Raw genomic sequence first — 138,972 nt, 5'->3', positions numbered from 1 at the left:
AGCTGGCATTCAATAAATGTTTGTGGAACCTACAAATGGGGACAGGGTCCACTGCACCTTGGCCCGAGCAGCTGCCTTGGTCTCGGCATCCATCCAGTCCAGCTCCTCCAGGCGACGGCCCAAGATGTACTTGACGTCTTCCACAAGCTGCTGCACCTGAAGGGTCGGGGCCAGGGATCAGGGGTCCACCCCGGGAGCTTTAGCTCTGGGCCCCCTGGCAAGTGGCATGTGGGGTACCACTAATTCAGTATCACTTCCTCCGCCTAAAAGCTTGGTGTTGAGCGCCAAGGGGAGACCTCGGAGGTGGAGATCCAGGCCCTGCACCCAAGGAGAAACTCACAATCTGGAACAAACCACCCAGCAAGGACTGCGCATTCCCAAGGCCATGCGTACTGAGCGTGGCAGAGAAGGATGGGCAGGAGCCTGAAGGGGAAGTCTTCCTCTGGTGGGTAGGCCAGGTAGGCTTTCTGGGGGAGGTGGCCTGGTGAGATGTAATCTGGAGTCCCAGAGAAAGGCTGAGCCCCTGTTGCAAGGGGATCTGTGGGGCTCCCTATTCTCAGACTGAGGCCATGGGAGGACTTAATGCCCAGCCCAGCACCCGCACCCAATCCCCAGGACCAGGGCAGCCTGACCTTGGCCTTGCTGGCAGCTGAGAAGTGCTCGTGTACAAAGAGGGCTCCGAGTGCCATGCCAAAGTGGCGGTTGGCCTGGCCCAGGCAGACACGGGCCAGCTCCTGTGGCTTGTCACTGCCCTCCATCTCGCGGGCCAGCTCGTGCAGCGCCTCACGGAATGGCGGTGACAGGTGCTCACTCAGGACCACGACTACACGCCACACCAGGTAGTTGTGCAGGATCCTGAGGGCCACGTGAGACCTCTGGGTATCCAGACATGCCCCCATGCCAGGGCGACCCAAGGGCACCCCCACCCCCCTGGGGTGACACCTAGCACCACACAGCAGTGAGGGTCATCCCGGTGCGTGGAGGTGGAACCTGGGGAGGCCTGAGCCCTGGCAGGGAAAAGGGCTGGGCCCCCACACAGCAGGATGTGCCTCCGCCTCCCCCTCCCGCGGAGTACCAGATGCTTTTACTGTGGAGTGCTCAAGGTGACTGTTTGCCTCAAGCCTGGCCTTAGGAGGCCTCTGCTCATCCCCAAGGAGGCCAGACACCAGGGAGACTACCCCCTGGATGGCTGGGGCGGCAGGATTATGGTCCCAGTTTCCCTTTCTGAGATCTTGGCTCACTCAGCCTCACTATTCCCAAAGGAGCAAGCTGCAGCTTGGGCAGCCCACAAATCCAGCCCAGGGTCCCAGGGAGCTGCTGAGAGCCACGTCTGAACCTGGGGATCTGGACTCCTATTCCAGTGCTCTTAACCTGCCACCCCAGAGTGGCTACTGGACAGAAGTGAAAGCGGGAATTCAGAGCTCACTCAGCAGACAGGTGTGGGGTGCAGGGGAGGGGGTCTGGAGTGGCAGGGGGACAGGGTTGGGTGACTGGCAGCAGTACCTGCGGGGTGTGGAGCGAATGAGCTGGGACACCTGCTGCATGTAGTCTGTAGCCAAGAGCACCACCTCCTCATCCTCTGAGAAGTCCTCCTGGAAGATCTGGTCCAGCAGCCACTTCCACTGCAGCTGTCATGGGGCAAGTGGGCAGTGGGACAGTAGGGCTGGGTGTGCCAAGGACCACAGAGAACAGGGAGGGAGTCCAGGAGAGGCAAGGCAGGCACAGGAGCCCGTCCATGGCCCTGGGGAAGGGATGGCCCAGGAGCCCCAGGATCAGCGCCTCCCAGCATGGGCTGCACTCACATGGGGGGTGATCTTCTGCAGCTGTCCCAGCGTCACCTTGTTGTACGTGGAACTGACATCTCGCCGGAGGTCATCATACTCCGACACTGTGATCTGGAGATGAAGGCGAGTGTTGACCCAGACTGGCCTCCTGGCCCCCTCCACTCAGTCCACAGCCAACCCCCTGCCCCCGCCCTCACGTTGGCCAGCCGCTGCTCCAGCTGCAGGATCTCTGCAGCCTTCTGCTCCACAGCCTCGGCCCCCAACAGGCTGAGCAGACGCTCCATGAACACCCGGTATGCTGCCAGGATCTGCACCAAGAGGGGACAGTTCAAGGATGGGGGTCAGAGTCAGGCCCTAGTCCCACCCTCCCGGAGCCCCACACCGTCCCTGCCATCCCATCCCAGGCCCCCACACCTTCTCACTCTCCTCATCCTGAGCTAAGTACAGGGTCCTCTCGGGCAGAGTGAGCCCATCCTGGTCAATCTAGGGAGAGGGATGGGGTCAGAGGTCAGAGATCAACGTGCCAGTTTCCTGCAAACAGACTGACCAGAGGACGGGCCAGATAGCCACTGACACAAGCCCCAGGAGCACGAAGACACTACCCCTCCATCCGGAGAAGCTGGTAGAAACCCCCACCCCTCCCCAGCCTAGCCTGCGACACGCGGGAGGCGGGAGCCCGTGCCCCCATCCTTCCTTCCGCCAGCCTTCACCTTCCCCACATATGAAGGGCACTTGCGGGCCACCCCCAACCCGAGATCTGAGGCCCAGGGCATTCTGGTACGCCCCAGCCCACCGGCACACCCCTCGGTCTGTGCTCTCACAGCCTGCCACAGGACTGGCAAATTGCGGCTCCCGCGGCTCCACTAAACACCGTAATTACTCGAGGGAAATTACTTGCGCCCTCCTCCCGCGCTCTGCGGTGCGCGCTCCCCTCCCTTCCCCTCCCCTTCTGCACCGGTCTCCTTGTGCCGGGGCCGCGCGTGCGGGGCCGCCGCGTCCCGGGTCCCGGCCCCCCCCCCACCCGCGGCGGGTAACTGGGGAGGGGGACGCACTCACGCGGATGACGTAGCGCGAGGAGTTCCTGTCGTCCAGGCTGACGGTGAGTGAGAAGAGCGCGGCCGCGCTGTACACGCCCTGGGCCTTATACAGCAGCCGGTTGAGGTCCCAGAGCGCTGCGGCCGCGGGGCGCTCAGCGGCGCCGCCCAGGTCCCAGCCCCCGCAGTCCTCGATGACTTCGAGCATGGGCCGCGGACCAAGCCGCTCGATCTCGCGCATGTCGAGGCACGAGCGGAAGAAGGCCCGCACCTTGCGCTGGGCAGCCCCGCCCGGCCCACCCCCGGGGCGAGCAAGTAAACGCCTTAGGCGCTCCTCATTCTGCTCGCCGATGGCCGCGATGGTGCCGTAGGTGAGCTTGTCGTCGGGGATGGCATGGCGCCGCAGCCAGCCCCCGCACGCGAAGGAGTAGAAGTCCTGGCACGGGTCTATGCTGGCGTCCAGGTTGGCGGCCAGGAAGCGCGCGGCGCGCGCGAAGGCCTTGCGCTCGGGGCAGCCCTCGGAGCAGGCGCCCCCACCGCTGCCCGCGGCGCCAGGACCCAGGTACTTGAGCGCCAGCATGGCGGCCAGGATGGCGCAGAGGCCGGCGGCGAACACCAGCCCCGACAGCAGGCACACCTCGCGCCTGTTCCAGCGAGGCAGCCCCGCCCGGGCCCCTGTGCCGCTGCGCCCCGCGGCCAGCGGGAAGCCGGGGGGCAGCGAGGCCCCGCGCGCCCCTCCCGTGCCGCAGCGGCTCACGTATTTGACCTCCTGGAACTCGTCGTAGTGCGCAGACATCGAATATGGGGTCTCCATGGTGCCGCTGGCCCCGCTGCGCAGCCCTTGGCGATCTCAGCTACACGGTGCACCAGGCCGCGGGCCTCCTGGCGGGTCTCCGCATGGCTCCCGGGCCGCAGCTGCTGGAAGGGTAGACGCGGGTTTAGAGAGACTCTGGGGCCCGACGGGGCCCACCAGCACGAGGAGGAGGGGCGCAGGCCTAGGTTCGGAGGCTGGACGCCACCCCGTTTTTCAAACAGCGAGCGAGCCTGAGGCCTGGCCTCCCTCAGTCACTGAGAATGAGGCAAGGGGAAGGCTCAGATAGCCACCAGCTCCCTCACGCACAGTAGCATCCTTAACCTGCCTCCTCTCTCCCTGCACACAGATGCCTGCCGCATACTTGGGAGGCCCCTGACATAAAGTAGGGGAGCACCATGCACCGGGCTTGGCACATAGTAGGCCCTCAATAAAAAACTGTTTCTCTTCCCGTTGCCTTTCTCGTCTACGACCTGCTACAGCCAAGACCAGGTGGGGGAGGGGGAAGCCAGAGGCCGGAGAAAGGAGGTGCGGTCAAGGGCGAGTGTACGCCAACCCAGAAGCCAAACTGGGACCAGACGCTCAGGAAAGCGGGCTAAAGAACCAAACTTTGTCCTCGAGGATGTCCATCCCCAGCCCTGTCTCGTATTCAATGGCGAGAATGCCCACCCGTCCCCCCTGCCTCTTTACCAAGCGGCGCACTCCAACGGGCCCGGGATCAGGAAGAAACCCACGACGGCCTTAAGAACCTGGAACGGGTTCCGTCCTCCGTTCCTCCGCCCCTCCGCCCCTGCCCTGGGCCACTCCCGGCTTCAACAGGTTTTCCCCGGAACCCAAACTTGAGCGAAGTTTCACCCCCGGAGCGGAGCGAGCTGGCCCCGTGCGTCCCGTGCTCCCGGCGCTGCGTCTCCCGCGCCTCGCCGCGCAGTCCGCGGAGTCGGAGAGCGGAGCTCGGGGAGTCGCAGCTGCGGGGACGCAGACAAAGCCCGGAGGCTCGGCGCCGTGGTGGCGGCGGATGTGGCTGCGATGGTGGCCGCGGTGGCAGCGGACTCGGATGCCACTCACCCGGCAGGTGCGCGCCGGGGCCGAGCGGGAACTGAGCGGGTCGAGCCCGGGCCGGAGCCGGAGCTGGAGCTGGAGCGGAGCCGGGCGGGCGGGAGCTCTCTCCGTGCGCCCGCCGCCTCCTCTGCCGCCGCGCCGCGCCGCCCGCCGGCCCCGAGGGAGGGGGCGCGCCGGCGGCTCCACCCTCCTCCGCCCGCCCCCCGCACCCCCTCCTTCTTCCACCCTTCAGCCCGGCTACCTGGCAGCTCGATGGCAGCTCGGGGGCGGGGACGGCGGCTGCGGGACCCGCTCCCGAGTGGCTGGCACAGGCTCCGGGATCGGGGATTCCAGGTACAACTGCGTCCCGGGAAGAGTGAGGGCGCCTGTTACTCCCGGGAAAGGGTTCCCCTCTGATTTGATGCCCCCACTCGGGGCCGCCTACCAGGCCCGCCTGAAAAGGGCTCAAGCTGGAGCTGAGGAGGCGCGTGGATTATCCCAGGGGAGCCCACAGGACTGGAGCACCGCCCAGGGAAGACTCCCAGCAAGGCTATGGGGTGTCCTGAAATACGCCTGGACGCTCCTGGCACGGCGCCTGGCACAGAGCAGCCTTCAATACGTGGGCTTTCTGGTCCCACCCACTCACCCACCCCTTTAGCCCCTGCCCTTACCCAGTCTTCCCGAGAGGGCGTCTGGGGCTGTGGTTGGCCAGGCAGCGTTCACCCTGCTTGGGGGCTACTGCACGAGGTGGGGGCCTCAGGGCTGAGACTGCACCCCTCCCCCAAACCTCGGCCGGCCTCAGCCCCCACTGCTCCGAAGCCCCTGGCCAGGAAGAGAGAAAAGAACTGAGGAGTAATGCAAGAGCCCCTCCCCGCTGGGGACCAGGAGGGAGGGAGGGAGAGGAGGAGGGTGCCTGCCAGCCCAGCCCTAGTCCTCAGACAGAGCGCAGGCCTCAGGCCTCTGCTGTATGGACTGGTGGGCGTCACAGGCTAGGGATGGGGTGGGAGTGGGGGTGGGGGTCTCTGAATGTGGGACCTTTCCATACAACTTGCTTTCTGAATGTGGGACCTCCCTCCCACAGCCTCCAGCCCCTGAGGCAGGGTCCACCTGCCCCCCAGCTCACCACTGTACCCCCACTGGGCCTGGCCATGGGAGCAATGCTACTGTTTCTGGAGTCTCTGCTCTCTTGGTCTTGCCCTCCCCATCCTCTCCTCTTCCCATGTCCCCAGTAGGGGGCCTCCCAAGGCATCAGTGCTCCCAGACCTGCCTATTCTAGCCTATCTGACTGGGCTAGACAATGAGGCAGCCCAAGGCTGCAGTGGAACCCCAGCTCACAAAAACCACAAGGCAAGGGCTCAAAGGCCCCATCGCCCTGTCCCCTTCCTGGGGCTTTTCAGCAGCCTGGCCCCGAGTGGCCACCTCTGCTTCCCTCCCATGTCTCTCCACCTGTCCGTCTGTACAGCACCACTCTGGGTCCTCTCTTCCTCCACCTCCAGCCATTTCAGGGTCCTCCTCTGCCCCACACATTCTTCTTGGGTCCAATTAATTCCAGGGAGGAGAGGTGGAATTATGTAAAATGTGGCGATTCCGTATGGGAGGAGGGGAGGGCAGGGCAGTGGCAAAGTGGCTCTTTGTGCTTTTAATCTGCATTTTTTCCCTCAACGTTCCATCTCCAGGAGGATAATTTTCCAGCCTTTTCAGGCCCTGATTGGTATCATTTCTCCAGCAATGACAGCTTTTATTTTCCCTGAAATGAATGCCGTGAAATTTCCAAGAAATATAAAAATGGATATTGTCTCAGGGAGCCGATGCTCTTCCGACAGAAAGGCACAAAGGCAAACATTTCTCCCTGGGGACCCTGCCGTTCCAGCCACTAGGGGGTGGGGGACTCAAGCCCTCAGCACCTCCTCCCTCCCAGGTCAGCTGCTGGACCCCCGCCTGGCCATTCCTCTCCCATGCTCCCAGCCATCATCGATCTGGTCTTCTGCCTCCCCAGTCTCAGCCAGGCCACTCTACCTGCCTGCCTCACTCTATCTTGCAAGCTCTGTACAGCACCTCACCCTGCAACAGCCAGCCCCGGAGGCTCCCAGGACAACCCCAGTCCTGAGCACGGTAACCAGAGCCCACCAGAGTGGCCTGGGGATCAGGCCCACGAGGGGGACCTAGACCCCCTAGACAGTTTGCCAGTAAAGAGTGACCAGGTCCTTTGCACCTTCCTTCTCAGGAAAGAGAAGCTGAACGCAGCTCCTGTGTTCTCTTGGAGACATCCAGTTCCAGTGTTCCTCCACCCCGCCCCCGCTTGTCAAGGTGACACCCTGACTGAGGAACAAGAGAATGACGGGACTCAGGACAGCGGCAACACCCAGTCAAGCCCTGAGCCAGGCGACTGGGCACCCAGGGAGGGCCTGGGAAGCATCTGTCAAAACTGCCTTGGAGAGAGAGAAGGCCTGAAGGGGTGCAGGGAGCAGAGGGGAGGCGTGCGGGTTGGCCCCCGAAACCCTCAACTCAGCCTTCTCCCTGACCCTGGGCCAGATCCCAGCCTACCCCTCCTGGGTGAGGTGTCCCCAGGTCTGGGTTCTGGGGAAGGGACAAAAAGCAGCCCCCCTCGCTGGGACAATAGTTCTCACACCAATGACATGTCTATAGACCTTTTAGCAAGCGAAACTCTCAACACGTCCCTCCAAAGGGGGCCGCCTACCTGAAGCCAGAACCTTCTCGGCACCCCCTCCAGCTTACACATAAGTGTGGATAGGCCAGGGGCCCATTTGCCTGCCATTCTAGCAGGCATGCCTAGGAGCCCCACAGCGGCTGAAGGGGGTCCTCCTCCTGCCTCGGCTCTGGGATGGAGGGTGGCATGCCCCCAGCTTTCACCTGCCCACCCAGCTCCCACCCCACTCCGCAGTCCATCCTGCAGTCTCCTCGGTGTCCTGGAAAACACCCCCAACCCACTTCCTGTCCTCTGCCCAGCCTCCCAGTGCTCATCCCATCTATTATTCACAGCACAAAATGGATTTTTAATTTGAGAAATGAAATGACTCTCCCAAGTGGCTGGGGCGGTGGGGAGGGGGCGGGGGAAGCCTGGAGCCTCTAGGCAGCCACCGTGGTGCTGACTCAGACTTTTGTGGGAAAGTCAGTGGTGCCCACAGCAGGCCTGGGGGGCCCCAGAGGCCCACATACCCCAGCACCCAGCCCGTGCCTTCACTCTGTCCTGTTGCTGAGACTCGGTGGTGGGAGGGGCCACCCATCTTTCCTGCCTGAGCACCCAGGGGACTAGCCCCCCGACCGGGCAGGGGCTAGGGAGGGCTGGACACCACACCCCACTTCTTTCAGATACTTGGGCCTTGAGGGTGGTGCATCTCCTCTCCAAACTCAGCTGGACTCAAGAGCCTCCCCTGTGCAGACCCCTCGCCGAGCTCCTCTGCTGGCTCTCAACACCTCGGTGTGCTTGCTCCAACCCCGACTGCAGGCCCGGCCTCCCCACTAGCCTCTGGCTCCCAGCACCCCTCCTCACCTCTCCTGATAAACTTTGCTCCTAGTGTGCGCATGAGGCAGCAACCTCTTCCCACGCTTCTCTGCCCTTCCCGCTTTGTCTCCCCACCTCCTACTGCTCTCTTCTTCTGGTCCCTCTGATCTAGTTTCATTTCCCAGAACTTAGCTGCCTCTCGTGCACCTCAGGACCTTAGCACTTGCTGTTCTGCTACTCCCATTGCCTCTTACACTGGCCAGGTGCCACTCAACCTCCGTGGGACGTCAGCCTCTCTTGTCTGGTCAGGTGCACTGTCCATGGACTGGGCAACCCCCTCCCAATTCCCCCCATACTGCCTGTACCTCACTCACCTGTGGAACCCAGAGCCCAGCACACATCTGTATGTCAACAGCTGGTAGACATGGGAAGATCTCACACAGCAGGGGTCAGCTCACAGCACCTCTCCCCCCAGCCCCCACCAGGCCAAATAGCTCCCAGATGTATGGGGGGTTTTTTTGGTTTTTGTTTTTGTTTTTTAAGATTTTATCCCTTTATTTGAGAGAGAGAGAGAGAAAACAAAGGCGGGGGGAAGGAGAGAGGGAAGAGCAGGCTCTTTTCTGAGCAGGGAGCTAGACGTAGGAATCGATCCCAGGACTCTAGGATCATGACTTGAGCCAAAGGCAGACACTTAACCGACTGAGCCACCCAGGCATCCCAAGATGTGTGGTTTAGTGCCCTGTACCCACAGGCACACGACAGTATTTGGCACACAGATGTCCTCCCTGCCTCACTTCTCCCCGCTCCCCCCGCCCACCCTGCCCTGCCTTCCCTGGCTCCAGCTACTGTCTGTCCCCTGGAGGCTGTGCCCAGCTGCTGGTGTGGCTCCCAACTCTGCCCAGGCCCTTGGTCCCGCCCCTCCTGGGCCCCGAGGCTCACCACGTTCCATACCCAGCTCACCTCTAGCTTCTCCCCTCTTCCTCATTCTCTACATCACCTTATTGTAGAGAATGTCTCTCTCTCACCTTATTTCCTCTCCTCCTTCTCATCCACCCTGTCTTGGGTCTGGTCCATAGTTCCCCCTTCCTGCAGCTTGCTCCCCCAGGGGCTGCTGCCCCCTGCCCGTTCCTGCCCCACACCCTCCGTGACCCCTCATTGTCGTCGTGGTTTCCCAGGCCTTCTCAGCCTGGCCTCAGACCCCCTTCCAGCCTCTTGGCTTATGCTCCCCTAAACATCCCTCCTCTTCAAGGGGAAGGGACCCCCCCATATCTGTGCCTTTGTTCTAGGCATCCCCTCAGCCCAAGAGCCTCATCCCTGGCCCTCCTGTCCTTCTCCAGTTCCCTCTCAGCTTCTGGGAACCCCTAATGGAACCCTGGCTGGGCAGGCCCTACCTGAGGGTCTCTCCTTACAGAAGAGATTTGTGCCCCTCTGTGCCCAGCCTGGAACGCGGTGCATGGACTGGGCTGAAGAGAGCAGGCCCCCACGCCGGTCTGGACGGGCCTCTCACAGTTGCAGGTGGAACCCTCATAATAAAACGTGTGGAACATGTCCTAAGTGCCTCACTCTGGGCCAGGCCTTCTACCCGCTGCACCACACTGAGCCTTAAAAATCCCAGAAGGGGGCCTCAGGCATGGGCCCCAATTTACACGTAGACAAAAAAACCAGCAAAGGAAAGAAAGTTGCCCCCATTCACCCAGCTCCCAAGCCCTGAAGCTGAGCTTTAAACCTATCCACAGCCTTCGGAGTCTCAGGGGGCACATACCCTATGGACTAGTAGATAAAGGGACAGCTCTGTAGGGGACCCGCTGGGCTGTGAGGGCAACATGGCCAAGGGCCCAGCTGTGATCTCAGCCCAGGAACTGTGTCGGGCAGGAAGTCCTGATCCCTGAGGACCTGGCACGTGCCAAGGTAGCTTTGCCCAGAGACCTCAGGACAAATCTCAGGACCTGCGTTGGCCTCCCTTCCAGATGTTCCCCACCTCCAAGAACTCTTTCTGGATCTCCTTGTCTGAGGTACCCAGTTATTTTCTGTCTGTTGCCCTGAGTACATCTTGCACGGATTTGTCCCCACCTGACATTATCTTGTGACTTGGCATTCTCCTGCTCTCTCTTCCTTAGCTCTGCAGGGACCCCAGATTTTCCCATCACCCTGCCCATGCCCAGCCCGAGTGTCAAGGCCTTGACCACAATACAGTTCGGGGGTGGAGGCCAGATTGGCAGTCAAAGCTGGGTGGTGGCAGCAAGGGGCAGGGAGGAAAGAGAATAGAGAGGTGGAGGCCTCTGGGTCTCCAGTTCTGAAAACCAGGCCCCTTGGGTTTCCTCTTTGAGGGACAGGCTATGACAGGAAGCTCAGCTCCTACAGCAAGATGCAGATAAAGCCAATGGTGTTTGGGGCATATAGGAAGCTGGACCCCAGAGCTTAGAGCACTTCCTATCAGGATCCCCAGGGCCTGTTGCCTGGGACTGAAAGAGGAGGGGCGAGCTGGGGACGGGCAGAGCCCAGAGAAGCCAGCAGGACCTGAACTTGCCTCACAGGGTCACTGGGCCCGAGGTCCCCTTCCCCCACACTCCATCATCATTTCAAGTGATTGGAGCTGAAGGGGATCGTTAGCTAATTAAAGGCAAGGCCACTAATTGCCCCTTGTAGGAGAGCAGGGCTATGGCAGGGAGGAGACGGAGGGCTTCAGAGGGATTCAGGGGGCCAGGCATAGGACCCTGGCCCTGGTGGGGGAACCTCCCTCCAGACTATGTGTTTTGGAAGGGGACGCTGTCAGAGACTCCCTGCAGTGGAACTATGGGATAGAGGACCAGAGTGCCAGAATCAGAGATCCCATCGTACACCTATGTATCACAGGAAACATCCGTGTCCACCTCTACCCACCACTGCCCACCCAGGGCTGTTAGCTGAGGCGGCGGACAGTGAGTGGCCCCCACAGACATCCTATGGATAACAGGTCAGATTTGAGGACTGCCAGAAGAAAGAATACCAGCGGCCCCAGCCCCACACTGGCCCCCGAGCAGGAAGCCTGGCTGCTAGTCTCTGCCTTCCTGTCTCCCACTCCCAGAAGTGCCAGCACCCATGTCCACCCACACAGCTGAGAGTGCTGGCCTCACCCGGGGCTGCCCTCCACCCAGCACCCAGCTCCGCTCCGGGCAGAATGTCCCCCCGCCTGCCCTCAGAACTACCCAAGAGGCTTATTAGTTTTCTACTGCCGTGTAACAGATTTCCACAAATGTAGCAACTTAAATCAGCAAATTTATGATCTCAGCTTCTGTGGGTCGGAAGTCCGGGCTGCACAGGGCTGGGCTCCCTGCTGAGGGCCTCATGGGTCTGAAGTCAGGGTGGGTGGGGGCTGGGCCCTCTTGCTGAGGCTCAGGCTTCTCTCCCAAGCCCACTTGTTGGGCCGGAATCCAGTTCCTTTGGTGCAGAATCAAGGTGTTCGTTCTTCGTTGGCTGGCAACCAGGAGCTGCCCTCAGCAACTGGAAGTCACCTGTACCCCTTGCCTGGCGGCCCCTCCAGCTCCAGAGCCATCTGTGCACAGCCTCCTTGGAACTGAATCCGTGTCGTGCTTTGAACCTGTCTTCCTCTCATCGACCAGAGAAACTGCTTTTAAAGGGCCCAAGTAATTAGGTCTAATAAAGCCGCCTATCTTAAGTTCAACTAATTCAGAATCTTAATTACAACTACAAAATCCCTTCGCAATGGTCTCCAGATTTGTGTTTCATTGAACAAAAACGGGGAGTGTGTGTGTGTGTGTGTGTGTGTGTATACCAGGGGCCAGGAATCTTGGGGAACATCTTAGAATTCTGCCTACTGCAAAGGATATAGGTCTTAGAGCAAAGGCCAGGCTAGAAAATACTAGTAGCTGACTTCTGGAAAAGATTTTGGGCTTTAAGTGCTCATTTGTCCCATTTAAATCTTCACAACAATTCTAGGAGTAGATGCTACTATTATCCCCATCTGTCAGAGGCAGAAACTGAGGCGCTGAGAAGTTTAGTGACACAAAGTCGCCCAGCTGATAAGCAGTCAAGCTAGGATACCAGGGTAACACGGGGTCTGATCCCCCCTCTTACTGTGTGTTCTTGGGAAAGTGAGTAACTTCTCTTGGTTTCTGTGAAATGAAATGTTCTGAGGCCAGTTCCCCCGGGACAGGTAAGCCCCACGGTTGCTCTGGCATCAGGGGATCGGGCTACAGGCGCATCTTCAGCCAATGGGCAGGAGGAGCGCCTGATTGGCACGTACGGCACCCAATGAGATGGGATGGGTCTGGGGTCTCTGATGTCAGCCCCGTAATTGCAGCCATTCGGGCTTCTGCGACCCGATGACATGATATCCCCTGGCACTGAGACTTATGGTTGCCAGGGGGCCCCGACAGCCACAGGAACCCCAAGATTAATGGCCAGGAAATTGCTGCTCAGCCGAGCAGTCTGGGCCCACTTAGAGCACAGAATGGGGGCTTTCAGACCTTGGCCCAGGGCGGAGTGTGTGTGTTGGAGGACTGCCTCCCCACCTCTAAATTCTGGCTGTCCCCTCCCAGCTGGGCAAGCTCCCCTTGGGCGATAGCTCTGGAGGGGGAGGGGACCGCAGAGGCGGCAGTGGCAGCCTGTTCCCCCCACCCACCGAGAAAGACTATCAGTCAGTCTCATCGCAGGCCCCCCCAGAATCAGCCTCCCCGCCCCCCCGCCCCCGCCCCCATGCTTGAGCGGCCTCCCTCTGTAATAGGGCTTAATCATAACATGCATTAGCTAAGGCCTGCTGCCTGCAATTACCTCTTCAATCAGCCACCCACCGCACCCCCCAACCCCCGCCCCCAGCCTCAGGCCACCTGTGGGCACACCGCACCCCACCTTCCCCGGCCCCCTCCCCAAATACAGCCCAGGTGCTGCAGGCTGTGCAGATGGACCAAGAAGTGACCCCTGGGGCAGCAGGGGCCTGGGGGGTGGGGGTGGGGCGGCCCCTGGACAGAGAACTGTGGCTCAGGGTCATGGGCAATTATTTTAAAAGCCTGTTGAAAACTGTGCCTGCTTCCCCAGGGCGGAGGGCTCATCTTGTGGGCTGCATGGCCCCGGAGTGCTGACACGCTTACTTGCACACACGAGCGGTCACACACACGGGCCACACACACACACACACATACAGGGACAGACATGTACCGGGGTACAGACAGACCCCAAAGATACAGCGTTGGCTGTCTCCAAGGTGCAGGTACACAGAGAGGCCCCACCCGAGTGACCAGCCCCTTGCCATTGGGGAGCTTCCCTGGACAGTCCTTTGCCCCCACCCTGCCCCCAACTCGTGTCCCAGACCTGGCACACAGGGGTCTTGACCTGAATTAGAGGATTTCCTATGCCATCCTGCATCAGAGCCAGGGTGGGGGCTGGAGAAAAAGGGAGAAAGATGTGGCAGGGGCAGTGGAGGAGGGGACTGCTGTTGGGCTGTGATTCTCTCTAATTGCTGTTTTGCTGAGAGGTAATTAAAATCCCTTTTTATTTCACACGTCAGAGCCCTCACCAGCCTGTGGAGAGGGCGCAGGGGGAGGCCAGGAGGTGGAGGCAACGGAGGGCTGGGCCACCGGGCACAGGGAAGGGACAGGGAGGTGGGCCATTGGAGCCCAGCCAGCCCAGCCCATCCTGCCTGCCAAGAGTCCCCAGCCCAGCCCCTCCCCCCATCGGGAGCACCTGGGGGCTAGCGCAGCCCGCAGGAGCCAGCAAAGGCCACAAGAGTGAAGTCAGTGCCTCCTCCATGCCAGGCATTTTGCTGAGCCTCCAACTTGCAGAATTGTTGCAAAATTCACGACCACCAAGTAGATCGCATAATCATTCCATGTGTCAAGACAGTGATGAAGCTGAGACTCCAAGAGATCAAGAAGCAGGGAGCTCCCTAGCCTGTCAGCAGTGGGCCTGGATTTGAACGGGTCTGACCCCAAACCCAGAAACCCTGTGTCCGCCTCCCCATGCCAGCCCACTTAGGCACCCCTTCCTGCACAGCCTGCCTTGTTCCATGGCTCTGCCTCTGCCCCACCTGAGAGCCCTGAGGGAGGGGCTGCAACCCAGGTACCTGCTGCTCTGCACCCCGTAGTCCCCTGCCTATGGGTCCCCTGAGCCAGGAGAGCTGGGTTCGCCCTGTCTGTCGGGACCTGTACAGCTGCTTCAGGTGCCCCAGACCCCAGCTGGAAAGGAGCAAGCCCCTCAACCCCCCGCCTTCCCCTGAGCTGGCTGCGGAAATGGGCCAGCAGTAGCTGGGCCTTGCTGGGTGTGGCAGGTGGAAGGTCACTGAGCAGCACCTCACAGCATACACCTTCTTTCTCTCTGCCTGTTCTGTCCCTTCGTTGGTGTCTGGACTCCCATCACCCCATCCTTTTCATCAGCCCCCTGTCTGCCCCATGAGCGCCATCAGCACCACCATTGGCATCACCAGGTACCCGCCGCCTTGCCTGAGTTCTGTTGGGAGTGGGGGATGGGGCATTGGGGACCACAGAGGAAGGACCAGAGGGACCCCTAGACCCACTAGCAGGTGTCTCAGCCTCTCAAGGGCAGGCATGGAGACCCCCACGTCAATGTAGCTCAACGCAGTGGCATTATCAATACGCCAGTAAAAGCAGAAAGGGCGGGGTGGGGGGGAGGGTGGGCAGAGGCCCGGATCAGGGGTCTGTGGAGTGAGGCACAGCTGATCTCTACTGCACAGAAGAGCCGGGGCCAGGGTAGGGATCGGTCTTATTTATCTTGTGTCCGCAGTGCCCAGTGCTGGCATTCAGAAGTGCTTAACATTTAAGGGATGAAAGGATGAATGAAAATATTTTCAGAATTAAAACTGTCCCCTAATAGGACATGACACCAGTGAGGTCACTCTCCATCACCAGTGCTATAAACCTCAGGTTCTGGTGTCACATGAATCGGGATTCAAAATCAGAGCCACCAATTCCCAGCTGTGAACAGGTCCCTGGGCCTCCTCAAGCCTCAGTTTTCTTACCCAAGAATGGGACCAATGTGGCTGTCTGAGATCCTGAACAAGGAAGTCAAGGAAAAGCCTAGTGCCATGACCAGGACCCCCTGCCTAAGCACCTCCAGGAGGGAAGGTGGAGGCCAGCCAGGAGCCTTGACCCTCCCTCTCTCAACCTCCTCCAGGCACCTGGTGACCTCCTGTACACACCTCATTTCTCTCCACCACGGAGAAGCTGAGCATAGCTGATCCCAACAAGATCAACTTTCTGGCCAGCTGCCCCAGTGCAGTGGGCCACCCCTAGGGGGCGGGACAGAGGGCAGACACTTTAGGAGTAAGGCCCTTGGGGGATTTGGGGGTCACTGGGACCCCCCAGAAAGGGGGCTGCCTGGAGGCCAGTGGAATATCAGACTGGGGCTAAGTCCTCTCCTGAGCAACCCTGCTCCGGCCCTTTAGTCTCTGGGCCTCAACTTGCTCATCTGTAACATGGGAATAATGACAGGGCCCAGCTCTTAGCGCCATTGTGGGATTTATGGGAAGTGATAGCGTGCAAGCCCCCAGAACATCTTGCATAGAGTGGGGTCCCAGATATAAACACACACACATACACACCTGGCAACTGACCATTCCCTAGGCATTGCTAGTCTGCCCGGGGAGCCCTGGAGCCCCCGCACTGGGCCCTTGGCGCATCTGTGGCAGCAATGCACACTGCTCCCCCTCCTGTCAATGTTCCCTGCCAGCTAATGGGCCAATTTTTTAGCATTACGGAGATTTGGCCAATTTGGCAGCCCTGACAGAAAGACACCGGGAGTGAACAGTTGCCTGGGGGCAGGGCGGGGTGTGGAAGCGAGGTTGGGAGGAGAGAGCTTGGACAGGGAAGGGGTAGCGGGCCTCCAGTGGGGTGGGGGGCCTCCAAGGACTGGGCCAGCGGGGTGGAGCCAGTGGGCAGTAATGTCATTAGCCCTGAGATGGCTCTCCTCCCGCCCCTGCACCCCTGCCAAGCCCCCCCACCCCGCCCTAGCTAAGCACTTTGCATATATTTTCTTTTAATCCTCCAATAACCCTGAGATGCCAGTTCTATGATTCCTTCTACCCTTCCCTGGGTGGAACTCAGGCTCAGAGCTTGCCCAAGGTCACAGAGCCGGGAAGTGATGGAGCTGAATGTGAGCTGAGGCTGAAAGCCAGGCTTTTTAACCATGACTGAGATCAGTTTCTAGCTAAATGCTGAGAATTGGGCCAGGACACCTTTCCACCCCCCACTCCCCCACCCCCAGCGCACACACACATGCACATGAAGTCTCCAAGAGTCTCAGCCTCTCCAGCTGCTCAAGGTCCCTATGAGACACACATGTATTCTATGAGCTTCCGCTCTTGGCCAAGGGGGCCTCAGTTCCAAGGCCCCCAGACCCAGCATCTCTGCAGAGAGAGCCCTGAGCACCACAGTTGCCAGGCATGGTCAGGGGTCCGAGCCCATAGCTGAACACCCCGCTCCTGCCCAGGCTCTGGGCTCAGGTCCTCATGCCAGCTGGGGCTTCTGGAGCCCCTCCTGGGGTCAGTGCCAGGCTGGCAGCGAACAGCAGCTGTGCCCTCCAACCACACGCTCTGGGACCCTGGGGAGCAAGGAGGGAGATCTGCCAGGGAGGATCAGAAGGGGAGGCGAGTGGAGGGCTGGGGAGGGGACTGCCTCTGTGCTGGGGGAGGGGCTGCGGGGCTCTGTGCATTAAGCGATCAGAGAGCACAATATTTCATTGCCGGCAATCGCAGCCAAGACATCAACTACTTGGGGAGAGCAGCCTTAAAAGCCTTTTGATTTTATTTCTTCCACTTCATTTTTTTTTTCCCTTTCCTTGCTGGTGTCCTTGACGAGGCCTCCCTTCCCCCTCTGCTGCCCCTTCCTCAACCCCCGCAGGAGGCCTGGGAGCCTGAGTAAGGGCCTGAGGCCAGGGGCTAAGGGGCTGGGGGGTTGGCAGGGCACGCGTATGTAGGCACGTGTGTATGCGTGTGTGGTTTCCTGTGTGTACCTGGGTACCACAGTGTGCCTGTCTGGAAACATGCTCCAGGGGCATCCTGTGTGTGCCCAGGTAGGCTCTGTGTGCATTCGTGTGTGCATGCCTGGGTGTGTATGCACACGAGTGGTCCTCACTGTGCACACACTCCCCACAAAGCTCCACCAAGGTAAGAGACACATGGGCAGAGCCAGGGGACAGTGGTAAATTCTGAGGGCCAGGAGGAGAAGGGCTGGGAGAGAGGGCATCACACCCTTAGGAGTCAGCCTAACTGGACTAAACTGTGGACCCAGTGGAGACCTCTGAGGCCCGGGGCATCCCCAGAGGGGTGGTGCATGGAGATACTGCAGAGGCCGGGGAGGGCCGGGTCGCTGCAGGACTCCTGGCTGGGCGCCCATGACGTCAGCTGTCGACCGTGACATCACCGGCTCGCCCCCGCCTGCAGGAGCTCCATCTCTGCCCAATGGCAGGCGGCGGGGAACTGCACATCTGTCTTGTCGGGAATTAGTTAATTGAATCAAGCTGCCCGAGCTGCCGCAACGACCTCAGCCCCCACCCAGAAGGGGGCTGTGCTGGAGGCTGGGGAGACGGTGGGGAGGAGAAAGGCGGGGAGGCTCAGCCTGGAGGGCAGCGTGGGGGAAGGGGTCTACCTAGCCTACAGGTGGGCGGGGAGACTGAGCTCCCTCAGGAATATTGGTCAAGGTCTGGCTCAGCCCCTGCCCCAATCTGGTGACAGGGACAGAGGGCCTGCAGCCTGCAGCCAGCTTGAGCTGGCATGCTGAGTGGGGCCTGGGCCTCTGGGCACAGGGCAGAGGGGTCTCTCCCTCCCCCAGGCCTCCCTGTCCCAGGGCACTCGGGTCCAGGCTCACCTTCTCCTCTTACCTGCTTCTCGGGCTTGTCCCTCCCTTCGACCCTCTCCTCCGCCCGCGGGTGCCCAGAAACGCAGGTGATTCCCCGGCCCCCTCACCACCACCCCAAGCCCCCAGTCCTCCAGGGAATGCGCATTGTTGAGGGGACAGCTCGGGATGAACTGTCCCTGGACAATCTGTCCGTGCCCCGCTCATCCTGTCCCCTGGCCCCGTGTCCCCTACCTCAGGTGCCCCAGGCCTGTCCCGGGGTCTCCTTCTCTCCCTCTTTCCACACCTTCCTCCTTAGTCACCCCCTCCCTCTTGCATTTGTTCCTTCCTGATCATGGGAGACAGAAAGGAAGAGGTGTCGATAATCTGGCTCTCAGAGTCAGGGCTCCAGCCCTACCCCTGCCCCTCGAGAGCCTCAGGTGAGCACAGAACCGAACCTCTCTGAGCCCCTGGTTCCACAACTGACACCCACCCGACAGTGCCCCACGGGCCCCTCTCTCATGAATTCCACACCTTTGCATAACCCTTTGGGTTTCGCGGATTGTCAGCTTTGTCGCTAATGCTTCATCCTCAAGCAGTATCAGCTCCGTTTCACAGATGGGAAAGCAGAGGCTCAGAGAGGTTAAGTGACTTGCAAAAGATCTCACAACTCTGACATCCCATAGCCAACATGTGAACCTGAGTTCTCCGGCCTCAAATGTCAGCTGCTGCTCTGCCTCCCCCTCTGAGGACCACTCCGTTGCTAGGAGACAGCAAGCCAGTGGTTACTATGGGAACCCGGCTGATGTGGAAAGTGGCAAGAGTTGGTGTCCGGGCAGCCGTGGGAAGCTTTCAGGTGGGCTCCACAGCCCCTTCCCTGCCCCTCCCATGAAGGCAGCTCTTGGCTTTCCGCTCTGGGGTCTGTGTCCCAGGCAGCAAGGTGCTCATGACAAGACCTGAGAGAGGTGTGATGACAATGGGTGACTCTCCCCCTCAACGTTGCCCCTGCCAATCCAGAGCCCTGGCGGAGGATCGGGTTCCAAAGATGGAACTGAGGGACAGACAGGCCAGGCCAGGGACCTCAGGCTCTTGCTTCCCCCAGAGGCTGGAGTCAGACCTGCTCTGAGGACAGCGATGTGGAGCTGAGCCTGTCCCTGGGAGACATGAGAGGTGGAGAGCAGGACCATGGTAGGGAACAGAGCCGTTACCCCATGCTCTAGACCTGGCCAAACACCTCAGCTTTCTCATCTATCACAGGGGGATGACATTCGTTCCTCTACCACAGACACTGTGTTGAGAAAATTAACAAAAATATAAGACACCATGACCGACAGACTTCACCGGCTGTGTGGTCTTGGACAAGTCGCTTAGCCTCTCTGAGTCCTGGTAACAAGGGGATAATAACTGTACCTACCTCACAGGGTTGTTGTAATAACTGTATCCTACTTCACAGAATAATAACTGTACCTACCTCACAGGGTTGTTGTAATAACTGTATCCTACTTCACAGAATAATAACTGTACCTACCTCACAGGGTTGTTGTAAGGATTACAGGAGTGAATCCAGGCCAAGGGCTTGGAACAGAGCTTTAAGGGTCATTCTCTGGTTGGCTGTTTTATTTTTATGGTAAATAATGCCCACCAGTCCCCAGCTGGGGAGAGGTCACTCTGGACCTAGCTCCTTTTTTTTCTCTTCCTCTCTCTGAAGAAAAGCTCCTACTACCCCTTGTTCTTTGGCAGGCACTTTGAGGAGGAGCAGAACCAAGAAACAGTACTCTCTGAGCCCTCAGACCTCCCTTACTCAAAGTTTAGGAACCTGGAGCCTGGGAGGCTGGGGTGGGAGGGAGTGAGGAGGTGCCTGGCAGCTAAATTTGTTCATCCTGACTGTCAGTCCCTTAATCCGATCCCCGAGGAACAACGCAGAGGCTTCACTCTGGATGACAAATGAGGAGGAGAGAGGCCTGCCCTGCCTGGACTCCGGGTGAGTAATGGCCTTGCATTAAGATATTAGGCCTGGACGAGAAGAAATGTGCTCCTGCTTCCCCTCCGCCCCAGCACGGTTGGGAAGAGAGCTCAGAGAGAGGAGGAGCCCTGGGAAGCCTGGGGGCTGCTGGGGGGTGGTTCGAGAGAGGACTTGGGAAGTCGGGGGGAGGGGGACACACAGAGAAAGAACGAGAGACACAGATACAGCAGAGATAGAAGAGGTGGGAAGAGGAGGAGGGAATCAGAGAGACAAGGATTGGGATGTGGGAGACAGTGAGAGACAGAGACTCAGACTCACTGAGGGACAGAGGGGGGCAGGGGTATCTTAGAGAGGGAGAAAAAGACACACAAGGACTTGGGGAATGGGGGCAGAGAGGTGAGATGTCTGATTCCTTCGGGGCAAGGGTGCCATATGGCTTGAAGTCTTTAATGTCCCCCTACTTGACCCTGAGCCTGGGAAGGCACTGGTGGGGAAGGGAGGGATAGTGGCCCCGTGGGAACTGGCTCAGGCTGAGGGGCAGGGCCTCTGGCCACAGAGACAGCATCCTTCCTCAGGCAGCCTGCTTCTTCGGGGACAGGGGAACAGACCCCAGGGTCCCAACTCCAAGCACCAGCACCTCTCGAAGAGCCCCTCCCTCATCAAACCCCACGTTTCCCCATTCCCCACAGCATGGGTCCCACAATGCAGGGCTTGAGATTTCGGGGACCCCTGGAGGAGAAGATGGAGCCATGTCCAGAGCTCAACTCAGAGCCGAGGGACCGAGAGAGGGCACAATGGGGCAGAGACAGACCCCAGAGAGACCACAGGGCAGCCTGTCCCTCTGTCACCACAGTCAGCCTCATCTGGCACCCCCAGAAGTGTGCTGTATACTGGCCCAGACAGAAGACCTTGCCTGCCTGGATTCAGATCCCGCCTCCACCATTTCTGTTGTGTGACCCCCAGAAGGGTATGTGACCCAAGTGTTGACTAACACAGTCCCTGTCTGTAAAGTGGGAGGATGATGGCCCCCACTGCATGAGGCTTCTGTGAGGGATCCCGGAGTCAGGACCCGGAGGATGCCTAGAACGGAGGCTGGAACATGCTCACGGTCCACCCAACTTCACAGATGCCTGTTGTTTCAGGTTCCCTGGGCCCCAGCCAGGACTGTGTAAGCAAGACAATACCTAGAGCAAGTCCCTGCATCACCCTTTAATTCCTCAGAGGGGTCTCCCCAGTGCTCCATCCCCAGACCTGGGGATTCCGACTCACATTTGTAAGCCACCAACCGCTCCGTGCCTCAGTTTGTTCATCTGCAAAATGGGTATCCCTTTAGACTTAGTGGGGCTAGTGCATGGAAGCACTTAATAAAGCCGACAGGGGCCTGGCTCAGATGGGCCAGCCTTCTGTCTGAGGACACCCTGCACTGGTGTGCATATGCGCGCGAGCATGTAGGTGTGCGCGCATGAGGCGGGGAGAGGGCACGATCTGGGAGAAGACCAGACACAAGAGGAGATGCTCAGACACAAGGATGAGGGGAGGAGGAGCCACCAACCTCAGGCCTAGGAGCTCGTGTGCCACGGATTAGAGGTAGGAAGACCCACTACCCCACCCTCTGCTCCCCTGCCTTAGGACACCACCTTCACCAGCAGCCCTGGCTTCTGGTCCCACTCAGCTTCACGGATGCTACTCTCAGATGCCCCACTTGGTTCACCATTTTGAAATTCTTAATAATTGTTGAGCAAGGGGCCCAGCAAATTTTGCAGCTCCTACACTTTGCTCCCTAGGGATTACACAGGTGGGCAGAGCTGCCCCAGGCGGTGGCTTGAGCAGGGAGGGTGATTCAGGAAACAGGGAGGTGCTGCCTTGGGGAAAAGGGGGGGCAAGGCAGAAAGAACCTGGGAAGAGCGGGAAGGGCAGGAAGTTCACCTCCCTGCGCCCCAGAACGCCAGGCAGAGCAGCTGTGCCCTTCTGAAGGGTAGGCCTGAGAGAGGGCAGGGAGTGGGGTGGGGGCGGTGCTTTCGAACCCAGCTCCCACAGCCCATCGGCCCATTGGCTGGGGGTCTGGGGACACCCGCAGTCACGGAGATCTTTCTTCGGTTGCCCCAAGGTCCCCCTGAAGCCGGAGTCGAACCCTTTGTCCCAGCTGTGCGACCCCTGGGTTTTACTTAGCCCCCCACGCCTCCCTGGGGTGCCACACCCTGGTCCCGCCAGGCTTCTGTCCTCCGAGGCCTGCGTCTCTCACGAAGCGCCACCAGGAGGCGCCCTGCACCTGCTCTGCCTTCCTGAGCCCGGGACGCCCGGCCGGATCCCGCCGGGAGGAGGGCTTCCTGCGGGGCTGGGGCGGGGGTGGGGGGCGCTCCGCCTAGAGCTGACGGGGCCGCCCCAGAGCCGGAGAGTCCTCGCAAAGCCGTACGCCCTGTCTCTCTCTCCTGATCCTGTCTCTCTCCATCGCAGGGATGGGGAGCGCGGGTGTCCTGCCAGACACTTCCTGGTGCTGCCCCCGCTTGGTCCTCGGTCCCCTGCCCCATCACTCCTCCGCTCCGCCACCCCTGCCCCCCCGCAGAGTCCGGGGACTTCCTGCGAGCACCCGGCCGAGAGTCCCGGCCTGTGGGGCCACACGTGCTGAGCCTCAGATCCCCTGAAGCTTGCTTCTATGAACTAACGTGTCCCGAACCTCGTCTGTTCCGGAGAGGCCGGCGTTCGCGCACTTGATCGCTGGCCGCTTGAGGGCGGGCCTGGACTGGGGAAAACGAACCAGCTCCCTCCTCCGGCGTCTTGAGATACTGCCAACCCCTAACCCCCATCCCCCACCCCGCCCCAGCAAACCCGGCCCTCCAGGAAGAGAAAAGTCCCTAAAATATTACTTTAAAAATACATTTTCTGCAGTAGGTAATACATCCATTGGCTTCAAACATCGGAGCAATACGAAGTAGAAAGTCTCCCTGTCACGCTGTCCCCATGCACCTGGTTTCCTTCCGCGTGACCCCCGTGGCTGTCTTTATAATTGTGTAGTCTTCAGAGGAAAGTAAAAACCTATGTTCTTATTTTTCCTCCTTTCCTATACAGAAGGAAGAGTACTGCACACACTGTGTTCCGTTTTCAATAAATCTATCTTGACATTCTTTCCGTAACAGTAGAGGCCTTGTCCCTTTTTATAGCTGCATAATATTCCACTGTGTGGGGCCCACGCTGTCCTTTTTTGATGAGTACCTGGGCCATTACTTTTTTTTTTTTTTTTTAAGATTTATTTATTTATTTGTCAGAGAGCTAGTTAAGGAGGAAGAGCGTTTGTAAATCAGGTAGGGCTTTGCTGACACTTCCTGCTGCCCTCCCTGGGGCTTGTACCGTCCGTCCCTCCCCTGGCAGTGACAAGACTGTTTCCCAGCAGCCTCAACAACAGAGTGTACTGTCAAACTTTTGCATGTGTGCAGCAAATTCTCTTGTGTTCAGTGCCCCAGGAACCCTACCTTGACCTCTAGAGCATAACCCTATTCCCCCTGCAGCACTCAAGCCTTCCCCTTTTACAGCAGCTTGTGCTGCATTTGAAACCATTTCCGTATTATGTCATTATGATGATGATGAATTTCAGTGTTTGCCTCCAAACTCCCTGTAGGCAGAGACTGTACCCCAGTCCCCAGGAAAATGTGGGAGATGCTGCATACCCCTTTGTTGGCTGGGACAGCCCCCTGGGAACTCCCCACCCACCGCCACCTAGATGGCCCCAGCAGTGTTTCTTAGCCACTTTTGAGAAAGGCACAGGGACTAGCTCCATTGAGCAGACCAGGAGACTGAGGCCCAGACAGGAAGTAATTTGCTCAAGAACTCCCAGCTGACCGGTAGGGAAGTCCCATCTCCTCAGCCCTTGTCCTTCTTCTGGAGACCCTCATCTTGCTTTTTCCCTCCTTGGTGCTCGGGGGCCCATAGGGCCCCCCTGTGGCCAGGAGCAGTCAGACTGAGGTCAGGGTAGCTCCGAGCTTGGGGTCAAACCCCTCCACACCACCTGTAATGAAGGAGAGCCATGCTGGGGCGTGGCCCAAGCCCCTGTGGGCCTCGTCCTCCTGTAAGGTCAGACCCCCTGTACGGGGGCAATGCCATGTCTGCAGTGACCCCCCATGTCTGCAGCCACCAGAGCCCCAGCCCTGAGGCCCCACGGCAGCGCTGGCTTTGTGCCCGACTGTCACTCTGTTCCCCAGCGGCCCTTTGCAGCGGCTGCCTGCCTCCCTGCCTCCCATTAATCATGTACGCAGGATTTATTTTCTCCAGCAATTTATTTCAGCAAATGCAATCTGGGTGTGCCCGTAGGTGGGCAGGATGCTCTGCTGCCCCCCGAGTCCCACCGGAGTCAGGGAGCCCTGGCTTTACAGTTAGGCTGGCAGGCACAAGTCACTGACACCCCCATGTCAGACCGCAGACCAGGCTGAAAGACCCCAAAGACAAGCCTCCCCAACCCTGCATCACCATGACTTCGGGGTCCTGAGCCACTTGGAAGATTCAGCTTGCTCCACTTTCTTTACCGTGCCTTTGCTGCCCCTACGAAGGCCAGCTGACTAAAGGGGGACAAGAGATCAGCCTCCAACATCCTCCCCCTGAAACAGGCATTCAAAGGCCTTTTCTGAGAACCCAGGCAGTAGCTCTTTTCAGGATCCTCTTCTGGGGAAGGGAGGGGTCCCTCCCTCCTGAGCCCTTTCCTCCCTGACACTGCTGAGCAACCTGGCCCCAATTCCTATGACAGTCACGGAGGGAAACCACCAGCTGACACCACGCCTGCCACCCCTGTCGCCACACCCATGACAGGTGTCCTCCTTCCTGGGGTTCCCTCTCATCATGCTTGGCCTCTTTCTGTAGGTTGCCAGCAGGAAGCTGAGTCGCCCTGAGGCCGGTCATGATTTCAGACGGTGAGTTAGTGCCCCTCCTGGTCTGTCCACTTAGAGGCCTTGGAAGCAGAAAAGAAAGGGCTGTGGGCAGCAGAGGTGGGGGCGTCCACCTGGCCCTGGCCTTCACCAAGCCCTTTGCAGTCCCCATGCCTGCCTCCCACCCCTGTGGCGTCCTTGTCCTCGGGAGCCCCTGGGCACCTGCTTCCTCCCTTAGGTATCCCTGAGGCCCAGCCCCAACCCACCCGGCCGGCCGGGCTGCCTCTAATGCCGCAGATAATTCCTGTTGTCGCAAAGCTATTACCCTGCAAATGGGCCGCGCTTTAGCGTGTGTGTGTGTGTGTGTGTGTACGTGTGCGCGTGGAAGAGGGGGCGGCTGCAGCAGGCAAAGCGCCCTGTTTATGCCTTACCTCCATAATTGCTTCAGGAGATTTACTGTCTCCTTCCCCCACCCCATCCCCAGCCTCTGGTCCCTGGCTGGCAGCCTCTGCTGGACCTGGGGTGATGGGGCCTGGGGCTCCATGCAGCGGGGCCAAGGTGGGGAGGAAGAGTGGGACATGCCTCACTAGAGTGTACTTAGGCCTTGTGGAGGGCCCCTGGTGTATGCGCCCTCCCCTTCAACCCCACTCAAAAGGAGAGAGTGGCTGAAGCCCCCCCTCCCCCAACAGGGCCTTCCAGACCTCAGGGGCCCTGGGGATGCAGGATGGGTGAAGGAAGGCCTTTGGTGGCAGGCGTCCATGGCCTTCACTTCCCCTCTCCCCCCTCGCTCTAGGTCCTCCTGGGCCCTGGTCTCTGCCTGTTGCTTTGTCAGCCATTCGCAGACCTCCCCAACCTCCCACCCTGCGCAATGCCCCAGCCCCAGATGTCATCCCAGCTGCTCCTGCTCCTGCCCCCCTCCCCGGCACAGCACAGCCAGGTGTCCCGTAGGAGGATGCACACCTTCCACCCTTTCAAGAAGAGCCTTCCGCCTTTGTGTTGAGCCCTGGGCAAACCCCAGCGGGCCAGCATATTTAGGAGGCACCTGTGGACTGAGGAGGCAAGGCTGGTCTCGGTCAAGGGCGTGGCCCTCCACAGCCCGCAGGACTGTTTTTCATCTCTGCTCCTTGAGTTTCTAGTGATGGAATCTTGGGCATGCGATTCAGCTTCTCTGAGCCTCAGCAGCCTTCCCTGTAAAATGGGTGTGATAACACTTGCCTCAAGCGTGGTAAAAGTCATTTGAGATACATTGTGATACCATACATTGTGAATCGTATGAAGTTGCCTGTGGACAACCAGATTTGGACTTTACTATTTATTGGGTGAGCCTGAGTGGTTCAGTCGGTTAAGACTCTGCCCTTGGCCTCAGGTCATGATCCCAGGTCCCTGGGATCGAGCCCCACACTGGGCTCCCTGCTCAGTGGGAAGCCTGCTTCTCCCTCTCCCATTCCCCCTGCTTGTGTTCCTGCTTTTGCTGTCTCTCTCTCTTTCTCTCTGTCAAATTAATAAAAATTTTTAAAAAATACTTATCGGGTGAAGTACTGCAGCCATGAACTTTGTATCATTGATAAGTTTCCTCCTGGTGTCCCTACTTCTCTTTTATACCCTTCATGTTTTGCATTTGTATAAAGGCTACCTGCTGGTTTTAAAGAATTCAGGCGAGGCAGGGAAGCACAAAGAAAAAAGTAAAAAGCTCCACAAAATAAGAATAAATCTCCCTATCAGAAATAGCTGTAATTAATGAATAACCACCATTTCCAGAAATCTCTTTTTGTGTTGATGAGGATAAGACGTTTAAAGAGATAAATTGATAGAAGGATTGCTATACAGGGATCTGATTGAATATTTTAAATACAATTTATTAAATCTATTTTTGGTTTTTCTAAACAAAAGAAAATAAACAGAAGGAACACTGAAGGGAACGACATGACTCCAGGAAATGTCTCTTCGTCAGAGAGACGGTGTTTTCTAAAATGATCATCTCATGGTAACAAAAAGATTTGGAAGCAATAAGAATAAAAATTATTGATCAGGGAGGATCTATCATGGAAGAGGAGGAGAAAGGTAAATATTACAGTTGAAACTGAGGGCGTTAAATGAGTGAGTTTCAAACACACACAAATGACAGCATGACTGAGAAAAGGACAGGGAAGCCTAGGAGAGGGAAGCTAGAGAGAGACGCCTGGGAAAGGCAATAGACCCAGAAAAGGAGGGAGGAAACAGGCAGAACTGTGAGAAAGGGTCTGCATTCTTTCCACCAAGAGGTTGAGCAGTGGTATGCAAAATTTTGCATCTTTTCAACTTTAAAGAATTTTGCCATGACACCCTCCTTCCCTAGGGTTTCCCATCATGTTTAAATGGTTAAAACAACAATAACAACAACAACAACATCACTTCTGGTACATTGTAAATATCGATATTTTTATTATTTTTTAAAAGATTTTATTTATTTATTTGAGACAAAGGGAGCAGAAGCAGGGGGATGGAGAGGTAGAAGGAGAAGCAGACTCTCTGTTGAGCTGAGCGGGGAACCTGATCCCAGGACCCTGAGATCATGATCTGAGCCAAAGGCAGAGGCTTAACCAGCTGAACCACCCAGGTCCCCTAATACTGCCATTTTTAAATAAAGCCATTACAGGTCTTTTCTGAATGTACCTGGCCCTTCCGATGGAGAGAAGGCGAGCCATACATCCCCTAGCCACCTGCACCCCCCCACACACACACCCCCCACCGCGTGGGTAACGGAACAAACCTGCCCCTCCATGAACTCAGGTGTGCTTTTATATTTCGTTTCTGTTTTCCTGGAGATTTTGGCAAAATGCCTTTGACCTTTCCAAGTTTTCTCACTAAATGAAAAGAAGTTGGAAGTCACTGATTAAAACAGAAAAGCAGAGCGCCACCCCCCCCTCCAAGGAAAGGATCCCAGCAGGGGTAAGAGGGTAGCCCCAATGGAGAAAGGTAGGACTGGCCTGAGGGAAGGAAGGGTGGTGGGGAGGACACCCTTCCCCTCCCAAGCACTTCAGAAGAGACTGACAGGCAAGTGTGGTGGGAAGGGATGGAGCCTGGGAACACTGTGGGATGTGTACAAGAGGCTGGGCTCTAGGGTGCCTGCATGGCTCAGTCCGTTAAGCATCTGCCTTTGGCTCAGTCATGATCCCAGGGTTCGAGTCCCACATCAGGCTCCCTGCTCCATGGGGGAGCCTGCTTCTCCCTCTGCCTCTCTTTCTCTCTCTGTCTCTCATGAATAAATTAAAAAAAAAAAAATCTTAAGAGGCTATGTTCTGAAAGTTGGGGGGTGGGAGGCTGGATGTCCCCATACTCTGTGGCTCCTGCCCAGAATACTGGGTGAAAAGTGAGCCAGAATGCCAGGGGTCTTGCCAACCTCCTAGAGCCCTACATGCACGTTCCAGGACTCCCGACATCCTCAGAGACCCATTCAACCCTGCAGAGAGCAGGAAGCAGCCCCTGGCCTCAGTGGTCTCCAGCCCAGGCAGCACCCCGCCTCTCCCTCTTAAAGTCAAGATCAGCCCAGAGGGAGAAGAAGGTAAGGCAGCCAGCTAAGCTGACAAGCTGAAGGAGCCAGCCATCCAAGATGAAGGAGCCCCCTTCCTACTCAGACACCCTCTGAGCGTCAGGCCACACACAGCTTGGAGAGCAAGCCCCCCACCCCACTGCTGCCCTCTATCCTATTCTCTCTTGTTTTCTGGGCTCCCGCATCTCCCTTGCTGTCCCTGGGATCAGGCCCTCGCGGTCATCACCATATCCATGAAGAAATCACATCTTATCCCTTCCCGCACGGTCACCAAGAGCAAGCTGATAGAGACCAGTGGTGACAACCCCAGCCAGACCTGACGGGTGTTCTTTAATTCTCCCTGCCGGGTGGCTGTTACTATCCCATTTCACAGACTGAGAGCCTGAGGTTGAGAGAGGACAAAATGTATTTGTTTCCTGAGGCTGCCGTCACAGATGACCACAGACAGGCTTAAAACAACAGAAATGTGTTCTCTCACAGTTCTGGAAGCTAGACGTCCAAAATCAAGGTATTGGCAGGGTCACGCTCTGTCCAAGTCTGTGGGCGAATTGTTCCATGGCTTTCCCTTACTTCTGGTATCTCCAGCAGTCCCTCGCTCAAAGCTGCGTGATCCCAGTCTGTGCTCCCACTGTCACATGGCGCTGTCCCTGGGTGTCTCTTCTTTCCTGGGGGGTATGACAGACTCCCGTGTGACCTCACCTTGAGTTACAAATGCAACAACTCTTTTTCCGAATAAGATCCCCTTCTGAGGTAGTGGGGATTAGGACATCAACATCTACTAGGGGGACAGAATTCAACCCACAACATGAAGTGACTCACCCCAGGTCACCAGAGAGGCAGTCAGAACCCCAGGTCTAAGCTCTGAATCATAGCCTCAACGGCCCCTCATCCCAAGAAGACCCACACTGCGGCCTCTCCTCACTCCTCAGTTCCTGGGAATCTGGCTTGTAGCCACTTTTGTCCCTTGCAGGACACTTCTCGTCCCCGGAGCTGGCATAGCCGTGGGTCCCACTAGCCTGTCCAAAGACACTGTCCCCAAAGATGGCCTACCCAGCTGTTGGCTGAGTGTCCTTCCCATTGCTCTTCTGCCCATGCCCCTAGCAGGGCTCAGGAGGTCAGTGTGGTCTGCGATGGAGGAAGAGGTGAGCACTTCATGGCAGGAGGGTCCTGAAGGAGGAGGACGTGGAAGGTCCTCCCCCAGAGAACAAGGATACAGACCTAGGGCAGCAAATGCCCTGGGCTTTCCTTCCCATTTCCAGAGGCCCAGGATCCACTCCCCACCCCCAACCCCCTGCCCCATCGTCCTCCTCAGAACACAGAAAAAGGCTCTGTGCCAGTGGGGAGGCTGCAGGGCTGACATGAACCTGCTGGAGTTTTCCAGAGATATCAACAAAAAAGCCCCAGGTTCTTTCCCGTCCCTCTTCTTGAAGTGGGAGGCTGGGGCTGGGGTTTTGCTGGCCCCTGCAGGAGGGGTCCAGATGGGGCAGCTGTGAGCAAGGGGGGCAGGGCAGAGGAACCAGGGGCTGCGGACACCACTAACTGCCCCCTGGATAGTCATCCTGCCCTTGCCACCCCCCAAAACAGGACAGCAAGGAGGAAAGGACACGGGAAGAGCAGAAGAGAGAAGACCCCAGCTCCGCTGGGTCCCAGGATCACCAACCCTAAGAAGTGCTGGTACCAGCTTTGGAATCGGAAGAGGGGCCGGTACTTTAGTTGCTGAGCAAATATGGTGTGTCAGGCTCTGTTCTAGGCGCTGGGGACACCACGGGGATGAGACACAAAGCCCTGCTCCCCGGCAGCAGCCAGACGACAAGTAACCAAGCTCACAACGGCCATCGGCTCTAACCAGATTATTGGGGAATCACGATTCATCGGGAAATAGATTTGAAATTATTTCACTTCTCCAGGCACTGCCTGGGCTGTGCTGAGCAGAGGCTGCTTTCCCGCGGCAAGGGACAGCTCCCTGCCCCCAAATCTGGCCAGAATCACAACCTTCTCCATTTGCCGGGTTTGAATCTCCTCTTCCTGGGCAGTGTCCAGTGAAACTCCCACTTCCCAGTTTCTCCCCTGATGCAAAAATCTTCTCACCTCCCTGCGCCCACGGGGAGCTTCAGAAGCTCTCTGGGGGTGGCAGGTGGGCTAAGGGCTCCCCTCACCCTCAGTTCCCCACTGTGGGGTAGGGAGAGAGAAAGGGGAGCCTGCTCCCCATGCGCCTGGGCCAGGGAACCCCAAAACAACAATGTCTTTTTGATGAACAGTACCAGGGGTCTGACTTCACCCCCCAGTGGATCCATTACTTGGAGAATCCCTCTGGGCACCAGGGCCCATACTCAGCAAGGCCCCATACTTGGCTTGAGGTGCTGCTGCCAGGGTCTTGAAACTCTTAATAATTGTTGAACACAGTGCTCCATGTTTTCATTTGTCCCTGGGACCCCTGCAAAGTCTGTAGCCTGTCCTGCCTGCCTGGCATGCGTGTTAGAGCTGTGTGACAGCTGCACACCTGCTGTACCCCACTTGGCCCTGAATGCTGCAACAGCCCCCCAAATCCTGAAGCCCAGACTCATCCAAACTCGGGGCCCACTCTGCAGCCTGCGGGCACACGTGACGTTGCCCTCAGCAAATCCCAAGGGACCAGGAGCCTCAGAGTGGGGGGTCCCAGCCTCTCCTCGTTCAGCAGCCCCCACCCTCGCATCCCTTTGGGTGTCCCCATTGGGTCAGCAAGACCTCTGGTTAAGCCATGCCCCAATGGGACACAGAAATGTCAGCCTCCTCCCCCTGCAGGGTCCCTTGATTCCTGGGCAAGAGATTCCTCCCTCCCTCCGGGGACCCTGCCTCTCCTTCCAGCTCTGCCACAGAAGTGAGGCAAGAGGCTTTCCCCAGTAACTCTGTGCCGCCCCCAATCTGCCCACACCTCCCTCCCCAGTCCGGCCTTTTCTCTTCTTCACAGGAGGGAGGGCCTGTGGGGAGGACGTGGGCCCAGCAGTGAGCCCCGCGGTGGGAAGAAGGTTCGTGGGGACTGCCCCTCAAACAGCCTGTGGTGGCCTGAGTCCCTTGGAACCTGCAAGACCCCACCAGACAGCCCGCACAGAGAAGCGACTGGTCTGAAGAAGATGCTAGAAGGGATGTGGCAGAGAGGAGGAGGAGCAGCTGGGAGGGTGGCCGTCCCAGTGGAAGGGGCCACCGTGGAGCACGAGTAGCGGTCACCAACAATATACAAAAGGGTTGCACGAAACATGGATTTACACCCGGTTCTCAAGGGGTGACCTGAGGAAGTGGATGAAGCTGACCAGACTTGGGGTGGGGCCCCGGCTGGCCCTGGGCACGGGAGGTGGAAGGGGCGGGGTGGGCTTGAGTGGCTCGCCATCCGCTGTAAGGCCCCTGATTTTCCTTGGCGGGGGTAGGGTTCTCACCCTGAGGTGAGCTGGGGCAGTAGACCGACCAGCAGCTCTGGGTCTTTTTCCTCCTCCCACCGCACGCCCTGGAGGGACGGTGCAGGCAGAAGGCAGAGGGAAGGCAGCTCAGAGGCGCTGGCCTGATCTGCCTGGCTCTGGCAGGATCCAAGCAGCCGAGGGACGGAAGCGTCCAGGGTCGGTGACGTGGAGAGGGCCACAGGGGGCCTCCGTCTTGAGGGGCTCCCTCCAGGCCTTAATCCCTTCGGTGTAGATGCCAGCTCCAAGGACGGCCTGCAGCGTTGGCCTGGGAGACTTTCCACCTACCTTCTCCGCTTTCTGGGTCCCCTACCTTGCTGGCTCTTTCTTGGAACCACAAATAATTTCCTTGGGACACTTTCTCAAACCTCTGTCTATGTTTCAAGTACAGGCTGTGGGGCGTGAACACCCTCTCTGCCAAGAAGCTATACCCTATCTAGATATACATCCTATCTAGAGGGATAGATATTCTGACGAATACAAGTAATTTCTGGCTTCACAACAGTCACAATAACCCACACTCAGACACGATTCCATGGCATTCCATGGCATTCTGGAACCAGAGGTGTTATCTTCATGAGGGGCGGTGGTAACCAGGGAGGAGAAAGGGGGCATATACAGTGGTGTGCTGGGGGGATGTTGGGTCTCGGGGGACAGAAGGCAGGGGGGCTCCGATTTATAGCACGCGTTGATTTCCAGGGCATAAATACTCCCATTGTGGCTGCTGTCAAACTACCAATGTGAGTTCACCCAGGACAGACTTGGGAAGAGATGCCAATCTTCAGCTCTCAGGAGCTAAGATGATCTGACACCAGCACACCACTGCGTAGGGGGGCGACCTCCAGTGGAACTCCTGGAGCTCCAGAAATCTCTCGGTGGCCAGTGGCCAGAGAACCGAAATGATGAAGAGAGAATGAAGAGTGGGGGGAGAGCATTTCAGGGAGGAACAAGAGGTTGGCCACACTCTCTGTTGCTCAGTGGCACAGAGGCTGGAGATGCTGCAGGATTTGGCTGCCCCCCACCTCCCGCGCCCCACCGCTTACCCATCACCCCTAGGGCCCCTGGCTCAAGGCGCTTTCTGCAGGCCTGGGGCTCTGTCTTACGAAGGGGGACAGGGTCACCTCCTCAGAAGCTCGTCCACCTGCGCAGAGGAGAAAGGACTGGAGAAGATAGGACAATATGCTATGGGGCCGAAGTCATGATAGAATGTGCTCTGGGAAGGCACCAGGCCTGCCAGAGCCACCCTGGGTCACCAGGATGAATTGGGGTGCCAAGATCCTCTTTTTTTGGCCTCAGGACATTCTGTGGGGCAGAAGAGCACCTCCTCTCTGCCCCAGGTGGGACCTTGGTCCCAGGAGAGCAGCTCATTTGTGGCCCTTCCCGTGAGACTCCAGAAGATTCCCTCCTGCCAGATCAGGGTCATAGCAACTGAGAACAATGCTGGACAGGCCGAGCGAGTACTGCGTAGGGGCAGGGGGTCTGGGAGAGCGTCAGAAGCTGCTGGGGCCTGGCCGACCCAAACTGGGCCACTGGTGGGGCCTTTCATGTCCCGCCTTCCTCTCGGGGCCTGCCTTTGCCTCTCCCACCCCACTACCCCCAGTGCGGCAATTAGGGCGCTAATTAGGGCTCTTTGATCATCTTTAGAAATGGCTACATGGGGGAGAGACGCTGCCAAGCAATTAGGGGCAGAGGGGCTGGGAGCTCGGGCACCTCTTCAGGGGGTGGGGCTGCCGAGGACCCTCAGACACCCCCTGCTCTCCTCCCTCCAGGAGGGTATGCCCCCAGCGTGGCCATAAACTCCTCAGGGAATAGAGGCAGATGGGAACCCCCGCCTCCCCATCTGAGCCCTGGAGATAGAGCCGGCCCCTATCCACCGGCCCCCCTCCGGCTGGCCCCCAGCCCAACCGTCAGCTCTTCTGGCCTGTCCAGGCCCCTTTGATGGAGCCGCAGGAACAAGGGCTTCATTGACAGAAGGGGGGCCTCAGAGCTGGGACCGTGAAACTTCAAAGGTAAGGGTCGAGCCCACTACCCCGATCCCTCCCCCGACCCTGGCCCCCCCTCCTGAGTACCCCCCCAGTCTGTCCTCTATATAGCCCCCCAAGCCCCAGTCCCCTGTGGGCTCCCGGGAGTTAAGGGCCAGGTGAGGGGCCACCGGAGGGAAGTGGGTGATTTTGATGTCCAAGGAAAGTCAGGTGGCTTGGGGGACAAGAATCCAACACCCAGGGGCCAAAAGGCAGTGGGAGGCAGAAAAGGAAGGATAAACACCTGGAGGGTGGACCCCAAGAGGGAAAGAGGGCAGAGTCGCTTGGCCCAGCTCCCGGTCACCATGCTGCTGCTCGTGCTGCTGCTGCTGCTGCCCCTCTCAGACCCATGGGCTGTCCATGGGCACCCACTCTACATGCGCCTGCCCCCCAGCATCCTGCAAGGTGAGCCTGGGTTAGACTGAGGGGGCGCCCGAGGTGGGAGGAACACAGAGGAAGTGGGTCCGGGCCAGGGGAGCGTGACCTTGCCACCCCCACTCATCTGGACCTTTGGCCCCTTCGGCCCACCCGGAGAGGAGAAGGGACCAGGAACTGTGGCACAGGTGGGCAAGGAAGAGGGAGAACAAGGGTGCAGAGGGAAGGGGACCTGGCAGCAGCCACCAGAGGGGGGAGCTTGGGGGAAGGTTCTGGGTTTAGCAGGAGGAAGAGTCCTGGGTGGCATCTCCTTGGCCCTCTAGGCCTGCAGGTGGGCTGCTTGACCCCGATACTTTGTCAAGAAGCCCGGATTTTGTGATGTCTCTACCTCTGGGGTGCTGTTTTTCCTTCAAGGTTTTTAAGGAAAGTCCCTTTTCAAAGATTCCAGCCCAGCTCAGTTGAATTACAGAGAACCCTCGAGTTGAGAATCTGGGGCCATCTGCTCTGAGCGCTGGGCCCTGGGGCCCTGGGACCCCCCCCCCCATTCTGCTGAGGTGCTCCCGGAGCCCCACCTGATGCCCCCATCTCCCCAGACAGGCTCAGGGCTGGAGCCTGAGGTTCTTCCCCAGCCGCAGGTGAATTGTACCCCATGTCCCAGCAGCTCTGTCAGCCCATGGCACGAGAGCACTGCAGGCCGCCCAGAGGAGCGCCCAGTGGACAGTTAATCGAGTGGCGATGGAGATTCGACACAGACTGCATGAGTGCAGTGGCTGTGCCAACCATACCATCCCGTGCCCGGGTGAGCTTGCCCTGACTACCCTGGGCCCGACCTCCTGTCCATCCTATCCCTTCCCTTCACACTTGACTCCCTCTTGGGGACAGAGACTAGGTGGGGCTGCCACCGAGACAATGCTGATGAAGGTCTTGCCAAGAAGAACAGGCACGCCAGGCCTGGGACATAGTCTGTGCAAAGGCAGGAGGACAGGAAGAGTCTGGGCTCATTGGGTGGACAGTGAGAAGTTCATGGTGAAATAAACCCTGGCTGCTGGGGGGTGGACTAACGGAGGGGAGCGGTAGGGCAGAGAGAGGCTCAGCCTGGGGTGCAAGAGGGGTGGAAGGCTAGCCATGAGGCTCAGAGGTCTGTGTCTCAGCAGGCGCTGGGCGTCCCAGGCCTCCGGCCCCCCTCCTCCAGGATCCAGCAGAGCCAGGTAGGGCTGAAAGGGCCCCAGGGGGCAAAGCCAAGGGCGGGGTCAACCCTGGAAGGGCCTTGAGGGTGAGGGGGCCAAGACTTGTCCCCTGTGACGCCTATGCCACCTTTCTAGGGCCTTGTGGCGAGAGGCGCCCAAGCTCTGTCAACGTGACACGGGCCCACGGCCGCATTGTTGGGGGCAGCGCTGCTCCGCCGGGAGCCTGGCCCTGGCTGGTGAGGCTGCAGCTCGGAGGGCAGCCTCTGTGTGGCGGCGTCCTGGTGGCGGCGTCCTGGGTGCTCACCGCGGCGCACTGCTTCGCGGGGTACGTTGGACCCCAGGCCCTTGACCAGCCCACACCCCCAGTGCGCGGTGTGACTCTTTCGGGGTCGTCTGGCGGCCGACACACTTGAGGGCCGGTCTCTGCTGCCCCCTGGCGGCGGTCACCGCCTTGCCCTGCTCCCGGCCTCAAGGCGCCCTCGCCGCCCAGCCTGGGTGCGGATTATCTGGGAACACCCGGCTGGGCGAGGCTCCTGAACTTACTGGAGGGGCCCGCCTCTCCCCCGCCCACCTTCCCTGCCCCGCGAGAAGAGCGGAGACAGAGAGAGCCCGGCGTGTGGGCCTGCTGAGTGGTGCCCGTGGGCGGAGGGCAGGGTCTCAGGGGACTCGCCGCTTGTCCCGCAGTGCCCAGAACGAGCTTCTGTGGACAGTGACGCTAGCCGAGGGGCCCCAGGGGGAGCAAGCAGAGGAGGTGCCGGTGAACCGCATCTTGCCGCACCCCAAGGTGAGAGGACAGACGCCAGGCTCTCAGAGTGGGGAACAGCACCCCCACCCCACACTTCATCACTATTGCGCGGCCACTCCCTCCGCAGTTTGACCCGCGGACCTTCCACAACGACCTGGCCCTGGTGCAGCTGTGGACGCCCGTGAGCCCGGTTGGGGCGTGGCGCCCTGTGTGCCTGCCCCGGGGGCCCCAGGAACCCCCAGCCGGCACCGCTTGCGCCATCGCGGGCTGGGGGGCCCTCTTCGAAGGTATGGGGCTGCTTCCAGTGTGAGTGCGATGAATGGGGGGTTAGGGTGATGGAGTTGGGGAAGGCCGGGTGTAGGGAATCTGACCCCCCCATCACCTTTGAGAAATACTGTCTGATCTTGTAAAGGGGGAGGATTCATGGAGGGTAGTGGAAGGAGGGACCTGCTAGAAAGGCCCCTGCCCTCCAGGCCTGAGCTCTCTCCCCGGATTTCTTGTAGATGGGCCTGAGGCGGAGGCGGTGAGAGAGGCAAGAGTGCCCCTGCTCAGCACTGACACCTGCAAAAGGGCCCTGGGGCCCGAGCTGCACCCCAGCAGCATGCTATGTGCTGGCTACCTGGCCGGGGGCGTGGACTCCTGCCAGGTAGGAGCCCTGATTGATGTTAGGGTGCTGAGCAGGCTGCTCCCCAGGGACAGGACAGCTTCTTTCCTTCGGCAGTTGGTTGTCATTCAACTTGTTTGAGCTTTCATGTCCCCACCACTAAAAGGGGGTACAAGGGTAGAATCCCCAGAACTCAGAACTGCCCCACCCTGCCAAGTGTCAGGCTGGCAGAGGAGAGGGGCAGGTCGATGAAGTACTCTCTCTTTCGGCTTGGGTCCTGCAGGGTGACTCTGGAGGCCCCCTGACCTGTTCTGAGCCTGGGCCCCGCCCCAGGGAGGTCCTGTATGGAGTCACCTCCTGGGGGGATGGATGCGGAGAGCCAGGGAAGCCTGGGGTCTACACTCGTGTGGCCGTGTTCAAAGACTGGCTCCAGGAACAGATGAGTGGTGAGTGCCCCGTTCCTATTCACCTCTCCCCGAAGTGGAGAGGTGACAAGTGGAGAGTGCCCTTGGGACAAGCCCCTCTACATCCCATCGGCTCCCAGCCCCCTTACTGCGTGGGGGAAAGCCTGTCCTCCCTTCGGGGAAGAGCTGCAAGGGCTAAGGTCCAAAGCCGAGGCTGAATCGGCCGCGGCTGCCCCCCACCCCCACCCCCCACAGCAAACCCCTCCAGCCGGGAGCCCAGTTGCAGGGAGCTGCTGGCCTGGGAGCCCCCCGGGGAGCCACCGGCAAACGCCGCCCCGCCCTGCGCCTTCTACGCCCGCCTGTGCCCTGGGCCCGCCGCCGCCTGCGCGCGTCTGGCGCACCAGCAGTGCCTGCAGCGCCGAAGGCGATGCGGTGAGTCCAGATCCCAGGGCTGGGCCGGCGGACGGGGGGCCTGGCCCAGGTCTGACCGCCTCTCGGACCCTTGTCCCGCCCGCAGAGCTGCGCTCGCTGGCGCACACCCTGCTGGGCCTGCTGCGGGGCGCTCAGGAACTGCTTGGCCCGAGCCCAGGGATGCGGCGCCTGGCCCCCACCCTGGCTCGCCCCGCTCTGTCGCTCCCGGAGCCTCCCAGACACCCCGCCCGCGAGCAGCGGCTGCACCCAGGTACCCCGCGCCTTCACACTCCAGCCCCAGCACCCCCCGCCACCAACTGCGCGGAGACGATCCCCTAACGCTGCGTCTCCCCAGGATCGCGGGCTGCGGGCGCTCGGTTCTCGAAGCGGAGACCAGAGCAGCGAGTGGAAGCGAACGGTAATGACGCCCCCTGCGGGCCTTTGCCGGGAGAGTAGCAGGCCAAGGGCTGGCCAGGGGATTCGTGGGACAACCGGCAGACTGGATCTCCCCACCTGAGCCCCCGCCAACCCCCCCGCAGTAGGGAGGATGACTCTTTGGGGGTTCAGTTCAACAGAGACCATCTGCTTTTGTTATCACTTAACCTCTCTGATCCTCAGTTTCCCATCTGTAGCACGAGGGAGGCAGTCCACTGAGGTCCTTGTGGGAATCCCACCCGGCTCCTTTCCCGTGCGTTTACTGCTGTTCCCAGGACCTCTCCCCTTCCTGCAGGTTGCCCTGGGCTGGAGAGTCTGCAACAGAAGTTGACCACCCTTCAAGGCACCCATGCCTGGATCCTGCAGGTTCCAGCAGAGCACTTGGCCATGGACTTCCACGAGGTAGGTCGTCAGTCTTCCCACATTCACTCAAAGTGGCCTCAGAAGGCTGACCTGGGTTAGCCCTGATGAGTAGGGGGACAGAAGGGGCACCCTCCACAGCAGGAGGGAGGACCTGCTCCCCAGCAACTTGGGGTGGAGGCGGGGGGGGGTGTCTTGGGAGAAAGGGGCAGGGAAGGTATCTGTGTGTAAGCTGGGGTGCTGGGTGGATGTGAAGGTGTGGGGGGAGGTGTGAGTAGAAGGGCACGTGGGGGTGTCTAAGTGAGCAGGAAGTGTGCAGGATTGGGAGGGTATGGAGAGGAGCGGATCTGGGTGAGAGTTTCTGGGGGCTCGGAGGAGGCAGACCAACAGCTGGGTTGTGGGACTCTGAGCCCCCTCCTCCTTCTTCAGGTCCTGGCCGATCTGGGCTCCAAGACGCTGACCGGCCTCTTCCGAGCCTGGGTGCGGGCAGGCTTGGGGGGCCAACACGTGGTCTTCGGGGGCCTGGTAGGCCTGGAGCCGGCCACGATGGCTCGCAGCCTCCCCCGCTTGCTGGTGCAGGCCCTGCAGGCCTTCCGTTTGGCCGCACTGGCAGAGGCAGAGGGGGCCCGGATGGGTTCAAGGCAGAGCCAGGGGCTGGGGAGGAAGGGGCACCCCCCACTCAGTCCTCAGATTTCCCCAGCCAGGGGGCCATGAACCATGTCTGGGCCCCCAACCCCTGGTTAAGACCTACCCCTCCAAGGGGCTCCTGTGATAACAATATGTCCCAGCCACAGTTGATTGGGTGGGGGGGGTGGGGGGCCTGGGTCCATGTGTCTTCCCAGATATGTCATCAGAAAATCCTGGTTGCTTTAATAAACGTTATTTATGATCTACAGCGATAACTCTGGAGCTTTCTTGGGATGAGAACTGGGTGGGTGAACATTAGGGCCCAACCTCCAGTAGCAGTTGGCAGAGGTCACAGAGACACTGGAGAGAGGCTGCTAAGTCCCCATTTCCGCGTACATGTCTGCTCCTCAAGAAATGGCAACAGCTGACCTATCACCACTCTCCTCCCCGTGGATGGCCAGCGCTGCCCCCAGTGTCCAGTGCCTTTACCCAGCCCCCATCCCTACTGCTAGTCGTGGGGAGTTCCAGCCTCCTGTCCTTGGGCTCCTGCCTGGCGGCCAGTCCCCATCCCCACCCCACCCCCTCGGCACCTGCCTTGGGTTTTATAACCGGAGCCATGCCCAGACGTGTCAGATTGCATTTCCGGGCTGCCACTTCCCTTTGCACACGACCCCCCCCCCTCCCCGCACCTGTCCCCTCTCCTACCCATCCACATTCCCCAGCCCTGTCGACTGAAGGGGCAGCCACAAGACCCAGCCAGAGGGACAGGATGGAGGGACCCAGGCTGACGCTGGGGCTGCTGGCTATACTGGTTGTTTGTGGTAAGATCAAACATCACCCCGTCCTGAAGGGCCCTCAGGACTCACACCAGGGCCCCTACTGCATGGTCCCTCCTACCCTACCTACCCGGTGCTCCCTCCCTTAACATCGGGCCCAACCTCCCACCCCCACTGCTATTTCTCCCTGGAGGGGCAGGAGTGGTGGGATCCCCATGCTGAGCCCAGCCCCATGGCCCAGCAGGATTTCAGGGCAGCCCTCTTCCTGTCCACCCCTGTCCTGCACCCCACCCATCCCCAGGTAGCTGGGGCCTGAACGAGGAGGAACGGCTAATTCGGCACCTATTCGAAGAGAAAGGCTACAACAAGGAGCTCCGGCCGGCACACCAGGGGGAGAGTGTAGAGGTCTCGCTGGCCCTCACACTCTCCAACCTCATCTCCCTGGTGAGACCCCCCCCTCTGTGACCGAGCTGGGGACGGGAGAGTAGGGACAGCTCTTGGGAGGCCTGCCTGTCTCCCGGACTGGGATGACCAGGGAGGAAGTTCAAGGCCCCAGCCTGGACTATGGTAGCTCCTGTCCCAAGGAAGCAGGCTCCAGTGTTCTGCACGCTCAATGCTGCCACAGGCTTTGGCCTAATCCTCCTCCCCACCCAGCTTCAGCTCTGGGATGTGCCCCATATCAGACCCATGATACACTTCAGAGGCCACGCACTGTCCTTGCTCCTGGGTCTGCCCACCCTCTACTGACTGTGAATGCTTGTGGCAGAAGTCTGATTAGGCCAATTGCCATGGTTTCCCCTGGGTGGCGGCTGGGAGTAGGTGCTTGGTGAATGTACGTAGGTGGAAGAACCATGAGGGCCCTGGGGGACAGCCGTCTCGTGTGTGATTGCAGAAAGAAGTGGAGGAGACCCTCACCACTAACGTGTGGATTGAGCACGTAAGGATACCCCACTCAGTGCTGGGGTGTGGGGTGAGGGTGCAAGACCCAGGCTTCCCTGTGCTCCCTTTTGCTTGGGGATCTCCAGGAGGGGATCGTCTTGTCCTCCGGGAGGAGCTGACTTCTATCCAGAAGCCCAGCTGCCCTTCCCACCACCTTGAACAGTCACTAGCTAGCTCAGATAGAGACTTCTGGTAGACTGGGATCCTTCATCTATAGGGAAACTGTCACAACATCCTGATTTTATTAGAAGACACTCTTCTGCCACCTGTCAGAAGTTCATAATACAGATATACATCTTCTATGCCCACAATGGAAATATGCTCCCTTGATTGTGCAGTGTACATTCTACACAGCTGTACATGACAGGCCTCAGTCCTAACTTTGTACCATCTCCCCCAAACCTCTTATCACAGCTCCCAGACCCTGCCCAGTCTTCCCTAGGGGAAGTGAGGAGAGTTAAGGGGGGAAAAGGGAGCCTGGGCAACAGCAGAACCTACCACTGACACCTCTTTTGGGCTTCCAGGGCTGGACAGACAGCCGGCTGCAGTGGAATGCTGAAGAATTTGGGAATATCAGTGTCCTGCGCCTGCCCCCTGACATGCTGTGGCTCCCAGAGATTGTGCTGGAGAACAAGTTGAGCCGCAGCCCTCCCTGGCATCCCCTCCCCACTTTGCTCCCCTAAACCCTGCCATTTCCAAGCTGGCTGGCATTGATGGTGACCCCTTGTCCTTGTCCCTCAGCAACGACGGCTCCTTCCAGATTTCCTACTCCTGCAATGTGCTCATCTACCCCTCGGGCTATGTGTACTGGCTGCCACCCGCCATCTTCCGCTCTTCCTGCCCCATCTCCGTCACCTACTTCCCCTTTGACTGGCAGAACTGCTCCCTCAAGTTCAGGTGCTCTCACTTCTCCCGCCACCCTTCACCCCGGCCAGGGACTGAGACAGGTCCATGAAGCACTCTCAGGCAGAGGCCCCCACTCTGTCCTGATGAGAGCTCCCTCACATCCCCGACGGCCCCTCTGACCATGAACCTCCTCCACTACTAGCCTTCCCCCACCCCCTGCCATCAGTGGCCACGCCCAATGGCTGAGGACCCCCCTCTACTCACTGCCCTCCCCAGTTCCCTCAAGTACACAGCCAAGGAGATCACCCTGAGTCTGAAGCAAGAGGAAGAAGAGGGCCGCTTCTACCCTGTGGAGTGGATCATCATTGACCCCGAGGGCTTCACAGGTGCTGGGAGTAGCAGCTGTGGGTGGCCGGGGTGGGCGGGCCCTCAGACACACACCCACAGGTACGGTCACCCTGACACCGCCCCCCACCAGAGATGCACCTGCACACACACACACACGCACACACCTGGAACATGGACCTACAGGCACACAGACTGACAGAGAGACACCGATGGACAGACACACACTGACCCACAGAGAAACATACACAGACATACTTACTGACACAAATCTAGCACACTGAAAGGAAAAGAAGTCCAACTGGAGGGACTCTGTCCCTCAGGCAGAGACCGACAGGTTCCAGGGCCACACTCCTTCTGCTGCCCAGGCCAGAAGACCCTCCTGGATCTGGACAGGGTCCCTGGGGATGGATGTGGCTGACAGATAAGAGGGGTCGTTAGTCTTCTGTTCCCAGTCAGCCCAGAGATATGGTTGCGGCTTTAGGGGACTCTACCGTTGTGTGTGCCGCCCCCTACTAACACCCCCCACCCCCATCTATGAGTGGGCTCAGATCTTCTAGGGGTCCCCTACCCCATGCCACTGTCCATCACAGGAGACCAATGCCACAGTAGTCCCAAGGCTACTCCATCCCCGAGGAGTGGAGGGGGAGGGATTGGTCTTACCCTTGTTGCATCATTATCTCTAAGACGTATTTGAACCAAATTATGGCCTTAGTTTCTATATCTTCCAGAGGAGAATTTCTTCCTTGCAGACTGAAACCTCCATCCCAACCCCCCAGGGAGGGAAACCTGCAAACAGAACCCCAGCCGTCCTTCACATGCCCCCTCTCCCCAACCCCCACTCCTGCCCTGAGCCCACCCCGTGCCCCCTTGCCCAACTTGACACCAAGGTGTCCTTCTGCTGCCCTCAGAGAATGGGGAGTGGGAGATAGTGCACCGGCCAGCCAGGATCAACATGGACCTCAGTGTCCCACTGGACAGTCCAGGCCGCCAGGACGTCTCCTTCTACCTCATCATCCGCCGCAAGCCCCTCTTCTACGTCATCAACATCCTGGTGCCCTGCGTGCTCATCTCCTTCATGATCAACCTGGTCTTCTACCTGCCGGCCGACAGTGAGCCTCAGAGCCTATCCCAGCCCCCTGCTGCCTGGGGCGCCTTTCCCACTCCCTGAGCCTCGGCCTCCCAACCCTCCCTTCCCTTCCTCCTGGGAGATATAAGGGGGTCACCACTTCCGGGGCTTCCTGCCCAGGGTCCAAGCAGGAGGGGCATGTGGCCAGCCAAAGGGAGGGTTTTGTGATGCTGTCCAACATCCCCAAATGGACAGGGCCCCTGCGGAGTCCATCTCTCTTGGACCTTGCTTCTGCTGCTCACAGTGGGACTTCCCAAGGAAGTTCCCTAGAGAGAACAACAAGACTGTCCCTCTGTCAAAGCAGATACCAGGTCTGTCCTGGTCACCATATATGACCACAGGCCTGGCACACAGAAGACCATCCGCTTGGAACCAGTGGGTGGCTGAAGGGATCTCTGGGAAGCCAGGCATGGGGGCATGCGGCTGATGTTCTTTTGGTTCTAGAAGGGCATGTGTAATCTGTGCTCACTTGGTTTTGCAATAGTTTCAGAGTATTTACTAGAAGTAAGGCACAGTGAGTCCCAGGGACAAGTGTGATCCAGCCTCTGTTGTGGGCTGAGATTGGACTCTGCAGGTCTGAGAGCATGGGCTCCAGGGTAGGATAATGGGGGAAGCTTTCCTGGAAGAGGTGGTGCTTGAGCTGGAGATGGGATGGGACGCAGCTTCCAGATAGAGAAGGGGCCCTGGGGCAGCGCTGTGGGCCTGTGACTGCAGTGGCCACCTCAGAGTGCTCAGGGGCTCCAATGGGAGGAGCTGGGCAGTGCTGGGCTAGGGATCTCTGAGTGGAGGACTAGGAGTTGGGGAAATATGGGGGCTCTGAGGATGCCCTGGAACTTTCTGTACAGGGGGACACACCAGACCTGTGATTTTCGAGTGGCAGCAAGCTGGCTAACAGTGAGACCTGGTGATCACTGAGCCCCAGGCAGCATGATGAGCATTTAACACTCACTCTCTCACTTGGTCCTCACAACATTCCGCAGTTGTGAAAACTGAGGCACAGAATGGTTAGGCTACTTGTCTAAGGTCACTCAGCAAGTAAGTGCCAGAGCCGGGATTTGAACCCATGTGCTCTAGCTTGGTACCCCCACAATGTTAATCAGGGTATGGTGGCTTTAGTGACCAGTGGTGCAGGGGCCATGGTGGGACCCACTGGGCCCAAGACCAGAGGGAACAGCTGCTAAGTCCCAGGCTCCTCCAGGTGGCGAGAAGACGTCGATGGCCATCTCAGTGCTCCTGGCTCAGTCTGTCTTCCTGCTGCTCATCTCCAAGAGGCTGCCAGCCACGTCCATCGCCATCCCCCTCATTGGCAAGTGAGTGATGTCTGTGCCATGCCACACAACCCCAGCCAGCCCCGCCCACCACGCCCTGCCACCCCCTGCCCCACCAGGGCTCCACAGTGAGTGTGTCCCTACAGATTCCTGCTCTTCGGCATGGTGTTGGTGACCATGGTCGTCGTGATCTGCGTCATCGTGCTCAACATCCACTTCCGCACCCCCAGCACGCACGTGCTGTCTGAGGGGGTCAAGAAGGTGAGGGCTCTCAGCCAAAAGCTGGAGACGGTCCGGCAGTCCCTTCACAGGAGAGCAGGGAAAGACCCCCGGCATGATTGCACGGGTACGCCGGCCTTGCGTGACCCAAACTCCACATGCTGCTACCCACGCCACATGGTCGACTCTCCTGGCTGGCTGCTACTCAGAAGGATCCCGACACAGAGGAGCACAAGCTGCACAGTCTCCTCTCTATGAAGTTCAAGGACAGGCAAAACCATCCTTTAGCGATAGAAATTGGGAGGGGGTTTCCCCAAGGGGGTCGGGGGAAGTGACAGGCAGAAGCACCAGGGACCTTTTGGGAGCCCGTCGGAGATCTCTTCTGGGGGGTGTTTACATAGTTGACAGCATCTATAAAAATTCATCTAGCTCTACACTTCAGGGCTGCCCATTCTGCTGTATGTTTCCTCTACCCTTGATGGAAAAAAAGGCAAGGAATGTGGGCATGGCATGCCCAGGAAGGGGTGTCCTTGCCTCTCCGCCGCCGCTCGCTGTTCTGGGAAGGTTGAGGGCTTGTTTGGTCTTCAGCGTCTGGAGAAGAGTGCGGAGCACTGGGGGCCTTGTTCTTTTTTGTTTTGCGTATATAATTCATTTTGAACAAATGAGCTCTGCTTTGTGCTGTGGACAATGAGGGACAGTTGGAAGCAAGCTAAGGGTCCGTCACAAGAGGATGGGGGACTCCGGGACAGCATGCGACTCAGCAGTACTTTCTGGCAGTCGGGAATGGACTCACAGACATTTCAATGTGCCAAGGTGGCACATGTCAGTAAAATAGCCTTCCTGTGTCCCCCGTCCCCCCCACCCCCGACCTGCTGCAGCTCTTCCTGGAGACCCTGCCGGAACTGCTACACATGTCCCGCCCGGCGGAAAATGGACCTGGTCCGGGGGCTCTGGTCCGGAGGAGCAGCTCCCTGGGCTACATTTCCAAGGCTGAGGAGTACTTCCTGCTCAAGTCCCGAAGTGACCTCATGTTTGAGAAGCAGTCCGAGCGCCACGGCCTGGCCCGGCGCCTCACCACCGCACGTGGGTCCATGCCGGGGGGCTTAGGGGTGCGGCCCATCCACGGAAGGTGGGCTGGAGGCAGGTCTCATGTCCCGCTCTGGCCTGGTCTCCACAGGCCGGCTCCCTCCAGGCTCTGAGCAGGCCCAGCAGGAGCTCTTGAGTGAGCTGAAGCCAGCCGTGGATGGGGCCAACTTCATCGTCAGCCACATGAAGGACCAGAACAGTTATAATGAGGTGAGTAGCCACAGAGGGCTGATGCCTAGAGTGTATCCTGTCTTCAGGGGGCCTCGCTTCCCCTCAGAGACACGTACCCACTGAGAGGAAGGAGTTCATGGTGGGTGCAGACCCTGGGCCCCGCTGGTATGTTGAGCCTCCATCTAGAACCCTCTGGCAGTTCACTGCACACAGCGTGCACCCAGGCATAGCCACAGGCACGTAGCTCCCTTAGGGTTCCTTCTTTTTTACCTTCTTTTTAAAAAAAAAATATTTTATTTGTTTATTTGACAGAGGTTACAAGTAGGCAGAGAGGCAGGCAGAGAGAGAGGGGGAGATAGGCAGAGAGAGAGTGGGGAGCAGGAACCCTGCTGAGCAGAGCGCCTGATGCAGGGCTTGATCCCAGGACGCTGAAATCATGACCTGAGCTGAAGGCAGAGGCTTAACCCACTGAGCCACCCAGGCACCCCTAGGGCTCCTTCTTTGTTGCCAGACCCGTCATTTTCTGTCCCTGCTCAACTCCAAGTCTGATGTTCTGGACATAAGTGGCCATTTAAAAGGCAGCCTTAGGTGGTCGTTCAATATTATATGATTTTTAAACTTCTCTCTTGAGAAAGGGGCCCTGTTTTCCAGTTCACATAGTGGCCAGCATGGCGTTGAGAGGCGGGGAGAGTGAAGAGGGAGGAGAGGGGACGATGCAACCTTCCTCAGCCCCTCGAGAGAGACTGCTGGCACCCCAGCTCTTCTTCAGCCCCAGGAGCTCTGTAGTGGGGTGAGGAGGAGGGCTGTGGCCCCATTCTTGGTCTCCTGGACAGAGGGAACACACCAGCTTGTCCCATCCACTGCTAGCCGGGGGCAACCCCCACAGATACACTGAGACCATGCCTCTGTCACTGGGCCCAGGCTTGGGGTATAGGCCCATGGTTTAAGAGCCTTCCCCACCACCCTGTCTCTGGCCCCTGCCCCCAGGAGAAGGACTGCTGGAACCGAGTGGCCCGCACAGTGGACCGACTCTGCCTGTTTGTGGTGACACCCATCATGGTGGTGGGCACGACCTGGATCTTCCTGCAAGGCGCCTACAACCAGCCTCCACCTCAGCCCTTCCCTGGGGACCCCTTCTCCTACCAGGAGCAGGACAAGCGCTTCATCTAGAACAGGCCTGCCCTGCCCTGTTGGCCCAGCTTCCAGGCAGTGTCCAGTGGGCGGGGGCAGGGGCGGAGGGAGGGTGCTAGTCGTGTGGACAGGGATGTCTGACAGGACAAGCCCTTCCTGGGGAGGCCAACTTCTGACCCTGGGGCTCAAGTCCAGCTGGTGCTGCAAGGCTGGGGCAGGAAGAGCCGGGCTTTCCTGAGATTAGGGAAGGAAGGGGGAAGCCCGGCTCTTCAACCATGGGTCCTCTACAGCTAAACACCAGGGAGCCGCTGAGGAGGACTAAGAGCGGATATCATCTGGGGGTCAGAGCAGGACAATGTGTGGGGGGAAGGGGGGCTGACTCAGGCTGGGACCCTTCTGTGAGGAATGAGAAAGGCAGAGGCCTCTTCTTCCTCCCCTTCCCTAGATGGGGGTAGAGCAGGTAGGATCCTGTGCTCTCACTTCCCTGTTCCTCCAGCCACCCTCCTTTCTACAACCCCTCAGCCTTGGGCTTCTGAGGCCCCAGTGGGGGTGTTATGTGGGGACACCTCCCTCTCCAGACCTCTTAAGGAAAGAGGATTTCAGCAGGGGTGGGAGCCCCAGGATTGCAAAATGGCCTTCCCCAGACCTTTCTTTCTGCCTTGGTGACTTTGTCTGGGTCCCCTAGGGAAGCCAAGGACTGGGATGGAAGGGCCAAGCTCAACATTCAAAAAGACTAAAGGTCAGCTTATCAACCTCAGGTCACATGCACGATCCTAGAGCCCTAGAGCTCAGCCCTCCCCCAAGAAGTGTCTCCTCTTGGGCAACTTTTCTCCCCAAAGTAGGGTTTCCATACAATATTTGAGACATATTTTTACTAAAAAACTATTGTTTATCCGAAATTCAAACTTAACTGGGCATCTTGTTTTGTTTTGTTTTGAGGGGTGGCAGAGAAAGAAAAGAAAAAAAGAAAGCATAGAGCCCAACAGGGGCTCAGTCTCACCACCCAGAGATGATGACCTGAGCCGAAATCAAGAGTCAGAGACTCAACAGACTGAGCCACCCAGGTGTCCAGAATCCTGTATTTTTATTTGCTAAATTTGACAACTCTATCCCAAAGGGAGCCCCCAACAATCCTATCCCAAGCGCCAAAGGCCGAGGCTACAGATGCTGGGAGACAAGGTAGCCTACCTCCAAGATGGCCCCAGCGATCTCCACCCCCTGGTATTCATACCCTGAGTAGCGCACTCCCACAATGCACTGGGCTTGGTCTGTGTGACTGACAGAAGGAGGCGGAAGTGATGGTGTGTCGCTTCTGAGATTAGGCTCTATAAGACACTGCAGCACTCCCGCTCCATCACTCTTCACTTTCAGCTGGATCTCTCACTCTGGGGAAGCCAGCTGGCATGGGAGCAGTCCTGTGTAGAGGCCCACCTGGCAAGGACCTGAGCCCCTCTGCCTGCAGCCCCATGAGTGACCTCGGAAGCGGATCCTCCAGCCCCGATGGAGCCTTCAGAGGAGATCACCATCCAGGTCAACATCTTGGGTGCAGTCCCATGAGTTCTGGAGCCAGAGCCACCCAGCTAAGCTGCTCCTGGATTCCGGACCCCCAGAAACTGTGTGGAATAGCATATGATTTTTAAGAGACAAAATTTGGGGGTGCTTTGTTACACCAGAGGATGATCTGGCATGAGCCGCGCTCATCTCTTAGGTTCAGTTTTCTCATCAACAAAATGTGTAAGTTCCGTTTGTGAGGTGTGAAAATCGAATTTGCTAGTAGTCATAAAGTTCCTTCCTTACACATGTCCTGCAATTTTTCTTAATTAATTTAAATTCAACTAATTAACATACAATGTATTATTTGTTTCAGGGGTACAGGTCTGTGATTCATCAGTCTTATCTAACACCCAGTGCTCATTACCACAAATACTCTCCCCAGTGTCTATCACACCACTTACCCTATCCCTTCACCCCCTTCCCCTCCAGCAACCCTTAGTTTGTCTCCTGTGATTAAGAGTCTCTTATGGTTCCGGTCCTGCAAATTTAAGGGCTGATTATTTCACTCATTCCTCAGTTGTGGGCCTGAGTCACAGAAGATGGGCCTGTGGACTCCTATGTCCGAGGCTGGCCAGGGGTCTGAGGGCATATGGGAGCAAACACAGAGGACCCAATTATTCTCCTCCTTGACGCACACACTAAAGGTTGTCATAGCTCAACCCATTTCCCTCAGAGGGAATTGGAGACCTCATTACCTCAGGTATACAAAAGGTGAGATTTTTAGTCTTTCAGTGGAAAGGAACAAAAGACAAACCTCTTTTTTTTTTAACGTGACTATAAAAACTTCTATTCATTTATACTAGGATTTGGGCCCACTGCCACCAGGGAACCCAGTGCCCAGAAAAAGACAAACCTCTTAATGGCAAAACTGACCCTAGTTACTTCTGACTTTCAGTATAAACTGTGCACGGATTCAAGGTACAAATCTTTATTTTTTTCCCCTCTGAATAGAGAAAGTAGCTTGGATTTACACCATCAGATGAGCAGAAAGTCTGGGACCTTCCTGGGGTCTTCCTCTATGAGAGAGTCCCCATCTCAAGCACCAAGAGAGATCCTGGATCAGATCCCTCAGTCACTGTCCTTGCTTCTCTCTGCCACATGATGGCACTGTTGGCAACCTCCTGGTGAATCCTCTGCATCTTCCTGGCTCAGATGGCCGTGAACTTTCCCCCCAAAAGACAACCCCAAAATGCCACACCTGACCAAGAGTGCCCCATGCACAGGTTCCCAGGGTCACAGCAGGACCCCCAACTGCACACATTCCTCCAGCACCGTGGCCCCAGGGCGCTGTCAGCACTGGTCCTTTCTCTGGGTGACAGAGAAACTCCCCAGGGAGTCACCCCCACAAGGGGCCAGCTTCCTGTGAAACCACAGGGTGTCCCTACACACTCTTTCCAGGCCATCAGCGCTACTCACTCTCCTTTGAACAGTGATGAATCTGAGGCATGCACTGGGCTGCTAGGAACAGAAACCCAAAGAACATGGTTCAAACCAATAAGGCTCCGTCTTTATTCCATAATGAGATCACAAGGCAGCGGCTGCCACCTTGGCTCAGCGGTCCCACAAAGCTATTAGAGACTCAGGCTCTGGGCTCTCTGCCCAGCAGCCCGGCCCTCATGCTTGTTGCCCCAGGGTGCAAGCAGACTGCCACTGATCCTCACTTCACATCTGTGTTTAACACAGGAAAGGAACCAGTCATTTCCGACCCCTTTCATCAGGAAGCAAAGGCTCTCCCCTGAAGCCCTTCAGCTGACTTCTATAGACATCCCACAGGTCAAGATGTTATCACACGGCCATCCTTATCTGCAAGGGGGCCTGGGAAATGAACGTTCCAGCCTCCAGAAGAGAAGGTGACAAAGAGGGAGTAACTGTTAGACACAAATGAAGCCTGCAGAAGATTTTCTTTTAATGCTTCCACACACACCCCTTTAACCCCTCCTGGCAGCGCCAGCCCTCCTCGGGTGACCCGCCCTCCTGAGAACACCAAGGAGACTTGGCCTCTCTCCCACAGCAGGAAAGAAGGGGAAAAAACATACATGGGGAGGTGGCATAATTCATACCAGAGGGAAGTCATGCTCCACAACCTTCCTTTTCCCTCCCAGACACTTGTAGAGAAGGGTAAAGGGGAGTCAGAAATGTTGGGGTGGGCCAGACCACCATGGCTGGGGGCAGTGTGTGGTTGGGGGAGAATAGGTGGTCCATTATTTAGCAGAAGCCATTAATGGGCATGCCAACATGTGGTCTTGGAAGGACTAGAGAGGGAGAGAGGTACTGCTCTGGGGAGCACCAAAGGGCAAACTGGGGAGAAGGGGCACTGGCTTTGTACACTTTAGGGAAAGGGGGCTACATACCTAGATTCCCAGTGGCAAGAGTGATGCTTGGGAGTGGGGCCTGGAGCAGGACCGAGCACAAGGACAGAAGTGAATGACCGGGGAAGGCAGGTGCCACCACTGCTGTCCCCTCCGACCCCAAAGTCCTGGTGAGGACAGACAGGAGGGACTCGGACTGTGGAGGCCTGGGGTCTGAGCCAACCTCACCCAGATCTCCAAGGTGGAGTTCCAGCTCACTAAAACATGCTGAAATGCTGCAGACATCATTTATTTGGAGGGAGGGGGACATGTAGCCCTTACATGCCTCCACCACACTGTCCCCCAGGATGCCCATGGGTGGCTAGCACTTACAGAAACCTGCATTTTTTTTTCCTTGCAAACTTACTGGGACATCCTGACCTGTCTGCTGAATAAATGGTCAAAAGACTGGTAGCCTGAGCCCATGGCCACAACTGGCAGAAGGACACTCAGCTCTTAGACCAGCCCCACCCTTCCCCTGACCTCAAACTACAAAGTGGTTGGAGCGTGTTTTCTGGCCCTTCTGGGTTCCCTTCATCTGACTTTCTGGGGGCCACAACCTTGACCTTATCTACCTGTCCTACTGAGCAGTGACTTCCTGTGAGCCGCTCAGGCTTACCCCTGTCTCCCTCAAAATCCCCTGCTGCCCGCTTGGCCTGGGGCCTGTCACATGCTAGGGACCCCCTAAGTTTGTGGATAATTTTTTTTAAGTATTTTATTTATTTTCACGAAAGAAAGACAGCACGTGTGCATTGGGGGAAGGGGCAGGGGGAGAAGTAGGCTCCCCGCTGAGCAGAGAGCCCGATGTGGGGCTCGATCCCAGGACCCTGAGATCGTGGTATGAGCCAAAGGCTGACGCTTAACCCACTGAGCCACCCAGGAGCCCAAGTTTGTAGATAATTTAAGAACTACTGAGGCCACACTGAGGAGCCCCTATTCAGCAGTTGTTCTAGTCCCAAGAGCCCCCAGATTTCAGGTCTTCTTCAGCCCTCCTTCTTTCAAGGCTTACCAATCCTATATGCCATGTCTCAGAGCCTGGGAGGACGCCCAGACTGGCACCCTAATTTGCATTAAGGTATCAAAGCCTATGGAACGTAGTGGATCTCTCTCCTAGGCTTTGCCTGCAGTGTCTGGGCCCAGTGGAGGAACCCATGAAGATATTAGGCTGGTGGGACAGTCTGTGGTCCTCAACCACATCACAGAGAAACTCTGATACAGAACATGCCTCCATACCTCCCCAAATCCTGAACCCCCCCTGGAGGAAGTAGAATGAGAGAGCCCAATTCAGGGCCCTTCCTCACACTCTGCCTCCCTCCCACATCTCTCTGTCCCTGGCTGTCTTCAGCTCCCCCAAGAGAAGGAACAGGGGCTGGGACAGCAGAATCAGAGAGTGGGGATAGAGGCTGGGCTGTCTCTACTGGAGCAGATAGGCCCCCTCTGTCCCCTCCCCAGCCCAGGTAACCTGAGCCTGGCATTTTGTCCATCTTGGAACAGCTGACAGTGCTGTGGTCGGACAGCTGGTGGGGCTGGGCTGGCCTGGCTGGGGTGGGAGCTTGGGCTGTTATATGAGACCCAGAGTCTGCATCTCTCTGCCCTGAGCTGGGAGCTGTTGTCCCACCCGTCATTGTAGAGAGCTGTGGCACCATGCTCAGGGGCCCAGGGCTGCTGTTCCTCCTGCTGCTGCTGGCTGTCTGCTTGGGTGTGGACACAGGGGATCAGGAACCTGGGGAGGACTGGAGTAGAGACCCAATGCCCAGGGGACAGAGGGTCTAGAGGGTTACTGAAGCCTGCCCCCACGCCCAGCACCCTACTTCTCCGCATCACACCCTCTCCCTCTATCTGCCCCATAGCCCCTGTACCCAGGCTCAGTGCTGTCTGTTGCAGGAGCCGAGGGCCGGAACCAGGAGGAACGTCTGCTCGGGGACCTGATGCACAGCTACAACCCCCACCTGAGGCCCGCTGAGCGCGATTCGGATGTGGTCAATGTCAGCCTGAAGCTCACACTCACCAACCTCATCTCCCTGGTGAGCCACAGGCCTGGAGAGCAGTGGGGGAGATAAAGGCCCAGTGTACCTGGCCCCTGGGACCTGTTAGGGAGAGGCGGAGGAAGGACTCCATAGGGGGGAGGCTGGGGGGCTAGAAATCTCCCACGAGGGCTGCCCAAGAGGCTGAGGTCCTGTAGCACCCAACGGGGGTCTAGAGGGACTAACATCTGGAGAGGACAAGTGATGGGGGTTCATCCTGCTGTTCTGTACCCCTAGAATGAGCGAGAGGAGGCCCTCACCACCAATGTCTGGATAGAGATGGTAAGAGGCCACCCCACAGTCTTTTTCTATGGGGTCCCAGTGCCCTTAGAGCTACCTGCCTTCCCCCATCCCCTCCCTGCCTCCTCTGACCCACCTGGGCTGAGCACCATTCCCGGGGGGAGCAGAGGGTGACTTGGCGGAGAGCAGGGCCTGGCAAGCCCACTCCTCCTGCAGCAGTGGTGTGACTATCGCCTGCGCTGGGACCCTCAAGACTACGAAGGCCTCTGGGTGCTGAGGGTGCCGTCCACTATGGTGTGGCGGCCGGATGTCGTGCTGGAAAACAAGTGAGGAGGGATGCAAGCAGGGGTTTGGGGGGACAAAAGGACACAAGGGTAGGGCCCAGTACTAGGGGGCTCCGGGGAAAGGGCCCAGTGAGCAGAAGGTACAGACTGGGAAATACTGGCAGGGGCAGGTGCCGCTGGGGGCAGGGCCAGGCCAGCAGACCCAACCCCCCGGCCTGGCTCCATCTCTTCTGTCCCGGGTCCTCTGGTGGGCCGCTGCTCTCCCTTGGCCGCGGGGATGAGGGCAGCTGCCACAGAAGCCATCAGGAGTGAATCAACATGGAGGGCTGCACTCGGGGTCACCTCCCACACTTGGCAAGAGCTGGGGAGATGTTAGTACCATTGTGACCAGGCCTTGGTGATGAGGGGACAGGCTGGAGGAAGCCGGGAGGTGGGTGCGGTGGGGGAGCCCTCTGGAAGGAGGTGGTGGACCCTGTGGCCGTGAAGGGCTGCTGTCCCCAGGCCCCATCCACGCAGGGCAAGGGCTGGCCTGGGGTTGCCGGGGACGTGACCCCTCGCCCCAGCCCCACGGCCCGGCCTATGCACAGCGTGGACGGCGTGTTCGAGGTGGCCCTCTACTGCAACGTGCTGGTGTCTCCTGACGGATGTGTCTACTGGCTGCCACCGGCCATCTTCCGCTCATCCTGCCCGGTCTCTGTCACCTACTTCCCCTTCGACTGGCAGAACTGCTCCCTCGTCTTCCAGTGAGGCCATTTACCAGGGGCAGGGGAGGCAGGGAGGGATTCAGAGAGTGGACCTAAGAGGAGTCTGGCTGGCTGGAGGATGCTAGGCAGTCTCAGCAGGGGCCCAGCCCCACTCTCGGGGGGCCTGTGTGTTTGTCATCTTCAGACACCTGAAGATGCCCACGTCCCTCCCTGCTAAGCCACAGTCTCCTTGCTCATCCTCCTTCTCTGCCTCAGTTTCCCTGCCTGTACTCCAAAGGAGGAATTAATGACCGGGGTGTGTGGGCAAGAAGGCACTCACCAGTGTCACCCCTCACCCCATGGAGAGGTGGAGGGTGAATCAGTCTTCTTATCCAGAAACGGGGTGTGGGGGAGAAAGTCTGTTTGAGGGTTTTTCCCATAATTTAAAGAAGTGTTCTTTTCATAAGGAGACCCTCCTTTTTTTTTTTTTTTAAGATTTTATTTATTTGCCAGAGTGAGACACAGCAAGAGAGGGAATATAAGCAGGGGGAGTGGGAGATGGAGAAGCAGGTTTCCTGCCGAGCAGGGAGCTCAGTGAAGGGCTCTATCCCAGGACCTGAGCTGAAGGCAGATGCTTAATGACTGAGCCACGCAGGTGCCCCTCTGGGCTGCACTTTTGAAGGCAATACTGTCCACAGCTTCCTTGGACGATCATCTGGGTGACCTCAGAGGTGGCTTTACCCATACTCAAATGTATCCCCCCTCCCTCCCCATCTCCCAGGTCCCAGACCTACAGCACCAATGAGATCAATCTGCAGCTCAGCCAGGAAGATGGCCAGACCATCGAGTGGATTTTCATTGACCCTGAGGCCTTCACAGGTAAACTTCCTCCCAGGATCCCTGCTGGACCTGGCCTCCAGGGAAGAACCAGACTAAGCTCAGACCCCCTTCCCTGTAACCCAAGGTGAAAACCACAGTAATCCATAAAAATATATCTTTAAAGGCCCAACATAGTTCTTCTCTCCTAGTTTGGGTGGGAGGGGGATCATGTATCCGGGCTCCTTGGATGGTGCTCCTTTGGGCCTGCGCTGGCCACCCTGCAGCTAGGGGACGGGGGCTTCCCTCTCTGTGCCCACCCTGGCCTGCTTCCCGCAGAGAATGGGGAGTGGGCCATCCGGCACCGGCCTGCCAAGATGCTGCTAGACGTGGAGGCACCGGCGGAGGAGGCAGGCCACCAGAAGGTCGTCTTCTACCTGCTGATCCAGCGCAAACCCCTCTTCTATGTCATCAATATCATTGCACCCTGTGTCCTCATCTCCTCGGTCGCCATCCTCATCTACTTCCTTCCTGCCAAGGGTACCAGGAGCCGGTGGGAGGGGAGCCCTGGCCCCAGGTGGTAGCACAGGGACGAGCTGGGAGGACACAGGGTTGGGGTACCGCACACAGGACCACCTGTCCCTGGAGACTAGGGCCGTCGGCCTCCTTATGGGGTGGGGGAGGTGCCCCACAGCAGAGAAATTGACATCAGCTCTGAAGACCTCTTGGTTATGGGCAGCGGGGGGCCAGAAGTGTACCGTCGCCATTAACGTGCTCCTGGCCCAGACTGTCTTCCTCTTCCTCGTGGCCAAGAAGGTGCCCGAGACCTCCCAGGCAGTGCCACTAATCAGCAAGTAAGGCTGCCCCTCACGCCGACTGCCCACCTCCCCCAACCTTGCCCAGAAGTCAGGGCAGGAAGTCCCTCCTGCCACTCCCACACCCACCTCCCTCAATGCCAACCCCTCACCCTAAGGGATTGGGGGTGTTGGGTGCCAAGAGTGGGGGTGCAGCTAGAGATGAAGGGCCAAAGGGCCCAGCCCCACCTCCTGCTCAACCCTCCACTCAACCCCGGCAGGTACCTCACCTTCCTCCTGGTGGTGACCATCCTCATTGTCGTGAATGCTGTGGTCGTGCTCAACGTGTCTTTGCGGTCCCCCCACACACATTCCATGGCTCGTGGGGTCCGAAAGGCAAGGCCCCTCCCTGCCCACTTCAGCGTCCTCCCGTCCAGTCCACTCATACACGTCCTCCTCTCCACCCCTTCCCCTTCCCTACTCACCTGCCACATTCAGTGGCAAACACCCCTGTGTATATCTTGAAACATGTGCCCCATGGATTAATATAATCCTGAGTGTTTATTATGTGACCGGTGTATTATGCGTGCAGACGCGTTTGATCATCACAGATCTCCCACAAGGTGGGTTTTAGTCCCATCTCCATTTTGCAAGTGAGGAAGTTGAGGCACAGAGAGATTCATTAACTTACCCAAGGTTGCCTGGAGAGGAAGCAGAGGCAAGATTCCACCCAGGCAGTCTGGCTCCGGAGTCCGTGTGATCTACAGCCAACAGAGACCCTTGTTGCAAATGCAGGTTCTCAGGCCCACCCCAGGCATTCTGGACCAGAACAGCGGGGGTGGGGTCTGGAAACCTGGGTAGGGAGTGCTCTGGTGATACTGCCATGCACACAAGTTGGAGGACCTAGGCTCCCTGTGTTTAGCACAGACCAGCGGAGCTGAGCGGGGTCAAGCCCCTGGCCATTGTGTGCTGCCTCTGGGCCCCTAGTGGCTTGAGCCCTCCCGCCCAACCTTCTCCTTGGGCTCAGAAACCCAGCTCCACACCAGGTCAGCTGGCTTCTAGCTGAAGCCCGCCACCAAATCCTTTCTCCAGGTGTTCCTACGGCTCTTGCCCCAGCTGTTGCGGATGCACATTTGCCCACCTCCCCCAGCAGCTGTGCCCGACCCCCAGCGCCAGCTGCAGAACGGCTCCTCAGGATGGTCGCCCACAGCTGGGGAAGAGGTCACTCTCAGCCTGCCTCGAAGTGAACTTCTCTTCCGGCAGCGGCAGCACAATGGGCTGGTGAGGGCAGCGCTGGAGAAGCTAGGTGAGGCTGGGGTTGTGGGGTAGGGATGACTGTGGAGACACTCCTCCCCAGGGACTCCAGACAGGGAGGGCTAGCTGTCAGCCAAAGGACCGGGCAGAGCAGATGAGTGTTGTTAAGTCTCCCGGGTGAGGAGAGAGACACTAGGGCCCCTTGGGAGAGGCTGCCTTCTCAGACTAGTTCTTCTCCGCTCTATTCCCTGACCTTACCCTCTCTCCCACAGAGAAAGGCCCGGAGCCAGGGCACAGCCAGGAGTGGTGCAGCAGCCTGAAGCAGGCCGCCCCCGCCATCCAGGCATGTGTGGAAGCCTGCAACCTGATTGCCCTCGCCCGACACCAGCAGAGTCACTTTGACAGTGTAAGGGGGATTCAGTACCCGGGGAGGGACGTGGAACTGAGACAGGGGCAAGATGAGTGGGGTGGCTATGGTAGGGCAATGGGATGAGAAAATTGGAACTGGGACACTGGGGCCAGGGGACTATGGCCGAAGGCAGGTTAAGGCCTGGAAGTAGGTGAGAAGGGCTTTGGGATCACACAGTGATCCAGGGCAGGCTTGGTGTCACTGCTGATCATCCCACACCCCGCCTTTCGCCTCCAGGGGAGTGAGGAGTGGTTCTTGGTGGGCCGCGTGCTGGACCGTGTCTGCTTCTTGGCCATGCTCTCACTTTTTGTCTGTGGCACTGCTGGCATCTTCCTCATGGCCCACTACAACCAGGTGCCCGCTCTGCCATTCCCTGGAGACCCCCGCTCATACCTGCCCCCACCTGACTGAGCCAACCAGCAACCAACTGCTGCTAGACACATGGAGTCTTGTCAGCTGGGTTCTTCAGTGGCTGAGGTCATGATGAGCCCTTTGGGAAGTGCCCTGCAGGGCCATGTAGGTCAACGGCCCCGAAAAAAGCACGGGAAATAAAGAGACCAAGCTGGAGTTCTGGAGTGGCTGAAAATGGCTGTGGGCAGTGTGTGCTCTTGGGATCACCACATGGCACTGGTTACCTACTCCTGGCAACCCCCTCATTTCAGCAAAGCATGAGCAAGCCCCATCATTTCTTTTTTTTTTTTTTTTTTTAAGATTTTATTTATTCATTTGAGAGAGAGAGAGCATGAGCAGAGGGGAGAGAGAGAAGCAGACTCCCCATTGAGCAGGGAGCCCAACTTGGGGCTCAATCCCAGGACCCGGCGGAGATCATGACCTGAGCCAAAGGCAGTTGTTTAACCGAATGAGCCACCCAGGTGCCCCTTACTCCCCTCATTTCTGAAGCCCTAAGGAATCTGTCTTGTATGATGTTCCCAACTAGACAAGGTCCCATCCCTCCATGCCTAGGCCTCCCTTCCTTTTTACAAGTTCCCCAAAGGCCCCTAAAGGAGGCAGGTCAAGACAGGTGCGAAATGTTCTCTTGAAAGAATGGCAGCAGCCCAGTCCAGCTGCTACTCTCCCTCCCCTGCCTTCTGGGCGCTATAAGCAGCCAATACTCACCTGCACCAGTGACCTTTGCATTCTATGCTTTGTCATTGATCACAAAAGATTCCATGAATTAAGAGCTCCTCAGGTCATCATGGACAAGTAAGAGTCACTATTCCCCCACATTTCAGATGGGCAAGTTGAGGCCCAGGGTAAGAAGGGCTTCCCAGAACACTGGTGGCTAAATAGTCTGGAGTCCAGAATTCCCAACCCAATTCTAGACACTCCAAGAAAGATTCCATGGCCTGGAAAACAGACCCCTCTTCTCTTCTCAAGGGCTGGGGCATTTGCACTGGTCCCAAAGGATGCTTAAGGCAACCAAGAGGTAGGCAGAAAGGCTGGGAGGTAACAGGGAATCACTGGGCTTTGCCTTCTGAGAGGAGACTCTGACCAGCTTCCCCTGGCCCCACTTAGGAAACAAGATGGCTGAGGTCTTCCTGGGAGAGAGGAGAGGCCCTGCTCTGAGAGTACAGCTGGGGCCTGAGTCTTACAGGTGATAAGACAACTTGAGCAACTCATTTGTGCCCCCTGAGCCTCTGTAAATGCGGGTACATTTACATTCAGTTCCTATCTACCCACATTAGAGGATCAAAGGTGCAGGTGAAAGTGACTCCCAAGTGTGAAAGTACCACGTAAGACTTGACAATGGGACATTGCGGGGGGGGGGCACCCCGGAAACAACACCCTCCCCCAAATACAGGGTTGCTGGCTTTGGGGCTCAACCACCAGCAGGTTCACTTCATTAACTCCAGTTTATATGCGCGGTCTCCCTGTGTATTTGGAGCCGAGATTTAGATCCGGGAGGCACTTTGATGACGGTGGGCCCATCTGTGGTTCTTGTAAGCTTTTCACTAGCTTTGACCCCCGGGGTGAGTCTCTCAACTTCTCTGACTTGCCTCAAAGGGCGGAGATGAGCTCTTTAGCTCCTGGCTCAAGTAAGCAAAAATTGACAACACTACACTTACTGCGGGCGACTAGGTCTAGCGCCTGCCACTGACGATCCCATTCCATCCGCGCGGCAACCCGAAGAGGCAGGCGCTATAATACAGTGTGGCCGGTACCCCAAGAGGAAAGAGCCTCGGGGAGGATCGCGCAGCCTGTCTGGGGGTGGAGTCGGGATCTGTACCAAGCAGTGAGTCCAGAGCCCGCACGGTCAGCGACGCGGCTCTGCCTCTTTCTCCGAGCCGCCGCGGGAGGGGGTCGGGACGTCCCCTCGGACGCGCGACAGGAACCCGGGAAGAGCGAAGAGCCCACGCGACCCTACCAGCCGCCAAACCCGCGCCTCCGCGCAGCCGCCCAAGGCGGGCGTCCCGGGATACCTGCCCCACACAGAGGTAGGGCGCCGACGTTCCGCTGCGCCGCGCGCAGCCGGAAGTAGCCGGGCCCTAAGCGGGGGGAGACCTGGCGGAGCGGAAGTCACTCCGTGAGGCAGTGGCGACGGCGGCGGTGAGAGGATGAACAACAAGTTCGACGCGTGAGTGGCGCGTGGCCGCCCCACGGGGCCCCTTCCCCCAACCGTTCCCCGCGCCCGCCCCCCAGCGGGGCTGGCGGCGGCAAAACTCCCCGGCGCCGTCCTCCCTCCCGGGCTTGGGCTGCGGGCCTCCCTGGCCCAGGCGGCCGGCGGGGAAGAGGAGGGGGCTGGGAAGGCGTGATGCGGAGGTCCCAGAGACGCGGGGGTCGTACGGACCGACGGCGAAGCGCGGGGGCCCGGGGAGGAGGTAGCTGTGACGCCCGGAAGCAGCTTTTTGGACGCCCCGCCCCGGTGGGTGCGGGTGGCCGGCAGCGTGGAGGGGCGGAGACCGCGGCGGTTTGGGTGTTTCCGCAGCCTGGCTGCCCTGCCTCTGAAGCCGGCTTTCCACGCACGCTCTCCAGCCTGGGCAGGTCACCTCGCCTCTCTGAGTCAGTGTTCTCATCTGCAGAGTGGGGACGGTAACAGCCCGGGTCCAAGAGTTGGGAAGGTGCAGTGAGACGATGTGGCTGTTGCGCCTAGAGGCTGCTCAGTTAGGGAATGCCCCTGGTCTTCCTCAGCCTTCTTCCTACTTCCGTTCTCCTCCTCCTTTTCCCTTCCAACACACTCACGGGGAGCTGCTCGTTTTCTTGCCCAGCGAGCACACTTGACGTTGCCCCCGTCTCTACTTCCGTGTCTACCCTATTTGTTCCTAGTTGAGCATCAATTGGAAATGCAGAAAAGAAATGAGAGTATTTCCCTCTAGCGATTGTATCTTGAGGTAGTTTATGTTCTTATCTCTCTTCTAATAATCTGGTAAATCTGATCTCCAAAGACCCGGATTTCCAGGCCCAGACCCACCAGTTTCCCAGTTATTTGACAGTAGAAGAGTTACCCAGCCATTGTTATCTAAGGCACATTAGTGGTTAGTGCCCTGGCGTGTGATAAAGATCAAATCACATTCAGCAGTGCCTAAAGGTACTTTGTGAACTGCTCATAGTGAGGAATAAATGTAAAGTGGCATCACTGTTTAGGCTGTGACTGTCTGCTGATGGCAAGTTGGGATTTTTCCAGGACAAGGAGTGCTGGTTTGCAAATTCAGGAGTCCTGGGTTTCAGCCCTCTAGGCAGCTCCTCAGGAATGTTTCCTGGTCTCTGAGAAGTCTCTGGGGGCTTGGAAAAAGTCTGCTGCCTAGCTGAGCCCATCTCAGTAGGAACAGCCAACACTCCCCCTCCCCCTTTTGTACCCCTCATCTTGAATCTCTGGGGCACCAAGTTCCAGATCTAAGTCCTCCCTCAGTGAAGCTTTCTGCAAACTCTGTTCCTCTGCTGGATCAAACAAATCAGAATTTCATCTTAGGAAAGCACTTTATGGGTCATCTAGTCCAGTCCTGCCCAAATCATTTAGCAATCTGCAGTAAACTAATTTAAGAATAGTAGCAATGGCTTCCATAGGCATCTTGCTAGGTACTTTTCACGTATTATTTCTACTCCTAACAACCCTGCAAAGGGGGTCGTGTTACCTCCTTCTACAGATAGTAAAATGAGGCCCCCTGAGGTTGGGTAACTTGTCCACAAAAACAGGAAGGCCCATGTGGCAGAATTCAAACCCAGATGTCTTGTTTAACCTAGGTTCAAGTACCTCTTGACAAAAATTAACCTGGATCATTTTTAATGTTTCATTATTAGCTATTCCTTATACCAAGTCAGAATTTTTTAACATCTCCTAGCTATGCAGGAGAAAGCCAAAGCATTTCATTTATTTGAAATTAGCAATTAGAGACCACACTCCTGCCCCAGGCTTTGAAGTTTATTTCTTTGCATAATCTCTACACCCAACATGGGACTTGAAACCACAGCCCCAAGCCCGGAGCTCCTCTGACTGAGCCAGCCCTGATCCCCCAAAATCTGCAGTTTTTAGACCATTGTTACATTTTGGCTTCTATACTCTAAACCACATGGTTCCTAAGGACTGGTGCCAGTTTGCCAGCATCATAAAAGTCCATTGCCTGGACCTGGGTACTGTAGTCTAGTCTGATGAGCTCAGGTTAAAGAAGAGCTCTAACTTACTCTACTCAGTGGGCTCGACTTTGACCTAGGACTATAATTATACCCTACCTCCCACATCTGTCAAGTCCGTTAATGCCCCTGTCATTGATCCTGTTGACATGATGTCAAACCTAAGATGCTTTCACTGTTCTGCAGTCCCAAACTGATTAATTTTCAGCTCTAGATGCCATACTCGATTTTGTCACTGTTCTCTCTTTGCTAGCTTTTGGCCCTTTCTTAAAGTATTGTCCAAGCCACCTGTTTGGCACTCATCCTATTTATTCTGCCTTGTATTGCTTTTATTTTATTTTATTTTATTTTAAATTTATTTTTATTTGACAGAGACATAGAGAGCACAAGTAGGCAGAGCAGCAGGCAGAGGGAGAAGCAGGCTCTCTGCTGAGCAGGGAGCCTGATGAGGGGCTCAATCACGGGACTCCAGGATCATGACCTGAGCTGAAGGCAGTCACTTAACCAACTGAGCCACCCAGGCACCCCAATTTTATTTTATTTTTTAAGTTTTAACTTAGTTGAGAGAGAGTGAGTGCACACAGGCAGGGGGGTGGGCAGAGGGGAGAGGAGGAAGCAGACTCCCCTCTGAGCAGTGATCCTGGTGTGGGGCTCCATCCCAGGATCCTGAGATCATGACCTGAGCCGAAGGCAGACACTTCAGTAACTGTGCCCCTATTGCTTTGATTTTAGACATGTTTTCATTAAACATGTTTGTTGTCTGTCTCTGACTGATGCTGGACATGTAAAGATGAATTAGACCCAAGTTCCTATCCACAAGCATCTAGTTAGAGAGTATAAGGACAAACCTGGGTAGAAGGTTTGATGAGCTGACTTAGCCTTAGAGATGCTAATTGCGCTCCTGAGTCTGTGGAGCACTGATTTTTAGTCCTGATGGTATCTTGGCTCAAATCCAGCTTTAGGCTGGGAAGAGTAGCCTCTGGAACATAGGGTGCAAGTGATTTGCCTTAAGTATGGGCTTTGAGGGCAGCGTAGTTGGCTAGCTCCACTCTCAAATAACACAAGATGAAGGTCCGTAGGATTTCCTTTTACCATCTCTGAAGGGAATCAGGAAGTGTGGTCCAGGGATCTCAGTGGCACTGTTTCTTCTCAGATATAATTATTTTTGCTATTCTTTTTCTCTTTCCTTGTTGTGATTAGCAGCAGAGAAAGGAACTTAGCTCCAAGGAACTTACTAGCCCCAACTAGTAAGGGACTAGGGACCCCAGAGGATATAGTGAAGGCTAAGAGGTAAGAAGAGAGGGAAATGGCTTGAGTCCTGAGGTGTGCCCCAAAGATAAAAATTAGGAGCTGTCTTGGGCCTATTCGGTATAAAAAACCATGAGAAATTTTTGATTGGTGGGAGCCCAAAAAAGTAGCCATGACATTACATCTGAGACAAGTACAAGCATTTGTATGGTGAGATTCAGAAGAGGGGAGCCTGATCCAGTCTAGGGAGAGTAGGAAATGTTTCTAAGAGAAAGTGGCCCTCATCCCAAGTCCTGATGGACAAGTTAAGTAGGGGAAGAGACCACACGATGAGTATAACAGAGGGGTGAGATCGGGAAACTGTAAGTAGGCAGATAACACAAGAGTGCAAGGAGTTTTTTGGGACCAAGAAGGAGGGGATATTTGGCACATAGAGAGCAGGACCTTTGTACCAAGCTGATTCCCAAGTATGTATACATTATCTCCACAATCAGATCCTTGGGGACAGGCAGTCTAACCTCTGATACAGTAAGTGGCTTGGTAAATGTGGGACTTGGTGCTATACAGGTTCCTTTAGGAAAGTAAACCAAACCATCTCGAGTTTAATAAAGGGGAAGAAGTATAATAAGCACAGATAATGTTCTCCCAGAAGTCTGGGGAAGTCAAACTAAACAAGATGGCAGCATCACAAACAAAGCCACTTTTCTCACCACTTTCTCTGCTCCATTTCCTTTCTCCCTACTGGTTTTCTTTGCTCTTGTTCATTGTCTACCCTCATTGCTTTTCTCATGTGGGAGCCATGTAGTTGTCCCAGCTTCTGAATCTGTGTGATCTTTCATTTCCTGGATGAAAAGCCAAGCAAGGAATCTACTCATAATTATGAGCAGGACCATGGGGCATCAGTTATTGGCCAGGCTGGAATGCCCTTTATTCAAGTGCCCTTCATACTCATTCCTTGAACAGAGTGGGGTAGGGTCATTTATGGCATCATGCACCTGAGTATACCCTACAAGTAGGGCTGTGAAATGAGCTTAAAAGGCACCTCATCACATGGCTAGTTTGTGCATTCTAATATTTATTGAGTGCTTTTTTATGTGCTATGCACTGGAAATTTATGGGCAAAAGAAAATGCAAAATACTTTGCATCATGTTTCTATAGGTATATAAGGTTATCACTTGAGCATTTCTAGGTCCTTTCTTGAGAATTACCTAATTCCGTTTGACTAGATAATCATTAGGGCCAAAGGTGGTTTTGGAGAAGAGCCATGATAAGCTAATGGTCCAGCTCTAAATTACATGACATTCCTATCTTTGTGAATTCACCTTCCGTTTATCTTTTTGTCTGAATCCAGTGAGCTTTAGATGTACCTGAAAGCCTTAGGGTAGGTAGTTCACTGCTTCTAGAAGTATAGCATCTACTCTACATTTGACCAGTCTTACCAGGCAAGAAGACATTCATTCCCTCTTTCAGTCATTTCTTTTTCTTTTCGTTTAACATTGATTCATGTTTAACGTTTAACATCATGTAATATGTTAAGGCAACATCTTCTTGTCTTTGGTGCTGGAGATCAAAGATTAAAAAGACTTCTAAGAGATCCCTCCATTTAATGGGAAAAATAGACATAGGAGGAGTGGCACCTGAGGCTGAGGGGTAGTGTTTGCAGAGGCATAGCTGTGGGACTATAGATTGCTTTGGGAGATGGGAAGGGAAAGAAATATCAGTAGGCAAAAATCAGATTCTAGAGGATCTTAAATTTCATTGTACTTTATCCTGCAGGGTGTGCATCAAAAGGCAAGGGATGGTTTTAAGCATGGAAGTTAAATGTTTGATGGTTTTAAGCATGGAATTTAAATGACCAGATTTTTGTTTATTTTTTTTAAAGATTTATTTATTTATCTTAGAGAGTGAATGCACATGTGCACATACACAAGCACCAAGGGGAGGGTCAGAGGGAGAGAGAGTCTTTTTTTTTTAAAAGATTTTATTTATTTATTTGACAGAGAGAGATCACAGGTAGGCAGAGACGGGGGGCGGGGAGCAGACTCCCCGCTGAGCAGAGAGCCCGATGCGGAACTCGATCCCAGGACTCTGAGATCATGACCCGAGCCAAAGGCAGCGGCTTAACCCACTGAGCCACCCAGGCACCCCGGGAGAGAGAGTCTTAAACAGACTTTGCACTAAGCATGGAGCCAGATGGGCTCAACACAGGGTTCAACCTCACAACCCTGAAATCAAGACCCTACACGACCTGAGCTAAAACCAAGAGTCAGATGCTTAACTGACTGTGCCACAGAGGTGCCCCTTGTTTGCATTTAGAAAGATGCTGGTGGCTATGTGGAGGATGGATAGAGGATGGAAATGATTTGTGTTAGGGAAACCATTTAGGGATTTATTTTGATAACTGAGATGACAGAGAAGTGGGCCTGAACTAAAGCAGTTGCAGTGGGGAAGGATAGGAGAGATGGTTAGAAGAAGTGTCAAGAAAGATAGGTCAGTTTTTAACTTTATTTGAAAGGCCAAAGCAGTTATACAATCCAGAAACTATTATCAATTCATTATTTTTGGCCAAAAAAATAAAATCAATTAAACTGTTTTTCTCTTGCTTCTTTGCCTGTCAGAAAACTGGAAGATGGGGGCATCTAGGTAGCTTGGATGGTTGGGCATTTGCCTTTGGCTCAGGTCATGATCTCCAGGTCCTGGGATCTCTCTCTCTCCGTCTCTGTCTCTGTATCTCTCTCAAATGAATAAATAAGATTAAAAAAAGAAAGAAAACTGGAAGACAAGTGTGTTTTGAAATTCCTCCTAACTGCCTTAATATACTCCCTTGCTCTTCCCTCATCTCTTGTACATCTCATTGTCTCTATTTTGACTGACTTAGGGATTGTTATATGATAGTTTATTTGACCCGGTGGCTTTGCTAGGTAAGCAAGAATCAGCTCATTCATGGCCTAACATTGTCTTGCCTTCCCATTCAGATTGAAAGACGATGACAGTGGGGACCATGATCAGAATGAAGAAAACAGCACACAGAAAGATGGTGAGAAGGAAAAAATGGAACGAGACAAGAATCAGGGCAGCAGTAAGAGGAAGGTGAGTTTTGTGCTGTATAGATAGAATTGCCTTTGGACTTGAAACTTGGTTATCTTGTGGAACCTGTTAGGTTAAGGATACCAGATTAACTTGATGGCACCCTATTTTGGAATATCTGCTGCTTTTTCCTTTTTTTTTTTTTTTTAAGGGTTTATTTATTTGAGAGAGAGAGAATGTGTGTACACATGTGCTCAAGCAGGGGGAGGAGCAAAGGGAGAAGGGCAAACAGTATCCATGCTGAACATGGAGCCAGATTTGGGACTCGATTCCAGGACCCTGGCTGGGATCATGACCTGAGCCGAAATCAAGAGTCAGATGCTTAACTAACTGAAGCACACTGGCATATCTGCTTTTGTTCTCAGAAAAAGATTGTTGAATCACTGGCATTCATGGTGGGAATTAGAACTTTTCCCTTGCCACAAGATCTTGAGATGTTGCTTTGCTTTCCAGCATTCTCCCAGCATGACGAGATATTAACCTTGGAGTTGAGCAGAGCTATTTGTTGCTTCATAAGCTGCTGCCGAGTATTTAATCCTACATATCCCTTGAAATTTTAGACTCTTTAGTCAGTAATAATCTAAACTGAAAGTGACTGGAAAAAGAGAAAGTCTAGAGAATGAGGGACTGATAGATTTTTTTTCTCTCTTTCTTTCTTCCTTTTAGGGTTTATTTATTTGTTAGGGACAAAGGTGTGCACAATCAGGGGGAAGGGCAGGTAGAGGGAGGATCAGGCTCGCCGCTGAGCAAAGAGCCTGAGTCCTGATCCGAGGACCCTGGGATCATGACCTGAGCCGGAGGCGGATGCTTAACTTACTGAGCCACCTGGGTGTTTCAGATCATCTTCTTTTTTGACATATCAAAACAGTTGTTTCTCTCACAAGGTCGAGGACTATCCAGATACAAGCATTGTAGGTGCTAAGAGAACACAAAGGCGAATGAGACTATGGGTCAGGGGCTTCCGTTTAATAGTAACAGTAGTAATGATAGCTGACACTGAGCACTTACTGTGTGCCGGGCACTATGCTAAGCACTTTAGATCTATTAATTTATTTGATCCGCTCAGCAACTCTATGATATGGTTATGATTATTTTCTTCACTTTGTAGATAAGCAGCAGGGGCACAAACAGGTTAAGCAGCCTGTAAGTGATAAAGTGTCATAGAGGAGGCAATATTTGGCCTGGGAGTACTTGGCTGAGATAAGATATAAACATAAATACCTAAATTAGAAAACACAAAGTTACGGGGCGCCTGGGTGGCTCAGTGGGTTAAAGCCTCTGCCTTCGGCTCAGGTCATGATCCCAGCATCCTGGGATCGAGCCCCATATCGGGCTCTCTGCTCAGCAGGGAGCCTGCTTCCTCCTCTCTCTCTGCCTGCCTCTCTGCTTACTTGTAATCTCTGTCTGTCAAATAAATAAATAAAATCTTTAAAAAAAAAAAAAAAAAGAAAGAAAACACAAAGTTACAAATGCCGAAAGAATACAGATAAAACGTTACAGGAGCTTAGAGTCAGTTAACCACTAAGGAAACTTACTGGTAAGTGGAATCTTGGGCATAATGCAGGTAATTGAGGATGTGTCCTTTTTGTGGAGGTGATAAGGGGTGACGCAGTAAAATGTTTTTTCTCTGTCTCAGATCATGTGAAAAATGCCCCAGATTAACACACCTTCTTTACTTGATAGGCTGTTGTGCCTGGACCAGCAGAGCATCCCCTGCAGTACAACTATACCTTCTGGTACTCCAGAAGGACCCCTGGCCGTCCCACCAGCTCACAGAGCTATGAACAGAATATCAAACAGATTGGCACCTTTGCCTCCGTGAGTACTTACTGCTTTAATGTAATGAGCCTTTGTAGAACATTCATCCCTATATTTACATCATAGTGGTTTTTTTACTTTCCTGGTAGCTTAGGATTCTGGTTTCCTTATTTGACGGAGTCCCCAAGGTCAGGTTTGTTCATTCTTGATTTCTCAACAGACATCCATAGGTAACATGCATAGGAATCAAGAAGTATATGAGTTGTCAAATTGATTGTAAAGGAACAATACAAAAAAACAGGTTTGTTTAAGTAGATATGTACTGAGTCCCTATTGCATGCAAAGTTTCATGGAGGATAAAACATTTTATAATATGCTATATCTACTTTTATGAAGCTTGACAGTAAAGTCAAGAGTAAAATTCAAAAGTTTTCCTTACATTAAGAACCTCCTATTAATGGGGCATCTGGCTGATAGAGCGTGGAACTCTTAATCTTGGGGCAGAGAGCTTACTTAAAAAAAAAACAATGAACCTCCCATTAGGGTTTTGGGTACGTTAGGAACTGTGTATAAAGTAGCATCTTTTTCCTGTGTTCAGAAAGGAAATTAAATCCTAATCATTGTTTTTGTAAGTACTGTCAGAGTCAGAAATAGCCCCAGCTCTGTCTGTCTCCCTCACTGGTGGCTAGGTTTCCATATCTGCAATTAACACCAGTCTTGTTCAGCAAAAATTTTTATGCACTTCCTACATGCTGTACATTTGATTTCTGGGCAGAATCAAATGCAGGATTTGTTGTTTTCTTGAAATTGTGGAGGTTTTTTTTTATTTAAAATGCAGACACTAGAAATGAAAACTCTGACAGTAAACATTACAATAAATTGGTAAAGAAGAATGACACAGTAATAGGCACTTGATGTAGTTTCCTTTGATCATATAATAACCCTATGAGATCAGTGATATTATCCATGTTTTACAAACAAGAAAAGTGAGACTTAATGCTGCTTTTTTAGACTATTTCTCCATTTATTATTAATCAGATATATGCGTGTGTGTGTGTGTATCTGGTAATCAGATTAGCTGATTACTCTGCTGAGTTGATAATCATTTCAGCCCAAAGCAAGGATTTGTTTTAGTGAGCCTGTGCTTCCTTCCTTATTTATTTAATTATTTGTTTGTTTTTAAAAGTAGGCTCCATGCCCAGCGTGGGACTCAAACTTGTGACCCTGAGATTAAGGGTTATATGCTCCTCCGACTGAGCCAGCCAGGTGCCCGCCTGTACTCCCTTATTACTGGTAGATACAGGCTTTATTGTAATACTAAAAACAGCTTGTGTATTGGGTGCATATTTGGTTCAAGAAATGTTTGTTGAATGAATTCACCAAAAGTTCTAAAATGAATTAAGCTCTTGCCCTTAGAGAAGCAAGTCATTCTTACAGTGATAAGCGCTATAGGGAAGGCTGAAGTGCTCTTGAAGTTCAGAGGAAAGAAGAAATTAATTCCAGCTTGGGGAAAGCCCCTTTGGAGGAGATGGGCTTAAAATAAAAGAGTCCTGGCGGGCTCATTCATTAGAACATGTGACTCTTGGGGCACATGAGTGGCTCAGTGGGTTAAAGCCTCTTCCTTCAGCTCGGGTTGTGATCCCAGGGTTCTGGGATCAAGCTCCGAATCGGGCTCTCTGCTCAGCAGGGAGCCTACCTTTCCCCTCTCTCTCTTTAAAATTTTTTTTAAAGATTTTATTTATTTGACAGAGCACACAAGTAGGCAGAGCGGCAGGCAGAGGGAAAGGGAGAAGCAGGTTCTCTGCTGAGCCAGGGAGCCTGATCTGTGGCTCGATCCTGGGACCCTGGGACACTGGGACCCTGGAATCATGACCTGAGCTGAAGGCAGAAGTTTAACCTACTGAGCCACCCAGGTGCCCTTTCTTTTCTTTTTTTAAGATTTTATTTATTTAATTAGGGAGTGTGTGCACAAGTTGAAGGGGGGAGAGGCAGACTCCCTACTTAGCAGGGAGCCCAACATGGGGCTTCATATACAGGGCTTAGGACCCTGGAATCACCACCGGAGCCAAAGGCAGTTGCTTAACTGAGCCATCCAGGTGCCTCTTCTTTTCTTCTCTTTGGCATGAATGCTGAGTTGACTAGAGCAACATTGTTAACATCATCTGGGGTATCATTCTTCTAGAATCCGTGGATGTGTGACCACTGTTGGCTGTCTTATAATTCAAGGCATCAGGAAATGTCTCACAATATTAGGTTCCTCACAGAGAAGTAATCACATTGTGGAACATTTTATCAAATCCAAAGCAGTATTTCTCAGGCTCCTTAATCCTAATATTTGACCATATTTAAAAGTTCTCGAAGTCAGGATGACTACAAAAGCAGTGTCTTAAAATGGAAAGAGCATTGGTCTTTGGGATCATCATGGCTCATCTGCTATGGTGCTGGACTCAGGGCAGGGCAAATTCTGAAACCCATTTTTTCAACTATGAAATGAGGAACGTAGTTGAGATTATTTCTTTTTTTTCAAAGATTTTATTTTAGAAAGTGTGTGTGTGAGTAGTGGGAGGGACAGACGGAGAGGGAGAGGAGAGCAGACTTCCTGCTGAGCGCAGAGCCTGATATAGGGCTGGATCCTAGCACCCAAGACCATGACCTGAGGCAAAAGCAAGAGTCAGGCACTCAAGCAACTGAGCCACCCAGGTGCCCTGAGATTATTTTTCTTTCTTTCTTTTTTTTTTTTTTTTAATTTTATTTATTTATTTGAGAGAGAGACACACACACACACAGTGAGAGAGGGAACACAAGCAGGGGAGGGAGAAGCAGGCTTCCCGCCAAGCAGGAAGCCTGATGCAGGGCTCGATCCCAGGACACTAATATCAGGACCCGAGCCAAAGGCAGATGCTTAGCAACTGAGCCACCCAGGCGCCCCCCGAGATTATTTCTGAAGTCTTTTTTGTGTGTGTGTGCAGCCTACATTCTGAATCTGAACATTTATTTTGCGGTTTCAGTGAGGAGTTTCAAATACCAAAATTGCCTAAAGAGAAGGAAGAGGAAATCTTTTGAAGCCTAATAATATTTCTCAAGTTTTGTACTTTATCTCTCTTGTGATTCGGATGTACGATGGTGACTGAGATTCTGTAGTCTGACTATAGAATTGAAGAGACCAGACAGCTAATAAAGCAGTGCTCAATTGGGGAATTGGGGGTGCTGGTATACTTTCTCCCTAACCACCCCCACCCCCCAATTTCTGATTCACAGTGAGCTATAAGTTCTAGTGGGTGTATTTTGATTCTTCCTACTGTGTCAGAGTGGAAAAAGATGTTTGCTCGTTTAATATGTATGGCCACTTACTCTCCCTAGTTGCTATATACAGTTAAACATAGCGGTTGTCGAGATGAGACACTGCTTCAAAATCCTATGAATGACATTTGTTCCTGACTTCTTTGTAACATGAGACAGTTCCCATGTTTCTGTTCTCTAGAGGAACAGCCGCTTCATAAAGTGTTAGGTCTCCTTCTCCTTAGTTACTGTCCACACTTAGAAGTATGACCTGAATCTCATCTCCTCAGTGCCCTGTTTTCAGCTATGCATTGTGACGTCTTGCTGGGTGTTTGTTCAGAGCCTCCTCATTGCTGTGTTGGCGAATACCAACTGTCTTCACACTGTTCCACATTTTTTCTTTCTTCCTAAAGTGTGCCTCTTCACTGGCCAGTACTTCGTGGGGCCAGTACCTGTTAAGGAAGTAAGGTCTCCTTATCATGGCACTACCGAGAGAAACAGGAATAGCTTGATGAGTAGAAATAAGCATGCATCTCATAGAGAAATACATCTGATAAGGCATGCATCTAATAGGAAATATGTCCAGTTTTCTAACAGGATTATGAAGGAGGGGCAAGGAGCATAAATTTTCTAGTTCAGAAGAGGAACTTAAACCCCAAATATGAGAGGCCGAGTTCTGTTTGGTTTTGGTCGTCCTGCCCTTACCAAGGGCACCATGGGCTAGAGTAGAGTATGTGGTTGATACCATCACTGATGGCTCAATAACCAAACAGAACTCAATGTATTCGTTGTCGTTTGTGCTGTATCTGCCAGTAAGTAGTCTGTGATTGAGAAGCGATCAGACTTCATGGGAATGTGACTACAGCATGATGACTGTAGTTAATAATACTGTATTTTTTACAAAGTGATTTGGTTCTAAAAAATTACATGTATGTGGCACTTAATATACCTCAAGACTAAAAGGATTCCGCTGTGTTGGGATGCCTGGCTGGCTCAGTCGGTAGAGTGGCACTCTTCATTTATTTATTTAAAATTTTTTTAAAGGTTTTATTCACTTACTTGACAGAGTACAAGCAGGGGAGGCAGCAGAGGGAGAGAGGGAGAGAGAGAAGCAGACCCCGGGCTGAGCAGGGAGCCGGATACAGGGCTGGATCCCAGGACCTTGGGATCATGACCTGAGCGGAAGGCAGACACTTAACTGACTGAGCCACCTAGGCGCTCTGACTATGAGACTCTCAATCTCAGGGTCATGAGTTCAAGCCCCGTGTTGGGCATAGAGCCTACTTAAGAAAAAAATAAACTGGAAAGATTTCACTGTGTAAAACAGGGTCCTCTTATAGCATGCAATGATTATCCTGGGGCTTTCATAAATAGGGGTCCTGGCTGAGGCTGGCATTTTCCACCTAAAGAGTTTATCCTTGTATCAACAGTATTATATTTCTGTACTTCCCATACAGCATGCCTTCCTTCCCACATGCTTCCCCAAATGAAAATGTGTCCTCCAAAACGTCAAGTCTGTAGCAGAGTGTCTTCTCTTAAATCTCATACTCATTCAAAGAAAAAGGAAGGATAACTTTTGTGCTCTGGGGCCTTCTCTCTACAGGTGGAGCAGTTCTGGAGGTTTTATAGCCACATGGTACGTCCCGGGGACCTGACAGGCCACAGTGACTTCCATCTCTTCAAAGAAGGAATTAAACCCATGTGGGAGGTAAGCCCGGAGGACCTCAGACTGCTGTTCTGAGTGTTTGCGGGGTTTTTTTTTAGCCCTGCTAAGGTTAAAGTATTTAAAGTTTTCTCTCAAAGCTACAACACTATTTGGTACATCCTTGGAGCCAGGACCTCTGGGAAAGGGCACTGATGTCATCGCTTATCTGTATGTTTACAAAGATTTTTTTATCACTAAAGTGGTATAACAACATTAAAGGACTTTTTTTTTAATTACCCTTATTCCCATTAAACTGAATGTGTGTGTGTGTGTGTGTGTGTGTGTGTGTGTGTGTGTGTGAGAGAGAGAGAGAGAGAGAGAGAGAGAGAGACACTACTGCAGTGTATATGTGATTGAAGTGGGTAAAAAGTGAGCTGGAGTAGCTAGCAGTAGCTGGAGGCCCAGAGCTGGGCTCTAGGATCTCTTTGCTGAAACCCATCTTCTGTTCTGATGCCAGGGCATTTTTTTTAGAAAACAAATGTGAGCACATACATACACACCCAACTATAGGCCCTACGCAACTCTGCATTGCTCCCATTATCTTGCACTTACTAAACCTCCAGGCCTCATCTCCCAGCATGCCCAGTCCTTCCCTTCAGAGCAGCTAGCCTTATTCTTTGCATATCTCCCTGACACACAGCCTCAGTTTGTACACAGACGTGTTTTTCTTGATGCCTGCAGACCCTTCGCCTTTTTAACCTAACTGTACATCCCTCAAGACCCAGGTTAAATGTTTCCACTTCTTGAGTGTTTCTGTCTTGTTTTTCTTTAACTTAGCGTATCTCTGTTACAGCAACACATGTCAGACTGTACTGCCGAGATTAATTTTCTTGGCTTTCTCCTCCACTAGACTAGATCTGGTAGAGACTGTGGCTTCACGTCTGTATGCTTGAGACTTAGTGACACTTGGTAAACTTATAGTAAATGAAACGAGGAATGTTGTATGTTTGAAATCTGATATCACTTTATTTTGATTCCAAAGTAGTTTCAGAAAAAGAGGTTTATTTTTAAAAGGATTGGTTTAGCCATTCATTGTTGTGGCTGATACCAAGGAGTCCCACCTTGTTTTTCTTTTTTTCCCATTTTTTATCTCCCTGGTCCTACCACCGTTTTTTCCTATAAAGTTGAATAACTGAAAAGTGACAAGACTTCTTAAGTGTTGAAGGGATCCTTGGCTTTTTTCCTGCTGCATACAAAAGTAAAAGACCGGCAAAACCACATTTTAACTTTAGTGCTTTCTATCTTATACAGGATGATGCAAATAAAAATGGTGGCAAATGGATTATTCGGCTGCGGAAGGGCTTGGCGTCCCGTTGCTGGGAGAATCTTATCCTGGCCATGTTGGGGGAACAGTTCATGGTTGGGGAGGAGATCTGTGGGGCTGTGGTCTCTGTCCGGTTTCAGGTAAGCTACACCATGGGCAGGTTTGGTTTCTTGTGTTGCCTTTGCTCTCTTCACTGCCTCTGGTTTGCTTTGACGACTCCTTCTGTTCCTCCTGTAGGAGGACATTATTTCAATATGGAATAAGACTGCCAGTGACCAAGCAACCACAGCCCGAATCCGGGATACGCTTCGGCGAGTGCTTAATCTACCTCCCAACACCATTATGGAGTACAAAACCCACACCGACAGCATCAAGTACGTTTTGGGGGTGCTTGGGGGGTATGTCCCTAAGCTTAGGAGAAGTAGGTTCTTAGTTGGGCCCAGAGGAATACGGTCAAACAGGAGCCAGACTTACGGAGAAGGGACAGACCAGTCTTCCCCTCTAGTGCTTTTGGCCACTCATAACAGTTCTTTGCTGGTGAGGCTCCCTGCCCACCTACACTATGTGGCACTTTGTATCAGAGAGAGCCCTTCTGCACAGTCCCAGTTACGCTGCCTGGGCTTGCTTTATTTACACGGGCTGTCGTGTCTTTCATTCACTAACCACTATCTTAAAATGAAAGACAAAGTGCTCTTCGTTTTCTTGCTGTTTTTTAAGATAATTTTACTGAACGGTCAAGTCCTCCTCCCTGTCCGCCCCTCACCCCACTTTTGCATGTCTTTTTAACCTGTTAGCATCAGTCTGTTTTCTTTGTCCTGGGAAGTTGACTTCTTATTATTGGGAATGAAGACTCCCACTTTCCTGGTCTATAGAGCTGAACTTGTAGTGGAAGGAGAATAGTGTGGTTGTGAGAGCAGAATCCAAGGGGGAAGCATGAATACCAAAGGGGGGAAGTAAGCTTTGTGATCTACCTAGGACTTGGGGTACCTAGAGTTGAATGTCCACAAATGAGAATCACTGGTTGGAGTTGCTCCTTCAGTGATCGAAGCCATAAGTAAATTCAGGTTACTATGAAGAAGTTGTGGGGAGTGGCTCTCAGGTTTTCTCAAAACTGGAGGGAAAGCTAGCCAACTAGGAGTCGGGACTTTTAGGTTTTACTCTCTCCTTTGACTCCAGTATCAATATGTGCCTTTGGCAAGTCTCTGCCACTCTGCTTCAGTCTCCTCATCTGTAAAATGGGGGATAATAATACTTTACCTAACAGGGTTGTTGTGAGCTGATTTAATCTTTGTAATTGAAGGTCCTCAGGTGAAGAATGCTCTTATAGGACGAATTATTATTACTGCTATCATCGTCATCATTAGTAATAATATCATCATCATGTTATTCTTATTAGAGACTAGTAATGAGCCCAGCGATGCTGTTCAGCAGGGAAACTTTGGGAATCTTTTTCCCATGCATTCACAGAGAATGTTGTGGGTGGAGTTGGCTTAAACCAGCTAAGTGCCAGTTTGTTACTGGAAACACTGCCGCAGGAGTTGGTCCGTAATCATATGGCTGGCTGTGACTCACCCAGAGCCACCAGCAGTTTATTAGCCAGCCATGGCCCCCGTTGCTTGCTGTAGCAATTCTGAGTTAGCCTTGTTTTTCTCTAGGCAGATTTTCCCATTCTTCGTTCTGGGAGAGAATAGTTTCTGCCCTCCAGCCAGACACAGTCCAAGCTGGAGGGGTCCACACCACTTTTTCTAGGACTCTTACGTTCAAGGTTCCCAAATGCCCTCCATCCCCCATTCCCCTCAAAAGCAAACTTTCACCTGCATAGGAGAGGGAAAGAAGGTATTTTTCAACTCTGCCCTCTCCACTATTCTCCCTCTCTAATACCCTAAGGCGGTTCTTCCTGACTTTTGTAGAAATGGGTGAACAAGTCCTTATAGAGTCTAGGAGAGCCTGTGGGCTTTGCCTTAGTCTGCTTCTCGCTGCTTTATCAAGAGATCTGCCTAGCACTCCAGCCCTGCAGCTACAGGGACCAGAAACCCTCCTTGAGTCCCAGATGCTACTTTCCCTCGCGTCTCCCTCTCTTTCCTCTCCCAATGTGCCCACCTTTTGCACTTCCACTAGAATGCCAGGCAGGCTGGGCCCCCAAAGGCTCCTTTTTCAAAACCTCTGGAAGCCGCGGTTGAATGTGCCATGACCCTCTCCCTCTCTGGATGGCACCATCATTGAAGCTGGCATCACCGGAGTCTCTTGTTCTGTTGGCGTGCTACCTGGAAGATCCTTCTGTCCTGGACAAGAGGAATTGGAAGAGCATTTTATGTTTTAAGAACAGGCTGACACGCAGCAGCTACAACAACAGCTGAGATCATTTAATAAATGGTGCTAAACTAGCTTGTCTCATGCTCTCGCTCTTTATGGTGCATCAAAGAAGTGGCCTTTCGGACTGACTGTCACCATATTAAGGAATGGCACAGACTTCTCCGTGGAGGGCCATCTGGGGAATGCAGCCTCATTTCCATAAGCCCATTGTAGTGTCACATGGTATTTTGTTCCAGTTCTGCTGAGGTCTGACATAATGAGGTGACATCTCGCTCTCAAAATGAGACCCCATTTTCTGGTACTTGAATTTTAGTTCCCATCTGGTCACGGTGATGACTAGACCAGAGTGATTTCTGATTAGAATTCAGCTTGAAAGTCTGTTAAGGTTGGAAAGGGGGATCCTTGGCCTTTGCTTCGCTGACTTTGTTTGCCTTTACTTCAAAGAACTCTCTTGCTTGGAGGTGAAGCCCTGCTTTTTTGTCTGTGTGTGGCTGTGTGTATGTAGTTTCCTCGCTTTGTGTTAACAGGGTTTTCTCACTGCCAGAGCTGCCCAAGCCACGAGCTTTCTGCCAGGCTTCTCCCTTCTGTTTTCCATTTAGAGCCAAATCCTCTTCCTCTTTGAGCTAGTCCTGCTTGCGAGGTTTCAGGGTACTAGACCTTCCCTTTCTCCCAGTCCCCAGGGTTGTTGTGCATCAGGATCTGGGGTGGGGAAATGTCTTCGTCCTGTAAGGTTTGCTCCTGAGGGTATTGGACTGTACTGCACACCAGCCCCTCAGATGCTTTGTGGCTTGGCTTGTACGCACTGCAGCACAGCCTTCAGGCCCCTGACCTGCATGTAGGATTTCAGCAGGTCTCATTACTCTAAGTTTTCTTAGGAGCTCCTACCCAAACCAGAAGTAAACCATTTTTGTAGAACTCTAGGTCAGGTCGCCTGATGGTGTCTTGAAGGTGGCTGTGGGTGTGATGTGGAGTTTTCCAAAGTGGCTCTTCCATTTTGGCAGCAACACCCTGCACTTCTCCCATCCTGATTGACTACCAGGCTGCACATGGCTGGGGATCTCACAGAACACACAACAGAACTAGTACTGAACATTCTGGAGGTGTTTGTGTGATTGTTTCTCTGTTTATCACCTATCCAAAATTGGTTGAAATACCTGGAAGACGGGAGATTTGTTGGCATGTGGAAATGCCTGTTCTCTATGTTTTCAGCATTTGTCAGAGTTACCTTGTATGGCCTTTTCCCTCTTGCCTTCCAATATTATGTTACATGTATTGACCTTGATTGCCACTATATAACTAGTCCAGGAGATGAGCTTGATGTCACCATCCAGAGTAAGAGTTGATCGGAAAGCACCAAACCCACACGGAGGCCCCTGTGATCATTGCCAAATGTCAACAGAAATCAGAGCTGTTCTGCTTTGTTCTAGTCCTTGTGGCTCTCCCACTGGAGATTGATTAAGCCCAGGAGCAGCACCAAGAACTTGAGAACTCGGGGAAGTGAAGGAAGAAGGAGCAGTTCTCCCCCAAGTTCTTTGGAGAGTAGGGCTGCTGGAAATAGTAAGGGGCATTTTTCTAGGAATGGCTACAATTTCTCAGTCACATTTCTCCACCTTGCTGTATCAGTCTAGTTTTCAATGTCCTTTTTCAACTGTTCGGTTTTTCCAGCCTTTCCCTAATCATGCTGCTTGTGGCCTTTTCCTGCTATACTCCTAGGTGGGCTGAGGCCAGGACTGCTGCCTGGTGAGCTGCTTCACTGTAGAGGGGATGCCTGCCTACTGCCTCCTACTGTTCATTGCCAATAGTTCCGCCCCCTGAAGGGTGAGCAGGTCCCATTGAGAAATGGGAAACCTGTTCAATTGAGTGTTAGCTCAGGTGCATGGCTCCTCTTAATGAGACCAGTTGTAGTTGAGAGTTCATAGGTCTGGGTCCTTGCAAACATCGAGTAACTGTATCCCCTTTTGAGGAGAAATTTCATAATGCAGCCAGACCTGCAAACACCAGGGCATCACCAGGATAAAACCTGGCACAGAGCTACATAAAGCACCAGTATCTTTTGTGAGGAAATTCCTCTTTGGAACAGTCCCATTGAGTTCCTTTGTGCATCTGGCCTGGAATGGAAAAGGGGAAGGCAGGGCCAGCTTCACTCAGTAGGCCATAGCACTGGGGAGTCTGACCAGACCCCTCTGCACAGGAAGTTGAGGGTAGGTGACTTCCCTTTATTACTTTATTCTAGAAGAGAGATGGGTCAAACATGGAGACTTTGCTGTACCACATCTAGATTTCATTGTATTTGAACATTAAACTTTGTAGGCAAGAATCAGCCATCCCTTCTCCTATCTTGTCTAAATCAGAGTCCTATCTTGCTGGCACTGAGTCACACTGGCAGAATTGCTGGCCTGGCTTTGCGTTTATGAAATGTTCCCCCATACTGATGTTTAAAGCAAAGAAAGCCCAAACTAGCAGGGGGCTGAGCTCGTCCATGAGGATCAGGTGCCAGCCAAGTGCAAGGCTGTGACCCAGACTTTCGGCAGGGTGGGAGAGCAAATATGATTATACAGGAAGTGAGATCTCTGCTGTCAGAGTTTATTTCCTGGTAAGTGAGCTGAGACAAGAGTGGTCTCTAAAGGACTCTTTGTCACTCTGTCATTTGAATCTGTTCAGAATTCCCTATAGGCTCTGTTAATCTAAGGGCAAAATAAATAAATTTATTTATAAGAAACTCCATTCATACAACACTTCTAACATTTAACTTATTCTTTCTTTACCTTTAAAAGAAGCAAGTTTTAATATTACCTAAAATGTCTGAGATGCCAGATGGAGAATAGCTAGAAAATTCACACCTAGCTCTAGGTGGTTGACTTGCCTCTTAGCCAAGCATTGGCCTACAAGAGTAGGAGTAATTGTTCCAATGACTGTGACCAACTGTTTGATTTCCACTGAATCCATGTGAGGAAATCTCTGTACCCAGATTCTTCATGTTGAGGTTTAGCATCTGAAGAAGATCCTTCTGAAGAAAATGGGAGGGCAGTTTCATACTGGAATGGATTAGAGGGGAACTCTGAAATCTGTATTTCAGCAGGTTCTTGACACAGAGAACTGCTCTGTTCGGACTAGTGTAGGCCTTCTGGAAACAAAAGGATAAATGAGATGAAACTTCAGCACAACCATGTAGTTTCTTGTTGATACCAAAATTGCTCAAAATAGAATTGAAATCTCACTGTTAGAAAGAAAGAGGGGTTTCCTAGGCTGCTGCCCAAGCGTCGGACTTGCTTTGCCCTTACCTTCTTTTGGAATGGAGAATGAAACAGCCTTCTGATGTCACTCATGGACTCAGGAAGTTCACCGCATCACCGCCTCTCCAGAAAGGGCTGTGGAACAGATGTCTTGCTGTGGACATTGAGTTTGTGAATTGACAAAGACTGGCACGCTTGCTTGGCGGTCTTAGATTTTTCTTCAATTCAGTTAGCGTGTATGAGTAGCTTTGATAATACTCTGGAGAAGCCATCAGCCACAGGGTAGATCATTAACTTATAATTGCTGCTGCTGTTCAAAAGAGAGAAAAACTAATGAAACTTGTACAAATATTACCCAGAAGAAGGACTTTGTCATACCAGGTCTCTGTATTTAATCCCTCCCTATTAATAAAAAAAAAAAAAAGAAAAGCTACCCATAGAAGGCCTAGTAATGAAGTATATTCATTCTTTGATCGTAATACTAAACTTGCAGTGAGTGACATAATATGTTGTCACCCTAGGTATTTTCATCCATTTAAATTGAGAATGGAATAATTGCCACTAAGGGATTTTCTATTTAGAAATAGGAAATTACCCATTATATATATATATATATATATTTGCATATATACAAATTTATTTATTTATTTATTTATTTGCTCATTTATTTATTTCCCAGGGAACTTACCAGGTACTTTATCCCTAATAGGGCAAAAAGGTAGGACATCAGCTCCTCCGAGGAAACTCCAGGTGGTTTAGGGCTTCAGGATGCATGGGAGATTTCGTTTTCTCCTATTTTTTTGGCAAGGGTCACCAAGGGCTTGTTCTTTGTGGAGCAGCACCCAGAAAGACTATGTATCCCTCGGTCACATTTCTTATCCCTACTTAACCCCAATTACTAAATTGATTTAATGGGCATGAAAGTTAGGAGGAGCATTGATCCCTAGAATGTTGAACTGTGACCTACACAGTTTAAGTAATAGTTACATGGGTATTTCCAGAAACAGATGGAACCTGATACAAATGTGGGGTGTGAGTTGAGAGGGGTCAGAAGGTTGGAAATGTGAAAGCAGAGAAAGTGCTATAGTTGCCTCATAACATCACCAGACGTCATGATGCTGTTGGGTAACTGCCCTGACCCCCAGGGTGAGACCTTGTGAAGAAAAAGTTTCTGCCACCTGTCCTCATGCCCTCAAGGCAGAAAGCTCCGCTGCCCTTTGCCCCAGTGATGAGCGGTGTCTCCAGTGATGTTTGAGCTTAGCTCTGACCTCAGTGGCCCCCCGGTAGATTTGCAGCAACAGGTAGAAGGAGTGTGGCAAAGGCTTTAGGGATAGTGAGGGCCAGACTTCACCAGTGGAGCAAGCTGGGAGTAGTGCCAATTGCCCCTGAGAGGAGCTGGCCACCATTCCTGATGTGAGTGGAAAGTCTAGGTGGGAAGCCTTACCATTGGGCGTCTGGTACTGGTGGGTTCCACACGACCTGAAGGTATCTACAGGGGGATGTGGGGTTATCGTATCTGTGCTCTTTGTTAAAAAGCCCTTGACCTGAATGTGCTATTGTGTTTTTTGTCTCTGGTTTGCCAGGGCCTGGGAGGAGTTTCATGGCCTGGTGAACAGCAGCGGCCGCTGATCGGACGCTCCCCTCTGTCTCTCACACTCAGGGTAGGGCCTTGTCTATCTTCTCTGTAACCTTGTGACATACCTCTCAGCCATAGGCCCCCTCTCTCCCAAGGCTTGCCCTCTCCCCATTTACTGCCAGTCTGGCTTCTGCCAACATGGAGGCTGCTCTGAACTCTCATCTTTGACTGACTGTCACAGTCTAACAGAAAAGTACTGAGTCCAAGACCATGGAATCGTCCTCACTGGGTCACCTGTCTCCTGGTGAACCTCTGTTAAGATTGTTTAACTTACTATACCCTTTTTCTCATTTGGAAAAGTGAGGTTCCACTGTCTGAGATGTCTCCGATCTCTTCCAGTACCGTTTCATGATTATAAATGTGCCACAGACCCTTTGTCTTTTGCCCAGACATGGTCATTTTTAAGCCATCTGGCAGGGTCCTGTGACTAGCAGGGCAGTTCCATAGGCTCCAGTGTGGGTTAGGGGAAAGGAACACCCAGAAAGACTATGTACCCCTATGTTTATGTTTAGACTATGTTTACTAGTGGTGTTTGTCAGTTGTGAGCTGTGATAGATTCCAAGGGTTTCACAAGGAGAGTTAGCTGAGGTAGATGCCGGGTATGCTATCGCTGGCCCATCCCAGTAAGCGGGGAGAGGCTCTGGGACATTGAAGGTGTGGTCAACTGACAGGTTCACTTTAAGAACATTTGTATTTCAATTCAGAGAGTGCCAAGTCCATGTTTGTCTCTTTAGCAGAGGGAACTGGGTCAGTTTATTCTGAATGAGAGGACAGTATTTGCATGTGCCCGCCCTGAGAGTATATTCCTGGACATTAACTGCCCCACCATCCCTGTGAGAGAGGATTGCTAAAATTGGACCAGAACATGCCAGCTGTAGTAGCTGCTTCAGAACTCCCCCTTCCCAGGAAGGACATGAAGCAGTTTCAAGAGAAGGAGACCTGCATGTCTCTGATGAGCAGGAAGAGAGGACAACACTGAGGGACAGAAGCAGGTGGCCTGGGGTCGGAGGACTTTGTGGAGCTGGAATCATCTGCAGTTTAGCCGTCCTGGAATGCCTGCACGCGTGGGTGATACCCCTCAGGTCTTTTTTAGTAGTTTAATTCCATTATTATAAATTCAATTTTTAGATATTAGATTTTTTAAAAGTAACATTTTATTTTAAAAACTTCTCATTTAAAATATAGTCAACAGAATTTTGAAGTGGCCACTAGTTTATATACACCGGGAGGGTGTGTATAAACTAGAAAAACATGCCTGGGCTGTAATGTTGGCTACACTGATTTGCAGGATGAAAAGTCAGATTTCCAGAGGCCTGGCACTATAATGGAATTGTTTAATAATGTTACCATGTTTGATTATTTCTAGGATTTATTTTTTCTTGGTTTTTAATGTCCCTAAAATCAGGTTGCTTACTGTGTATATGATTAAAAGAATTTTGACATAGTTTAATTGGCAGTGTTTACTTAGAGTACCTAAAACGATGGGCTTTTTAAAAATCAATAGCATCTTATATTCTATGGGGGAGGGGGAAGCCTTTAAAATGAAACTAGAGTAGTCAGTATAGGAGAAAATTTAAAACTATTCCCTCCCGTTTGATAACACTGAATCCCTCGGGAAAGATACCTTTAAATTGCCTTGGAATCACATGTTTCATATCATTGCTATTTTGCAGTTTCTTTGTTCTTTCTGTTGCCCCTGTATCTTTATCCGGCAGATGAAGAAAGCACTTCATGAACACTTCATAATTTAGGTGTTCTTTTTTTTTTTTTTTTTTTTTTAAGTGGGCTCCACACTCAACGTGGGGCTTGAATTCACCACCACCCTGAAATCAAGTCGGATGCTTTACTGCCTGAGCCAGTTAGGTGCCCCCTAGGTGTTCTCCTCGAAGCATGGCCTTGGGAGTCTGAGAGGACTATTAGTGTCTAAATGAAAAAAATCACCTCACTTCATTGTCCTAAAGACCCGAAAAGGGCTCCATATTTCATTCCTGTCGCCTCACCCTTGGAAGAGGTGCTCTGAGGCTGTGTACCTCCAGCTCGTAGCTCCTCATCCTCTCCACCTTTTCTTTACCCCCTTCCAAGTAGACAATGATCTGGGAAGAAATAAAAACTGCTATGTAAGTAATTCTTTTTTAAAGTAATTCTTCTTGAACCACAAATACTTCTCTTCAGTTTATCTGATATTTTATGCTATTACACATAACTGCTAATATTCTAGAACTGTTTTACTTGATCTGCATTACAAATCAGTATTGCACTTTTAACCATGGCTTCAATAGAAGTCCCAGTTAACTGCTGGGGGAGGATTTAGGGTTACTTATATGTCTGGCCTGGCATGTGCAGAACAGTGATCTGTGTTGTTGGGGAATGGAGTTGGCACTCAGTGGGAGATTAGAGATTGAAACTTGCCCAACTGAACCCAGGAAGGGTTTGCAGTCTTATTTAATATTTGCTGAGGAAGAGAGGAGGAAGCCAGAGCTGGCCTGGGGTGGACAGCTGACAGAGAATGTTCCGTGACAGAGAAGACCGTGTGCAGGCTGAATTGTAATGTATCCCCAGATGGCTGGATCCCAGGTTGCCCTTGAGGCCCAGAACCACTGTGCTGCCCCTGCTGGACACGAGCACAGCAACAGCTTCCTGCAAGAACAGAGAGGCATTCCTCTGAGGAGCCAACCACCTTGCTTCTCTGTTGTGTACCCTCAGGAGCCAACCTCTACCTCAGCTTATTCTTCCCAGAACTGGAACTTGTCTTTTTCTCTAGAAGGATGAAAATGGTGATTATGTGGAGGCTGAGCAAATTGGAAACCTGTTTAAGAATATTTGGGGAATAGATTTGCCCAGGATGCCTGGAAATGTGCAGTTGGAAGCCAGTTTGGTTAGGGCACTGGTATTTCTGAGACCCCACTATCAGGACAAAGAATCATCAAGTAGAGAATGTCTTTCTGACTTCTCTAGCCTCATGGGTCTTTTGGCTCATGTGCCCTGATGTGTAAAAATCCTTGGGAATAAATTAAGATAGAGTGGGAAAATTGATGTCTGAAAAGCCCCTTTAAATCAATATACTCGGCACAGTCCTCGTTGCTTATTTTACATAAATTCACAGGTGAGGATGTAAAAATGTTCTTATTTCCTTCTAAAAGATCTGTTGTATCATTTAAAACAACAACGACAACAACAGAAAACCCTTCCTGGTTTTCCATGCAGCATCACAACATTGCTAGGTGGCTAGATGGGCTAACTTTTAGGAGCTCACTCTGTATTTTCTAAATTATAGTTTGCTTTTAAAAGAACAGAAGCCCATCTTTTATAAAAAAAAAAAAAAAGTTAAAAGTTGCCTGTGACCTCTGCCACTTCCTGTCTTCCTCCTTCCTTTCTCTGTCTCCTAATCTCTCTGGCACTGCAGCCCTTGGGTGAGGGACGGAACCTCGGATTAGTTCCCAGCTGGTCTGAGGTGAACACATTCGTCAGGCTAAATCTGGCAGCAAGCTATTCTCGGCCCACTTTTTTTTTTTTAGAGAAGCTGGACCAGAGCCACCAGCTGCCACCAGCCTGTCATTGTCAGGAGGAGCCTGTCACCTGTTCTTGTTGCTCTTTGTTATCTTTTATATCAAACCCTGCAGAAGCTCAGCTAGATTTTCCTGGCTCCTTACTCTTCTCCCCTTTTCCGCATTACAAATAAACTTTAGAGTGATTGTGCTTTCTTAGATTTTTCTGACCCTGAAGAGATCTGTGACAATAGAAGTACTTAGAATAAATAGTAACTATCTGGATAGGAAAATATTATAGAGCTTTTCAGTTTACCTGCCACAGAGAGAATTTGTCTGTGGCCCAAGTCCAGCACAGTACAGGCATTCTTCCAAAAGATAACGGTGACCTGCTTACAGTGATGACTTGTCCAGAAAGTTCTTTCCACTTCATCACTATACAGATGAAAGGCCTGGGTCGAGACACTTGCCTGCCCTCTCTTACTCCAAGATAAATCATTCTCCCGCAGTCAGAAAATCCTGACATCCCCACACCCCGCCTTTCTATTTACTCATTTTATTTCTCCCTGCTGATTGACTTTTGTGATCCAGTTGCTCTACGAGGATAGATGTGGCATCAAAAGAGAAGAGAAGGAACAGAGCAAATCCTTCCTTCCTAATCACTTCTTTTGTTAGTAGAGCGCTTTTCTGACCCCAGGTCTCAATGGTACATCATTCCCGAGGGGACTCAGAAGTCACATGCACAAATCAGTTATGCCTGCTTTTCTGTTTTATAATCAGAACTTCCTTATTCATCCTTTGCTAGCTACTTGTGGCTCCTCAGTGGGATCTGTCCTTTTGAAAGGGCTTTTAAAAAGATGATCACCCCATTTAAGTTTTTCTTTGTGTGCGGTCTTTCCCTCCTTAGATGGAAATCATCAAAATGCTCAGTAGCTGTAGTTAAATGAGCTACATGGTCATATATGACCGTTATAAAAACACTAGTGGGCTGTCGAGAAGCACCTGCACCAGCTCTCTTTTCCCTTCTCAGTGTACTCGTGCGCAGTCATTCTCCTTGTGTAGTGAGAGCTGTTCTTTACTGGCAGCATCTGTTACGCTAAGTGCAGGCGGCTCTTTGTCTGGGCTGAGCATGTTCTTTCATATGTATACACTGTACCAGTAGCCATATGCCCAATAAATCTAGCAATTTTAAGATGGGTCCTTTAAAACTAAGGCTTCTAGAACATTCCACTAAAAATAAAGGGAAATAATGACTCAAAAATCAGATTAATGAGAAATTCTGTTCTGTTCTAGAATTTCAGATACTTTAAAGTCTGAAGCTGTGGGCTAGAGCACCAGATGAGGTGACCTTTAAAGCCCTTTCCAGCCCTAAGCTGGTGGGATTCTGGTGGCATGTGAACTGCTGAGATGTTGGACTTCTAGTGGGGAACAGGAAAGGTTTCTGGGGGGTGGCCAAGCCTGTCCACATTCAATGGAAAGCAGCTAAGAGAACATAACTTACCATGGGTTATGTATACACATGCTTCTCTTTTCAGAGGTATAGCTAAGTGTCTAAAGTCAAGGCTATGAGTATTTCACCTTGTGGAATATCCTTTTATAAGGAACTGTAAGTTTTGCACAGAGTTTTTTGGTTGCTAGATAAGTTGATTTTTTGAATACATAATACAGTCACATCATTCGATTATTTTTTTAAGTATGTGTGCATATGTGTTTGGAAAAAAAAAAGGGGGGGTTTCCTCCCCACTCCGACTGCATCTGCTCAGTTTCTGCTGTAACACCCTCCCTCCACTGCCCCACGTAACCATTGTTGTTGGTTTCTTGTGTGGCCTTATAGACTTTATGTCCGTACAAACAATATGAACTGTGACCTTATTTCCCCAACCCCCACTTACACAAAAGATGGTGTACTATGTGCATATGCTATTCCATACCTGCTCAGTTTCTCTAGAGAGTTTCCCATATTAGTAGTGAGCTTCCTTGGCTTGTTTTTTTAAGCGGCAGAAGTGTCTCAGTGAAGGAATGGGCCATAATATTCATATTTAACCAGTGCCCTTTTGCTAAGTATTTGGGTTGTTTCTAATCTTTGGCTGTTGAAAATAGTCAAGTTGAAGTGTTTGAAGGAACTTGGGAGGTGGTTTGCTATGTTGGCATTAGATTAGTAAGGAAAGGAAGTTCTCGGGGTGTATCATGAGGGCCCTAGAGCTGCCGAGTTCAGGTCTCCACCCCTTCCCCTGCCCCATATGTGTGTTGTTGCCTACTGAAGATCTGTGTATTGAATGATTTGTTTTCTCCCATTTTTTTCTTTCAGGGACAATTCAAGCTTTCGAAATACAAAAATCACATTGTGAAAGTACACAAGCTGGCAATAATCCTTTTCTGTATGTGTGTGTTTGTCCAAAATGGATGGGAGGTCTCCAGCTGGTCCTTCCATCTGCTTACTGAAGGGACGTCCCTGAGCCATGCGCTCCCCTTTTGCACTCATTCCTGGAGGACGGATTCCGCTAGACACCCTCCAGCGTCGCTGACTTTATAAAGCGGAAAAACAGAAAACGTGACTTTGTAATAGACAAACTTTTTTTTAAATGGGGTTCTGTGGGGGGGGGGGAGTTCAGCCTTTCGTTTTGCTGTGTGCTGTCCAGATGCCTGTCGGGCATTCTGTTGTGCTCTCCTTTGCTGTACGAAGGGCATCGTGACCACGTGTACAAGCCAGAGCTGTCGACTGAGAGTTATCAGTATTATGAATGTCTGTGCATCCAGGAAAAGCTTTTTGTTGGAGAGTCCCGGAATAGCTATAAATGCTCTCTTCTAGCTCTGCCATTAAATTATTGGGACATTTTGTTTATTTCTCTCCCCTCTTCCCCCAAGCCCACCATTTTCTGAAAATGTGTTACTGATTTTGTATAGTCTCCTGCTTTATGCCCTCCAGTCCTCCCTCCGTTAGGACTCTTTCTTCTTAGGCACTGCTGCACTTAGAATTTTAATCCAGTGAGCCACACTGGTTTCACTGAGGCGGCTCAGAAGGTATGCCTTGGTAAGTTAAACTGGAGCAGAATCCAGTGTGCTTAGGAGCTAGGTTATAATAGCGGTTCCAAGTGCAGGATTTGGAGCTGAGGGCAGTGTCTGAAACCAGAGGAGCAGGGGATGTGTGTCCCGCCTGTTTCTGGTGGGTTTTTGCGTGACCCTCATTGAGGAAGGGAAGCAAAAGCTTGTTTGTCACCCAGTGTTAACACTTAATGTGGTAAATTCTATGATCCTGAAACTGGGGCATCTGACAAAAAGGTGACCGTGATGGGTGGCTTTCTTTGCATGGCTGTGCTTGTCTGAGAAAACCTGCTCTCAGTCCTTACCACCTGGTAGATGCACTAATGTGTGCTGTTCCACGATACCTGGAGAGAAACCTCTTGTGGGCAACGGCAAACATGCTTTAGAAATGAGTGGTCATGCATCAGAGAAGCTGGGTCACCTGACTCCAGAAGGACTGAAGTCAGAGAGGTCAAAAGAGCACCTAGAATGGAAATAAGTACTGAGTACGAGTCCTACAGCAACCTCCAAGGAGCACTGTCTTACTTGGCTCTTGTGAGCAGAGATCGCAGTACCTTAAATTAAGGCCTCTCCTAAAACCTTTCCTTGAAGGCCAGGCCCTTAGCCACCTGGTCTCAGAGAAATCCTATGAGAGTAACAGGCATTTCTTTATTGTATTTATATTACTCTCTTCCTACTTTCCAACTCCTGAACACCTTCTAATTACCACTTTCTTGGGATGCTTTTTCCCTGAAAGAACGTGAGTCCAGGAGCCAAAAGGAGGTGCTTCCATTACAGGTGAAGTTAGATCAGAGAAGAAGATCTAGCAGTGATTTAAACTCCAGGAGTATGAAGAATGAATTGTAGTGCCCAGGCAATTGTGAAGGGCTCAGGCAAATAGAGGAGCAACACTGGCTCAATGGGGAGCAAAGGCTGCCTCCTGAGTATTTGTCTCGACCCTAGGAAGGGCTTCACTTTTGCCTACACTCAGATTTGCCATGAGAATTCCAAAGAGAGCAGACGTTTGGATTTGCCCTTCTTGGGGCATCTGCCTGACTATCCTGTGTGCGCAAGCGGGTGCGGATGTGTATAATGTGTTCGTGAGGGAGGGGTCCGCCAGGCTGAGTGCTTAGGTGTATGGTCCACATTCATATTTTTGCGCTTTCTTTGGTCTCATTCAGATTTTTTAAATCTCTTGTGTTTTCTAGAGCTGCTCATGTTTCCCTTCCTCCTTGTCATTGCACTATATGAAAGTAATTTTTTTTTACCACCAATAGATGCTGACCCTGTGCTGGTTAGAACAAGAGTTATTTCTCTGACGCAGTGTCTTACCCTGCGAGCTCTCCCAGATACTCCACCCCGCAGCTCTAAGTGGGAGGTTGAAGAGTCCATTTAGCCAAACCACCCATTTTCCAGACTAGCCTGAGAGGTCCTTCCATTTCTTTTTGACTCTGTGGACCTCGGCTGCACGGAGGTGTGGCATAGCACTGGTATTGGTTTCACCTCTTCTGGGGACAGAGGGATGACAGGCACCCCTGGGCCCGCCTCACAAATGTGTAGGTTGCTGCCAGGAGGCTGGGAGTCACCTTTCACTTCGCGCAAGTGGACTGTTTGCCCATGACTCCTCTGCTGGGTTTTCCATTTGAAATTGGCCGCTCCTCCTCTCCAGTGCTCTTCTCGTTTTGTTCTTCTAGTCATGTGTGTGAGGTTTTTTTTCCTGTGACATTGGCAGTGGCAATAATTTCCCACCTTGAGAGAAGCTTGTGGTCCACGATGCTCCAAGAATGAACTTCCAAGAATTTGCCAGCAGAGGAGCAGAGGCTGTGACAAAGTGATTTAGTGTTGCACTTTCAGAGCAATTGTCTACTGCAGTAATAAATGGAAAATATCCGCAAGAACCAGGCTGTGGACTCTTTACTACAGGGACGTGGGGCTCCTGGCAGTTGCGGCTGCTCCGTCTGCCTTCCGCGCACAGGGCTTTTAAATCCTTTCCAGAACAAAACCTGTGGGATAGTCCAGACAATGTGGGGTCATTGACGTAAATGTGTTAAAAAATTCTCAAATTGCTATTAATCATTGCCAAACTTCCATTTAAATGTTTTTGTTATAAAGTTTTAATATCAAAATACTGTTCATTTCCATTCTCGACATGGGGTGAGGACTATTGGAATGGCAGGAAATCTGAAGGATCAGAATTTGAAGAAATCCTCAAGTGCCCTTGTGAAATACAAGGGAGAGAGGAGACACCGCAAAGTCTGAGTTGGTGATCCAAAACAGTGCAGACCTGACCCTCCGTTTCAATAGACAGAAACTGTCTGTGTCTGTCAGTTGTGGTCCAAATAGAAGACATGACACCTTGAGAGTCATTTGAACGATAATGTAGAATTTTTGACACAGTAAGGAGAAAGGCGAAAAGAAAGGAAGACTCAAGGAGACAGCATCTCCAGGATGAGCTGCCACAGGATGGAGGCTGCTCCCTCTGGTGTGGGGTCTCTGCAAGCATGATGGGCCTGATGGAGTCGCTTCTAAGCTTGTTGGACACAAAAGGCCTGGGATCGAGCTGCAGCTGCGGGAACACACTTGCCGCCACTGTACAGGGAGTCCTGCTGCGGCAACAGGAAGGAGTGGGTCCCTTTTCCTCCAACAGCACGGAGGCTTCCCTCTGGTGCACACTGCTGAGAAATACCACAGGATACCAGCGAGCAGAGCAGAAATGACTGCAGAGGGCTGTGGCCAGCTTCACAAGAACAATGGAAAATGCTGGGTGTGAAGCTGAGAGACAAGGGCTTGTAGTGGGTACCGCCCTGCCCCTTAGTCGCCCAGCATCCATACGCAGCCTTCTATGTGTATTTGAACTTTAATCCTATCTCAAAAGCTGCTCTGTTTCTCCCCAAGATGCAACTAATTGTAAGATGGACTTAACTCTTTCTGAAACTGAGGCTACGTAAAGCCCAGCAATCACATGGATCTCCAGGCCATGCTGATTCCTCCCATCCTGTCACAGTCTGATCTGAATAGAATATAGAGTCACAGAATGCTGCCTGAAGACTAAACGGTAAAGTTAGCTTCCAATAGAAATTGCATGAGCTACTGAGAAGGAACTGTGTGTGTGTGTGTGTGTGTGTGTGTGTGTGTGTACATGCATGCACGCGCGTGTGTCTAGAATTGGTATTTGTAATTGCTTTTTCCACTACCTGGTCGCCATTTCCTTTTTCCTCTGCCAGGATCTCAGCTGGGTTCTTTTTTGGCATGGTTGATCCAAACCTTCATTCCTAAAGGGTCTGAATTCATTGTCCTGCCTTTATTTTTTTAGTTTTCTGTTCATCGTTGGAATTTCTAAGAGGGACGTAGAGGGTTTTCTGGACTCCAGCCACAGTCCTCTCCACCCCTGTCATGTAGCAGCACACACGTTTCCCCTTGGGAATATTCCCCAGCCAGTAGAATAACCCCCCGACTCGCTTGTTGGTTCAGTGTCGGTGAAACAACCGACACTCAGTGTTGGTGAGCCCCAAGTAGCCAGGTGAGCCTCCGTGTACAACCTAGTGGAGCCATTGCTGGGTTTCCTGGTGGGAATATTCCTCCTTGGAAAACCAAGACTTCTAAGCCCACAGAGTCACTTTGAGTGCACTGGGGAACCACTCCCATTTCTCTCCCTTGATTCCTGGACCCACGAATCCGAATCGGGGTACAGGAGAGCAGATTCATGCCCAGCATATACTGTAGCCTTTAAGGCAGAACTCGACCCTTTCAGGAGACTGTCTGCTCGCAGCATCACCGCCGAGTCTTCCACAAGCCATTTTCGCTCTCTCCGACTGCTTCTGCGTGGTGAGGGTTTGGTAAAACCTGTGAGTTACATGAGCACAAGTCCATGGCCAGACTTCACTGGCTGTGAAATGAGGTTTTTTAATTACAAGTACTATGTAGAATGCCATGCTGGTAGGGCATTCTACCAGTCCATGGATGGCTGTGCTGGGAAGAGCATTATGGACTGGAGCTGCAAATCCAAGTCCAGAAGGTGCTTCTACTCACAGGGTTTGCCGGAAAGCACTGGAACTAAGCCAGTCCTTTCTCTCTGCTTTGAGCTCTGTTCCCTGGCAGAGACCCGGTAGTCTGGGTTTTGGTATTTCTCATCTTCCCTTGTCCCTGCCCCTGGGCCTTGGGTCTGCTCTCCCTTGGCTACAGTCCTTTTTGATGCCAGTTGAAAGTGTTAGCCCTGACATTTACCCCTAGTTCCACATGACCCTGACGCTGAACTCCCCTCTAAGATCATTCTAAGATCATTCTGACTCAAGCTTCAATGTCCTGGACAAATCATCCATCTGCAGCCCAACAGCTCCTAAAAGTACAGCTCTCTGATGTGTCAGCTGCAAAAGAAGAGAGTCCAGCGCTGTCTTCTGCTGTGCTTAGAATGTCCGTCCCACACTGGCCCCCGCCTGCGACCCTGGGCAGTGTGGTACATGTGCAGAGGTGAGTGGGCATCCCGAGGCGGTCCCCTCCCAGAGCTCACGATCTGAAGCAGACAAGCTCCAGGACACAGCAAGGGAGATGCAAAGAGAGGTGTGCAGCGGGTAGCGGGAGTGCTCGGGTGGGCTGTAGCACCCCAGGAAGGCCAGGGAAAAAGCAAGACCTCCTGGAGGATTGGGGGTTCAAATGTTACCAGTGGGGACCCAGGCCAGTGGACGGGTAACCTTCACTCTTCCAGACTCTGCAAGTGCAGACCTGGGTTCTGTGCCAGAGGGGCTCCTGTGTGTGAGGCTGGCAGTAAACAGTACCAGTTCACAGTCTGTTGTACTAGGCACAGTGATCACTTCCTGCACACACTTCACTTAGTGTGCCCTGTGTGTAGAGTATTATGGTCCCCTTTTAACAGATGAAGAAACAGGTTAGCACCTTGCAGAAAGTCACGTGTCTTGTAAGGCTAGAGACAGGGGTCAGTTGAGCTCTGAGTTCCAAACCTCTTCATGCAGGGAGGCTGTGGCTCACCTAGTCTGTAGGCCGTTCCTCTGATTGATGGCAATGCTCGTGTCCAGACTGGACCTGGGACGTGTGGCTATGTAATGTCCCCTGCTGGACAGTCCTGGGGTGAGCGGCCCACCTGGCTGACCCCAGAGAATCTAAAGCAAGTGAGTAGGGTAGCTTCTGCTAAGGTTCCAGGGAGGGGCAAGAGGGCATCGTGTTGTGTGGGCAGGGTGATGTTTGATACCCTTTCCCTAATCCCATGTCATCCTTCCCACACCGGGGAAGCCCCACCCCGGACCACACCATGCAGGTGGCATGACTATGACTATTTCTGTGAAGTTCTTCTGCCCAAATCATTCCCTCTGCACTTAGTCCACAGTCTCGTCAGACCCTTGATCTCTGCCTTGACCTCCACCTGTGTGGACAGGGGCTCAGAGCCTCCCTCCACCTACCACGCCCAGCCCCATCTGTGAATCAAGGAGGTGGTTCACGAGCCCAGAAAGGCAGGTGGATTGACCAGTAGTCCCGCAGGCAGTAGATGTCCCTCATCACGGACTAGAGGATGGCTAACTTTGATGCCCCAAGAGCTAGAAGCCCATCTCAGCCTTGGCCTCATTCTGCCCTCCCCAGACCCTGCTCACTCCCCTCTCAGGATGGTTCCTAGGTGGTGGGAGTCCCTCGAAGGCTGAGCACAGCTGTGACTGGCCTGGCACTGCCAGACATTGGGCTCCTACAGGCCTCCCTGGGGGCTGGCCCCTCACCCCCATGCTCTGTTTTCTCAGTTCTCTTCCTTCTACTGGAAGTGTCCACTGTGCCCAGCTTCTGCCACTCTGCCTGTGGTCCTGAGCCACTCACTAATGTCGCTAATTTGGCCACATATATGCCTTACTCACTCCCCACATGACCCCATGCACACATTCTGTCTTGATGGTTTCCCACTTGGCCCCTTCGACCCCTCCCTGTGAAACAGAGTAGCCAGAGGCCCCTGGTAGAGGGCCCTGCCTGCCCCTTAGCACAGGACTTCTTGGGAGGTTTTCCCTGGCAGCCAAGATCTGGACCACGGCCTCTGAGGGGCCTGCCTTCCCTCCTTCCCGCCTGCCCCTGAGAGTAGGCCTCAGCTTCTGACAACGTGACATCTCCCTGACACCTCCAGAAACTTCCCCTCCGGTAATCACAGTGTAATCAGAGTGCTCCCACCTCCCCCCACTGCAGTGTCCACAGCCCTACCAACACAGTAGCTGACCCTGACATGGAGAACAAAACGTAAAAGAAATGTAGAAAAAATAATTAAGTTTCCTTCACAGGCCATTGACAAGTAGGTGAGAAAAGCAGAGTGACCTTCCTCCAGCAGCTTGTGAATACTTTGCTGGAGGCGAAAGACAACCTAGCTTGACAGTAGCCTGACCTCCAGGATCCTGTAAGTCTTCCTTAACATGTAAAAATCCCTTTGGAAACTTCCTTTTATCTCCACCAGCCGCGCCTCCCCCCCACAACCCAAGATACATGTCAGCAATCATTCTCCAAGCCTATGGGTCCCCCGATGTCCGTCTGAAGGGTCTCATGACTAAGATTTACTAGATGGGACTAAACGAACTTATCCTAACAGCAACCGGTCCCTCAAGGTCCTGGAAACCTTGCTTCCAAATTCCTTAGGGACTAACGGTGTCCCTAACCCCTTCCCACCTTGAAAGTGTATCATCAGTCGCTCCTCCCAACCCGGTGCAGCTCTTTCAGCCCTCGGGTCCTCTCCTTTAATTTACTTTAATAAATTCATATGGTACTTTAATAAAACCACCTTTCTTGCACTGAAAACATCTCAAAAATTATTTCAACTGTTCACTCCCAAACCCCAACATTTCCCATCAACTGGACTGAGGCTGGCCCTTCAAACTGAAGAACTGCCCATATTTCTTCAATGAATGCCCTAATGCCCTACCATGTCATACTTTGGCCAGACTGAGTTCCTGGGGTGCCCCAGATCCACCCTTTTTCTTCCTGCTTCAACACAGCTCATATCCTTCTGTGGCAAATGGCCTTCTCCTTCCTTTGCCTACCTCTATCACCCTTCAGATAACTGTTTCCTCCAGGAAGCCCTCCTAGTCCCCTCCTGTCTGAATTACCAGCAGGCCTGGTGTTCCTATAGTGCTGGGTGCATGTGGGTGCCCTTGTCTCTTCCTCCTGATGGGGCTGTGTCCCACGATGGCGGGGCCACTCCCCTGTCTCCAAACAAGACTGGATCAGAGCAGGCACCCACCTGCTGCCCAGAACACCTCTGCCAAAAACAGATGTACAAAATGCCTAAGTCATCACCATGGTATTCTGCACAGCACAGCTGCTGCCCCAAGACCTCATTTTACAGCAAATGAAGCACCGCTCAGGGCTCGGGCTCATGGGTTCCCTGGTCTGATCCGTGGCCCATCATCCCCAAGCAACAATGAGAGACTGTTGCTTTCTGTGTTTGGATTTTGTTCACTGGGAATTCACAGATTCTTGCTGTTTGTAGTGGTTGTTCTGATAATCTGCTTGCATTTTCCAGGTACCTGGATAATCTTATCTTCTAACAGTGAAGGTGTTACTTTCCCCTTTCACATTTGTGTCTGCCTGGCTTCTCTTCCCAGATGGCACGGGTTAATACCCCCAGCACACTCTGAAGTCGTGCTGCTGATCATGAGCCTCTGCTCTTGCTTCTTTGGTGGGAAGGCCTCTCATGGTCCCCATTAAATGCTCTGATGAATTTGGAGCCAAGCTACTTTAATCCTGTTAAAGAAGATAAGGAAAGGTATCTGAGTTGTGGGGCAGGATGTACGGCTGTATGATTATTTTAGCCAGTCCCCTTAATATAATGTACATTTGGATTACTTCCAGTCTTTTGCTAATTGGAAGACACCGGCAATAACTAACTTGTGTCTGTCCTCATCACTTTGCGCATGTATAAGCACTTCTGTAGGATGAATTCCTGGCAGTGGAATCACTAGGTCACAGAGCAGATGGATTTGATAATTAGGGCCAAATTTCTCCCCAGCTTACATGCTCACCAGCGACGCCTGGATCCTCACAGCCCCACCGTGATACTGGGACTTTTGAGAAAAATAGAGGGCACCTGGGTGGCTCAGCAGGTTAAACAACCGACTCTTGGTTTCAGCTCAGGTCACTATCCCTGCTGGGTGTGGAATGTCTTTGAGGTTCTCTCTCTCCCTCTCCCCCTGCCCCTGGCTTGTACTCTCTCTTTAAAAAAAAGAAGAAAGAAAGAGAGGCAAGGCAAAGCAAGACAAGACAGAGAAAAAGAAAAAGAAATGTATGTATTTGGTCATTCAGAAAACCAAAATATATTTCACATATATATTTGATAGTTTTTGTTCTTGCCTCAGAGCCCTCAAAACCCTTGGAATGTGCTGAGCGACAAGGGCAATGGGAACATTTTTTGTTATGATATTTGGTCTCTAGTCCTCAGTTCCTGAAATCTATTCAGAACCACAAAGGTGGATGGGTGTCTTGCTGTTCACAACAACCCCTTTTCTGCCCCCACTGGATTATGTTAATGAGTGGCTTTTGGAAAGCACCGGAGGCTGGGGCTGGTTGCCACGGAAACCAGCCCCAATAGATGATTTCTGGGAAGGGAAAGAGGCCAGAGGTTGATCACCATGACCAACGATTCTATCAATACCTGTGTAGTGAAGCCTCATCAACACTCAAAAGGGGGTGGGGGGGGGCTTTGGAAAGGTTCCAAGTTGGGGAACCAGCATGCTTCCAAGGCCACTGTGTGGGGCCCCAGACTCCCCAAGGAAAGAAGCTCCTTCGGTAGGGACTTCGCCCCAGTATCTTCATCGGGCTATTGGTTCATATCCTTTAATTCCTTTGTTATAAACTGATAATCTAGTGAGTTAACAGGTTTTTTGAGTTCTGTAAGTCATTCTAGCAAATCCATTGAACTCAAAGAAGGGTTAGCTAGGGACCTCTGATTAACAGCCAGCCGCTCAGAAGCACAGGCGATATGCTGGGCTGACGACTGGTGTCTGAATTGGAGGACAGTGTTACAGGACTGAACCCTTAACTGTGGGACCTGATGCCATTCCCTGGTAGACAGTGTCAGAACTGAGTTGAATTGTAAGATGCCCAGCTGGTGTCTGAGCCTTGCTTGCTGGTATGGGGAGCTCCCCCAACACACACACACACACAGGAATTAGGAGCAGGACACAAATACCTACCAAAAGTGTATCTTAAAAAACTTTTTGATTTATGCTTATTTTGATAGGTAAGAAAAATATCTTAGTCATTCTTATGAGTGAAGCTGAGTTTCTTTCATATATTTAAGAACAATTTGCGTTTGCTCTTCTGATCATGTATTGACCATTTTTTCCATTGACTTGGTAGTCCTTTTCTAAATGACTTCTAGGAGTTCTTTGTGTATGAAGGAGACTATCCTTTTGTGACACAAGCTTGACCAGTGCAAGAAGCAGCACAAGCTAGCAAGGAGGCCAGGGCAGCTTCCCCAATGTGGTGGGGTAAAGTCACTGTTCTGTTGGTGGCCTAAGACGGGCAAGAGAGTCCAGGAGGAGCTGTTGCTTCTTAACCAGCAAATCTGTTGTATGCCGGTGAATTTGGCTATAAAGTGGCTGTCTGTATAGCTCATTACAGAATCTCCTGGCTTTAAGAGGAAAGATGCCATGAGGGCCGTGTGAACTTTCGTGAACTTTCCCCTTGTAAGGGCCTATTCAGCCAGAGCAGCCGCACCCCAGCTGAACGGCCATTTTGTTGTAAAGCTTAAATTGACCTTGCCCCCCCACCTCAGGGGAACTTACTTAAAAGCAAGTCTGGGAAACCAGTCCCATGTAACAAAGTCCAAGTCCAAGGGTGGGTCAGGCCAGGTGGAGGTATTCAATCAGTGGGGGCGCATACTGTCTCCTAGCTACCAAGGAGTAGGGGCCCCGCCCTTTGGGAGCCTTTTGGCGCCAATCCTAACCAAGGTGTGATAGGCTGGTTCAAATGTCTACTAGGGTAAATTGTAATTCAATTTGTCGCCTAGCATTCACTATGGAATTTCCTGTGTGTGTGTTACAATCTCATTGGCCACCTGTGTGTGGCCAGGCCCAACCACATGGCCTTTGCTCTATAACAGTTAGTCTGGAAAGCAGGGAGGGACCCTCCTCTCTGGAGGGGCAGCCCTGGCCGGTCTGTTTGACGGGCAGTTTGATTCCTGATGCTTGGCACGAAATAAAGCTTTGCTTGACCTTCACTTTGTATCAGTCTCACTCCTTTAATCACGCACCCATTATTGGGATACCCAATTTGGGGGGACCCAACACCCTTCTCCCCCAACAGGAGGAGCTCCCATGTGTCCTACTTGCAGCGGCTGATGGTAGGTCCAGCTCCACTGTCTCCTGTCCCTCTGGACGGCATGAGCCAGGATTCTGGCCACGATTTGTTGACATGTTCAGTTCCTTTCTCCTTCCAGAAATCACTGTGTCCTCTGGACAACGCTCTGCGCTGATCTGCTGGGCTGCCGAGTGCTTCCATCTGCTCCCGTGAGATCACCAACCAGCAGAGACACAAGTGTTCTTTTCTAGCCTGTTGGTACCCGATGTTTCCACACCTAGAGTCTTGCTGTCTCTTCGGACTGGCCAGTCTTTCTTTGTATGACTTCCAGAGTTGAATTATACTTGAAAGGCCTTCTCTGCATCTACTCACAGAGAAGGCAAAGGTTTGGAAGCATCGCAGAGCCGTGGTGGGGAGATGGAAACCACCACAGCAGCGCGGAAGCATGTTCAAGTTGGGGAGCTCGCTGTCCCACCCCAGGAAGGAGCAGGTCCTGTCAGGGTCTCCAGGCTCAGGAACTGGCCGAGCTGGTGAGGCTGAAAATGAAGAGCACAGACCAGAGAAGGGTGCTGGCACCCAGTGACTTCGTGATGGGCCAAGAGACCGACGGCAGGCAAGAAGAAGGGCTCTTGGCACAACAACAGGGAGGGCGGGGCCCCAAGGAGGCCCAACAGCAGACAGAGAAGGACTCTCAGAAGACTGGAAGGAAGCAGGCCCAGGATCCAGGAAGAGTGGCTCCAGGACTGGCGAAGGCCAGAGGGTGGGCACAGAGAGGAGGCCAACGGAGGGGAGGCCGAGGAACCAGGAAGGAGGGGAGAGGTGTGTGGGCAGTGTTGGATTCCTGGCCAACCACACATTTGAGGCTCAAGGGAGACTGAAACCCAGGGACAGCTGGCCCACCCCTTCCCTGCCCTGGACACACCGGAACCCCAAAGTGGGTGACTCTCACCAGCGTCTGGACCCAGGCATCCTTGACCCTAACGAATCATGTCCTAGCTGAAGTCTCTGTCCGTCTACCTTACCCTGCACGGGGAGGCAGGGGTGTGTGAATCAAGACTGAGAAGACCAAGAACCCCTGTGGTTCATCTGAGGCCTCCCTTGCCCACCTCCCGGCCTTCGCCTGAAGCCTCAACTAGCGGCCCCAGAGCAGCTGTTGGTGGAGATGCGGGCAGCGTCAGCTGGGTCTAGGCTCGACACTCGTCCTCCCGCAGCAGCGGGCCAGCTCACGTCCACGCGTCCAATGTCTGCCAGCAAAGCGTCTGCTGGGTAAAGCACACATGCAGGTGAAAGCCAAGATCTCCGGGAGGAACTGCAGTTCGCCATAGCCTTCCTGCAACTTGCAGCATCCATGGCTGCCCTCGAAGAGCCCAGGAAAATTACAAGAGGGGCGCCTGGAGGGCTCAGCCGATGAAGCATCGGCCTTCAGCTCAGGGTCCTAGGATTGAGTCCCAGGTCGGGCTGTCTGCTCAGCGGGGAGCCTGCTTCTGCCTCTGCCTCCCCTGCTTGTGCTCTTTCTCTGACAAATAAATAAATAAAATCTTTAATGAGCCCTGTAGTACTAGGTTAGGGAAGGAGATGTCAGGATGAGATTATGTTTGCTTTATTTGTATTTATTTTTTTTTAAAGATTTTATTGATTTATTTTACAGAGAGATAGAGAGAGAGCACAAGTAGGCAGAGAGGCAGGCAGAGGGAGAAGGAGAAGCAGGTTCTCCGCCAAGCAGGGAGCCCAATGCAGGGCTCAATCCCAGGAACCTGGGATCGTGACCTGAGCCAAGGGCAGAGGCTTTAACCCACTGAGCCACCCAGGTGCCCCTATTTGTATCTATTTATTTAAAGATTTTATTTTATTTATAAAAATATTTTATTTATTCATTTTAGAGAGAGACAGAGCAGGGCAATAGTAAAATACCTGACCAGGACTCTTCAAAAGTGTCAGCATCATGAAAGACCAGGAAAGACCTAGGAAATGTAAGAGATGAGGAGATACTACGGAGACATGATGACTGCATGAATGTGGGATCCTGGACCAGAAAGAAGACACCAGTGGAAAGCCTGGGGGAATCTGAATGAAGTGTGAAGTTGAGCTAGTGGTAACGTATCAGTGCTGATTTCTTGGTTTTGATCCATGGGCCGTGGTTAGAGAAGATAGGAATATTAGGAGAAGCTAGGTGAAGGATACAGGGGAACTTTGTGTACTATCTTTGCAATTGTTGTATACATCTAAAATTATGGGGCACCTGGGTGGCTCAGTGGGTTAAGCCTCTGCCTTCGGCCCAGGTCATGATCCCAGGGTCCTGGGATCGAGCCCCGAGTTGGGCTCTCTGCTCAGCAAGGAGCCTGCTTCCCTTCCTCTCTCTCTGCCTGCCTCTCTGCCTACTTGTGATCTCTGTCAAATAAATAAATAAAATCTTTAAAAATAAAATAAAATAAAATAATTTCAGGGGCACCTGGGTGGCTCAGTCATTAACCTTCTGACTCTTGATTTCGCCTTGGGTCATGATCTCAGGGGCATGGGATCAAGCCCCGCATGGGGCTCTGGGCTCAGCGTGGAGTCTGCTTGTCTCTCTCCCTCTGCTCCTTGTATCACTCTCTCTCAACTAAATAAAATCGTTAAAAAATAAAATAATTTCAAAATAAAAATTCCAACAACCTGCATGAGGAGTGATGTTTGATTTAAATGCCTGGATCCTGGGGTACTTGGTGGCTCAGTTGCTTAAGTGTCTGCCTTCAGCTCAGGTATGATCCCAGGGTCCTGGAATCGAGCCCTGCATCCTGCTCTTTGCTCAGCCAGGAGCCTGCTTCGCCCTCTCCCTCTGCTGTCGCTCCCACTGCTTGTTTTCTCTCTCCCTCTCTATTTCTGTCAAATAAATAAATAAAATCTTGTGGCACCTGGGTGGCTCAGTGGGTTAAAGTCTCTGCCTTTGGCTCAGGTCATGGTCCCAGGGTCCTGGGATTGAGCCCTGTGTCGGGCTCTCTGCTCAGCAGGGAGCCTGCTTTTCCCTCTCTCTGTTTGCCTCTCTGACTACTTGTGATCTCTGTCTGTCAAATAAATAAATAAAATCTTAATAAATAGATAAATAAAATCTTAAAAAAATAATAATAAATGCTTGGATCTTGCTCCCTCGCGGGGCCTGGGTTCCTACTCTCCAGAGGAAGTTCCTAAGCCTGACAAGAAATGAATGTGAGCCCCACTTGATACAAGGGAAACCTTTTTGTGAACTCAGATCAAAAAAGATAAGGCTAAGAGGTTAAATGGGGCTCCCCATCCCATCCTGACCACAGCAGGAGGGGAAGTGCTGGGACCCCAAGTGGCAGGTGGTGAAGAGCCCAAGAGAGGAGTTGTGGCTCCTGAAGGGCCAGGAGAAAGGGGATAGGGTGGACAGCCCCAAGAACAGGAAGCATAGCCCACCTTGCTCATCAAGAAGCCCCTCCTGATCCCCCACCCTGGGTGCAGTCTGGGTGATCTGCACAAATCAGGGGGCCAGAGTCTAAAATCTAGGAGACAGTACCAGCAGCTGTGGGTCACTGATGGGTCAGTAGTCAGACTGTCCCCACCCAGGCTAAGGTGTGCTACGGTGGTCACAGATCAACAAAAAGCATGGCAAAAAGCCCGGAAAAGGACACCATACCAAGACAAAGCTGGATCTCTAGAACAACTATTGGTAAGATATAAATCCAAAATGAGCTGAGGTTTGCAAAAACCACCAAGGGCAATATAAAAGACCTTTTAATTGACGATCAGAGCATGAGAACGGGGGCAACTGGCGTGAGATTAACTGACTTCTCTGCTGGCGGATGGGTCATCCCAAAGTAGACCAGATGGCTTTTTGGCCCCATTCAGTCCTAGAATCTGGGAGTCAGAACTGAAGGGGTTTGGGGGGAATCTCCTGCTTTCTAAAACTACCCCAGCAGCAGGGTCAGACAGGCTGTTGTCGGCTGGTGAATTATGTCCTGGTACCAAGGGCAACAGGCAGCCTGCCAGTTTGGCCACAGAGGTGCCAAATGTCCGGGCTCTGAGGCCCTGGTCTGCTGGGACACACCCATAGCTTATTTATAAAACGATGGCTCTGTGGTAACTTTTTCCAGACTGCAGCTGCCAGGAAGGGGTAGACAAGGGTGCTTTGCAACCCACCATGAGCTACACAGGAAATTCCTCAAGACACAGGTCAACATGACCTAAGATATCAACCGTTCCTGCACCTGTCATGCCTCTGCCTTCTCTCCCAAAACCCAGAGGCCCAGGGCTCACTAAGTACAGCCTGCTGGTGCCCTCCCTTCCACAGCCCCTCTCCCCTTCAGGGAACCCAGTGCCTCTCCCCTTGGAGAGCCCAGCAGGGCTCAAGTTTCCCTCCTCACCTGACAACAGCACCATTTTTAGGTGCTTCTCTGCACACCATTTTCCTTCTGCCTCATCTTTACCAAATATACTTTATCCCCCGTTCTAAATGATTTCTTATTTTTTTTAAAAAATGCTCATTTAATAAACTATGATACACCCATACAGTGGGATACAATGGGATATTATTCAATGATAGAAATAAGCTATCATCAATGTCCACAATAGCCAAACTATGGAAAGAGCCTAGAGGTCCATCAACAGATGAATGGATAAAGATGCGGTGTACACACACACACACACACACACACACACACACACACACACACACGGAATACTATGCAGCCATCAAAAAACTGACATCTTGCCATTTCCAATGACGTGGATGGAACTAGAGGGTATTATGCCAAGCAAAAAAAAAAGTCAGAGAAAGACAATTATCATACGATCTCACTGATATGAGGAATTTGAGAAACAAGATAGGATCAGAGGGGAAGGGAAGGAAAATGAAACAAGATGAAATTAGAGAGGGAGACAAACCATAAGAGAATCTTAATCTCAGGAAACAAACTGAGGGTTGCTGGAATGGAGGGGGTGGGAGGGATAGGGTGGCTGGGAGATGGACACTAGGGAGGGAATGTGCTATGGTGAGTGCTGTGAATTGTTTAAGACTGACAAATCACAGACCTGTACCCCTGAAACAAATAATACATTGTAGGTTAATAAAAAAGAAAAAAAGGAAGAAAGAAAGAAGCTACCAAGTCATGAAAAAGCTATGAAGGAACTTTATTTTATTTTATTTTGAAGATTTTTATTTATTTGACAGACACAGCGAGAAAGGGAACACAAGCAGGGGGAGTGGGAGAGGAAGAAGCAGGCTCCCCACTGAGCAGGGAGCCTGACCCGGGGACCCCAGGATCATGACCTGAGCCGAAGGCAGAGGCTTAATGACTGAGCCACCCAGGTGTCCCCATGAAGGAACTTTAAATGCATATTACTAAGTGACAGAGTCCAGTCCAGTCTGAAAGACTACAGAGTCGATGATGCCAACCGTATGACATTCCAGAAAAGACAAAGCTATAGTGACCATAAAAACCTAGTGGTTGTCATGCTAGCAGGGAGGCTAAACAGGTAGAAAACAGGATTTTTAGGGCAGTAAAACTATTATTCTCTAGGATACTGTTATGGAGGCTCATTCACTATCCAATTATCACAGTCCGTAGAATGCACAATACCAAGTGTGAGCCCTAGTGTGAACCACGGATGGTAGTTAATCATGGTGTATCAACATTGGCTTGTCAATTGCAACAAATATACCACACAAAATAAAACTGTTCAAGACAGGAGAAACTGGGGAGAGGAGATTTGGGAACTCTATTCTTTTTGCTCCATTTTTCCTACATACCTAAAACTGCTCCATTACAGAAAGTATAGATAGGGGGGACAAAAAGACTCTAGAAATACCCATTATGTCATTTACTCAGAAAAACGTTCTTTTTTTAACAATTTTATTTATTTTTAAGATTTTATTTATTCATTTGAGAGACAGAAAGAGAAAGCACACAAGCAGGGGGAGATGCAGAGGGAGAGGGAGAAGCAGACTCCCTGCTGAGTCAGCCAAAGGCCTGATGAGGGACTCGATCCCAGGACCTGGAGATCATGACATGAACTGAAGGCAGATGCCCAAACATCCAAGCCACCCAGGCATCCGTAAGATTTTATTTTTAAGTGATCTCTACACCCAACACAGGGCTCAAACTCATGACCCTGAGATCAAGTCACATGCTCTGCTGACTGAGCCAGCCAGCAGCCCCCAGCAACAATATTTTTACTATCAAAGTGTGTAAACTTGTAGCACAAACACCTTAGAGATCTCTCATAAATGGGATTATTCTTTAGGTTTTTCTCATTTTCATGTTTTATTTTTTAATTTCTTAAAGATTTTATTTATTTATATGTCAGAGAGAGAGAGTACAAGAAGGAGAACAGCAGGCAGAGGGAGAAGCAGGTTCCCCATGGAGCAAGAAGCCCGATGCAGGACTCGATCCCAGGACCCTGGGATCATGACCTGAGCTGAATGCAGATGCTTAACTGACTGAGCCACCCAGACACCCCTGTTTCTGTGTTTTATGTTGATATAATCATAGACTCACCAGGAGTTGCAGAAGTGGTCCCAAGATGTTGTGTGTCCTCCTGGCCAGCCTCCGCCCCTGTTAGCGGTCCATCCCCTCACCGGACAGTACTGAGGCCAGGGAGCCAAGAGGGGCACAAGGTACATTCTGTCTTGTAAAGGGCTGGGTTTATTTAACAAGGTATCGTGAACGTCTATGTCTGCCAGTATAGTCTGTAGTGCTGTGGGCTTTTTGATGGCGTGTTGTAATCCACCCTGTTGTAATCCACAGTTCACCCTGTGAGCTGCTATAATGTACTCATCGTCTCTATGGATGGATGTTAATTTCCAACCGTTGTTACCAAGGGCATTCATTTTTTTTAATTAAATTTTTTAATTTTTTTATAAACATATAATGTATTTTTATCCCCAGGGGTATAGGTCTGTGAATCACCAGGTTTACACACTTCACAGCACTCACCATAGCACATACCCTCCCCAATGTCCATAACCCCACCCACCTTCTCCCAACCCCCCTCCCCCCACCCCCCTCAGTTTGTTTTGTGAGATTAAGAGTCACTTATGGTTTGTCTCCCTCCCAATCCCGTCTTGTTTCATTTATTCTTTTCCTACCCCCAAAACCCACCACGTTGCATCTCCACTTCCTTATGTCAGGGAGATCATATGATAGTTGTCTTTCTCCGATTGACTTATTTCGCTAAGCATAATACCCTCTAGTTCCATCCACGTCATCGCAAATGGCAAGATTTCATTTCTTTTGATGGCTACATAGTATTCCATTGTGTGTATGTACCACATCTTCTTTATCCATTCATCTGTTGATGGACATCTAGGTTCTTTCCATAGTTTTGCTATTGTGGAAATTGCTGCTATGAACATTGGGGTACAGGTGCCCCTTCTTTTTACTACATCTGTATCTTTGGGGTAAATACCCATTTCTGTAATTTCAGGGTCGTAGGGTATCTCTATTTTTACTTTTTGAGGAAACTCCACACTGTTTTCCAAAGTGGCTGCACCAGATTGCATTCCCACCAATAGTGTAGGAGGGTTCCCAAGGGCATTCATTTTAATAACAATTGACATCAAAGTGTTTTTACTCTGTGCATCCCTGGTAGAAGCCCTTTGCCTTTCTCCCCAAGCAGCCCTTGAGGCAGGTACTGACTGATGCCTCCTTGACCTAGGAGCCCCCTGGAGCGCAGGGACATGAAATACTTGTGCCAGGTTGGCCCCAAAGCCTGGGCTCTTCCCCGTAGAGGTCCTCTGCACCGAGACACACTGTCCCCTGCTTCCTTAGGACACACTGCAGGCAAGTGAAGTGCTGGGTTGAAGGGAATGCACCTTGTATCTGCTCCGAACAGGGCCATGAGCAGCTTCCACCGCTGGAGCAGCTGCGTGGGTACCCTGCCTGGAGTCTGGAGGCCCTGCGCATTCATTCCCCAGGCAACACGTTGCTTTTGGCTTCCCAGAGCCTGGGTCTCTGCTTCAGGACTTTTTCTCCTGGCTGGGCAAACACATTGGCCAGCACACTGGCAAACTGGAAGTCCCAGCGCCTGGAGGGAGCCTCCATCTGATGGTGGATAGGAAGTTGCCCTAGAAATACCCTGCTTCTTGCCTCCTGTTTGGGATAACTTGGAAGCATGTGTTCCCTGGTGATTGAGCTCCAATTGCTCCCATTGGAAAGTGGCTTCATAACATGCGCTTCCCTCCCCCGCTTCATTTCCACCCTCTCCTCCTGGTGTTGTGTGGAATCACTTATCTCTCTCATTCTCTCTAAGATTTTATTTATTCATTTGGAAGAGAGAGAGCACGATCTAGGGGAGGAGCAGAGGGACAGAGGGAGGGGAAACTGACTCCATACTGAGTTCAGAGCCGGCCCCTGAACTCCATCCCTGAGTTTATGACCTGAGCCAAAGTCAGATGCTTAATCGACTGACCCACCCAGGCCCCCGGGATCACTTCTCATATAAGCCACTTGCACTGAATCCTTGTCTGAAGGCCTGCTTCCAGCAGGAATCCAAACCAAGTGACAGACGGGCTTTATCGGTGCACAAGACAAGAAGGTACAGATGTAGAGCAGGCTTTGGGGTTGCTGTGATTCACAGTGTCCTACAACACCATCAAGGACCTTGTCCCTTTCTTCTCTTCACTCTGCCTCCCTCAGGACAGCTTCCTCCTTGGTGCCTTCCCTCATGGTGGCAAAGGGGCTGCCCCACCTCCGGGGTTCTTAATGTACTCCATTCCTTCCAGAAAAGGAGGGAAGGTGCCAGTCTGGAAACGCTTGCCGAAGAATAAGTAAGCTTTCCTAGCAGCCCCAGCAAACCTCCCTTTGTATCTCTGTGGTTCAAACAGCGACAAGTGGCCAGACCTAAACCAGTCCTTTGGTCAAGGGAAGGGAACTAGGTTACCCGGCCAATCACTGTGGCAAGAGAGTGGGATTATTCTAGTTGGATTAAGATGATCACTCTTCCTTTTTTTTTTTCCCACAATGTGGGGCTGGGATGTCGGGGATATTAGGAATTACAATATGAACTACACAATTTTGACATGTTTTTTAAAGGTAGTGGTAAACTGCCTCCAGAAAATACAGTCCCTGTTTTCCTGGATACTCTCCTTCTTGGGGTTTTATTATTGGTTTTTAATGTGTACTAATTGGCATGTAAGAAATAATGCTGTTGTATAAAATAGACATTTATTTGTTGTGTACTCATCTTTGTTTCCTTTTTTAAATTCCCTACTTATGCCTGGAGACAATTTTTCTATTAAAATAAATATCATTTTAATTAATTTTTGAAGAGCTCTTTAGAAACTAAAAGTACTAATCTCTTGTTTTATCTGTTGCAAACATTTTTCCAGGTTGTCATTTGCTTTTGAACTTGATGTATGATATTTAAATTTTTTACCTGATTAAGTTTATCAACGTTTTCTTTATGAACTATGTTTTTGCTTTAGTTCTCCTGTTCTAAAGTTTTGTTTGTTTGTGGGTTTTTTTAGATTTTATTTATTTGACAGAGAGAGAGATCACAAGTAGGCAGAGAGGCAGGCAGGTGCGAGGGGGAGCAGCGAGACTCGATCCCAGGACCCTGAGATCATGACCTGAGCCAAAGGCAGAGGCTTAACCCTCTGAGTCACCCAGGCGCCCCCTGTTCTAAAGTTTAAAGGTTGAAGAACTTTAACCTGTACCAAGTTTTCTTCCAGTAAATCTGCTGCTTTTTGTTTGTTCATTTGCTTTTGTATTTTAATCCTTAACATGTCTGGAATAAATGTGTCTTAAAATATTGGATAGGCAGCGACCCTTATGTTCTTTCTATAATATGAGCCACATATTAAAAAATACCATTTGTAGGTAGGGGCACCTTGGTGCTGCAGTCCTTTGAGCCTCCGACTCTTGATTTCAGCTCCGGTCATGATCTCAGGGTCGAGAGATCAACTCCCACATCAGGCTCCACGCTCCCCACGGAGGCAACTTGACACCCTTGTGCCCTCTGCCCCCCACCCCCACTTACATGGGCTCTCTCTCTCTCTCTCTAAAAAAATAAATCAAACTTTTTTTGAAAAAACACCATTTATTTAACACTCTTCTCAAGAACTTGAAATGCTTCCCTTATCACATACTAAATCATCATATATGTGTGGGCTCACTTGTACATTTTCTGTTCAAGTCTGTATTTGAGTGATTATTCCTATGTTATAACATGCGGGTGTTTTTATTAAATTTTTTTAAATAAACATATAATGTATTTTTATTCCCAGGGGTACAGGTCTGTGAATCGCCAGGTTTACACACTTCACAGCATTCACCATAGCACATACCCTCCACAATGTCCATAACATCACCCCCCTCTCCCGACCCCCCCTTCCCCCATAACATGCGGTTTTAATAAGCGCGGGCTAAAAATGTGTTTTAGGGTGTGCACGGCTGAGTCAGTGGAGTGTAAGGCTCTTGATCTTAGGGTTGTAAATTGGAGCTTCATGTTGGGTGTGGAGACTTAAAAATAAAAAAAGATCTTAAAAATAAATAAATAAAAATGTGTTTTGTTAACAGTAAAAAGGTCAGGGCGCCTGGGTGGCTCAGTCATTGGACATCTGCCTTCAGCTCAGGTCATGATCCCAGGGTCCTCAGACTGGGCCCCCTGTCTGCCTCCCTGCTTGGTGGGGAGTCTGCTTCTCCCTCTCCCACTCCCCCTGCTTGTGTTCCCTCTCTGGCTGTCTCTCTATTTCAAATAAAATCTTTAAAATAAATAAATAAATAAATAAGCATCTTTTAAATTAACTTTTGAAGAACCAACTGGTCATTAATTAATGATTAACTACTGATTCGTGATTAAACTGAATATGGGATTAAAATATGAATATTTTTATAACATTATATATTATTTTCAGGTTCAGGCAGTACATTCCTCTCTAATCAAGTCTGTTATCTCTCTGCAAAGTTTCTTGTTTACTTTTTAAAAATTAATTAATTCATTCATTTATTTGTCAGAGAAAGCACACAAGCAGGGGGAATGGCAGGGAGAGGCAGAGGGAGAAGCAGGCTTTCCGTTGAGCGGGGAGCCAGATGGGGGACTAGATCTTAGGACCCTGGTATCATGACCTGAGCCCAAGGCAGACGCTTAACCCAATGAGCCACCCAGGTGCCCCTCATTTTGCTCACTTTAAAATCTCTGTGCTAGGGGCACCTGGGTGGCTCACTTACCCGTCCAACTTGATTTCAGCTCAAGTCTTGATCTCCTGGGTCTCAGGATCAACCCCCAAGCTGGGCTTTCTCCTCAGCAGGGTGGCGGGGGTAGTTTCTGCTTGAGATTCTCTCTCCCTCTCCCTCTGCCCCTCCTGCTCATTCTCTACCTCTCTCAAATAAATAAATAAATCTTTAAAAAAATATTTTTTTAAATCTAGGTCCCACAACTTTTTTGTTAAATTCATTCCAAGATACTTCATATTTATTATTGTTACTGCAAATATATTTTTCATTAACTTAATGAAACTGCGGTAGAAAGAATAGGTATTGTGTTTGTATATTTCTCTTATGACCACCTTTACCAAAAACCAGCTTATCCATAAATAAAATTAAAAAAAAAAAAAGGGACGCCTGGGTGGCTCAGTTGGTTAAGCAGCTGCCTTCGGCTCAGGTCATGATCCCAGCGTCCTAGGATCGAGTCCCACATCAGGCTCCTTGCTCGGCGGGGAGCCTGCTTCTCCCTCTGCCTCTGCCTGCCATTCTGTCTGCCTGTGCTCGCTCTCCCCCCCCCTCTGATAAATAAATAAAATTTTTAAAAAATAAAAATAAAAAAAAAAACAGCTTATCCTAATGTTTTTTGGCTTTGTAGGCAGTGTGTGTGTGTGTGTGTGTGTGTGCACACGCACATTCACGCATTTGTGTGTCCAAAGCGGGATTTGATTTAGGAACTTCTATGCACTTCTCGCTCTCCTGGCAAGACTGCTGTCAGCATTTTCCCTCACCTTTAGTGAGGGAAGATTTTAAAGATTTTATTTATTCATTTTACAGACAGAGATCACAAGTAGGCAGAGAAGCAGGCAGAGAGAGAAGAAGAAGCAGGCTCCCCACTGAGCAGAGAGCCCCATGCAGGGCTTGATCCCAGGACCCTGAGACCATGACCTGAGCGGAAGGCAGAGGCTTTAACCCACTGAGCCACCCAGGCACCCATCACCTTCAGTATTAATTCACCTTCTTCTCACTGGTCTCTCTCTTCCGGGATGAAAACAACAACGTCCCATGACTCCACCCTTGGTCTCTCTTTTCCACCTTTCCTAGCCTCTGAAATGGATGCTCTGGGCCAGCAGGCACCCACTCTCTCCTGGACCCCAAGCCCACCCCTGCACCCTCTGCATTCTCCCCGGCCTCGGGTGCTCATCTCACTTGGGCTTTCTGGGTGGGCCTCTCTGACCCCTGCTCCCTGCCCCGACATCTCTGTTCCTCCCGGGGCCAGAAATCAAATCCTCCCCCTCCTCCTCCTCTTCTCCCTGCTTCTCCCTCCACCAACAGGCTCTCAGATTAATGTCTGGCTCTTGCTTCATCTCTTTGGGGTACACGCTCTCATTCTGCCCTTCCAAACCCTGGGAGCCAGGTAACTGTGATCCCATTTTACAGGTAAAGAAGCTGAGCCTCCAGGAAAGGAAGCAATTTAGCATCCAGTAGTTGGGGAGCCTAGGAAGAGGTGCGGATGTCCCCAGGCTTCCCTTCCTCAGCGGACACCTCCCCCCAGGGTCTGTCCCAGCTCCCTGGAGATCTCAGTGTCCTGTTTGTCTCCTCAGCTGATGATGAAGTCAGACACCCAAACACTAAGCTGCAGCCCCCCAACCTTGGAGGGATGTTAGCAATTTAAGGACCGAGTCATCAAAATAGCGTGGCCCTCAAAGTGTCAGCCTCCCTTCACCATTGGGAGGAGGCTTTTCTCTCCAGTCGCCATTATCTAGAAAAACATTTTCATCACAGAATTGCAATCCCTGGGGTGCTGGGGTGGGAGGAGCGGTGTAGGGAGGGTGGAGCGGGCACAGGCTTTGGGGTCAGCGGGCTTTCCTGCTTGCTAGCTAGGTGGCCTTGACTGGTCACATGGGACGGCTCTGAGCTTCAGGTTCCCCATCTGGGAAGGTAATATTCTCTACCCACTGAAACTCCATTGGGATCAAGTGACCTAAAGTCCTGAAGAACCCGGCTTGGTGTCTGGCACGTGGTGGGGATCAATGAAGCGCCTGATTACCAGCACCTTGGTGCCAAGGGCGTTGACGTTTGCGCGTTTTGACTGAACCTTTGGGCGGGCGCGGCAGCGCCATCTGGCGGCCATTCCGCTTTGCTACATCAAAGCACACCAGGGGAACCAACAGAATGAGAGTCAACACCAAAGAAGTACCACCTCCCAGGCTTTCCACCTGCCAGTAAAACGCAACTAAGCACAATGAAGGGAAACGCAGACAAAGCCCAGCAATCTCGCTGAGCTGAAGCGACACAGACTGAAGTCTGGAGAGGCCAAGAATGGACAGGTCTGAGCTGGCAGGCAGAGGGAAGCAGGGACAGAGTTCTGGAACTCTGCATAGGGTCCCTGGAGTCTTTGGCGGAATACCGGTTTGTACCTGCACGCGGAGAAACTCCACGGGGCCTGACAAATATGCCTTCCCGGAAAAGAAGAATTACTGCAGAGCCAGGAGCTGAACAGTGCCCCAAACTGGTAAGAACTAGGAATTGTTTGAGCTCCTACCGCCAAAGTAGGTAGGAGACCACACTGAATGCGTAAATGTTCAGTGGAGATCCAGATGCGCCACACCTTAAAAGCAGAGTTAAATTAGCCAGAGAGGGAAGACTTACGCTAGACCGATCTTGTAAGAGCATAAAAACAAGTCTCAAAAAGATCAAAGCGAGGGCACCTGGCTGGCTCAGTGAGAAGAGCATGTGACGATTGATCTCAGGGTCATGAGTTCAAGGCCCACACCGGGTGTAGAGATGACTCAAATAAAAATTTAAAAACTTAAGAAAAACAAATTTTTAAAAAATCAACATGATTTGCAGGTAAATAAACTGTCCTCCATAAACACTCCCATGTTCTTTAAAGGAACACAACAAAATCCAGCACCAAAAACACACATCTCACAATGCCTGGCATCCAATAAAAAATTACTTGTCATGGGAATAAGATGTAAAAGGTGATCTTTTACCTCTTGGTTACCTTTTGGCTGGCTCAGTCAGTATAACACGCAGTTCTTGATCTCAAGGTTGTGAGTCCAGGCCCCGCCTTGGGTGTGGAGCCTACTTTTAAAAAACCAAATAAACAAAAACAAACAAATAAATAAAAACAAAAACCTGACCTTTAGCCTGGAGAAAAATCAGACACTCTACACTGACACAGAAATAAAAAAGATGATAGAATTTCTCAAATTTCCATTTTAAAATAACTTCCAACTAACAGTCTTTGGTAAAACTTGGAAATAGGGTCTTACCCTATTTCTACCTCTTAACCCTCTTAGTAAACTGTTTCCACCAGCAATTCGCTGCTGACAGCTCCCCCCATCAGTGGATAAGCAGCCACAGCGGTGACCTTAGGGCCTGGCCCCATGGGGACTCCACGCTTGACACACCAGGCCCCACTCACTGCCTGACACTGTGCTTAAGTCCAAACTTCCATTTCAGGAGCAATGTCACCTCCTTGGGGTAGTCCTCCCTGACCTCCCAGGTCAAGCCCCCTATAATATTTTCTCATTGTCCTACTTTTCATCCTGACCGTGTATCACGGTGAACGTACAATTATGTGAACATTTTCTCAGTATCTGTCTCCACCATTTATGCTCGGAGCCCCAGAGCCCAAGACCAGTGAGCCTCTTTTCATGATTTATTCTTAACAGAGGTGTTTCTCTAAAGTGCCACTACTCAAACTCTTCAGGTCATGATCCGTAATATTGAGAGGATCATCTTTATAGATGGGATAGACCATTGTCCCCAGACGTCAGAGGAGAGTGTTGCCATAGGTGCTCTTTAAAGCCCATTTCAAGCTTGAAAGTCTATAATTTTTGACATTAAGCAGTTTTTTCTCTCCTTTTTAAAATTTCAGTTTTATGGAAGCATAATTGACATTTAGAATTGTAATACATTCCTGGGGCACCTAGGAGGCTCAGTCTGTTAGGCCTCTGACTCTTGATTTGGGCTCAGGTCAGGATCTCAGGGTCCTCGGATGGCGGCCCAGGCTGCTTCCACCCTGACCGGGCATCTGCTTCTCCCTTTCCCTCTCCCGCTGCCCCTCCCCCATACTTGGGCTCTCTCTTTCTCTTTCAAATAAATAAATAAGTAAATAAAATATTTGTTAAAAAGATTTAAATATTTTGATCTTTTTAATGTTAAATCTTTTTGATCTTTTTTAATGTTAAAAACATAAAATAAAATAAATAAAATTATTTAAAAAATAGGAAGATATTTCAAGGGTACATCATGATGATTTGACATACATACACCTTTTTATAGAATTTCCCCATCTAGTTAATTAACACATCCATCGTCTCACAGAAGTATTACTCATTTTGTGTATGAGAACATTTAAGTTCTACTGTTGGTGAATTGCAGTGACAGTATTTAACCATCCAATTTCTGGTCTGGTTGGGTGCGGGACGCGGTCATTCCCCGCCGATGCCACTAGGCGGCACTGCCAGCTTTAAATTCCCGGCGGGGCGCGAGGTTTGAAATCCTTTGCAGTTTAAACCCACGCTCGGGTTTGTCCCCCGCAGAAGAGAGAATCGCTAACTGAAGGCAGGTCAGACCCCGCCGCCTCCTGCAGTCGGGGCCCCGGGGTTGTCGAAGTCCACAGTCTTTCTCACCTGGAGTGGCGGTGAGAGGGCTCCTCGCTGCCCCCGCTCCTTGCCTCCGGGCAGGTGGAGACTCAGCTGCGCTCCCCGGTTGAGTGAAATATAAAACTCCAGTCCAGTTATCCATTAATTCCTTCTTTCCTTCATCACTATTATCCTTTTTTTTTTTTTAATCTTTTTAATGCAAGTGTCTCCAGCACGGTCTTGGGGATGAGGAACCCAGAGATGGATTGACTAAGCCCCCTGCCAGAGCCCCCCAGAGCTAGTCATGAACACAGGGGTTACTTCCATGGGGATGGGTGTTAAACCTATGGGCAACTGAGGAGGGAGGCTGGTTTCTCCTCATCCAGGTCATGCCCAGCCTCTTCCATGTCCCCCTCGGGGGCCTCCTGCTCCTTCCCCTTCAGGCTGTGTTTCTCCCTTGATATGAGATTCACCTGTCCCTCAAGATTCTTCAGGTGAGCACCGAAGAAGTGTCTACAGGTACCTGGCCAGGTGAGGGGTGGGTGAGAGCTCTCCAGGTCCACTTTATCTGAGAAGAGAATAAGGACCAAGCCTGTTGCAGTCCCTCCTCATCATCTGCTCAGCTCCCTCTAGAATGCTGGGGGTGCGGGGGAGGGGAAGCGCCCAAGATGGCTTCCGTCTCCAGACTCTTACTTCCCTGAAGGTGGGGGGCAATGGCTCAGGGCAGAGCAGCCCCATCACATGCCAAGAGGGGTATTCCATCCCTGTGGAGTACTTCTCCAACGCCCCGGGGTCAGGGAAATGGGGGCAATTCAGACAGAAGCTTGTTTGTGTCTCCCACCACTCACTGCTGGTCGCAGGACACTCGCTGGACCAGGCTGAGGCTCCAGGGGAGGCTGCTTGCTGCCCACCAGCTCTGGGTGGTGGGTAAGTGCGGAAGTGAGCATGGGGTGGGGGTAGGGGGCTGCTAGCAGGAGGAGGATGTCCTTCCTCACCCGAAGATCCGGACCTAGGAACGCAGGGTACTGGAAATGGATGCAGGCCAAAATCCAAAGGCCACTGGGGCTGCCCTGAGGAGATCAGCAGCAGGAGGGCTGGGGATCTCTGGATCCACAGGATGAGGGTAGATAGGCCAGGGAGGAGGGCGCCTTCCCTGATGTCTCAGGAACGTCATTTGTCCTGGGCTCTGCTCACACGGGTATTGTTTATAGGAAGGCAGGGAGTGCTGGAAGCTGGCATTCCATCAGTCTGGCCGGCCTTGATCCATGGACCCTGAGGTCTGTGTTCTGCCAGGGGACTCCCCAGATGTGTAGGGTAGAGCATTTGACGCTTGATCTCAAGGCTGTGAGTTCTAGCCCCATGCTGGGTGTAGGGATTAGTTCAAAATAAAATCTTAAGGTGTGCCTGGGTGACAGGGGTGACTCTGTCAGTTAAGCGTACAACTCGTGGTTTCAGCTCAGGTCATGATTTCAGTGTCCTAGGATCTAGCCCCAAGGTGGGGGCCCCATGCTCAGTGGGGAGTCTGCTTGAGATTCCCTGTTCTTTTTTCTCTGCCCAACCGCCCCCACCCCCGCTTGCTCTCTCGCAAATAAGTAAAATCTTTTTAAAAAAATAAAAAGAATTTGGGGCATCTATGTGGCTCAGTAGGTTAAAGCCTCTGCCTTTGGCTCAGGTCATGATCCCAGGGTCCTGGGATCGAGCCCCACATCGGGCTCTCTGCTAGGCAGGGAGCCTGCTTCCCTATCTCTCTCTCTCTCTGCCTGCCTCTCTGCCTGCCTGTGATCTCTCTGTCAAATAAATAAATGAAATCTTAAAAAAATAAAAAAATAAAGAGTTAAATGAAATTTTAAAAAATGAATTCTAGCATTTTCTTCAACTATGTACATCAGCAACCTAGCATGATTTGTACCCCCATTGCAATCATTGTAGGTCTCTTGAAATACTGTTTACCTTATGCTCTTGAAAATACTGACATTATTAGACCCGCTGTCTAATAACACATTTTCCATTTTTGGATATTTTGATCGTTATATTTCAATAAAGTTGGTTTCCTTTGTAGTCCTCTGGGTTTTGTTTTTTGCATTTAAAAAGTGTTCTAGAATAGGAGCATCTGGGTGGCTCAGTCAGTTGAGTTTCCAACTCTTGGTCTCAGTTCAGGTCTTGATCTCAGGATCATGAGTTTGAGCCCCACACTGGGTGCAGAGCCTACTTAAAATAATAATAATAATAACAAAAATATTCTAGAAGAGGTGCCTGGGTGGCTCACTCATTAAGCGTCTGGCTATGGCTCAGGTCACAATCCCAGGGTCCCGGAATTGAGCCCCACATCAGGTTCCCTGCTCAGCAAGAAGCCTCTTTCTCACTCTCCCACTCCCCCTGCTTGTGTTCCCTCTCTTGCTGTCTCTCTATCATATGAATAAATAAAATCTTAAAACATATATACATATGTGTGTATTATATATATATATACACACATATATATGTATATGTATATATATATATATATATTTTTTTTTTTTTCTAAAAGAGTCCATAGGTAAACATGCCAGCAAGGTCAAGGCACGAGGAAGATCAAGTGGCCCCAATTTCCATCTTCTTTCGTTGTTTCTGTGTCCCTGAGAATCCACCTGCAGATTGCAGGACCCAGCTGGCAACCCCAGTCAGACCCAGAGGGAGGAAGCTCCAGACCCCATCCACAGGGATGAAGAAATTAGAATGATGACCTGCCCCACCCCTTGCCCACTGGGTCTCTGGGGTCCCTTGACCCCACAAGCACGCTGGGAGGGAGATCCATCTGAGAAAATGACGGTCTTGGTGAGCCGGTCCAAAGCCCTAAACCCTGGGAGAGGACACCAGCTCTGCACTCTAGTCCGCAGTGGCACCCTGGGAGGGGCTGCTCACCCACAAAGTCCCACCTGGGGACCTCGTGGTAAGACCTTCCATAGCTCGAGGGCTGCAGCCCAGGGCTGGGCGCTGTGTGGCAGTGGGTTGGGATAATGGCAGAGAACGCACTATGTCCAGAGTCTCTCCACCAGCGACGCACCAGCCAGGTGGAGCCCTTCCACGGCTGAACCCTTGGGCAGAACAGTTCTGCCTGTCCTCCCAAGCTTCAGAGACTCCAAGAACGGAATATGAAACCCCTGAGACAAGAACTGGCCCAGTGACGTGCTGCCAGCAGGAAGTCTTTCACATAACACGGGGAGAGGTCAGGTGGGAGGCCCACACACCCTGGGGGTCCCAGCGACCTACCAGCCAGGTGACTCGGAAACCCACCCGCCAGGGGGCTGCGGGTGATCGCCAACAGGGCGCAGCCTTCTGAGAGTTGCCTCAGGCCAGCCACCGCCCACCTGTCCAAGGGAGCAAGTGACCAGCAGGGGGCAGTGTCCAGCATAGAACCGGCCGGCCCCGCTCTTTACCTGCTGGACGCAGTGTGGGAAACTTACACCAGGTCGGAGACCGAGACACAGGTCAGAGTCTGTGCATTTCAGCTCCACTTTCTCCCCATCTCTGAGTGACGCCCAGTCTGCTGGGCTTGGAGCGCCCCCGGGCACCAAATTGCTCCCTCTTTTGCATATTTTACTGACACCAAAACATGCGCCAGCTTCAAAAAACACCAATAAGAACATTAAAAGGCACGCCACAGACTGGGAGAAAATATTTTCACAATATGTACATCTGGCAAAGCACATGTCACCAGAAAACATAAAATTAGAGCTTTTACAACTCTGTGATAAGATAACAACCCAAAGTAATGGGTAAAAGATTGAACACCTCACCGAAAAAGATAAAGGATGGCCAATGAAGACAAGAAAAACTGGCCACCATCATTAGTCATTAGGGAAATACCACTTAAAACCACGAGACACCATTACTCACCCATTAGAGTGGCTACCATTTGAAAGACCAACAATGCCAAGTATCTCGAAGATCTGGCCCAAATGAACCTCATACAGGGCACCTGGGTAGCTCAGTCAATGAAGCATCTGCCTTCAGCTCAGGTCATAATCCCAGGGTCCTGGGATCGACTCCTGCATCAAGCTCCCTGCTCATCAGGAAGTCTGCTTCTCCCTCTACTGCTTCGCCCTGCCTATGCTCTCTGTCTCTGTGTCACACTCTCTCTCAAAAAAACAAACAAAATTCTTAAAAAAAAGAAAAAGAAAAAGAAAAAAAGAAACTCTCATACACTCTCTCCAGGAATATAAATACTACACCATTTTGGAAAACAGATTGGCAGTTTCTTAAAAATTGAAACACAACATTTAACTTATGTCATCCCATTCCTAGGTAATTAGAAATCGTATGTCCACATGAGGGCTCATATGCAAATTTCCATGGCAGCTTTACCAGTAACAGCCCCAAACTGAAAACAATCTCAATACTCCTTGTTTTATTCCATTAGGGTTGCTGTAACAAAATGCCAGAGACTGGGGAAGTTATAAACAACAGAGTTTTCGATCTCACAGTCCTAGAGGCTGCGAGATCCATGATCAAGGTGCTGGCAGGCTTGATGTCTGGTGAGAGACTGCTTCCTGGTTCATGGACAGACATGTCTTTCCTGTGTTTTCACTTGGCAGAGGTGGCAGGGGACCTCTCTGGGGTCTCCTTTAGAAGGTATTAACCCCATTCAGGAGGGCTTTATCTTCATGACCTAATCACCTCCACATACCTTCACATGGGAATGGGGGGGGGACAAAAGCATTCAGCCTGTAGCACCCCTCCTGAGTGATGAGTAAATAGATGGGTGTAGCCACACAATGGACTACTATTCAGCTGTGAAAAAGAACCGAGACCTCCAGAATGATGCACGGAACAACATGATGAATCTCCAATTCATCTTGAATGGCAAAAGCCAGACAGAAAAAAGCACGTACTCTGTGCCTCCATTTATATCAAATTCTAGAACAGGCAAAATGAATGGAAAGTAGCAGAAAAAAGATCCAGATTACCAGGGGCCTGGGTACCCTCCCACCCCCCATAAAGGCTCACTTCTCTGCCTTATGTCTGCTCCCCTTGGTGGTCACATCTCCTGTTTTGGACAAGCTACCAGCTCTAGTGTCCTTCCTCCCTCCAGCGGCCTTCCCTGACCCCTCGCTGTCCAGAGGTTCCCGGGGCTCCCTACATCACAGCACTCTGCCCCATTGTGACCCTGGGCCCTGGGACAAAGGATCCCCCAACTTTTGTTGTTGAATGAGTGAATGAAAAACAAAACATCATCCTAGAGATGTGGAAACCGAGAGTAGGTCCCTTTCCCAAGTTCACCCAAATTAGCAGCTGACTTGGCCCCCCAGCACCTGGTCCTGGACACTCTCCTTACCAGAGGAGAGGGCTTTTCAAGGCTGAGGAAGGGTGAGGGGTGCTCAGGCTTGCAGGGATGGGCTCAAGGGTTGGGATCAGACAGCAGACTCGCTAGATTTGGTCCCCTCTCTACCAGCTGTGTGTCTTTGGGCCAGGCACTTGCGTTCTATGAACCTCAGTGAAGGGGGCAAATACCGCGAACCTCAGGGCGGCGTGGGAACGGTGTGGGGTTTGATGAAGAGCAAAGACAGCACTGAGCCCTTTCCAAGAAGCCAAGGGTCAGGCAGAGGAATCAAATCGTTCTTTGTTGCTGTTTTTGCAATTTTTCAAAATTAAACAAAATTCCCTGCGAAGTTCGATAGTAGGTACGGTTGATTTTCTGAGTTTTACTTTATTCTTTGCTTGTTTAGAGGAAGACATTACTCTGTCACAATCCCTCCGACTTCGCCCCACATCTCCATATACATAGAACTAGGTGGATGGCTCTACCTAGTTTCACCTGTGTAGTTACATCTAGTGGTAGTATATATTTTCACATTTTTTTTCTTACAAAGTCAAAGTTTATGTCGTATATACCCATCCAAGGAACTGTGATTCCCTCTTGGCACCCCAAATGTCCATCAGGAGGAATAGTGGATCACCAGAACGTGGTATACGCACGCAACAGAGTGTGATTCGGTAAGGAAGCGAATTATGGCACACACTATACTGCCTGGATAAAACTTGAAGATAGGACGCTAAGTGAAATAAGCCAGACACAAAGGACAAATATGTAAGATCTCGGTTACCTGAGGTTCCTAGAGCAGTCAGATTCATAGACGCGGAGAGTAGGGTGGCTGCCACGGGCAGCAGGGAAGGGGAGTCATTCTTGATGGGTATAGTGTTTCCGTTTTACAAGGTGAGAAACTTCTGGAATCTGTTGCATAACTATGTGAATATCCTTTCTTAAAAATATTTTATTATTTATTTCAGTGAGAGAGAGAGAGAGAGAGAGAGCATGAGCAGGGAGAGCAGAAACCTTGCTGAGCAGAGAGCTTGATGTGGGTGGGACTCAATCCCAAGACCTGGGATCACGACCTGAGCTGAACGTAGATGCTTCAGGACTGAGCCACCCAGACGGCCCTTGTAGAGTGACTCAGGGTGGCGAGGAGTGTTCCCAGCAGGCAAGGAGGGAGCAGTGTGGTGTTTTATGACCTCTTCTCAGAAGTGACGTCACATTACTTACACCGTCTTCTTTCATCCACCCATCATAAGAGCACAGCCACCGTCAAGGGGTGGGGACCTAGACCCACCTCTCAAAGGGAGGAGTGTCCAGCCATTTGTGGCCTGTTTTAAAACCACCACAAACATAAATACAAAAAAGTACACAGAGGGATGCCTGGGTGGCTCAGTTGGTTAAGCATTGGCTCAGGTCGGGATCCTGGGGTCCTAGGAGTGAACCCCACATCCGGCTCCCTGCTCAGTGGGGAGTCTGCTTCTCCCTCTGCTCCTCCCCTCTCCCCGCTCATGCTCTCTCTCTCTGAGACAAATAAATAAATAAAATCTCTAAAATAACTAAATAAGTTAAGTACACAGATCATGAGCATAGTGCTTGGTGAAATTTTGCTGAACGAACCACTTCCAGTGATCAACCAGATCAAGAAACAGAACACTACCAGCAACCCAGACACTCCTTTTGTGCCCCCTCCCAGTCACTCGCCCAACCCTCATTCCTGAATTCTAACACTAAAGGTTACTTTTGCTTCTTTTGAACTTTATATAAACATTCAGTATATATTCTTTTATGTCGGCTTCTTTCTCCTGATACTATGTCGACGAGGGGAATCCCCCGTGTTATGTGTTCAAGCAATTTGTTTGAATTGCTTGTAGAATTTTATTCTAGTGTGTAGAATTTTATTACTTGAATTTGCTACGATTTATTTACCCATTTTACCATGAATGGATGTTTGGGTTGTTTGCAGTTTGGGGCTTTTATTAATTAAGCTGCCATTGGGCTGCCTGGTTGGCTCTGTCGGTGGAGAATGTGATTCTTGATCTCAGGGTTGTGAATTTGATGCAGATATTACCTACAAATAGAATCTTTTTTAAAAATTTAGAAAATTTGGGCACCTGGGTGACTCAGTGGGTTAAGCCGCTGCCTTCGGCTCAGGTCATGATCTCAGGGTCCTGGGATCAAGTCTGCATCAGGCTCTTTGCTCAGCAGGGAGCCTGCTTCCCTCTCTCTCTCTCTCTCTGCCTGCCTGTCTACTTGTGATCTCTCTCTGTCAAATAAATAAATAAAATCTTTAAAAAAATTTTAGAAAATTTAATTTAAAAAGATGAAAAAAATTTTTTTAAGATTTTATTTATTTATTTGACAGAGAGAAATCACAAGTAGACGGAGAGGCAGACAGAGAGAGAGAGAGAAGCAGGCTCCCTGCTGAGCAGAGAGCCTGATGCGGGACTTGATCCCAGGACCCTGAGATCATGACCTGAGCCAAAGGCAGCGGCTTAACCCACTGAGCCACGCAGGTGCCCCAAAGATGAAAAAATTTTTAAAAAGCTTCTATGAACATCATGATGCATGTCTTTGAGTATACACGTGTGCATTTCTCTTTGGTATAACCACAAGAATATACCTTGTCTTGCAGACACAACCATTAAAATTCTATTTTCTAATTTTCCTATTCCAAGGTAAAATAATGCATTTAGTAATTTGGGGAGTAGTAGAAAGTAGTGTTTAATTGGAGTTGCCAGGTAGGAGTCGCTCAGAAATTAAAATTTTTTGTTTTTTTTTTTTAAGATTTTATTTATTTATTTGACAGAGATTACAAGTAATCAGAGAGGCAGGCAGAGAGAGAGAAAGGGAAGCAGGCTCCCTGCTGAGCTGAGAGCCCAATGCAGGACTCAATCCCAGGACCCTGAGATCATGACCTGAGACGAGGGCAGCGACTTAATCCACTGAGCCACGCAGGAGCCCCAATTTTTTCTGTTTTAAAAGTGACCTGAGGGACGCTTGGGTGACTCAGTTGGTTAAGCAGCTGCCTTCAGCTCAGGTCATGATCCCAGCGTCCTGGGATCGAGTCCCACATCGGGCTCCTTGCTGGGCAGGGAGTCTGCTTCTCCCTCTGCCTCTGCCTGTGTTCACTCTCTCTCCCTCTCTCTCTGACAAATAAATAAATAAATCTTTAAAAAAATAAATAAAATAAATAAAAGTGACCTGGGTTTTAGCTCTTGAAAACCATTGTCACTTAAATATCTAATAATGATTAAAACTCTTTTAAAATCAGAATTGCCAATAACTTGACCTTTGAGAAGGGTTTCTTAGAAATAAGTCCTACATTTAAACTTTTTATTCCTTAAAACATAGTATTGGATGTTGACTTTTTATAGTTCTAAGCACTGTTAACAATATCTGGAAGGTGTTTTGAGAGATTAATGGAAAGTTAAACATTCTACATTTAATGCAACATACTTCTTTTTGATTCAGAAAATAAAATCAGGTTTTTGAAAGTAAAACAAAAAGAATATACCTTGTCTTTAACAACTTTTTTATTCAACGTTACGTTTGTGAGTCATTTAAATTGGTGGATATACCTGTGGTTTATCCCTTAGGTTGTTTCCATTTTTTGCCTCCTACAACAATGTAGCATAGGGGAGAAAATATCTTCTATTCTTGGCTGGATCTCTGCAAGAAAAGACAGATTAACAGGAGAAAAGCATACACGTGTATCTACTATAAGCTTTATGTGACATGAGAGCCATCACAAGAAAATGAAGACCCAAGATTATGCTTGAACATTTTGATGCTGGATCTGGTGAGGACAAGGAATAAAAAATCATGGAAAAATGGGATACAGTAAAGAGGTGTGAGCTCCAGGGGAGTGAACTGGGGAAAATAAGGCTGGTTTCTTCAGATTCTTCTTCTCATCCTGGAGTTAAGGCCACTCCTTCCTCTGGGTCTATGACTTGCTTCAAGGGAAAGTCAAAAAGTTCTTCCTGAACCTTCCAATTCTTGAATTCCTTCAGTTTAAAATATTCAAGGGGTGCCTGGGTGGCTCAGTCTGTTTAGCGACTGACTCTTGATTTCGGTTCCGGTCGTGGTCTCAGGGTTGTAAGATCGATCCCCACATGGAGCTCTACAATCAGAGGGGAGTCAGCTTGAGAGCCTCTCTCTCCCTCTCCAGTGTCTCCCCTCCCCACGTGTTCTCTCTCTCTCTCTCTCAAATAAAAAAGTAATACATCTTAAAAAAAAAATTTCAATATGCCCAGTTGCCATATTTGGGGGTAGTATTCTTAAATTCCATCAATAGCTATAAATATTTTTAAAATTTTATTTATTTACTTTAGAGAGAGAAAGAGCACGATCTGAGGGGAATGGAGAGAGAGAGAGGGAGAGACACAGACTCCCCATTGACATGGAGCAGACGTGGGGCTCAATCTCATGATCCTGAGATCACGACCTGAGCCAAAATCAAGAGTGGGACCCTTAACCAACTGAGCCACGGGGATCGGGGGAAGCCAAGAGCTATAAATATTTTATTTATTTTTTTTTTTAAAGATTTTATTTATTTATTTGACAGAGAGAAATCACAAGTAGTCGGAGAGGCAGGCAGAGAGAGAGAGAGGGAAGCAGGCTCCCTGCTGAGCAGAGAGCCCGATGCGGGACTCGATCCCAGGACCCTGAGACCATGACCTGAGCCGAAGGCAGCGGCTTAACCACTGAGCCACCCAGGCGCCCTAAATATTTTAAAACATTTCTGCTTGCATCCTTACCTCTGAATTTGTGTGAATTCCTCTAAGATACATACCTACTAGTAGTAAACTGTGTGAATCTTCAAATGGTGATGGGAATTTACACTCTTGGCCAGTGGTGTATGAGAGTACTCACTGCCCACATCCAGCCAAGCCAAGTTTTGGCCAATCTTTTTTTCTTTTTTTCTTTAAAGGCTCCTCACTCAATGTGGGGCTTGAACTCACGACCCTGAGATCAAGAGTCTCACGCTCCACCAACTGAGCCACCCCGCATCCCTTGTCTGATCTTTTCATTGCTAATTGCTAATTGCTTTTAATTGCTAATCCAATGAGCAGGCAATGTTCTTCCATTATGGTTGTAGTTTGCATTTTGTTTCCCTGATTAGCAGTGAATCAGAGCATCCGTCCACATTTATCAGCGGTTCGGAATGCCTCTCCTGTGAACTGCCTGCCTGTTCATCTCAATGTCTGTACTTTACCTTAACAGATGTGAGCCCAGGAGATGGAATGTTACGTACCTGCCAGTTCCTTAAGCCTTTCTTCACTCTATGTTAAGAAGGCTCCAATGCAGGGACACCTGGGTGGCTCATCGGGTTAAACATCTACCTTTGGCTCAGGTCATGATCCCAGGGTCCTGGGATTGAGCCCCGTATCAGGCTCCTTGCTCAGCGGGGAGTCTGCCTCTCACTTTGCCTCTCCCTCTGCCTCTGCTTCTCCCCCCTGCTCATTCTCTTTTTCACTCTCTCAAATAAAAGAAGAAAGAAAGAAAGAAAGAAAGAAAGAAAGAAAGAAAGAAAGAAAGAAAGAAAGAAAGAAAGAGAAAGAAAGAAAGAAAGAAAGAAAGAAAGAAAGAAAGAAAGAAAGAAAGAAAGAAAGAAAGAAAGGAAGGAAGAAAGAAAGAAAGAAATGCTCAGTGTAAGGATGTGGAGCAATTGGAAACCCCTTACTTTGCTGGGAGGAAGGTCGAAGATGCTGCCACTACAAAAGATACTCGGGCTGCTTCTCAAAATATTATGCAGAATTATCATATCGTCCAGCAATTCCAGTCCTAAGGCACATGGTACATGCATGCTCCCAGCAGCATTAGCCTTGATAACTAGGGAAGGGGAACAACTCAAATGGATGGAGACAGAGACACAAACAGGAGTCCCTCCACACAGAGCGATAGTATTCAGCCATAAAAAGGAATAAAGTGCTGACACCTGCTACAGTTTGAATGAGCCTGGGGAAAGTGATGTAAAGTGAAAGAAGCCAGGCACAAAGGGCCCTAATAGTGTATGCTTGTTTTTATGTGAAATATTCCGAACAGGAGACAGAAGGCAGAATGGTTTTACCAGGGGCTGGGAGGAGGGAGCTATAGGGAGTGATGACTTAATGGGCACAAGGTGTTCCTAAATGTTGCCTTAATCTTTAAAAACCACACTGTTCAGACGTATCCACCAATATGATATCAAAAGGGTCTCTGTCCCGATGTGGCTAATACAAGTCTTTTCTGTTACTTGTATCTTGATCAATAACCAAAGCTTGACTTAGGGACAACCTGTATCTGGAGTGTGACGTTAATTCAATACCCGGTAAGGGCTTTACGTGCAATCAGTCTTCACAACATCCTCGTGTGTCTGGTGAGTAGTATTACCTCTGCTGTACATATGAGAAAACAGAATCTCAGAAAGGTTAAGTAACTTACCCAAAGCTACACAGCGTCTGAGTGACTGCCTTCCCCCTCCTACCTCTGTCCTGGTGACTATGGGCTCCTGGTTCTGTGTCTAAAGGGAAGAGCCAGAAATAGTTTAGTCCATCTTACTCTGTAAAGACTGTCTGAGAACTTGGGATTAAGGAAGTATAATGTCCTCAAACTTCTTAAGCTTTGTTTATTTATTTGGGGAGGGGAAGAGGCAGAAGGAGAAGCTCTCTCATCTTTTCTTCAAGATGTATTTATTTATTTTTGGAGAGAAAGAGCCAGCATGTGAGGGGTGGGGCAGAAGGAGAGGGAGAGAGCCCCAATAGACTCTCCGCTGATCTTGGAACCTGACTTGGGGCTTGAACCCATGACCCTGAGATCATGACCTGAGCTGAAACTAAGAGTCAGGTGCCCAATGAACTGAGCCTTCCAGGTGCCCCAGTATCCTCAAACTTCTTAAGAAATGGTCCCATCAGTAGGTTCTGGCAATGAGGCAAACCTCTGATTCTCAGGAGTGTCCCCTCTTCCTGGGGGAGCAGCTACACCACAACCTTGAGCTTCCTGCCACCTCTGCTGGGCTCCAGGACACCCGGGAACTGGGGCCGGTGGCACACGTTGGTCTTTATTTTTGGATCTCATCCCAGAAAAGGTCTAGGATCCATGGGGCACTGGGTCAGATTTGGGTAGGTTCGGGTACCTTGTGTTTTGAGGAACAAATGGCAGGGGTTCAGACCAGAGGGCTGGAGGCCAGACAGGAATGTCCCAGCAGCAGAACTTCTCCCCCAGTCGAGGGTCAGAGCCTGGGAGCAGACTGTTCCAACCTCTCAGTCCCGAGTTATCCCAGACAGTAGCTGGCAACCACAGCTGCTACAGAGCGCTGGAAACGTGGCAGGAGGGACTGAGAGGAGCTGGAAGCACAAAACGAATTCTGAAGCTGTGCGTGCTACAAAATAAAGTAATGCAAAATATCTCATTAATGTCTTTTATATTGACTACATGGGTTTTGTTTTGTTTTGATTTGATTTGTTGGATAGAGAGAGACAGAGCGAGAGAAGGAACACAAGCGGGGGAGTGGGAGAGGGAGAAGTAGCTTCCTGCTGAGCAAGGAGTCCATTGCGGGGCTCGATCCCAGGACCTGGGACCATGACCTGAGCCAAAGGCAGATACCTAACGACTAAGCCACCCAGGTGCCCCTACATAGACTTCATGCTAAGAAGATAATACTTGGCAGGTCTAGGGTTAAATAAAACATTGTGAAAGTTAATTACACATGTTTTCTTAGATTTCTTAGAATGCAGCTACTAGAAAATTTAAATACAAAATATGCATTCTTTTTTTTTTTTTCTTTTTGTAAGGTTTTACTTATTTATTTGTCAGAGAGAGAGAGAGCACACAAGCAGGGGGAGCGGGGATTGAGGTAGGGCAGAGGGAGAAGCAGGGAGCCCCATGTGAGACTCTATCCCCCTTGGATCATGACCTGAGCCCAAGGCAGACGCTTAACTGACTGAGCCACCCAGACGTCCCCAAAATACACACTCTAAAATAAAAAGTATGCTGTCTCTTGGACAGCACTGATTTGGACCAATCCCTCTGGCCTGGGAAAGGCCCCATAAGTGAAGGCCTTGCTACACATTCCCCTTCCCGGCAAGCCCTGGGTTGGCCTGAGGCAGGGGGAGGGGAGAGAATCGGGAAGTCTCAGGGAATGGGACCAATAGTTGACTGACTGGGGGGGGGGGGGGGCTTTGGGAGGAAAAGGCTCCCTGTGGTGGCACCAACCCTGAAGGGCTTGGATGGGGGAAAAGATGGGGGATGGGGGTGCGGGGATTATCTTTTGACAGACCCTGCCAGGAATCCCTAGGCCAGTGGGGGAGGGCCCAACCTTGTAGGATTCATTTTCACCCACTCCTAGTTCTCTGTTGCTTCTATCAGGTGAGAAATAGGGAAGTGAACCTTTTCTCTGTTAGCAGCTTTCACCATCTGGAGTCTCTTTGTCCTCTGAATAGAATGCTGGGGCCATCCAGGGAACCTGAGTCTGAGCTCATTGCCCCCTGGGGGACTCCCTGATGAATCCCCAAGGCCACAGCCTTGGATGCCTGGAGCCTAAGGGGCCTAGGGACCAGGCATCATGTGGGTTTGGGGCCTCTGGGTCTGGCCTGGGTCTTAGAGTCAGATTTTAAAACCTCCCCAGATTTAAAAGTTCCCTAGTTCTCTGCTAGGAATTTCTTTTGCCACAGTGCCAGTCGGTGGTCTTCCAGGGCCTGGCCAGGGGGTCCTATGGAGGTGAGGTGTGGTTAGGGATTCTAAGAGAAAGGGGAGAAAACCCATTTAGGTAGTGCCTGTGGGCTTTCCACAGGGGACTATGCAGCCAGCCTAGGGACAGATAGGAGTCACTTTCAGGGTTTCCCAAACAAAAACAAAGACCTGAAACTTGCTCTTGGCTTGATGTCCCTGGAGAAAAAGCAGAAGTAATTGAGAGTCTTTGGGAAACATCTCTAAGGTAAGAGTTAGAAGAAAGAAGTTGAGATGCTGACATCCAGGGAGAACTTCCTTCAGCCCGAGTTGTTTATGTTTTTGTTTTGTTTTGTTTTTAATGTTACATTAGTCACCATACAGTGCATCATTAGTTTTTGATGTAGTGTTCCATGATTCATTATTTGCATAACACCCAGTCCATGCAATCTGTGCCCTCCTTAATACCCATCACCAGGTTAACCCACTCCCCCACTCCCTTCCCTCTAAAACCCTCAGTTTGTTTCTCCAAGTCTGTAGTCTCTCATGATTCATCTCCCCCTACGATTTCTACCACTTCATTTTCCCTTCCTTCTCCTAATGTCCTCCTTGCTATTCCTTATGCTCCACAAGTATATGAAACTATACAATAATTGACTTTCTCTTCTTGACTTATTTCACTCAGCATAATCTCCTCCAGTTCCATCCATGTCAATGCAAAAGTTGGGTATTCATCCTTTTTGATGGCTGAGTAATATTCCATTGTGTGTATGGACCACATCTTTATCCATTTGTCTGTCAAAGGGCATCTTGGCTCTTTCCACAGTTTTGCTATTATGGACATTGCTGCTATGAACATTGGGGTATAGGTGCCCCTTCTTTTTACTACATCTGTATCTTTGGGGTAAATACCCAGTACTGTAATTTCAGGGTCATAGGGTATCTCTATTTTTACTTTTTGAGGAACCTCCACACTGTTTCCCAAAGTGGCTGTACCAGATTGCATTCCCATCACCAGTGTAAGAGGGTTCCCCCCTTCTCCACATCCTCACCAACATTTGCTGTTTCTTGCCTTGTCAATTTTGGCCATTCTAACTGGTGTAAGGTAGATCTCAACGTAGTTTTGATTTGAATCTCCCTGATGGCTAATGATGATGAACACTGTTTCATGTGTCTGTTAGCTATTTATATGTCTTCTGTGAAGTGTCTGTTCATGTCTTCTGCCCATTTTTTGATGTGATTATCTGTTTTTTGAGTGTCGAGTTTGAGAAGTTCTTTATAGATCTTGGATATCAGCCCTTTGTCTGTAGAGTCATTTGTGAATATCTTCTCCCATTCCGTGGGTTGCCTCTTTGTTTTGTTGACTGCTTCCTTTGCTGTGCAGAAGCTAAAAATTCAAAATTTGCTTTTGTTTCCCTTGCCTTTGGAGCCGTGTCTTGAAAGAAGTTACTGTGTCCGAGGTTGAAGAGGTTACTGCCTTTGTTCTCCTCTAGGATTCTGATGGATTCCTGCCTCACATTGAGGTCTTTCATCCATTTTGAGTTTATCTTCACCTTCCCGGGCGCCTGTGTGGCTCAGCGGGTTAAAGCCTCTGCCTTCGGCTTGGGTCGTGATCCCAGGGTCCTGGGATAGAGCCTTGAGTCGGGCGCTCTGCTCACCAGGGAGCCTGCTTCCTCCTCTCTCTCTGCCTGCCTCTCTGCCTATTGGTGATCTCTGTCTGTCAAATAAATAAATAAATAAATAAATCTTTAGCTTCACCCCCCCCATCATTTGTTTGTTTGTTTGAGTTGTTTACATTATGAGCACTCTACACACTTTCTGCAGGCCCATATTTCCATGTACCTCCTAGAAGAGACTCCTCCTGGCCATTTTGTAGTGGGGGCACAGGAGGGCAAGAGCGCCTGACTCCGGGGTCCTAAAAGACCAGGTTCAGCCACTTGCCACTGAGAAAATCCAAAGGCAGAAGGACAGGAATTGGTGAAGCAAGAAAGGAATTATTTCAGTGAGGCCAACACCAGCAAGACATCAGTCTAGCGGCTCAAAGACAGTCTCTGAAGTAGCGAAAATAATTCCAGGTTTTTATGAGGAAAATGTGGGCCAGAGGTCAGAGGGTATGTGCAGGTGGGCAGAGAAGGGCAAATCCATCGTCTTGGGGTCAGTCCTGCAGGGTCTTCCTGGGCCAGGGAAGTCCTTATTGCCTGCAGGTGTAGCTTTGGTGCCCATCAGGGGACCCTTTGCCTGCAGGGTCTTTTGCCTGAGTTAAGAGAGAAGCTGGAAAGAAGGATTCTCAATTAGAAAGTTTGAAATCGGGATGCCTGGATGGATGGGTTAAGCCTCTGCCTTCGGCTCAGGTCATATCTCAGGGTCCTGGGATCAAGTCCCGAATCAGGTATCTCTGCTCAGCAGGGAACCTGCTTCCCCCCTCCCTCTTTATCTGTCTCTCTGCCTGTCTCTCTGCCTACCTGTGATCTCTATCTGTCAAATAAATAAATAAATATTTTTTAAAAAGAAGGAAAGAAAGAAAGTTTGAGATCAAAATTTAGGTAGTTCAAGTCCTCTTTCAATTTTACCTCAAGTTGCAACCTATTTCCCACCTATATCTTACACTCGGCTCTGTTTTATTTCTGCCTCTGTCCTTATCATTATCTAATACACCATTTGCTTTCATTTATTTTGTTGACTGTTCCCCCCACCCCCATGTAGGCCCTGAGGGCAGGGACCTTGCTATCTTTTGGGTGTTGAAGGATATCTTTTCCTTCCTTCCTGGTCACGCCTCTTGGAAGAATGATGAGGTCGACCAGATAGATGAAGAGTGGTGTAGCAAAGCGAGGCTTCTGGAGAGTTTAGTAAGGCTTATTGAGCGGTTGTATCAAGCTCCTGAACAGGGAGGGGCCTGAGAGGAGCTGCAGAGCAGCCACTGGAGTTTCTAAGTCTAGGGGTTTGGGGTTTTTATTGCCTTGTTGTCGTACTGTTTTAATCTGATTAACCCTCCGTATGCTGGTCATCCAATCAGGTTTTTGTCATCAACCTATCCTGTGGGAAAGGGTGGAGGCACCTTCCAGGGTAGGGGCAGGCAGGGCTTATCCCTGCCGGCCTTTCTCCCAGATGTGCTTCGTCGTGGGGAACACCCCAAATCACCTTCTTTGGGACCTGGCCCTGAATTCAGATTAGTTGAATGAATGAGGTTTTTTCATTTTAACCCAGATGCTGCAAAGGAGTTGAGTCCACACCACGCTCACTGCGGTAGTGTTTGAGCCCATCGATAGGGGGGCGAGTTGAATGCTTTCTGCTTATACACACAGAGTAGAATACTTGGCCGCCATTAAAAGAAATAAGGTAGATTAATACTTCTCAAAATGCTGTCCACAGACCTCTGAGAACTATTTTGGGATACTAAGACTTCATTTGCCTTTTCCAGTATGTTGACATTTGCACCAATGGCACAAAAGCAGAGGTGGGTAAAACTGATGTCACCTTAGCTTACATCAAAGCAGTGGCTCCAAACCCTTCACCTTCAGGCTCTCCTGTTTCTTATTTTGTTTTCCTTTCTTTTGTTTTGTTAATGTAGTTTTGAAAGAGGACTTGAACTACCTTCATTTTGACGTCAAGCATTCTTTCTTTCATTCTTTCTATTTTTAAGATTTTGCTTTTTTATTTGACAGAGAGAGAGACTGTGACAGAGGGAACACATGCACAGGGAGTGGGATCCCAGGATCATGACCCCAGCCGACCAACCAGAACCAAAGGCAGACACTTAATGATGAAGGAGAATTTTTATTTATTTTTTTATTTTATTTTTTTTTTTTAAAGATTTTATTTGACAGAGAGAAATCACAAGTACACTGAGAGGCAGGTAGAGAGAGAGAGAGGGAAGCAGGCTCCCTGCTGAGCAGAGAGCCCGATGCAGGACTCGATCCCAGGACCCTGAGATCATGACCTGAGCCGAAGGCAGCGGCTTAACCCTCTGAGCCACCCAGGCGCCCCTGAAGGAGAATTTTTAATATTTAATTTTATTAGATTCTGATCCTTCAGTATATGTCTCTTTTTTTGGGGGGGGGCAATAATTAACATGCAGTGTTCATTAGTTTCAGATGTACAATATGATTCAACATTTCTATGCATTTCTCAGTACTCATCAAGGTAAGTGTACCTTCCTGGTTGGCTCAGTGGGGGAAGCATGAGACTTTTGATCTCAGGGTCATGAATTTGAGCCACACATTGGATATAGGAATTAATTTTTTTTACATATTTTATTTATTTGAGAGAGAGGGGTCAAGAGCGTGTGAGAGCATGCACAAGCAGTGGGGATGGACAGAGGGACAGGGAGAAGCAGACTCCCCCCCCGAGCAGGGATTTGGGGCTTGATCCCATGACCCCGAGATCATGACCTGAACCAATGGCAGCCACTTAATCAACTAAGCCACTCAGGTGCCCCAATTAATTAATTCTTAAAAATGGCTAAGATAAGTATACTTCTTTAAAAAAGACATTATTTATTTGAGAAAGCAAGCACAAGGAGAGATCATGAGCAGGAGGAGGGGCAGAGGGAGAAGCAGGGAACCCAATGTGGGGCTCATCACAGGACCATGACCCGAGCTGAAGGCAGACGCTTAACGACTGAGCCACAAAAACAAACAAAATCAACCAAACAAAAAACATAGGGGTACTTATATCTTTTTGAATCAGAGTTTTCATTTTCTTTGGGTAAATACTAAGTAGTGGAATTACTGAATCATATGGTATTTCTGTTTTTAATTATATTTTTAGGATTTTTGTTTTTTAGTAATCTTTACCCCCAATGTGGGGCTTGAAACTATAGCCCTGAGATCAAGAATCACATTAGTTAACAACTAAGCCAGGCCAGGTGCCCCTGTTTTTATTTTATTTTTTAAAGATTTAATTAATTAATTAATTAATTTGAGATCAAGAGAGAGCAAACATGCCGAGCAGCAGGCAGAGGGAGAAGCAGGCTCCCTGTGTGGGGCTCGATCCCAGGACACTGGGATCATGACCTGAGCCGAAGGCAGACGCTTAACCCACTGGGTCACCCAGGCATCCTGAGTTGTATAAATTCTTTATGTGCTTTGGATACTAACCCCTTTTCAGATAGATAATTTCCAAATGTCTTTTCCCATTCAGTAGGTTGCCTTTTTGTTTTGTTTTGTTTTGCTTCACTGTGTAGAAGCCTTTTATTTTGGTATCGTCTCAATAATTTAATTTTGCTTTTGTTTCCCTTGCCTAAGGAGACACACCTAGAAAAATGTTTCTTCCTTTTCTTTGTAAGAGTCTATTTATCTGTTTGAGAGAAAGAGTGCATGCACGTGAACTGGGGAGGGGCAAAGAGAGAGGGAGAGAAAGAGGGGAAGTATTTCAGCACTCTGCTGAGCCTGGAGCGGACTGGGGGTCTTGATTCCATGACCCTGAGGTTATGACCTGAGCCAGAACCAAGAGTCGGGTGCATAACCAACTGAGCCACCCAGGCACCCCTAGAAAAAGGTTTCTATGACTGATGTCAAAGAAATTACTGCCCATGTGTTATTTTAGGGATTTTGTGATTTCAGGTTCCATGTTTAGGTTTTTAATCCATTTTGAGCTTATTTTTAAGTATGGTGTGAGAAAGTGGTCCAGTTTCATTATTTCACGTGTAGCTGTCCAGGTTTCCCAACACCATCTGATGGAGACTGTCTTTTTTCCATTGTCAGTGAACCCTCTCACTCTACGATAGACCTCAACACACTTCCCTGAGGTTTTGTCAACGACAGGAACATTCTAAGGGCCTGGCCAGAAAGCCCTGATAGCAATGGAACGCCTGGAAGACCACACCCCACAGTCCCCTTCCCCACCCAAGATCAAGGGCTGAACATTCCCCCTTCACCCATGATATGCACTCTTCCTGCCCTCTCGTACCCCCCTGAACCTCTCCTACAAAACGGTCGGTGTCCCTCTTGCTGTCAGAGAGGCTGCTTGTTAAAGCCTGAGTCGGCTACCTCCCCTGGCTTCCAGCACCTGAAAGGAAGCTCTCCTTTGCTCTTTTCCAAAACCTCCTCTGAGTTACTTGTGTCTGTCGCAATGAGTTTGGATGAGTTTATCTGAGTTTGGTCAGCAACAGTGTTGCAAACCCAGCCATGGTCTACCCTTTCCATTTGTTCAGTTCCCTCTGGATTCCCAGCCGCCAAGCCTCTGGCCTTGGCAGCTCCAGGGTTCACCCACCGGCTTCCTGAGTTAGTGGCACTGACAGGTCCTTTCCTAACACCACTGTATGTTCTTGCCTCCTTTGACATAGATTAATTGACCATAGGACTGTGGCTTTATTTGGGGGCTTTCTTTTCTGTTCATTGAGCTCAGTCCATGTCTTTTTTTTTTTTTTTAAGATTTATTTTATTTGAGAGATGGAGAGTGAGCACGAGAGAGAGAGAGAGCATGCACCAGCGGGAAAGGCAGAGGGAGAGGGAGAAGCAGGCTTCCCACTGAGCAGAGAGACTGTTGCGGGACTCGATCCCAGGACCCTGAGACCATGACCCAAGCCAAAGGCAGACGCTTAACGGACTGAGCCACCCAGGTGTCCCAATACATGTCTTTTAAATTAATATTTGACGTGATGAAATGGGATGTACACATAAAACTCTTCTGCTAAAGACCAAAGTGTGGTGGTCATCTTTAGAAGAGCATTTACACGATTGATTGAGCTATGAGCTGAACTAGCTGCCTTTCCCAGGGAACATTACTTCTTACCGGAAAGAAGTGATGAACTATGAAGCACCCAGGCATCCCAAAAATGACTTAATACTTAAGAGGTATATACATATATATATATATATATATATATATATAGACATTGGGGAGGGTATGTGCTATGATGAGTGCTGTGAAGTGTGTAAACCTGGCGATTTACAGACCTGTACCCCTGGAGATAAAAATACATTATATGTTTATAAAAAATTTTTAAAAATTTAATAAAAAAAAGAAAAAACTGAAAAAAATATATATATATATTTTAAGTAGGCTCTGCCCCACATGGAGCCCAATGCAGGGCTTGATCTCTTGACCCTGAGATCGAGCCCTGAGCGGAGATCAAGAGTCGGATGCCTAACTGATTAAGCCACTTAGGTACCCCCAAACATATTCCTCTAAAACAAATCAAAGCCCTGAAATTTTAACCTGTTAAGGAAGTTGATAATGCAAGCACAAGCAGGAGGCAGAATGCCTCCAGGGATGGAAGTGTTCCCAGTTTTCTGCTCTCTTGGAAGTTTTCTTCTTCCAGGAAGTTAGTTCATTCCCTCTTCTTTGTAACTCGCAGGTCAGCCCTTCCCAGAGGGCCTGGAGACCCCTGCCAGCCCATCTGCCTGAAAAAGACATATCTGTTCTTGTCCACATGCCACAGAACTGGGATAGGACTCAGTCCTGCAGGGATCTGCAGAGCGAGAACAGGCATATTCTATTTCCCAAAGATGGCCACAACAGTATGTATCCCATCTCACTTGCTATTCTTAGATGTGATGTTGTCACTCCTCCACTGAGAGGTGGAGATTTATATTCCCTCTCTTGTGACTGCCTTGACCAATAGAGTTCAGTTTTGTGATTCCTGAGCCTACCTGCATCATAAAAGGCAAATCCCTTGGGGTGCCTTGGTGGCTCAGCTGGTTAAGCATCTCTTGATTTCAGCTTGGGTCATGATCTCAGGGTCCTGGGATAAAGCCCCACATTGGGCTCTTTGCTCAGTAGGGAGCTTCCTTCTCTTTCTCCTTCTACCTCAGCTCCCCCTGCTTGTGCTCCCTCTCTCTATGTCTAATAAATACATAAAATCTTTTTTTAAAAAGATTCTTTTTAAAAAAATATCACAAGTAGCGGGACGCCTGGGTGGCTCAGTTGGTTAAGCAGCTGCCTTCGGCTCAGGTCATGATCCCAGCGTCCTAGGATCGAGTCCCACATCGGGCTCCTTGCTGGACAGGGAGCCTGCTTCTCCCTCTGCCTCTGCCTGCCATTCTATCTGCCTGTGCTCGCTCTCTCCGCCCCCCCCCCATGAATAAATAAAATCTTAAAAAAAAAAATATCACAAGTAGGGAGAGAGGCAGGCAGAGAGAGGGGGAAGCAGGCTCCCTGACAACCAGAGAGCCCGATGTGGGCCTTGATCCCAGGACCCTGAGATCATGACCAGAGCCAAAGGCAGAGGCTCAACCCACTGAGTCATCCAGGCACCCCTAAATACATAAAATCTTTAAAAAAAATTTTTATTTTACAAAAGATGGGTCCTATTTGCATGGTAAATGTTGATATTGACCCATATTCAGCAATCATGTTTTGTGTTTGTCAGGCACCCAGCTAGACGCTGAAGGGGAGCAGGGCTTCTCCAAGCCATGGCAGCGATCGTGACTCACCTCGGGTCACTAGTGAGACACTGAGACTTCATTCTTCGGCACGGCTACGTGTTGGTCAGGGAGCATCACAGGTATTGGCTGCTTTGCTGCCAGGGGTGGCCACAGCCTAGGAAGTGTTCCATCCTTTTCTACTACCTCAGTTGCAAGGAAGCTTGGGGGTGCCTCGTGGGCATAGCCCCAAACTGTCCCTTGCAGGTGATATGCCTTTTTTGAAAAAATATTTCTTTATTTGAGAGAAAGAGAGAGATAGATCACAAGCAGAGGAAGGGTAGGGAGAAGCAGACTGCCCGCTGAGCAGGAAGACTGATGCGGGACTCAATTCCAGGACCCTGGAATCATGACCTGAGCCAAGAGCAGACTCTTAATTGACTGAACCACCCAGTGCCCGATGATAAGGCCTTTTAAGTGGCACCCAGATGACACTATCCAGAAATACTTCCTTAGAAGTATTAGAGCCACTGTCTAACAGAGCAGGTAGTAACAGATGGATTATAAAATCTCAGAGGGTAAATCCCACATTCAGTGTTCTCAGCAAAAAACAAAAACCAAACCAAACCAAACAAAAACCAGAAGGACACAGGACACTTTTGGAGGTGATGGATATGTTTATGACCTTGATAGCAGTGATGGTATTCCACTGCTAACCACGTGCAAACATTAAATGAAGCTGTTAAGAAAGAGTGCTTCCTCCTTTAGCAACACTTAGACGACAAAGTTGAATTGCATTCAAAACCCACGCTAAGTAACACGAGAATTTTCAATAGTATGTTCTATTCATAAGTGAAAGAAAAGGCAAAGCTATTAGGTTGTTTGTTTGTTTTTTAGATTTTATTTTACTTTGAGTCCTCTACACCCAACATGTGGTTGGAGTTCACAACTCCATGATGATGTTCTGGAGGCTCTTCCCACTGAACCAGCCAGGCACCCCTAAATAACTTTTTTTTTTCATGTGTCCTCTATAGATGGACCGCCCGCCCACTCCTCACACCTCAGCCCGGGCCACAGACTCGCCCAGGCCAACCAGGTGGCCAGAGCAGACAAGAGCCCAGGCTGGGGCCAGCCTGTATTAGCCTTCCTTAGGGAGAACGACGACTGTGCTTGTTTTACCCGCTTGTCAAAAATGCTGCTTTGTTTATTTATTCTTGAGCTTCCGTTTCTCTCTTGTGTGTTTCACAGAAAAAGCTGGAGCCCCTGAAGCCACGCGGGTATCTTGCCTATTGGGGAGCCAGAGTTTTGTCACCCTTGCTCGCTCTCTTTTCTGTTTGTTTATTCGTTTTTAGTATTTTTTAGTATGTTTTAGCAACATTTATTTTCAGTGAATGTCAGAAACTCAGCCTCCTCCCCCAAAATTAAGAAACTAAGCTCCCCACTCCCTGCGGGCGCCTCCCACTCCTGGACCTCGCGACCCGTGGGTGCCACCTCCAGCCATGGGAGCGCGCGGGTGTCACTCGGGGGCGCTCGGTTTTTCCCACCTCCAGCCTGTCCTGGGTCGCGAGCACCTCCAGTTGGGGTACATCTGTGGAACGATAGAGGAACCGCCGGAACGGTCGTGAAACTTTCCTGCTGCCGTTTCTCCAGGGAACTCAGGGTCCCCCGGATCCCTCCGAGCGGGCTCAGGCCGCAAGGTCGGAGCTGATCAGTGGGTCCACTTCTCGTTCCGAGGCGCGGTCAGCCTCCAGTCCGGAGTCCTGGGGATCAGGCAACCGGGTGGGCGTCCGGTGGACGCGAGAACACCTGCGGTCTCTGGCCGGGAGGGCGGGTCCAGCAGCCGCCGCGCCTCCTTAAAGCCACGGCTCCGCCCCGCCCGCCCCCCTCTCGCGCCCGCGGTTCCACCCAACCGCCGGATTCCGGCCGCCTGGGCAGAACGTCGCAGAGCCGCGAGCCCGCTCGGAGCGCGCGGTCCGAAAGTCCCCACGTCTGGTTCTGCGTCCCCGGCTCCCCAGATCCGTCGCCATGGCCAGCCAGGAGCTGGCGCGCAAGCTGCAGCGGCGACTGCAGTGGGAGGAGGCCGAGGAGGGCCGCCCCCAGACCGCGTCCTGTGCTTTCACGGCGCGGGATCCCGAACCCGAGTGCGAGCCCCTAGCCTGGGCGCCCACCGCCAGCGCAGACGCCGAGCTGAGTGCGCAGCTGACCCGACGGCTGGACATCAACGAGGGCACCGCGCGGCCTCGCCGCTGCAAGGTCTTCAACCCCTACACCGAGTTCCCGGAGTTCAGCCGCCGCCTCATCAAGGACCTGGAGAGCAAGTTCAAACTGTGAGCGCCCGCGACGCCCTGCGCAGTGCGCCCGGGAGGACCCTGCGCCGTGGGACCCGAGAGGGGGGGAGCGGAAAGGTGGCGATGGGCGGGTCTTTATGGCCCCGAGTCCCCGCTCTGCTATGATGGGACAGGGTAGGATAATTTAGGAGACCTGGGGTGCCCTTAAGCATTTAACCCACACCTCAGATCCTGCGCGCCGGGAGCCCGTGCCGGTGCGGCGGTGGTGGGGTTGGGAGGGGAACCTGGCCTGGCCGGGACCCCGAGAGCAGTGGCCGCAGCTCTCCCTGACTGGGCTCTTAAGTTCCCCTGAGCCCCAGGCTCCCGGGTCCGGACGGCCGGTCCCGCCCCCTCCGCCCCTAGCGGCCAGAGGTGCCCGCCGCGCAACTTCTAGGAAACCGAGTCGCTCGGCGCCACACCTGCCAGCATTAACTTTACCGCCCAAGGGAGAAATTAGCCCCATTGTTTATCTTTTCAAACAAAGGAGGAAAGTTATCCTTGGCTGCCGCGCAGGGTCTGATGTACCCACAGAGGCTGAGAACTGAGAGTTGGTCAAACTAGTTGCAAAAGATCAGGACGTTCCTGGAGCGAGTGTGTCCTGGGAGCCTCCTGGCCGTGTCGCCGTATCTATTCTA

General features: G+C 51.5%; 6 protein-coding genes and 1 long non-coding RNA gene across 15 annotated transcripts in view; 5 read left to right on the top strand and 2 right to left on the bottom strand.

Moving 5' to 3' along the window:
- Positions 1 to 5,413, bottom strand: part of ECEL1 (endothelin converting enzyme like 1) — a 9,243-nt gene extending 3,830 nt beyond the window's left edge. The window contains exons 1-9 of one of the 6 annotated variants that reach the window (XM_082691423.1): positions 5,339 to 5,413; positions 4,930 to 5,027; positions 2,841 to 3,736; positions 2,199 to 2,267; positions 1,982 to 2,092; positions 1,803 to 1,895; positions 1,504 to 1,628; positions 633 to 855; positions 58 to 156 (exon numbers count right to left, since the gene is read on the bottom strand). In XM_082691423.1, coding sequence (XP_082547549.1) covers positions 58 to 156; positions 633 to 855; positions 1,504 to 1,628; positions 1,803 to 1,895; positions 1,982 to 2,092; positions 2,199 to 2,267; positions 2,841 to 3,632 — 1,512 coding nt within the window. In that variant the 5' untranslated portion in view covers positions 3,633 to 3,736; positions 4,930 to 5,027; positions 5,339 to 5,413. Of the gene's footprint in view, positions 1 to 57; positions 157 to 632; positions 856 to 1,503; positions 1,629 to 1,802; positions 1,896 to 1,981; positions 2,093 to 2,198; positions 2,268 to 2,840; positions 3,737 to 4,319; positions 4,378 to 4,694; positions 4,792 to 4,929; positions 5,174 to 5,338 lie in introns of those variants that run through there. The other 5 variants (XM_082691422.1, XM_082691425.1, XM_082691424.1 and 2 more) reach the window with 5 other exon arrangements.
- A 28,501-nt stretch (positions 5,414 to 33,914) lies between these two features.
- Positions 33,915 to 39,014, top strand: PRSS56 (serine protease 56). The gene is made up of 13 exons (XM_082689450.1): positions 33,915 to 34,108; positions 34,740 to 34,877; positions 35,233 to 35,286; positions 35,401 to 35,590; positions 35,950 to 36,049; positions 36,138 to 36,297; positions 36,514 to 36,656; positions 36,898 to 37,060; positions 37,274 to 37,450; positions 37,536 to 37,700; positions 37,785 to 37,847; positions 38,160 to 38,266; positions 38,654 to 39,014. The coding sequence occupies exons 1-13, from the start codon at positions 34,009 to 34,011 to the stop codon at positions 38,936 to 38,938; spliced, it is 1,845 nt and encodes a 614-aa protein (XP_082545576.1). The 5' UTR covers positions 33,915 to 34,008; the 3' UTR covers positions 38,939 to 39,014.
- A 528-nt stretch (positions 39,015 to 39,542) lies between these two features.
- CHRND (cholinergic receptor nicotinic delta subunit) lies at positions 39,543 to 46,800 on the top strand (the record flags this gene model as incomplete). Of its 2 annotated transcripts, XM_082689357.1 has the most annotated exons (12): positions 39,543 to 39,672; positions 39,929 to 40,071; positions 40,520 to 40,564; positions 41,091 to 41,200; positions 41,308 to 41,463; positions 41,689 to 41,798; positions 42,669 to 42,869; positions 44,085 to 44,196; positions 44,301 to 44,415; positions 45,252 to 45,456; positions 45,551 to 45,669; positions 46,618 to 46,800. In XM_082689357.1, exons 1-12 carry the CDS (start codon positions 39,621 to 39,623, stop codon positions 46,798 to 46,800), a joined length of 1,551 nt encoding a protein of 516 aa, XP_082545483.1. In that variant the 5' UTR covers positions 39,543 to 39,620. The 2 variants fall into 2 exon arrangements, with proteins under 2 accessions (XP_082545483.1, XP_082545484.1); XM_082689358.1 differs by lacking the exon at positions 40,520 to 40,564.
- Positions 46,801 to 52,307: 5,507 nt separating this feature from the next.
- Positions 52,308 to 57,637, top strand: CHRNG (cholinergic receptor nicotinic gamma subunit; the record flags this gene model as incomplete). Its single annotated transcript, XM_082691433.1, has 12 exons — positions 52,308 to 52,362; positions 52,548 to 52,687; positions 52,925 to 52,969; positions 53,144 to 53,253; positions 53,799 to 53,954; positions 54,676 to 54,773; positions 55,050 to 55,250; positions 55,450 to 55,564; positions 55,786 to 55,900; positions 56,597 to 56,810; positions 57,031 to 57,164; positions 57,405 to 57,637. 12 exons carry the CDS (start codon positions 52,308 to 52,310, stop codon positions 57,576 to 57,578), a joined length of 1,557 nt encoding a protein of 518 aa, XP_082547559.1. The 3' UTR covers positions 57,579 to 57,637.
- Positions 57,638 to 59,409: 1,772 nt separating this feature from the next.
- EIF4E2 (eukaryotic translation initiation factor 4E family member 2) lies at positions 59,410 to 89,658 on the top strand. Of its 3 annotated transcripts, XM_082689443.1 has the most exons (8): positions 59,596 to 59,742; positions 65,958 to 66,072; positions 67,753 to 67,887; positions 72,710 to 72,814; positions 74,063 to 74,215; positions 74,313 to 74,449; positions 81,205 to 81,282; positions 87,051 to 89,658. In XM_082689443.1, the coding sequence occupies exons 1-7, from the start codon at positions 59,723 to 59,725 to the stop codon at positions 81,248 to 81,250; spliced, it is 711 nt and encodes a 236-aa protein (XP_082545569.1). In that variant the 5' UTR covers positions 59,596 to 59,722; the 3' UTR covers positions 81,251 to 81,282; positions 87,051 to 89,658. The 3 variants fall into 3 exon arrangements, with proteins under 3 accessions (XP_082545568.1, XP_082545570.1, XP_082545569.1); XM_082689442.1 differs by lacking the exons at positions 81,205 to 81,282; positions 87,051 to 89,658 and adding an exon at positions 76,194 to 76,459 and having other exon boundaries at positions 59,410 to 59,742; XM_082689444.1 differs by lacking the exon at positions 81,205 to 81,282 and having other exon boundaries at positions 59,471 to 59,742.
- Positions 89,659 to 136,891: 47,233 nt separating this feature from the next.
- LOC309844247 lies at positions 136,892 to 137,839 on the bottom strand. The gene is made up of 2 exons (XR_014300563.1): positions 137,555 to 137,839; positions 136,892 to 137,296 (listed from the first exon to the last, which is right to left on the bottom strand). It is a non-coding gene; the product is annotated as an uncharacterized lncRNA (long non-coding RNA).
- Positions 137,293 to 138,972, top strand: part of EFHD1 (EF-hand domain family member D1) — a 41,420-nt gene continuing 39,740 nt past the window's right edge. Inside the window, exon 1 of the mRNA XM_082690668.1 lies at positions 137,293 to 138,337. Coding sequence (XP_082546794.1) covers positions 138,036 to 138,337 — 302 coding nt within the window. The 5' untranslated portion in view covers positions 137,293 to 138,035. The remainder of the gene's footprint in view (positions 138,338 to 138,972) is intronic.

Source organism: Mustela nivalis, assembly GCF_964662115.1.
Source record: "Mustela nivalis genome assembly, chromosome: 11".
Taxonomy (NCBI): domain Eukaryota; kingdom Metazoa; phylum Chordata; class Mammalia; order Carnivora; family Mustelidae; genus Mustela; species Mustela nivalis.
This window is presented reverse-complemented; position numbering and strand designations above follow the sequence as displayed.

Excerpts from the sequence above, each read along its gene's own strand:
- PRSS56 (XM_082689450.1), top strand. The coding sequence starts at position 34,009 with ATGCTGCTGCTCGTGCTGCTGCTGCTGCTGCCCCTCTCAGACCCATGG. Across the intron at positions 37,451-37,535 it reads GCAGCGCCGAAGGCGATGCG|AGCTGCGCTCGCTGGCGCAC; the intron begins GTGAGTCCAGAT and ends TCCCGCCCGCAG. Across the intron at positions 37,701-37,784 it reads CGAGCAGCGGCTGCACCCAG|GATCGCGGGCTGCGGGCGCT; the intron begins GTACCCCGCGCC and ends GCGTCTCCCCAG.
- EIF4E2 (XM_082689442.1), top strand. The coding sequence starts at position 59,723 with ATGAACAACAAGTTCGACGC. Across the intron at positions 67,888-72,709 it reads AGATTGGCACCTTTGCCTCC|GTGGAGCAGTTCTGGAGGTT; the intron begins GTGAGTACTTAC and ends TTCTCTCTACAG. Across the intron at positions 74,450-76,193 it reads ACCCACACCGACAGCATCAA|AATGCCAGGCAGGCTGGGCC; the intron begins GTACGTTTTGGG and ends CACTTCCACTAG.